Below are 114,395 nucleotides of genomic sequence, written 5' to 3' on the forward strand. Positions count from 1 at the left end.
CCCACAAGGACTCCTTAGAGTGCAGAAGCCCTTTTCCTTTGGCCAACATACCACCTCCAGCCATTCTTTAAATGGAACAAGACAAGTCTTAGCGGAACTTTCTGTTTACCACTGCAGATAAGAACACTGACTACAGAAAGCCCTAAGGAACTGTAAATTTAAACCAGTAAAAGGTACACCAGTTCTCCAGGGGCAGCTCCTGTGGTAACACACGCACCTGTTGAGTGCTGACAATGTGCTCACACTGCTCTGAAAGTGCTGCCCAAGTTTCCTGTGTGAGCCAGCTGCTCAGAACGCAGAGAACGTGGTGGGGAAGTGGAAGGGGAGCAAACACACAAGGTTGATATGCTTTAAAAGTGGCTGATACTTCATTAGCTTGCTTTTATTGACTGTAAAGACATTGTTAAAAACAGGAAAGCACAAGCTGTAGCATCAAATACGTGAATGGAACAACAGGAAAAGCAGAGGATAGCGCTGAAATGAATAGCAATTTCGTGTGATTATTATGTTAAGTTTTAACATTAAAAATACCAGAACAAGAGGTGGAATAACAAAAGGACAACAGACACTGGGTCTGTGAAGCAGATGATGTGGATTCCCCGAACAAGTTCTTTGCCACTACATAAAGGATCAACAAATATGAGATGTGCTATTTGTTTCACGGAAGGAAAAAAACCTTACAGGAGTTTTGTACACAGGATGAAAATGTCTAGTCACAAGAAAACCAAACCTAGACCACAGAATTCAGAGCCAAAGCAGAATATTCCAGTCCACTAGGAGTTCCCATATACAAAGCACAACACACAAGCTTGAAAATACAGTATGCACTGAGTAACTTAGACAGGGAATTCCACTCAGGACTTGTGATCTGCAGGTTTGTCTTGGGTGTAAGCAAAATGGTGTTGGGAAATAGCAAGTTTCTTGTAGGCCACGAAAGAGCAATGCTTGAGATGGTTATGTGAAAGATGGGGCTGTGCTGCTCTTCTCCTTGCTGGCTGCAGCGTGGTAGCTCTAGCACCAGGAGACAGCACGATCTCTGGTAGCAACCCTGCTTCCAGGGGTCATAGGAGAAATGTGTGAGCACAATAGATTAACAGGTTTTTTTCAAAGACATCAGGCTCCCCTTTGTCCTCTCATTGTCCTTAACACATTCTTCTTACCTCCACCCAATCTCTGCTGCTTTGTTTCAAATTTATTCCTCAATGAAGAGATGGTTTCTCAGCTGCTGCAAGGCATACGTCTCCCACTGACAGCTAAGGGGACAGAAGGAAAAATCACATGGGAGATCTGAACAAGCAGCAGGGGCTCTAGCATTCTGTTTTTATACTATCCTGTGTTAGATTATATGATAAAAGCACCTCTGCACCCCTGCAAAGGAGCACAGACAGACAATGGAAGGGAGAAGCCCAAATAACACACCACTGGGATGCTCCCAGGGCCATCGCTGGAGAGTCACCAGCCCATCAAAGGCCCATCTTTGCAAGTCCAGAGGAGCAGAGGGGCACAGTGGCAGGCAGGATGCCAAATTAGGGGCGGAGGGGGACACACCCTGTCCAGTTGCCTCCCAGGGCTGTCCCAGGACAGCTTTAGCCCCGTTGTCCAGGCATGAAACCCATCTAGATGAGTCATTGGGAGCAACAATTTGGATCACTGTTCAGAATAAGGGGGTGTTGCTTCCCAGGGGTGTGGGACACATTACAGGAGGGATGCAGTGAAGACTGTTTTGGAACTTCACAATCTAAATCAAAACATTCAAAACTCAGTTGAAGACCTCCCACAAAAACCTAGACTATTACAGCAGCATTCTTAGGGAGTCAGAACTAAACTAGCACAGAGGTCTGGAATGACAGATAATTGCTTCTTTTTTTGATAGAACATACAGTTAGAGCAAGTAGCTCACTTCATGTTTAAGACACATTGTCTTCAGGCATATATCACAACACCCATCCTTACCCAGACCGAACTCCCAGATAAACACTCAGCTTTTAAAAGCACAGACGTACTTATCCATATACTACTATGCTATGAAAGACATCTTTATTTCATTCCCAGAGGTGGTTCAAGCAGTTCATTCACCAGAGCTCTACAGACCTGTCATTAAAACAGAAGTAGTATTTGGAAAACATTTTGTCGTTTTCAATCAAACTGGAAGGCTGGTTTGTCACAACATATTAGCATTTGCTTTCCAAACACAGCAACAGTGCATATTTCAGCTCACAGGCAAGACTGCAAAAAGATTCTAGAAAGTCGTTTCTACCAGGCAGAGAAGTTTTCAGCAGTTCTGTGCCTTTGCTCTTTCAAAGCACCGCAGCATGAGCTTTCCTCTGCAGCCACACAGCTACAGCAGCCTCTCCCTCTCCCCTACCAGTGATGTGAAAACAATCCCTGAACTGGACACCAATCTGTAAGGATGACATGGGGAAAAACTGCCTTTGGACATCCTGAAGTGCATTATGTAGTTGAACAAGCTGCAGTAGATCCTCATAACCTATAACTCATCTCAATATACAATACAAAAAATGTGACATGTGTCTCTCCGTTTTCCATATGTTATATTTCAGGAAATGATCAGTTAGAAACAGCAAGCTATGTAACCTTTACAGGTTGAGAACACATTTTCACAGTGCATCACGTACTGTTCCTAGGTTAAGAAACCAAACCTATTATGAATGCCACTGATAGTCCTGAGTGCATTTTGAACTACATTCCAGCAGTCATTTAAATCACCATCTACACATCTAGACATAAGGAGAATCAACCCTACAATACTATTGATACAGAAATTCCACATCATAGTACTAAATATTTTTTAAGATGTATCTGAAATCGATGCTGTTTTCATTTCACACAGAAATATGGGACTATCATTAAAAAAATTCCCCAACCTTATCAGTTGATTTATATTAATTTTATTATAAAATAAATACAAACCAAAGCAGTTTTACAGAAATATAAAAATAAGTCTAGTACTAAGTCAACAGGGTCTGCCTAGAAATTTTAGAATAGTACCAATACATGAGTCATTTTCAGAGACAGGAAAAAGTACAACAAGAACCTTAACGATGCCTTGTAATCAAGGTGGTACAGAGGAGTCTGAAAGACCAGATATTCTCAGGTAGACAGGATTGTGCTTATTCACAAATTTCTTCAGCATCCGAAATCTTTTCACCTGAGCTTTGCAGCCTTGGTGTGATACGTATTTAAAGTACCTGCAATCTAAAGAAAAAAAAAAGCAGCATTATAAGCTATACCATGATACAAGCAAATATAAAATGCTTTCATTCTTTAAATAACATGCAAATATCTAAGAAAGTTCTCAGTAATGAAAGGTAATAAAATAATTCCAGACATTCGAGACAAAACTGCAGCAATAAATGATCTATCCTCACTTGACCCATAAAACATTCTACATGTATATCACTGTCTGCTGTGTCTCACAAAACTATTTTTTCTCTTTTGTTTTTCCTCTTCAAATAGATCAGAAAATAAGATTTCAAGAGTGTAAAGCAGTATTGATTTAATAATTAACTTGTTGTGTTGGATGAGGACAACAGAGGCTCATATTGACACCAACAGGCATAAAACTTCATTAAAGAAAATTAGATCTCAAACAATTTTATTAGCCATCTAGAAACAAAAGCTTGCAGACATTGGATAATATATTAATGAAAGGAAAAAATATTTTCAAGATGAGAAATTGTTTTATAAAGTCCAGAAGATAAAGTAACAGAGAAGCTGACAACAAACAAGTTGCCTATCAACCAGAAGTCCAAACTGCTGTATGAGCCAGTCCCCCCACTATATTCTCACAATTTTAGTAGCTGCTTCTTGGTCCGATACTCCACTTAGTTTTGAGAGCATTTCAAAGAATGCTACTAAAGAGGTCATGATCTTCACTTTCTTACTGAACTGCTGATGGTTTTCACTCAAGAGTGCCCCCTCCACCTCTTTCCTGCATTACAACACCCCCATGGTCCTTAAGGACCAGCTGCTCCCCAGTATTTGCTGAGACACTGCCTAGGCCGGCACCCAGCAAGCAAACTCTCCACAGTCCTCATAACATTCACTCACAAGTGTGTTGTGTATTTTTGAAATTGTGGTTTGAAGGTTAAACAGGATAAATAGTATTGTGACAACAAGGCCAGATAAAACAGAATTCTAAACCAGTATAAGACAAGTTATGTAAAATATGCCTCACTGTCAAATATCAAACCAATGTAAACGTTTTTTCTCATGTTCAGCTTCAAAGACAACAATCTCTCCTAGAATAAAGAAAATGCTTTTCTTCCAAGGAGTAGATCACCTGCATCCCATTACATTAGGGCTAGAAACAAGACTTTATTTCTGTTCTATGTAGTGAAAAGGAAAGAACATTTAGTATTACCCTTTCCCAGTAAGATTCCAGCCACCAGAGCTTTTTCATATGAAAGGCTTTCATTTTCCTGCCAATTCCTTTTTGCCAAGTAACGGCTAAAATGGAAGGCTGGCCACCAGTCCCTTCTGGAGTTCCACTCTTGCTTGATCCAGTCAAGATGCTTCTCAGAGCTGGAAAAAGGTAAAACAAGTTACAGAAAAGCTTAAATTGGATTAAAAGATTATTAGGAGGCACCAAATTTTATAATCAGCTTGCTACAAGTCTCATAAATTCCTAGCATAGAAACACTGGCCTTTACACTGCAGACTGAAACACTAATCTAAACAGAAACAACCTTTTATTCTTTTTTAATCCCTGGCAACACTAGCGAGGCCGGAGGTAAACTCTAGCAGTCTTATTTAGACTTTGCAATAACACAGATTATGGTGTGAAATGAAGCAAGCCTTTGACTTGTGTGCCAGTTTGTCAATAGTAATAAGAAAGTTCCTTCAAGTTTGTCAATAAATTAGTAGCATGAAGGGGTTGGTTTGTTTTTAGAAAAGGTTTGTGTCACTCTGTGCATACTTAAAGACTAACTTATCCCAAAAACTTAGCCAAATAACTGTTATGAAATAAAGGCCTTAAACCAAGTGTTTCAGAAATAGAAACTAGCTACAACAGGGAAGTGATATTCCCATAAAATGACCAAGATGCACAGTATATTTCAAGATACTCTGAAGCTGTGTCTTCAAATACAAAAATGCAGGCAAAGTTAAGAGTATCATAGCATTTTTATATCTCTATACAAAAACACTCCTAGCTTTAATCCACTTGTTTCTGGACCTTAACAGCAGATGCTGTACAGGTAGAGGTGGCAATAAAACAGCACAACAGGTCAAATTAAGTACTGAATTAATTTACTGTAAATATATAGGGTTTAAAAAACACAACACCCTGTTTGTTGGGCAAAATAAAGTCTCAACATTGGAGGTCTTCTGGGCACAGACTGCCTGAGATGGCATCTGTGAAATCAGAGGCCATGTCTGCCAGTGCTGGTGCGGACGCATTAATCCCCATGCGTGTTGGCTCAGCTTTTAAGAATACACTGGCTGCATTCTGGAACAGTTACAGACACCACAAAAAGCACCAGTCTGTACAATACCAGTCATGCTCCTATTACAGCCCAGCAATTCTCAAACCAGCTTCAAATAGTGCACATGTAGTAAAAGAGCAGGAGACTCGACAACTTGTTGTTGCTGTTTTTTCTCCAAAAAGAGGGAGATTAATGATGATCACCAAATGCTACTCAAACATCTGAATAACTCTTTCTGCATAAGCACATAACCTGGTAAAAAAAAAACAACACTGAACTTTTTTTCAGGCAATGATAATACTGGAAATTTGTGATTATCCTCAATAATAACATCTTCTTTCCCCCCAACAAAAGCACACTGCAGCCAAGCACCACCACAGAACTTGGGGCAGCACAGAAGACAAAGGCTACAGAGCATCACTTTATCAATGGCCCAAAGGTAGAGACTTGACACACATTTGGTTTTAGTACATAGTATCAGAGACATCGCACTTACATTACGATTTGTTTCACCTGTTTTGCCAAACAGCTCCACGCTTTTACATTTTCCTTCCAGCCAGCATAATCCAAGGCTGCAAAAATAACTTCTAGCCCCAGTCGATGTTTTTTTCTTTTCTCTGGAAAATATTAGGCTGATTAATGAGTTAAATAGATAGGGCTGCCCTCAGTAGTAAGCAGAAGGCACACACAGCCCCACTCATTAACCTCACGCTGCCTTGCTTATGGTAGTTGCTGTTTCCAAAGCTCACTAATCAGTGCTTCCCATGAGCACTGCTGTTCAACATGTTCTTCCCATGGGAAGGGAACACAGCACCTCTGGAACACTTCAAATCCTGAGACACCACCAACAAAATACCTGGAGCTGATATGAATAAAACAGACATTTCACACCAGCAGTTCTGTACCAGCAGAGTTCTTAAAACAACACGGCAGGTAAATGTGGGAAAATGTACATTCATCAGTATAAATTTCTTCAAAAATCATATTGTCCTCAATAATAAGAAGAAGTTAGTAAATGTGTTATGCGTGACAGAAAAGGGGAGGTTTCAGCCAGGAGGTTGTTTTTCTCCCTCCCAAAGAGGAAACACAAAGAGAGAACAATCTTGATTGAAGGACATTTCACCAAGCTGCTGATTTGCTGGAACATACCAGATCACAAGAAGACAGCCTGAAATGCCACTAATCAGCATGAAAAAGTTTCCAAATCGGAAGAAGAAGAGGGAGATTTTGTTCTTTGATCAACAACAATGAATGAAAACATAGATCCATCTGAAATCCTCCAGGAGAGAAAGAATAAATAAATAAATGAGATGCAAAAAATGGACTGGAAACCCTGGCATTCCCAGCAGGATACCTCAAAAAAAATACTTCTAGTTATTTTTGAGATCCTACCTGTGCCTTACAACAGTTTGCTTTAAAATGAGAAAGGCATTTGTTTACAGAAGTTGGTAAATGCCTGGTCACACAACTAACTTAAAGGCTCCTGTGACTGGAAAGTTGGGGTTTGGGTGGTGGTTGTTTTTTTGTTGTTTGTTTGTTTGTTTTGGGGGGTGTTTTATTTTTAAAAAGCACAACTACTTTGAAAAGCAGAAAGAAGGCTGCAGAATAATTTCAGAATATTATTCTAGATTAACATAAAGGCAAAGAGGAAAGATATTTAAAGACTTACTTGATTTTTGAAGCATGATATTAAAATCTATCATTAGTTCATGAGAAGGAACACTATCATGTAAGATCTGAAAAACAAAAATAAAAATAAAATCACAAAACCTAGATACATTATCTTAATACAAAAACTTTTGAAGACTTCTGCCTGACCAAGAGAAGCACAGTCTTCAGAGTTTGGGTGTTTTAGTTCAGAAAATTAAGCAATCTGGTACCTTAGTGCCTTGATATAAAGAATGAGTATTTGGGTCCATTTTGCACACCTGTGACACAATGGATGAAATATATTGCTAGCTGCTGAAAAACACTGCATACAACATTCTCAAGAAACAGCCCAAATCCATATTCAGTGTCGCCGATTTTAGATGGCAACATGATATCCTTCCTAGGCCAGTTCTAGCTCTCCTGTCCAATGCTCTGTGCATTGGATCACAATTTCTGGACCGAGCAGATCAGTTCTTTGATTTGTCAGTATCTTGCAGGAGACTAACGTATAAAAGCACTGAGAAGACAGAATTTTATACATTTATACTACAGTTTAGAAGTCTAAACCTTATGAAGCTGTTCTAAAACATCTGCCTTAACAAAAGCACATTAGTGCCATCAAGTGGTAAAACAGCTAGCAAAGCAGTGTTTGCAAGAAGCTGCCAAGCTCAATGAGCAAGGGCAAGGAAAGCAGGAATTTAGAAGCAACTATACAGAAGCTTAATACAGCAAGGCCTTGTCTGCCAACAACCAGCAGAAATTAACTCCTATTTTACCTTTAAATGCTCAGCTCATCGAAAACAAGCAGCAAAACTAACTGCTAGGCACGATCAATATGTGAAAGAGCAAGAATCTAATGATTTCTTCAATACTGTAACAGAAATCAATGCATGCTATGTACAAGACTGCTGATAACAGACTTTGGGAGCCAGGTAAACACATTTTCTCAACTTCTTTGCTGACCTAAAGAAGTTATACAATGTATCAGTTAAAGGCAAAACAAAGACTTTAATTCAAAGGCAGTAAAGGATCCTGTTTGCTCCACCCATTATCTTTCCTCTAACCCTCTGCTTCCCACAAAGAATAAGTCAAATAACGCAACAGGAGTTTGACTGAACCAAATTGTCAGATCACCATGCAACATGACTGACTGCAGACTGTATCTACCACAGAACATGTACCTTGAGTGCAGATATGAGCGACTTCTTTGATTCACCCTGTCTCTTCAGGAACTGGTAGAGGTAAACATGAGCGTTGGGATTAGCAGGGAACTTGGAGTTGTAGGCATATTCATTTAACACTTGGCGGGCTTCGTCATGGTCCCCATAGAACTCCAACAACTAAGAGAAGTTCAGTCTGTTGTTAGTTTGCCACATATTAGTAATCATACTCTTAAAACTGATTTTAAGATGCCACAGAACTACCCAATAGCACAGTGTGTATCTAAGGGTGCTGCATATAAGACTAACACCAGTATATTTTCATTTTACTGGCTACACTCTTATCACAGATTATCACAAAATTCACCCATAGAAGCCACTACAGGAGCAAACTGCTTTAACACTTATTTAATTGTCCAAGCATTACCAGCACTTGTGCACTGGCAAGAGGCACCAAAGCAGCTTGCCATGTCTTTAAAGAGAGAACTCAATGAGAGAACCTGGCAGCTGTCAGCACCAAGCAAAATTCCAGAAGACTGGCCTAGAGAAGGCAGAGCTTACAAAATGTAAACAATTTCAAATAAATTTTAATATTAACTTTATTTCTTCATTACAAATCCTAAGCAGATATTTAAAACAAAACCAAACAAAAAACCCCAACCAACACCACAGAGGAACTGCATGTTTGCTGTCTTTTAGTGTATCCAGAAAACCAGTGGCCTGCCAAAAAGAGAGAACGTGCTTTCAGGAATTTAAACAAAGCAGCTGTGCTCTGATTTCTGTACTAGCCCCATGAAAACAAAATATGCAAGCTGTTTGTCTATTTCTTTTTCTTGGCAATGCACAGATAAAGTCCTTTTTGTACTCCGTGCAGGCTCTGCAGTTCTACCAGGAGTAAAATGTAGTCTAAATCAAAGCCAGTGAGATACACACATAGATGTGTTGCCTTTAAAATACTTTGTTGTCACCCACACACATATAAAAAGGCTGCTGCCAGAGATCTTAGCAAAAAGTAGACAGAGAAACAAAAAAAGGAAAATATCTGTAAAACATGCCCTTACATCCACATAGCATTTCACAAAGGGATCCCAGACTCCAGGTATTTTAATAACGTCCTTTAAGTTCACTGCTGCCTTCCGAAAGCAACTGTGCATTTCCTGTTCAACAGACAGGTCTTCAAATCCATCCTGACCTACCAAAACATGAAAGAATGCCACAAAGTTAGCTTTGCTAATCAAAAGAGATCTTGAAGTGGTGCGTGTAGGAGACAATCACATTTTGCTAAGCAAGGATTCCAGTCAGAGAGCTTTTGCAAAAGAGGCCTCAATTTCCTCAGTACTGGCACAAGAAATTTTCACTGCTCTTCATTCAAATTTATTATCAACCAATTTCAACTCACGGGGCACGGCTGGCAATATCCAAAGACAAGATGCTACCAGCAAAAGGTCGAAAAACCCGATTCAATACTTAGTTTTCATAGAAACAACTACAGATGCAATGTAACTGATAATGCACAGCCAGCAGGTATATATACACACAAGTAGCAACTTCATAGAGATATATTTTTATATATCATTTATATAAAAAAATCTCAATAAAATTTTATTATATATCATATATATTTACAGCACCTATCACCATATTGATAAACACACTTTGGAACCACTCTGACAGTTCTTCAAAGAAACTGAAATTCAAACACAAGCTTTAGGGGCTTTTGCTAGCGCTCAGAATTCTAGCAGCACCACTTATGTACCTATAAAGAAGTCACTGCTATAGGTGAATAACTTCCTTTGATCATTGTTTTAGGTGATGCTGTCTGGATATAAAAAATGTGACTCAGGGGAAAAAGAAACTTTCAGAAGAGCATTTTGGGACATTTCAGAAAAGCGCAGGTCAGTGTGCCATTTTGGTACCACCATGATTGCTGAAATGGAATTACGTACCATCCATAACACCACATTTTGCAGTCTAGTGTTTCCCTCTGATGCCACCATATGCACATAAAGGCAGAGGAGCAACATGCATGGAAAAGGTGTCATTGCAAACCACAGTATCTGTATGAGCAAACTGAAGTTAACGGCTTAATACAAAACACCACAAGGACTTACCGTGCTCCAGCAGGATGTGCTTCTGCTTGGCCCAGCTATAGTAGTCCAGCAGTCCCCTGTAAGCCTCAATCAGTTTCATTTCTTTATCCTGCACACTTGTTTGTTCCCCATGCCTCCAGCTTTCTGCCAGGGACAGGGTTTGGTAAGCTTCATCTATTAGTCCGTTACAAAGGAGGTGAAAGACGTGCTCTAAACAAACCTGCAATTCAAACAGTCCACACCACAGCATTTCTCACCACATGTGGAGAGAATCTCAGCCATACTTCTACACAGATGTGCAAGAAAAGAAGAGACTCACTACTGATGTGCACATAAAATATTGCAAACACAGTCAAGTATTTTCATTAGAAGAGCACTTTACACATATTATTTTATCCAAACAATATCTTTACAAAGAATTTTGGAGAAAAATGCAAAAACTGAGAGAATACAAGTGTCATTGGGGGCAGGGAGATGAGCCAAGAACCTAAGAGATTTTCCCTGTCTGAAGATGCTGGACAAACATTAGTTATCAAAAGCATGTCCGACATACAAAGATGTAACCCTGGGAAGTGAAAAGGGCTGAAACTCTTGAAATCTGTGGAGTAGAAAGTCACCCACCAGGTGGTAGACACTCAGTGGTACTTATCAAGGCAGCAGAAAGCAGCTGCCTCAAAAATCTGCTTGTCATTAAGAAGTGCTGTACCTACTAAAAAAGGTCCAGAAATGACCTAAGGAAATCCAGTTGAGTTACTTGCTGATTTTTCGTTTGGTTAGCCAAGTGCAGAACACCTGAAAGAGGGATGCCCTACTGTAGAGAACTTCTGCTGAAGGCCTTGAAAAAATACAACAGAATGGGACAGAAACATCACCTCAAGTGAGGAACAGTCAAGGAAACATAAACAATGTAAGTTTGAATGAGCCACCACAGCAAAAAAGCTACAGCTGGGAGACAGATGGGCCCGCAGTGGGCAGCCTACTGTTTTATATATATATTAGCTCCTCGAAAAGTGAGCTGGTAAAAATGGCAAAATTTAGGTACAGCAGTTCAGTCAGGAGCACAGTGGCCAAATTATGGACTGGAAACAAAAATTAGCAGGTATTAACATGTACTTAGATGTCACTGGAGCACACATGAAAGAATTTAACTGTTTCAAATCAGAAGAATAATTAAGGGTCTAGGTACTTCTAAGGACTGACAATAACACATCTGTGATAAAATAAATAGTCCAAATAAGATATGGTCAGGTACAGAATGACCCTTAAATTATAATGCAATTGGTAACTCAGATGTATTAGCTTTTTTGACACTACTGTCAATACACTTAAAGAGAGAGAGACTCAGAAACTACTACTCGAGTGTTGAGGTGAACACGTGGAAAATCATCAAGACTGCATTAAGTACACTCACCTTCAAATACCTTTTTATTGCTAACGTTTTCATCTGTTCTATGAAAGAGTTGAACTCCTTCATGCCATTGTGGGAATGGTGCCACAGTATTTCAGATCCTATTCTCCAAATAATCTATTAATGGGGAGAAAGATTAAAAGTAGTATAAAAAACGGGAACAGTCACCATATACACAGTCTCAGCAAACCTGTAGTTGCTGTAACATGAATAAAATGTACATCTGAATTGCAAATAGAAAATGAATACTAAGTGTTGTATACTGCTCTAGTCATCTAGATATTCATCTAGCTGTATTTTTAGAGTTGTTCAGTGAGCGCTTCTCAATTGCCCATTACAAACGCAGCACTTCGGCAAAGCTTATGAGAACCGCATCTGTCAGAAGGTTCCTTCTCCTGTTACTGAAAACAGGATGTTTCCAAGTTACTGAAAATTTATGTTTTCCTTTGATATGTTTCCACTGAGACATAAGGTATACACCATTCTTTGAACTTAGCAGTAAAGATTATTTCCAGTTAGACGTAGTTTCCCATTTACATGCACCTGTTTTCAATGCCTGCCTACAGAACGTCACCCAATATTCCAGCAGGCTAGACACATTCAAGGACACTACTTCATTGAATTAACAACTCTGATTCCTTCCTTCCTCATGTCTCAGTACCTGCCAGGAGTTTTGTAAGTAATGGAGAAGCTGGTAAAGGCCTAAATAAGTCACTAACTTTCAAATAGGTTCTGACTGATAGTATACCAGTGGCAAACTGCTTTTCCACTTTAGAAGACTACATTAAGATGACTTTTCATAGATTTGTTCCTGATAGATTAACTTATGCCAAGGCAAGCTTTCATCTGTTGTGTCAAGAGCCTATTAAAAAAATTAAAGTAAAAAAACGCCACCACAAAAACAACCTGCAAACCCAGAGAACTTTTCAGGAACACTGCACTCCATCAGGAAACACAACAGACAGTGCTGCAGATTCTCAGCACCCTGAAAGTGAGGTATCAGCAAAATTCAAGCTCCAGCAAGACTGGTTAAACCCCCAGCAGAAGCATGCCTGTGCACAGACAGACTTTCAGTGAGTAACTGGACAGCATGCTGCCTTGAGCATTATCAGTGAAGAGCTCTGGTGTGCTTCCTGCAGCCTGCCATCCAAGAGTTTCTACATCAGCATCTCAATAGTTTCTTATTTGTTTTTGGAAGCTTCAATGTCTTTTTTGTTTCTAAAGAAAATAGTTTGCTTTCTTAAAGCTGACTAACTTTAAACCTGTGATACTTTTTTTAAAATTAAAAAAAATATATATCTAGCCTATTATTAGTTCACTAAGACAAATGTAGGTTGTGAAGTATTACAGATGCTGCTTACAAGTATTTTTTCAACTGCAAAAGAACTCTTATAAGGGACACTGGCTTACCTCTGATGGACCCATGTATTCTCTAGAGAAGTCTTTTTCTAGTGCCTCAGTATAGAAGGTCAGAAACTCTGCAGCCCTTTTCCACTGCTTCTGTAGCATGGCATCCTGAATGTAATTTAAACATGCTTCCTTGCTCTTCTGGAAGTTTAATTTGTGTTCATGGGAAGATGCTAAAGAAACAAGCAAACAAACAAAAAGTCAATGAATCTCACAACTGTCACAGCACTTATTAAGGTAACAATGTGCCTACCACTTCGGTGTCTCTCTGATAGGATCCTTCCCAAACGCTACAGAAAGTGATCTTAAAACTACATGGCTCTCAAATTAAATGCACCTGTCAGTCTGCAGGGAAGCACAACTATGGCAAAAGCTGGAAATATAACAACATGAAATGACTTTTTCCACAAGCAGCACACAGCTGGAAACAGTTAAGAGCCAATTATTACACACCACTGCCCTACCAGAACTAAAAGACCATGGTACTTGGATAACTTCACAGTAGGTTTTGTTGTATTTTTGGGGACCACCCTCTTCCCTTACTAATCACCACCTACGTTTGAGCCTCTGCTGTGCTGAAGATTTGCATATACATATACAAACAGGCCATTCCAATACCAAATGCTACACAATTCCCACTAAGAACACAAAAGATATATGTAGATAATTAGTCTTTTTTGAGCACAAGACTGGAAATAAACCACTTGCTTTTTTACATTAAAAAAATCCTGTAAGAGCACAAAACTGAATCCCCATTTCTACACCTGTTTAAAAATCACGGCTATGTGCTAGCTGCGTGCCGTGGTCTAACATGCCCCTATCAAAACATTCAAGCCACAAGAACCTTCTGTGAAGGGCATGCAGAGCTTACCGAACCTCACCTACCCGGATGCTGTAGGCACAGGATTAACCCAAACGCAGGCTTGGTGCAGTTTTATTACAGTGCATTCTACAAAATTACCTCCAACCAACATATCTAAACCTATCTATATTTGATCTCATCTTCACAGTTACTTCTAAGCCTGTCTCGTATGAGGACAGGCTGAGAGAGTTGCGGTTGTTCAGCCTGGAGAAGAGAAAGCTATTGTGGCCTTTCAGTACTTAAAAGAGGCCTGTAAGAAAGATGGGTCAGAATTTTTAGCAGGGCCTGTTGTGATAGGAAAAGGGGTGATGGTATTAAACTAAAAGAGGGGAGATTCAGGCTAGACATGAGGAAGAAATGTTTTACAATGAGGGTGGTGAAACACTGGCCCAGGTTGCCCAGAGAGGTGGTAGATGCCCCATCCCAGGAGACATTCCAGGCCAGGCTGGACGGGGCTCTGAGCAACTTGATCTGGGTGAAGATGTCCCTGCTTATGGCAGGGGGTTGGACTGGATGAGCTTTGAAGGTCCCTTCTAACCCAAACTTTCTATGATTCTACATATTAAGAAAATAAAAACCACAGTGAACACAAGATTAAATACACCAAGGACCTACTGCAGGTAAACCCTACCACACAAGTCACGGACAAGTCACCCAATATGGACAAAGCGGATGCGAAGTGTTTCACGACAAAGATATTTTGAAGCAAAGAACTTCTCCAGAGGTTTCGCGGTCACCCACACCCACCTCACCTCACCAGCCCCTTTCCACGAGTAGCGCCCAGCGCTGAGGGCACCGGAACGGCAAGCGCCGCCTCGGCGGGGAACCGGCGGCCAACCGCGAGGGAGAGCGGGCAGGGGGCGGCCTTCCTCCCTCAGGGCCCGAGCAGTGGGGCAGGAGGACGGCGGAGCGCGGGGCAGCGGCGCCCTTACCCGGTCGGCAGAGGCCGGGCGGCAGGCAGGGCAGGCGCAGGGTCGGCAGCACGTCGCTCCCCGCCTGCCCGGCGCGGCTCTTCGCCGCCTCCTCCTGCAGGAAGCTGTCCATGGCGCCGCGGGCAGCCCGGCACTAACGGCGCCTCACCGCCATCCTTGACCCTATGGGGCGACCTCGCTGCGAACCTCCGTCCGCTCCAAGCTGACTTAGCCAAGCCAAGCCCAGCTCCGGCAGCCGGCCAGCCAGTGTCAGACGCGGCCAGGCGTGAGCTGCCTAGCAGCAATCACCCCTTCCCGCTGGCGCACGGTCAGGCACACAGTGCTCATGCGCCATCGGCGCGGCGCTCCCCAGAAGCACATGCGCCCTCAGGAACATGGCGCCACTACCGCCATGACGGAAGGGCGGGGGAGGAGAGAAACGCTCTTGCGCGCTAGGGACCCAGGCAGCGCCGTCGCCATGTTGGAAGAGGGCCTTTGGTACCGCCCGCCTGCGCGGTGCAGAAGCGGGGCGGAGGGATGGCTCCCTGCGGGGGTTGCGTCTGCGCTGCTTTCGTTCTTAAAAAGGCGTCGTTTGCCTTCGGTGCTCCGTGCCGCTTTGTCCCGGGTCTGGGCTGGGCAGAACGCGGTGCAGGCCTTGGGGGAGCCCCCGGGCGCCAGCTGTCGTTCATCCAGGCCTGCCAGGGGCTGTCAGGCTGGGCGGTGAACCGAGTGGCTGGCAAAGCTGGGCTCGCCACCATCCCGAACAAATGCGGAATGAGTGGAGAATAGGGAGCTGTCCGCAGCAGCCTGCCTGGGAGCGGGCTCCTGGGCCTGTGCAGCTGCTGTGGGTGAGGGGAGCTGGCTGTGCTCCGCTTGGGGAAGCGGGGAGGTGAAGAACGCCCGCACAGGGTGGAGCAGCGTGGGAGGCCAGCTGGGTGTCCTCTGTAGGGCGGCAGGGAGCTGGTAATTCTACACACAGCACAACTGAGGCATTGCTAGAACTGTGATAGTTAACTAGATCCTGTTGCTGCTTTTTCCATTGGCTGTATTGGTACTTTTCTCTGAGGCTGAGAGAGTTGGGCTGTTCAGCCTGGAGAAGAGAAGGCTCTGGGGAGACCTTATTGTGGCCTTTTAGTGCTTAAAAGGGGCCAATAAGAAAGATGGGACAGACTTTTTAGCAGGACCTGTTGTGACAGGACAGGGGGGTGATGGTTTTAAACTAAAAGAGGGGAGATTCAGCTAGACATGAGGAAGAAATGTTTTACAATGAGGGTGGTGAAACACTGGCCCAGGTTGCCCAGAGAGGTGGTAGATGCCCCATCCCTGGAGACATTCCAGGCCAGGCTGGACGGGGCTCTGAGCAACCTGATCTGGGTGAAGATGTCTGTGCTCATTGCAGGGGGTTGGACTGGATGAGCTTTGAAGGTCCCTTCCAACCCAAACTGTTCTATGATTCTGTTAGTTTGTAATTTAGAGCATCATGTCTACAGAATAAAAGGATTCAGAATTGAAATTTTGTATATTGTAGAGCAATAATACTGCCTGTGCTCCCACAGAGTGTGCCCTGATTCTAGAAATCTGTCTGCCTCAACTACAGAATCTGGTTTGTACAAATTTGTGCTGGAACTTGTTTATTTAAATAACTTTTGACAACTGACTTTGCCACAGAGTGTTTTGGTATGTCTAAAGTCGAGTTTTCTGAGTAAGTATTTACAGGGTTTTCTTCAGAACGGATCTGCCATGTGAAGGTAAATAATAAACTGGCTCAGATTAAAGGTTCATGTAATACAGTATCCTGGTTCAACTGTGATCAGTAATGAGTATCATGGGAATAGCACAAGGGAGAACAGTTGTTTTTAGCATCTAAACATTTTAACATCAGTATCACGCCTTAATAGGACATCTAATAAATCTAAGCAGGGATAACAGAAGTCTCCCTTTTTTTTTTTTTTTTAAATCCTGTGTTCTTCCAATGTATGACCAGCATTTCACTTCACAAGTATTCTATATAATTAATTGACAGCTTACTTGACTATCTTGACAATAAACTGTTATAAAACACCACTTCTTTAACAGTGTAATCTTCTTTGTCCTTTATAATCAGTACCTTGTATGAGTGTCTTATTGATCTTTGGTGTTCCCCAAGTGTGGTGTCACTTCCTGCAACATTTCTGATCTTTTGTTACATCAGTACCTTAATTTCACTATCCAGTTTACCCCTCTTTATTTCTTAAAGTTCTCACGTTTGCTTAGAAGCATTTAGCTTGTTATTTTTATCTTCCTGTCACAGGTCAGTGAGAGTTTTTGCTGATTCTTATGTAAACTTAGCCAAATGATCTTGTTAACGGGTATGAGTTACTTTAGGAGATACTTTAGTGCAGTAGAGACAGGAGAAACGCTCTGTACCTGTAGACACGTACTCAATGTCAGATTCCTCACGTACAGCAGGACTACTCATAGCTAAACACATCTGTTTCCAAGATCGGGATTGAGGACTGAAGGAAATTTTATCTGAAATATCTATTGGAAATGAACTACATGAAATATTTCTCTTTTATGCCACGCACTGGGGAACGCTTGGTATGTTAATAAGTGGGCACATTATTACTATGAAATACTTGAAATTGTAGGGAATGCTGGACAGTTACAGTGGCAAACTTGTCTATATGTACCCACCGCGAGTCATTCGTTATTGCACAACAGAAGCAATGACTTAAGCAAGAAGTATGTGAACTTGTTCCTCTTCACATCTTCCTTTTTGCCGTTGTCTTTATGATCATGGACAGTGTTACCTTTAATCTTGGTCTTTTAATGAAGATAAGCCTGATAACCTCATACCGATGGGAAATTGCCAGACAGCTCTGTCTTCACAAGCGGTTGGACCTAAGGATCAGGCTGGGCATTAAGCCACAAGAAATGCTAATGTCAAGGGAAAAATGATTTGTCTTTCATTTACGCAGTAATCTTAAAACATGAATATATTCGCTTCCATATTGTAAATTGTGACAAAATTAACCTCTAAATTTTATCAGCCAATATCAGCGGTGGGAAATACGTATCACCTCATTTTACAGGACGTGAAATACAAAAATGTCAACAAAATTCAGGGGTCGGGGAGTTGTCGGCAACATTGTGTGCTACAGCTGTGGTGCTGCGCGGGGCCTGGAGAGTGTGTGTGGGCACTGGGTGGGCGAATTGTTGCATGCCTGTGACAGGTGGATGTTTCCTTGGTCTCAGGATGGACTGGCTGTAAGAAATGGCAAGATGTCCAAGGCATCTTTGGCAAAGAGGTACCAAAGCTGTTCGTTGCAGCACTAAGGAAGACACCTGCTTTTGTCTTGGTGCTTTTTCATAAAGTGATTAAAATATTAAACCGCTCTAGATGGGGAATGAAAGTGAAATGCTTACATATTTTTCAGAGATTATGTAGCAGTAACTAAGCTTGGACCTCAGACCGTGTACGGTGGGGCTATAGAAATGTATGTAGAGCAAAAATCAATAATCATGAGGATATAGTAAGAACATGAGCAGTGCCTCTAATGCAATTAGCAGTGGTGATTGCGAACTCTTGTGATGGGAGCTGGCAACAAGTGGAGCAGTAGGATCAACTGCTTCTGTCATAATTGCAAAACAAACTCCAAATAGCTGAGATTAAGAGTGCTTGCACATATATAATTTTAAAAGGCTGTTAAGAAAAACAAAAAACAAACAAAACCAATCAAAGAAAACCAACCAAACAAAACTTTAAAAAACAAAACAACAAACACACAAAAAACCCCAACCAAACAAAAACAACCAACCTTTCAGCTATACAAAAAAGCAGAATCCTTCACCCTGACCAGCAGTTTTGCCAAGTGCCTGTTCATTTTAGAAGCAGCTTCAGAATTTGCCCTTTGTATTTTTTTTTTCCATTTGATAAAACAGCAAGAAGACTCCATAATATTAGCTATCCATTCTTGTCTGTATCTTGTATACTCTTTGTCCAGTCAGGGCTTGTGCTGAATGAATCATATGGGTGTGAAAAGAGGGGGGAAGAAGTTTTATTCCTTTTTCTCCTGTATGTGGCCATTGCGACTTCTGCTGTTACTCTACCATTTTAGATCTCTCAAGCAATATAAATGTGATGGATGTGAGGAAGAGCTAATAAAAAAGTGCAGGCACACGTGTAAGTAGCACATCTTTTGGTTAGCAAACATTCATAGCTAAAATGTAGCAGCAAGTGGAAGTGGAAGATACAGAAGGGCAAGAAAAGGCCAGTTGGGGATCCTGTGTTTTCAGCAGCCAGATGTGCAACCTCTTATTTGCCTGTGCTTTCCCCTGTGGGACTACGAGAGAGTGAGCTTGTACCTGCCTGTTACCGCAGGTTTAACCTCAAACTCTTGGAAGGTCACCGGGAAAGTGACACGCTTGCTCGGTGGCGTTTGCTCCTCTCAAGTGGAGATCTGAACTTCTTGGTAGGGCAGGAGGGAGGTGGACGATAGCATATGTTGCACCCTTACCCTTGCGTGTGTGTGTGGGGGAATTGCACATTTTCTGCACAGTTGCCAGACCGCTGGGCTGTTCACAGAATCACAGAATGTCAGGGATTGGAAAAGACCTCAAAAGATCATCCAGTCCAATCCCCCTGCCAGAGCAGAAACACCCAGATGAGGTTACACAGGAAGGTGTCCAGGTGGGTTTTGAATGTCTGCAGAGAAGGAGACTCCACAACCTCCCTGGGCAGCCTGTTCCAGTGCTCCTTCACCCTCACCGTGAAGAAGTTTCTTCTCAAATTTACCTGTAACCTTCTATGTTCCAGTTTGTATCCATTGCCCCTTGTCTTATCATTGGTTGTCACCGAGAAGAGCCTGGCTCCATCCTCGTGACACTCACCATTTATGTATTTAAAAGCATTAACGAGGTCGCCCCTCAGTCTCGTCCAAGCTAAAGAAACCTGTTCTTGTCTCTTCAGCGATTCTCTGCTAGAGAAAACGGCCATTAGTAAGCACAAACCAGGGGCAGGACCTTCCCTCTCGCCCCTCTGCTAGGAGGGAGCCCGACAAAGAGCGGGGCTCTCTCCCGGCGCGGGAGGCCGGGGGTCTCGTCCCCGCGGGGGCGGGCTCGGGATGCCGGCGGGAGGGAGGGTCCAGACGTTGCCCTCCTCCCTTCCCGCCGTGGCAGCGGGGCCGGGCCGGTCCCTCCCCCGCCACATCGCCCTCCCGCCGGCGCTGCTGACGTGTCTGCTCCCTCCCCGCCGCCGGCGCCCGCCAACATGGCCGCAGCCCCGCCGCCGCCACCGCCGGACCCCCGGCTGCTCCTCGCCCTGCTGCTGCTCCTGCCCCCGCCGCCCTCGCTCCCCCGCGCCGCCGCTGCCGGGCCCGACCTGGGCCGCCGCTTCGCCGAGCGCAAGCGCTGCGCCGACCCCGAGTGCAGCAGTGAGTGGGGGCGGTGGGGACGCTCTGCATTCCGGGGGGACTGGGGGTGGAGGGGTGACCCCGGCCCGGGGGCGTCCGATGGGGACCGAGGGGGTCCCTGCCCGGTGCCGGCGCTCGGTGAGGCCGCGAGGCCGCCCCCTGCCCCCGGGAAGTTGTTACGGGAAAATGTGCAGACGCCGCATGTCTGCTGGGGGCATTTCCCAAAGCCCCCGTGGATTTGGCACAGAAAGAGGTGAGAATCGGGAAAATGGAAAGGCGGTGCCGAGACGCGGCGTTCCTCTGCTCCCAACCAAGTTTTCAGATCCTCACAGCTCCTTTTTTTTTTTTTAATTATTTTTTTCCCCCTGCAAAAACCTACTTGTGCTAAACCCGCTTTCTGGGTGTTGTTTGTGCATTGAGTGATTTCAAGGCTGATTCGCGAGGACATACTTGTCATCTTTCAGCCCATCTAATTTTATATTAATAATTAGCTTTGCAGTACACTTCTGAAATGTAATTCTCAAGTGCTTTGTCGAACGCTTGTCTCGATCAGTGAGTTTGCTTTTTTGTTTTTTAATAACCTCTTATTTTATTTATACTCCTTATCTCTTGGCCCAATCTGGAAAATAGCAAACTGGTGCGTGGTGGGGCAGTCTTGTTTTCTACAACTTAGCAAAGACCCCTTTCGTGAAACTGTTTTGTTATTATTTTTGAAGTAATACTCTGCTTTCTTCTCACAGTGTTAATGTGCCGAGGGAAGGCAACTCAGGACTTTAAAGGTCCAGATTGTCGCTTTGTAAATTTCAAGAAGGGTGAAGCAGTGTATGTATATTACAAACTAATAGGAAAATCCACCGAGCTCTGGGCTGGAAGTGTAAGTACTGTAACGCATTTGTTCTGTTTGCTCTTCTTGGCGCTTTCTGTTGGCGAGAATGCTTAGCGTTCTGAACATCACTAAATGACATAATGAATGCCATTTTGTCTGAGACTAGTGTGAAATGGGATGTGGTTTGATCAAACCTAGGGTATAAGTGCTGTAAAAAATGAGCAATGCTAACGTGTGCTAAAAACAGCTCAAAACCAGACTTTGTGTTGAAGACCTCCCGTTGCAGTAATGTGAGTGGTGGCCCCTGAGCCTGGCTGGAAGTTGTCTCCCTTCCCATCTAGGCAGGCTTAAGCCTGCACTAGTGTTTGCCCCTGGCATGGGCTCATCCTGAGCTCAGTGTATTCCTGCTGCAGATCATTCCATGTACATGTTTTAATCACGTTTCTCTTCCTAATATTCAGCTGTTGTCTTCCCCATCTTAGCTAAGCTTCATGCAGAGTTGGAGGAAAAAAAAAAGTAGTAAAACTGAAAAGAATGAAGGTAAATTAGTTCTTTTACAGGTCTCTGTCTTTAAACTTTAGTGATACATTGTAGCAGTTTGCAGAGTAGTGGCCTTGTGGTCTTTGGGCAATCTGAGGGCATGATGTTACTGCGCAAGGAGGGTCCCCTTACTTGAAGTTATTTCATAGAAAACCTCTCTTGGCTTTCATGATAAGCACCTTATTTGCCCCTCAGTTCAAGAAGGACAGGGAACTGCTGGAGAGAGTCCAGCGTAGGGCAACAAAGATAATTAAGGGAGTGGAGCATCTCCCTTATGAGGAAAGGCTGAGGGAGCTGGGGCTCTTTAGCTTGGAGAAGAGGAGACTAAAGGGGGACCTCATTAATGTTTATAAACATATAAAGGGTGAGTGCCATGAGGACGGAGCCAGGCTCTTCTCGGTGGCCAACAATGATAGGACAAGGGGTAATGGGATCAAGCTGGAACACAAGAGGTTCCACTTAAATTTGAGAAGAAACTTCTTCTCAGTGAGGGTGCCAGAGCACTGGAACAGGCTGCCCAGGGAGGTTGTGGAGTCTCCTTCCCTGGAGACATTCAAAACCCGCCTGGACGTGTTCCTGTGTAACCTCATCTGGGTGTTCCTGCTCTGGCAGGCGGACTGGACTAGATGATCTTCTGAGGTCCCTTCCAATCCCAAACATACTGTGATACTGTGATTTGCCTAACAGAAGCAGAACTGAGATACCCTGGAGAAAGAGCAGTTTTTGTGGGCTTCCCATGAAAATGCTGACAGTCTGGAAGTTGCTTAGAATTAGTCCCTCTTGCCACTTCCGCATGCTTCCCTTACATACTCTTTTGTGTCCAAATAATTTACTTCAGCCTCCTTTCTTACTCTGGTCTTCTACAAGGGGTAGACAATTGCCTGCAACAGTGGTCTAGGCTGTTCAAAGCCACACCTGGGTGTTGACTGTGGGACTAGTGGTTTAGTGAAAAGCAGGATGTATCACTTTCTCTAACCTGTTCAGGCTGGGTGTGGGAAGCCAAGCTCTCTCAGCAGGAACTGAATCCAATTAGAGTGATACAGAAGAGAGCAGAAAACTGCAGCACAGGGATAAAGAAGGGTTTATAATTGTATCATGCTGGTAATTCCCTCCTGACATGTACTGTACCATAAATAATCTGGTTAATTAGCTGGTACAGGTTTCCAGGGCTGCCAGGTCTTGAGAGGCAGAGTAGCAGCGTGGGGCCAATTTTGCATCTTCTAACACAGTATAATGCAGGCTGCAAGATCAGACAGCAGGCTTGAGGTAATTGCTGAGTTAATATTCAGTTTACCTACTCACTGATAGGAAGCTCCTGCAACAGGTGTGTCTCCAAGTTAAAAGGATGTTTGCTTTGAATTTAACAAATAAAAGCTGAAGTGGGCAGGTCTAAAAGAATTGCAAAGCTCCATTTTATTTTTCACTTGTGTTGTGCTATTTTCTATGTTCCTTTTAGGACAGCGATGACAAACCAATTCCTTTTGGCTGGTGGCTATAATACTTGTTTTTTCCCTGGTTTGATTGCTTCTGCATTAATCGTAACACTGCAACGACAAGTGTGCAGATGCTGCAGTGGGGTCAGAGTACCTGCCCTTGCACTTTGAGTAGGGCACTGGTGTGCCTGACCCTGTCCCTGACTTGCAGATAGCGCTGGGGTCTCGCTTCTGCACCGTGACTTCCCGTGCCAGATTCTGCTGAGCAACTTGATTTATGCAGACCAGCCGTGCCTGCTGCCTGCAGACTTGGAGCTAGGGGGGGGCTGTTGCTTGCTAATTAAAACCAGACTACCTAGAGAGGTCTGTGATCAAGCAAATTCCAGTGGAAGGCATGTTACCTTCTGCCACAGGCCTTTTGGGATCTCATCACATGACTTTGTGTGCTTGTCTGTATCATTTGATCCTGTGGATCTTCTCTACTGCCTTTTTTTTGTTCCACAAAGTTTTGGGGAAAAGTATTTATTAGGGCATAGTGGAAACTGTGAAATCAAGGGATAACTGGTATTCTCATCTTCTGAGGGCAGAGGCGAGGGGAATGTGTGTACAAGGAGCTTCAGCTACTGCAACCTGGGGCTTATTTATAACAAGTTGAAAATACAGGCTTGAATCCTGAAGTCAGTTTTGAGGAGCCATGAGAAATGCAGCACAATTTCTGACCTGAAGGGAGATGATCTGATAAGAAAGGAGCCTTTCCCTAAGTCTGAAAAACCTATAGCAGTTGGGTCTGGGCTTTATTTGCCTTTGCTTTTCTAATTCACTCTGTCCTTTTCAAGCCATTGTTGATTTTTTTTTTTTCCCTGTGCCAGCAAATATCCTGTATTTTAACAAAACAGATTCTTTATTTAGTGATCCCAGTCTTGTATACTGTATTGCTTGCAGAGCTCCCATTAAAGTCAGTGAGTATTCTCTATGTGAAAAAAATCTGGAACCCAGCTATAATATATATACAGCATGCAGTTTTTAGCAGAGCTGTCTAAATTAATAAACCTCATTAATAAAGCAAAGCCAAATGCTTGGACAATATTTTGGTTGTCTAGGAACTCTGTTCTTTGCTAGGTGTGTCCACCAGGCTCTAATTGCCTGGATTGTCAAATCTGCATAGTGATAGCATGCTATTAATATTGGCTTCTTGACGGCCGTTGTCAGAACTCTCATGTGAGAGCATTACTGTGTAGTTCTTATCTAGTGAGTGATAAGAGAGATTCTTGTCTTCCACTATTGCCTTGGCTTAGCATGTTGACTTGCTTGAAATTAGCCATCTGCAACCCATTTTCGCTTGTATCAGTCACTGAAGAGCAGCAATGCATTTGCAGGGTTTACACGCAGGTTTTAAAATAATAGATTATTACCTCAGGTACTACTTTGCATTTTCCTAAAATCTGCTTTAAGGATTTTTTTTTTGTCCTTAAGCTACAAAGCGGGCATATTTCAGGCTATAATATTGTGTGTGGGTGTAAATCTTATTAGTTAAAGATCCTTTTCTTACTATTTGAGAAAATACTTGAGGCATATGTGGTGCCAGTGAGAGTGCACAACAGCAGTTAAAGCGCATGAGCCAGGGTGCCTGGGCTTCACTCCCAGCTCTCATAATAGTTTAAGTCAGGCTTTAAAACGTGAACAGTAAAGTGTAACAACTTCACAGGAGTATTGCGAAATGTAAGTATAAAACCTCGATGAAAACTCTTGCATAAACAAGGTATTGCTAATCTTTTATTCACTGTGTTAAAATTAATTTAGAAATACTTAGGAGTGAGTTTGTGTTTGTTACTAGTATCTGTAATTAGGATTTTAACATAGTCACATAATTTCAAAAGCTTCTTTACTGCTTTTTTGTGTGTGTGTGTGTTTTCTGGCAGGTTGGAAGTGATTTTGGATATTTTCCAAAGGATTTACTTGAAATAAATCATAATTATTCCGACGAGGAGCTAGAATTACCAACAGATGTAAGTCTTATTTGTTATTTTTTAACCGGACTTCTTACCATTTCTTACGGCAGCATTCAATAAAATCTCTGAAGAGGAGAATGGGAATATCAGTGATCCTTAGTTACCTTTTGTTAGTAAGCAGCTACATATATGCACACATGTGTCAGGGGGTGGAATGTTTGTGCACCTATGTATGTGGATGGGTGTGTAAGCATCAGCCCAAAATATGAGCATTGATCTCTCTTTTCTTGAATATTCTGGTTTTCTGCTAACAAAATCTGTTTGGATTGAGCTCTAGAAATGCCGCTAGCTGGCTCGCACGTAGGCTGCTCAGTATGTATTCGGAATGGTTTATTTTTCCCAAACTTTCAAAGTTTAAAGTACTATCAGAAACAAACAAAGCCTGATACACTTAGCCCTTTGATTCTAGAATTGGTCCTTCAACCCTTGCACACATAAATACCTTTCATGCCCTGACAGCTGGAAACTCCAGAGTTGTGTGAGTAAAGCCTGTTTGTGGATGGAGCTTCAGACCTTTATGAAATCATGTTCAGTGGCTTGCATGGCTGTTTCATTTATTTTCAGAAGTTGTGTGACAGGGAGCTTTGGAGGAATTGGTCATCTGAGAAGAGACCAGCTGGAAGAGATTGTGACAAACAAGCTCAGTGATGCTTTTTTCTTCTCCTCACTGGCATGCAGAAACAGACTTGTTCTTAATTCAGGATATGTATTAGGAGTACAGTCAGTTCCATTGCTGACTTCCAGTTTGTTCCTCACTAGGAGGTCTTTGATGGAGCTAAGCCATAAACTTTTTATTTAGTTCTTGAGCAAAACTTCCACTGATTTCAAAGAGAGTTTTGGTTGAGGACTTGAGGGTTTAATTCTGCATGATCAATATAATTTACTTTTCTGCTTCATCTCTCTCTAACCAACAAAATGGATTTGGTCTCATCACTGTAATAAAGAAAATAATATTTGTGACTACATATTGTTTTTAATTTCAGGAAACAGACTTTGTTTGCTTTGATGGCGGGAGGGATGATTTTGATAATTATGATGTGGATGACCTTTTGAAGTCATTGCAAGAGACGATAGCAGATGAAGGGGAAACTGAATCAAGTGGTCCAGGGACAAAACCAGCTGAAGGAATTGAAAGGGCTGAAGAGACAGCACAGGTTGATGCAGTAAAGTCCCTTGATGCTTTGGAGACAGATAATCTTGAGCTAAGCACAGAAAATGACAAGGAAGCCCTCGCCATGACAGAGCAAGTAGACAATTCTTTTGCAGAAGGAACTGAAAATACTGGGGAACACTCCAGTGTCAATAGTTACGAAGAAAACTCTCAGGGAGATCAAACTGCACATGAGCACTTGAAAGGAATGCTACATGGGAAACTAAAAGGGCTAGAAAGTGAAAATACCAAAAACATTAGTGTTCCTCAGGGTGAAGCCAGTCAGCTTGACAAAGAGAGTGCAGAAGTCAATGCCTATTCACTTTTAAACAGAGAGCTCTCTCTGAACTTGAAAACAAAATTTGGCTCAACTGCTGATGCTGTTGTATCAGATGATGAGGTGACTCGCCATGTTACATCGCTGGAAGATGATTTTAATGAAGATTTGAGCATTAATGCTCCTGATGCAGAGGAGGAGCCAGACTTCGCAGATCAGTCAGAAGAAGTCCCTCTACTGTCTTTTACATCAGAGGAAGAAATTACATCACCAGCGGATTTAGATGGTGATGAAAATGATGATGTTGAGCCACCAAATCATGAACTTGATGAAGATACAAAGGGTGCTACAGAGCTAAATAACCAAAGAGACAAGGAGGAAGAACACAATTCAGATGTATTAATTCTTAAGGATGCCTTCAGTAAGAGCAAGACGTCAGGTCACAGTATAAATGTGGACAGGTTCGAACCTCAACAAACAAAAGAAAAACAGGATGAAGTGATGCTAATTAGTAAAAGAGAAGCACCAGCAACAACTCAGCCTGAGGATCTCTCCAAAGAACTCCTTAGAAAGGAACCTGTAGGTACAGTTGATCTGGGTTCAAAAGAAAAAACAAACAAAACTGAACAGTCTGAAGAACAGCTCATAGTTGATGGCACTGAGTCAAATACTGAAGAGCTGAAGAGTACAGCTGTGCCTGATCCTCATGTTTTCCCTAGTCCAGGAGATGGTCTGGAGTCCAAATCATCTGTTAATAGCAAGCAAGATGCTTTTAAACCACTTGCTGGTGATATCAACAGAAGTCCAGAAAGAATGCCGCTTGTTCAAATACAGAAAGATGAGAAAAAGTTTGAAGATGACACCTTGGAAGAGTTCTTGGAAAGTGATTTAAAGCACACAAAGTTCTGGGAGAATACAAAGGAGAAAGGAAGAGCTGAGGACAAGCCTTCTGTAGTTCCAGTCAAACCAGTGGAGGAGGTAAAAAATGTATCTCAAAGTGATGTAGGAGGTACTGACCTCTTAAAAGAGAAAGTGGAGCATGGAATGCCTGCTGTGGAGAAAGAGCTTCTAAGACATGAAGAAGGTTTGAAACAAACAGGGGAGACACATAATGAAAATCAAAAAACCACCTCTTTTAACAAAGAACCTGAAATGAAAAGGGAAAACATGAAGGAAACCCTTGCAGGAGAGGGAGACCCAAGCTATAGAGGAGCTGTCAAGCAACCTAGGCCATGGGAAAATGAGACGGAGTATTCAGAGGCAGATAGGAAAGAAGAGCTTTCAAGAAATCTTGGCAAGATGACAGTGTTTGAAGAAAGCATTGAGAAAATTTCCTCTGAAGAAAAATCAAAAAGCACTACAGAGAATACTAATACAGAGACTCTTACTCAGCAAGGAACTGCTCGTACTGAGGCCACAGATTCAGACAGAATTCTTGGCACAAATTTAGCGAAAGAAAGAACAGCAAGACCAGAATTGCAATCTGAAGGGCCAGATGCTGAAGATGACCCTGACCTGAAACAAGTAGAGGAAGAGCTCCTGGAGGATGAGAATGCTGCAAGTGCAAAGCTCTCACAAGCAAAGGCTGCAAATGTACAGGGTGATACACTAAATGTTAAAAGTACAAACCCTGAATTAGAAGTACTAAGCAAAGCTGTTTTGGGAACTGCAAATCCTACTTACAAAACAGGAGAGGAGGCTAAAAAAATGATCAGCATGCAAGATACAAGTGAGACTGGGATCAAAGACGTTGATGTACCGGTGAGTGAAAATGCTAAATTGGATGAGGTGGAACATGTCTTGGAAGATGAGGAGGAGTCTTCTGAAGCTGAGGAACCATCAGCTGTGAAAGAACATAATTTCCAGTCTCCTTACAGAGAAGACAACGACTTTAACCAAAGGAAAGACCATCTCCCAGAGGGCAGCTCACAGAAAGACTCAAAAGAGGTGCAAAATTTAGAGCATGCAAGAACTGACCACCAGCCATCTGCGCATTTCCCCAGCCCTGCTGACCGCTCAGCAGCCACAAATGACACTGTGACAGACTTCAGTGAGTCTGTGAAGCGGCTCACAATAATGAGAGATTTTCTTGATGAAAAGCGTGTAGCACGTCTACGAAAGTACCTTGGGCTTCAGCACATGTTTAGGGTAGAAGCCATGTTTTACGACATGAAAGTAGAGATGGAGCTTGCTCGAAAGGCAAGCCATAATAATGAAGATCTAGAAGAAGCTCTGGACCGCATACTTGAGTTTTCAGAATCAAACATCATGGATGTTGTGGGAAAAGTTCTGGATTCCAGAGTGGCAGAAAATCAAGAGGAGGTGGTGAAAGAGATGGATTTGTATGATGAGGAGAGTGCACTGATGGATGATATTCAAGAATTAATATATTCTTTAAGGAGTAAATATTCATCAGCTAGTGAGAGCGTCCCGCTTGCAACTGTTCCAGAACAGGAAGATGATCAGCCACCTGTTCAAGGTAGGATGTTAAACCGGTTAATAAATAGATGAAAAGAACGTAAAACCATATCCCAGACAATACAATACAGAGGAAAGGGTGAGGGAGCAGAATTAAAAGAGGCTCTGTGGAATCCACTGGGATTTTGCTTATTTTTAATCCATATTCTCTGGCGTTGTGATGGGTCTCCAAGGACAAATCCTGAGATAAAGTGTTGAGCTCAGCATGTTTTCTTATGGGACAGGTTCAGTGCAAGAAAGTGGGATCTGTGCATGGGTATGGCTAGAGGGAGCCATTCAGGCCACGTCTACACCTCCTCTCAAGAAACGGGGTTTCACATACACTAATGTGCTAAATTTTCTGGAGGGTTAAGACCAGTCTGTTTTGCTGAACTAATTATGAAGATCCAGTGATTAATGCAAAGTCCAGGCACTAAAACCATGCACCTAAAATCTTGTGTGTCCCTATCATCATGTTTTTGCCCACATTCATAAAAGTGCCTAAGTAGCAATACGGGCTAAACAGATCTTTTGATGTGGGAAGAACCAGTGGTCAAGTCTGCTGCAAACTTGCTTATTTTTTCTAATTAATGTGCAAGGTGGTAAGTTACACTCTTAGCAAGGGTCCTTTTACAGTGGTATGGGTTATGTAATTTCTGATAAAGTCATGAACAATGAAAATATTTCACTGTCTTGTCAGTGGTTGATATCTTACATAAATTCTGTATAAAATTGAATTAGATTCTACTGAAAGTTGATTGAGAATATACTGGAAGCAATATGTAAGCTGAAGCATTTAAAAAAAACTACAAAAAAGCTTTGTCAAATACAGTATTTCACTGGAGACAGCTGTGGGTAAGAAATACACACTAGCTCAGTGCTTAATTCATGTCTCCCTGTCTGTCACAGATGCTGCAAAAGAGGCTGAATATGACAGAGTTTCCATCAAAAACCCAAATGTCGTTGATGAGATCAATGAGGAATTTCAACAGCTTGAAGATAAGAAGCCAGAACAGTCAATTGAGGAGGAGAGGGCTGTTAATGTTCCACCTGAGCATGAAGAGACCAACTTCTCGGATAATAGAGAAGCTGAAGACGGGTACGATAGCGACAGAGGATCGTTGCTGGAAGATACTTCCTTTGGGTCAACTGATTCTGGACAGAGTGCTAAGGAAGATATTGCTGCAGGTAACCTTTCAGAATTGGGTTGTTTTGTACTTTTGCTCTTAAAGAGGAGCATGGTTGAATGTTTGTTAGTGAAAAACCTTGGTAATTGTGTAATATTTTCATTGTATGTTGCTGTAATCCTAATGGCTTTTACTAATCCGTGACAGTCCCTCTAGTGGCAGTATTGTCTTCTTACCACTCATCTCAGCAGAGTGGTTTTTCTGCTTCCTATTTGCACTATAGAAATAAGTGTCAGAGCTCTGTGCTTGGGCTGGTGGACTGTGTCTCAGAATGGTAGTAGATAAAGAGCAGAAATCACTGGAAGCCTACATACCATCAGCCCAGGTATCTTTGCAGGGGGACTGACAGTCGAACCATTAGGCTATAGAGTCATGTGCTTCTTATTCTTTTTAACCTGCGACTCTGGGCTATATTACTTTCCAGGAAAGATGGAGTGTAGCTTCCCTTGAGCAATTCAGTAATTTCTGGCTAAGGTGTTAGTTGGAGTAGGCAAAATATTTTACTCTGTTCTGCTGAGGCCTTTTCCTTCTGGAGCAAGTGTGCTGACTTGTGCTGACTCATCATTATGCCAAGGAGGGATCCTATTACCATCATCTTCCCAGCTCTGTTTTGGCATGAACCTGCCTTTGATTCCCTTTCTCAGTGCTAAGCCAGCTTTGCTGTTCTGCATTCACCCCCTGTTACGCTCAACAAATCTTGTCCACACTGAGCATTTAGAAAAAATTCAGGCACATCTTTCTTAGCTTTTGTACACTACTGAAGTACTGTACCATCCCCATAGTCAAATGCTTTTTAGCAGCTTTTAAGTTCTGAGAGAAGCGTGAGGTTGAATGCAAAGATACCTTATGGATTTTAAATGGCTGGGGGATTACTTACATGGTTAAGCACTTATATGTTCCTTTCCTTCCTTAATGGTGGTTAAATACTCTTCACCACGAACTGCTATGGGGACTGCTTGAACTTGCTGAGAAGAAACAGGGCGGATGATTTAGAAATGCTGGTCACAGTGGCCGTTCTACAATGTAACAACAGGCTGGGCAGGTGGTTATTTCAGGCTGTGAACCTGAATTCATGGCAACAGTAGCAGTGAGAGGAGGAAGAGGCCGGCTTCAGGCCGGGGTAGAAGTGGGGGTAGTTTAACACCTACGCTGTGCTAACAGTACTGTAGGAGATGTAGATTTGTCAATTATGGAATTGAGTGTGTAATTTTGTTGTTGTTGACTTGCTGTTGAAAGAGATGTCTGTGCTGTCCAAGGCAGGCTTGGCAAAGTTACTTTGGAAGTCTCTGTCCCTCTCTGCAGCACCTTTTCTAAAGCAGCTTGTGGAATATCGCTATCCTTTCTGAGGACTTCTCCCTCTTTCTTCAGTGCCCCGAAGAATGGGGTACTGTAATTTGAAATCTCACCTAAAATGATGCAGGAACCGCCATGTGTTCTGGGCTCCCCAGTTTAAGAAAGACAAGGAATTACTGGAGGGAGTTCAGCGAAGAGCTATAAAGACGATTAGGAGGCTGGAGCGCCTTTCTTATAAAGAGAGACTGAGAGAGCTGAGTCTGTTCAGCCTCAAGAAGGCTGAGAGGGGATCTCATCAATGTTTATAAATATCTCAAGGGTGGGTGTCAAGAGGATGGGACCAGACTCCTTTCAGTGGTGCTGAATGATAGGATGAGGGGCAAAAGGCACAGACTGAAGCACAGGAGGTTCCATCTGAATATGAGGAGAAACTTCTTTCCTTTGAGGGTGCCAGAGCCCTGAACAGGCTGCCCAGAGAGGTTGTGGAGTCTCCTTCTCTGGAGACATTCAAAACCCGCCTGGACACATTCCTGTGCGATCTGCTCTGGGTGAACCTGCTTTAGCAGGTGGGTTGGACTAGATGATCCCCAGAGGTCCCTTCCAACCCCAACCAGTCTGTGATTCGGGGTGGGGGGGCGTTCAGAAGTGGGCTTCCGTTGCAGTGAGGTAACCCCTCTGTCGGTCTCTCCCCGCAGGACGCGGGGCGGATCCGGACGCCGCCTCCCGGGCAGCCCTGAGCGAAGCGACGCCCGCGGCGCGCGAGCTCCTGCGGCGGGTGAGTGGCGGAGGCGGCGGCTGCGCATGCGGGTGGCGCGCGCCGATGACGCGCAGGGCGGGGGGTGCGGGGGGCGTGCCGGAGGCGCGGTGCGGGGGGGTCACTCGGGCTGACGTGTGCTTGCGGGTTGGCTCGCGCCGACATGGACCCCGCGGGCGGCGCCGCCGAGCGGCTTCTGGAGCCCCCGGCGGGGCGGCTGCTGCAGGTGCGTGAGGCGGGGCGGCGCGGAGAGGGTTGTCGCGCGCCGGCGGCCGGTGGCAGCTGTTAACGGCTGCCCCGAGGGCTCCGCCGCTCCCAGCCGGGAGACTCGGCGCCCCGAGGCGGAGGTTGTCCCGCGTCCCCAGTGGGTCGTGTCACCCCCGCCGTACCCCGGCCCTGCTCCCTTTGCGAAGGGGCCGGTTCTCCTCGCCCCCGTCCCGCGATGCCGGGCGATCCCGCGGGAGCCGTGGCGGCAGCGGGGGCCGGGATCGCTGCCGGGCCTCTCGCCGCTCCCCGGCGCTTGTGGGGAGACGATGCTTGCGGAGGGACCTGCTCGCCCCTGGGCCGGGGTTTGCGGGGGGCAACTGTGCGGCCGTATTGTAATGTCACGGCCCGGGGGAAGGCAGCGGTTTCCGTGTGGCTCGTACAGGTTATTTTCCAAGTGACCAGTCTGTGTCAGCCCTGTAAGCTGTACCAGGTACTGACACCTTTCTCAGGCAGTTGCTGCTCTCTGGCCTTCAGATAGACGTGTGACGGGACACATGACGTGTGACCCTGTGACTGGGAAAAGATCTGAGCCGTTTTTAGTGGATTGTTACGAACGTTCAGATGTAAACCTGTTTGGGTTTTGGTCTTGTTTTTGTTTGGTTGGTTGGTTGGTTTTTGGTGTGTGTTTGTTTGTTTTTGTTTTTTTCTATATTTTTCCATCCTTCTAGATTTATTTTGCAACAGATCGGATAACTGCTCGTGCTGTGTAACGCAAAATGTGTGTATCAGCTCATTTTGGTGTAGCTGTTCTTTGCCAGCAGATTGTTGCTGTCAGGTGTCTTTCAGATAGTCAGGCTTTTGAGTTGAAATGCTGGCATCACGCTGCTTTGTGGTTTTCTTCATTTTCGGTTTTCAGTTTACAGAAAGACTGCAAGAAAGCTCTAGATGGTTCTCTGCTTTTACAAGGGGAACAAAAGCCTTTGGCGGGCTGCTTATTTTGCTTGAGTATTTAAATAAAAACATATTCATAGTGGTCAATGTTGTTGGTTTTCAGTTGGTTGCTACCCTGCCTGAGGAAATTCGTCCTGGGCCTGATTTCCATGGACTTCCATGGGAGCCTATTATAGTCACTGCCTTAGTGGGAATTGCCACGCTTGCTATAATTTTCTGGAGAACCTGCCTTTCAGTGAGTATACTTCATACTTGCAAGCCTGCCGCTATTTAACTTCCTGAGCAGTCTTTTTTACGGTTAAATTGTTTCAGCATTACTGATGTCAAAGCAATGTGTAGTCTTTTGTGGGTTTATTTTTTCCATTTAGAGTATTAACCTGAAGTAAATGCTGTGCTTATTAGCTAAAGTAAATTGTAATTTTCTTCAAGCTAAGAAGTGTTTCCTTTAACCTATTAATGGAAGATTTTAATATTTTTTTTTTTTAGTAAGGGGCAGTTTCAAAAGCAAAATAGGGGAGTATGATGTAAATAAAGAAGGCTGCAGGAAGGGTCAGTGTCTCTTTGAAATGAGAAGCCTTCCATGTGCTTGAACCTGTTGCTAACTCTTGCCAAACAAGCAGTTAGTTCTCCCCACTTAATATTGCGCAGCTGCTTGCAGGTGCCACGTTTAGAAACCTAAACACCTGATCTTAATTCTCACAGGACAGCCCCTTCCCCACTCTCCTCACTCTGCATTTGTCCTCCTCTTTGCTGCATGGATAACTTCTGTGCAAGAAAAATACCATCACTAGCTCTCAAGTGTGCCAGCGCATCTCCTTGTAAATTGATAGATGAAAATTAAATAGGACAGTTTATTTCACAACTGTCCATTTCAGTCATGATGTGCTCTGGAAGCCTGTGGAATACTTTATCTTTGCTTGACAAAAATACATTGGAACTGAATATTATCTGTAATAACAATAGTAGGTTTTTTTCTTGCTTAGTTTTGATATTGGTTGCAGTAGGTCAGTTTCAAATGCAAAGTAGTCTTAATATAACAGCATAAAAAGAAGGCTTCTGAAATTAACAGTGTTAGTTTCAAAATGCGCAACTATATTGTAAATGTACATTGCTTTAGATGGATCAGAACTGGGATGCAAGTGTTTTTTGTGTTTGCAAGTTTAGGACTGTTGTTTGATGCAAATTGGCTTAATTTTCCTTGTTGCAAATTGGATGTGGGCAGTTACTGGTATCCTTTTAGTGACTGAGTAAACAGATGTTTACCAAGGCTCTAGGACAGGGCATTAACCCAGAAGCTTTTATTAGAAAATGGCTTAAGCTTGTTTGTAGTGTTATTCAACACGCTTGTTGGCAGTGATGGATGTGTTTTCCATATGCTTCTTTAATCCACGTGTAGATGGTGACTTTTTTCTATAGGAAAAATTAATAACATTTTTCACTTTTTTTTTTCCTTCTGTAGGTAAAGAGTAGAATATATCAAGGTAAGTTTCTCTGTGCTTTTCAATATACTTGATGCATAGGCATGTAGAAGTTTTGAAGATTGTTTCAGAGGATCAAGTGTCAATCTTTGCTCCCTTTCAAGAAAAATGCTAAGTCTGGGCATATGATATAAGCTACGCTGGTGGATGATACATATTTGAATCTGAGGATTTTAATTTTGCTTTCAATAATGCTTTGATTAGTAGAAACAATGCAGCTCACACCTGTAAATTAAAGAAAAAGGCAAGGAAAAGCTCTGCCTTGTTCAACATAAACGTGATATGCTGGTTTACTGGTACAGCAGCAGCGGCGCAGAGTTTGCTTTGGTTTTCTCACTAGCAGTAAATCTGCTTTTGCTTGTTGCTTCTCACAAAAAGCAGTAGCTAGTTCCTCTTACCTTTTTGGATTGAGGGTAGCCTGAAACTGCCCGCTGTGCAGTTGCAGATACCTTCTGAATGTAGAGCTAAAATGCAGGTATTCTTGTGGCTAGTACACTGCTTTTTACAAGGGCTTTTCTCCAGCTTCAAGTATATAAGATGTGTTGAATGGAAAGGAAATAGAATTCAAAGTAGGGCAGTTGCTGAAATTCATAATTGAATACAAAACAAAAATATCAAAGAATTGTCTTCACATGAACTCTCTGCCTGTTTCATCTTCACAGACCATGCTACTTACCTGTCATTCCACTCTAGTTTCATTGTAGTTATCCTGCAGTTCCTTCTATATAATTGATACAGAATTGGTGAGCTGAAAAAAATCCATCTTGGATCCGTAAGGAGATTTCTGTGCCGCAAAAAAATATTATTGGAGGGGGTAAAAACATTGGTATCAGTGTTGCAGAAATTACTTAGCAGCCTGCTTTTTTTTTTTTTTTTTAAAAAAAAAAAAAAAGGCATGTAGGTCTAATCCCCTTCTCCTGTTTAATGCTGGATAGACACTACTAAATCTAAGAACAAATAAATATTCTTCAGGCATGATAAAGTTCATGCTATTATTAAAATCTTTACCTGAAATGGAGGAATATTAGCAGGGAGAAAAACACATTAAGAAATGGATTGTGCTTGGAATCCCAAAGATAAAATGTATTATTTCCACTTCATCACAGTAGTAAAATTGGGAGACCAAGCTAATGCACGGATTCTTGCCCCCCTTAAACTACTGAGAACTGTCTTGTACCTCAGCAGTTGCATGTTGGCTCTTCTCAGAGCAGGAAGGGCTGGAGACCCTCTGGTCCAGGAGCCCTCCTCTGGGAGGGGAAGGAGGAGCAGCAGTTGCCATTGCAGCCCATGGGATGCAGTTGGAACAACCAGCGCTTCTTATTTGTGCTGCAGGGTTTGCTGAGAGGGAAGTGAGGCTTGGGATGTTCATATATGGGGGTGGTTTAGGATTTGAAAAAGAATGGAAATTGGAAGTTTCTCTAAATTAATTTGTAATAAAATAGTTTAAGTATTTTGGTTGAATCCTGTGGGTTCGTTGGTGACTTTTTTATGTTGAGAAACTAATCCATGTCTACAGAGCTGTTACTTGATCGCAGCCCTTTTGAGGTCTGTGAGCAGTAGTGTTTGTTAAAAAGCTGTGCAGTTCCTCGAGGCTTACAGATGCTGTCTGCTACCTGCAAATCTCTTTTCTGTTCTCAGTAGGTCTTTCAGAACTTTCATCCCATTATCTTTGCTGACCAAATGGTCGGTTTCAATACAGCAGGATGAGGTGGTTGTTAGGCAAGGTGTTGCATCTTCCTGAGTGTCAGAGGGACTGAGCCTGCTCCAACACCCTGCCAGTCTTACCCTTGAGCATACCTCATCTGTGTGTAGCCACAATCTTAGTCCACTCTGCTGTGCCTTCTCTGAACAGCTTCTGTGAAGTGGATGCAAGAACTGTATGCTTTGTCAGTGTTCAATGCTTTACTGTCTTGTTTTCAATCCTAATTTTAAATGAAAGCTGGACTCCTGCAGAAAGGGCTGACTGCCAGGGAATTGATGCTATCCTGATTTGTGCTTTAGTCCTTACTTGAATGTTCCCTAAAGAGGCAGTAATGATAGCTCTGATTTTTTTTCCCCCAGGACGTGAAGTAGAGTTACTGTAAGCTTTCTTTTTCTTCCTAGTGACTGAAAAGCAACTTGCTGAAAAGGTTAAAAACCTTCTACAAGAAAAAACAGAAATCTTAGCAAAGATGTCAGAATATGATCAAAAGGTATTTGTTCTAGGTTCTTGTCCTTTCCTTTCTGATTGTCTGCTATTGATTTAATGACACGGTCACAGTTTTATTTTCTCTTCTTACTGAATATCATATTGGCAATTTCCTCAGTTTTGTTTGGTTATTTCTGTGCTTAGATAAAAGAAGCAAAGGAATCTGTGAAAGTGGCCCAAGAACAAAAGGACATTCTCTCTGATGAAACTGCAGGACTTAAGGTAAGAAACAGTTAACTGTCTCTGTACTGAAAGCAAAAAACATCAATAAAATAACTTACTTTAGCTGGGTTTTTACTCTTGTTTTGGTTTTGTTTGTTTGTTTGTTTTAGGACACTGTTAAAGAACTGGAAGAAGCAAATCGTCAGCTAGATGACAAAGTAAAAAAATTGCACACAATGCTTGAAACAGAGAGAAAAAAGAACGAAAAGAAACAGAACAAGGTATGAGCAATCGCATTAATTCCTTATATTGTTCTTAAATTAATGTGCCCTAAAACCTGCTCACAACTTTGTGGGTGAACAGAGAGAGGTAGAGCAAACAAGATGTGCTGTCTCAGAAAGAAAACTGAAATGAAATTTCGAATTCATCCTAAGCTCAAGGGGGAGAATCTATAGATTGTTTGGGGGTGGTGGGGTGGGGTGTTGTGTGGTTTGTTTGTTTATTTGTTTTTTTTCTCTTGTCTAAAATTGTGATGGGTTTGTGTGGTTATGTGCTTTTATACACAAACAGATGTATTCAAGTCATGGGCTAGTCTAATACTTCCTAGCCAGAGCCAGAAAGTTCCTTAACAATGTGGGCTGAAGGTTTCAGGTTGACAAGAGATGTTTTCTTGTACTTAGAGGAAGGATCTAGTTTTATATAAGTGTGAAGATCTGTAAGCTGCCCCTCATTCTTGTTGTCCAGAGGTATTTATTACTACTTTTTTCTTTGTTATTTTGTAGTAATGGTGAGCTCCAACAAGTTCTTTGGACTTGTTTTGATCAAAGGTTGCTAATGACAGTAGCACGTGGTACTTTCATTCTAGACTGTGCAGGTGTACAGGGAACTTTCCCAGCCACGCATGGGCAGAGTCACAGGGGGAGGTTGATTCCAATGTATTGTCTATTTCTATTCCTTGCCTTGCTGATAAGGCAGTGCTGTGTTGCTGCTAATCTAATGGCTGTTCTAAATGAAAATTTGTTGGTGTTTTAACTTTCCTCTTATGCTTCCAAAATATACAGGTAAAGTAACTACACACTTGGGCTGAGGCATGTACAAGGCTAATACGCAATCTCTGTTCTTATATAGATCTCTGAAACCCAAAAGTCCTTGGAGAAACTTCAAGAGGCTGTCAGTGTGCATTCTGTAGAGCTTTCAGAGGTAAAGCATTATCTATACCCTCTTAGCAGTCACAGGTACAGGTTCTGGTACCAGGGAAATTTGTATCTAGGTTGTAATAAAAAAAAACTAGCATGGCAGATTCCAGGTTGTTTGTGCATGTGTTCCTTTCCTGTTGCTAGTTAATACTCTTCCTCCATTACAGTCTGACTTTTGTCTTTTTGTTTCTTTTTCTTTTATATGTAGGTGCAGATAGCCCTTAACGAAGCTAAACTAAATGAAGAAAAGGTGAAATCTGAGTTGCATCATGTGCAGGAAGAGAATGCTAGGCTGAAAAAGAGCAAGGAACAAGTAAGTTATGCCCAAGACAGGCAACTTGGTTTCTCTTTTGAATGAAATGTCGGGGCTTTATTCCTGGTTTTCTGAAGTATAACTGCAGTGTGTCTCTGTTTTCTTAACATGTCAGAATTCCACATTTCATATTATCAAGATTAAATTTAAACTCCTTGTGCCTGCCTGCAAAGGCTTTTTGTGCAGGTGAGCCATGTGTCTCTCAGTACGAAGGCTTTGCCGGTTTCAGTGATTCAGTTTTGTCAGCAACTTCACAGAATGTCTGTGCTGATGTGGTGGTCACTGCATGATTGGGAGATTGCTACTTGGGATCGGGACTGAAGGAAGTCGTGGTAAAGAATTGCCAAAATGCAGTTCTGAAGCCAAAGTGAGGTGGGGAGGCCCTTTAGCCCTGAAATGTCATGATATTTCTTTTACAGATAGTTGTAAATATCTGTTTTCTTTCTCTGTATATGAAGTAGATGGCCTTTTAAGGAAAGTGGTTTGATTACTTCTGGACTGCAATTAATTCGTAATATTTTGAAGTGTGTAAGCAGTTTGGTTCTGATGTTGGGATATTGGCTGAGAAAACATCAAACTTGTAAAATCACCTAATATAAATTACAGAAAGATTCCCACCATCCAGTCCTACCAATGGGCTAGTGATGGGTGTGTTTAACTGTGAAGTCTACACTTTATCTGTGATTTGTGGTGATCAGTTATCATCAGAGCTACCAGTAAAATAGGCTTTATTGACATACACTCCATACTAAAAATAAAACAAATAATCACCTTGCCTTGGTGCTTCATACAGTTACTAAAAGAAGCTGAAGGTTGGAGTGAGAGGCACACCGAGCTCAGTGAGCAGATCAAACTGTATCAGAAGTCTCAGAAGGACATAGAAGAAGCACTCGCCTATAAGGAAAATGAAATTGAAGTAGGTTCTTTATAGCAAGCTTATTTTAAATATTACACATTGTAAAATACTTGGAAATACTTCATAAAATGCAGAGCGATTCCCCTTCAGCAAACCTTTGATTTCATTACTAGGTTTTAACAAACTGCATCATGCAGCTGAAGCAGCTTGACATGGATTCGGCATCTGAGGCCAAGAAGGATGGTGAAGGGCAGGAGTGGAGCACAGGAGACGATCTGGCCAATGGAGAGTTGCCAGGTACAGTCGTACTACCTGCTGGCTGGTATGCCCATGGCCAAAGCACATGTGCTGCTATGTTTGTGGCATGTCACATGGGGATTGAGAGGAGTCTGTGCGTGTGGGCTAAGAGACTGCCAGCTGTAGTCCTCAGACAATAAAAAATGTGTCCTAACTGAAGGGAGGGGCCATTAACAAGGCCTATAATTGCTTTTAGATTACTGTTTATGTAAATCATAAGTGTAATGACACAGTTTTAAAGATTGCATATAAAGGTTAGTAATTAAGAACATTCCAAAAGCTGAGAATCTCAGCTTGGTGTTATGCTACATTTATTTTTGATGTGAATTTTTAATGAGTATTATGCTTACCTCCAGTTAGATAATCAATTTACATATCACATCTTTTGAATCTTGAAAGACTGAAATAGATGTTTTCAAAACTCTTCAGGAAGTTTGTAATTCCTGATATTACATATGTATTTGCTACATCTTTGGTTTTGAAATATTTTTTTAACTTTCCTTTTCTCTAACCACACAGTATATGTGGCCTGGAAATTCCCACTTTTTGATTTTGAGATAGTATATCTCATAACAGATACTGCATTCACATTAATGTTGTGGTGGCTAGAACAAGTGACAAGAAGCAATAATTGGAATGCCTTTTGGAATAAATCTAAGAGTTCTGTTCTACTGGTCATGGAATTACTATTGTTTTTTTCCCCACCTTCCCCCTTTTTTTTTGACTATGTAGGTAGCCCTATCCCAGATTAAAATGTAAGGAGTGTTATTTTTAACAGCTGTAGAGTCCAGGGAATTTGGGTTAAAAAACAGGGAAAACAAATATATTTTTCTCTTCTAGATAACGAGAATGAGAAGATGAAGGCTCAGATTAAGCAGATGATGGATGTCTCCAGGGTATGCTGCACAAGATATCTAATAAATGCAGCCCCATTATTGCTGTGCCTAAGATTATAAACTTTCTGCTTCTCTTTTCAGGTAAAAACTATGTTATCCATAGTTGAAGAAGACAGGAATCTTCTGCAATCCAAACTGAGTGATGAAGTAGCCGCAAGACACGAGCTGGAAGGTAGGCTCAGCAAAAGAGTTTGCTTAGGATGAAATGCTGTTTGTGGTTTAAAAGTAAACAGTGTTTTAGTGGCATAATGGTTCTCATTGCAGTTTTCTTCAAGTCCCTCACCTACCTTTGCTTCTCCAACAGAGCAAATAAAAAAATTAGAACATGACTCCTGTTCGCTCCAGTCAGCCAAGGCTCGCCTGGAAAATGAATGCAAAACACTGCAGCAGAAAGTGGAGATTCTTGGGGAACTTTACCAGCAGAAGGAGATGGCACTGCAGAAGTAAGCCTTTCATTACTTTTCCATAACACTGCATATTTTGTCGTAGGCACTATCCAAATACTCTTTGTTCGGAAGGATCAAATAACTTGAAAATTGTATTTGGAACGACAGGTGGTGATTGCTGTTTCAGTATGGTCTGAAGCCAGTACCCCTTTTTTGACTTTTTCCACTGTACCAGAGATTCTAAAAAGACTGTTACTTTGCACGCACAAATATTGCCTTCTACTACTAAAAAATAAATGGTGCGGAGGGAAAAACAAACAGAAAACAACTTTTGGAAAAGGGAAATGGGTGGCTTAGTCTGCACATTCTGTGGTTGCTCTGTCACATTGTCTAGAAACGTCAAGGAGATTATACTGGCCATTAAGTTTTGTTTCAGTTACTCTGATCTCAGGTCAGCGAGTCTAATTCTCATAATGTAGAAACTTAGTATTTTAGCCTTGTGACCTTTTTGTATTCTCAAAGTGCTAAATTAAGGTTGAGTTTGTGGAGGCAGTTGAGATGAATGAATTGCTAGCAGTGAAGAATTAGTATCTGCGTTCATTCCTCATATATTTACTGACTGAAATGTCTGTAATACTACCTCAGCTTTGCAGGGAAAATTTTGAGATAGGATTCAGGGAAACTTTGCGTAAATTCTGTAGGAAAGCTTGAAATTGCGGTAGAGAAGCAATTAGATGTTGTAAGGTTCGGGTGTGTAGGCTGCAGGAAGCACAGGGCTGGAACAAGCTGAGGAATTGAGGTTACACAGCACCTCAGTAGCGAGACTGCCTGACTTTGTAACTTTGGGATCCAGGTGCAGTAACCACAATAATGGAGAGGTGAAGGACAGCCTGCCTTTCAAGGAAAACTTCCTCTTGGTCTCTCTGAAGGATTTCTACTTCTTCCAAAACTTCTAGGAAGTTACAGTGCCTGTTACATCTTCTTGATTAGAATGAAGGACTTCCTGCATTTTTTTTTTCTGGAAAACTAATTCCACATGTAGCAAAAGAAATGGATTATGTTGAACTGCCTATTAGCAATAGTCAACTTACTACTAGTTCAATGGTTCCAGTTTTGTGGGATAGCTCTTGTAAGTTAGGAACACCTTATGAACCTCTTAAATACTTCCAGAAAATGTAAAAAAATTAAAGAATTAGTGAACCATGAGGTTATAAAAAGATTGGTCATGTAATAAATTGCTATGGAGAATACTTGGGAAAAAAGCTTCTTTCCACACAGCTGGTGACTATGGAATGTATTTGTCATCTGGGCCCTAAAATTCTCCTTTTTTACTACACATGAATTTCTTCATTTCCCTTGGGTAGGTGTCAGTTCTGCATATTTCCTTGTTTGCATCTTTGTATATCTGGATTACTATCTGTAAGTGAACTACAGGATCTGAAGAGATGAACTATTTACAGTTGTTAGATTCTGACAAAACTTTAGATGCTGACAGAATTTTTCAGTCAAGATTGCATCCTTGATTGTCAGGTTTTGTACACAAAGGGTTTCAAAACACAGTATTTCTCTAGCCTTTAAAAAAAATCTCTTTATTTTTCCTCTGTATTCTCATGCATTATTATAGATTCTGATATTGTTGTTAACATGGGACTGCCTTGATTTTGAGTTGTAGTAGATGTAGGATGCTGGAATATATGGTGTGGTTTTGCTTTTTTTTTCCCTATACAGAAAACTGACCCAGGAGGAGTATGAGCGTCAGGAGAAGGAGCAGAAATTGTCTGCTGCAGATGAAAAAGCTGTGCTGGCCATCGAGGAAGTGAAAGTTTACAAGTAACTTCAGTTTCTGAAGGCTGTTGTTTTCTTTAATTTCAGCTACTGAAGAAAATTCATTTAAACATCCCTCCTTCTCCTCCTTTTCCTTTTGTACAGGCAAAGGATCCAAGATATGGAAGAAGAATTGCAAAAAACTGAGAGATCTTACAAAAACCAGGTAAGTTTCCTGCTTGCTGGTTCTGGTGTTACCTTTTGCTGGATTCTAGTAGTTGTACAAAATAAGCTACACTGCTTCTTTTCTTCTCAGATTGCCGCTCATGAGAAAAAGGCACATGACAACTGGGTAAGAGTGTTTTTTCTTTTCTGATGCAGACAGTTTGTATTTGACTTCAGGTTGGTGCAATTCATGCAGTTGACAAAACTTTCCCTACTAGCTTATTGCCCGCTCTGCTGAGAGAGCTCTGGCTGAAGAAAAAAGAGAAGCAGCCAACCTGAGACAAAAGTAAGTGCAGTACAAACCGTTTCTATTGCACTTTGAACATGCTGCGTGTTGCGTAGGAGAGAAGGAGCTCGAACAATGCAAGATGCTCCGTTAGCCCCCTTGTTCAGAATGTGCAGTACATATTTGAGTTACTAACTTTAAACTATGATTAAACTGTTTGATGGTTAAAATAAGGTTTCTTGGTGAAAGCTGTAACATTTTACAGTGTGGTTTGCTGTGTTACATTATAACAAATAGAACTCACACATATTATTTGAATAAAAACCCCTTTATTTTTAAAAATTAGATTAATAGAAGTAAACCAAAAAATCGTCATGCTTCAAAGACCGTTAATTGTAAAGCCAACTCCAGGCAGACCCGATCGCCAAGTCCCACCGCGACGAGGTAAATGCTGCTGTTTCTCCCAAGACTTTGCTCTTTGAGTCAGTATATCCTAAAAAAATAAGGCTACGATTCATTGTAGAAAAGTAAAGCGTTTATTCTTCTTTGGCATAGGGCCCTTAAGCAGAGATGGCTCTTTCGGCCCATCACCTGTGAGTGGCGGGAATCCATCACCCACACAGATGATAGAAGTTCCTGCTCGACCTCTTTCTGCTCCTCGAAGGGAAGGCTCGAGAGGCGAATTTGGTAAGCAGTGAGGCTTCCCTTCTGTGGTAACTATCCTATGCTACAAACCCAAGAATGCCAAGGTCTGATCTTGGTTCTAAGGATAGTGTTAAGTATTGATACAGATAAGGAGTTGGTAAGGTTTCGTGGTGTTTGTTTTGTGTGGGGTTTTTTTGTTTGTTTTTTAATAGAAATGGCTCAGGCATGTATTGATTAGGATCTCTGAGGTTCTTGTTTTCCTTATGGTACAGTGGTAGATGGCCCTCCTGTTCCACGAAGGCCACCAGAGTTACCTGGAAGGATGTCTGTTCCTGGTAAGCTACATGGCCTGCAACTTACTTGGTTATTCTTTCACTCAGAAATGTAATGTAAAGCCAGTGTTCCCAACCCAGGCATGGTAAGACATGCATTCGTGGCTCTATTTACAGATCTTGGGCCTGCTGTAGCGTCCCTGATCAGTAGTGGGCCAAGAACCTCCTCCCCTTCCACAGCACTGGATGGAGTGGTAAGATGAAAAACCCCAACCTTCAGGAAGCCTTTCAAATACATGATTCACTGTACTTCCTGCTGCTTCTTTAACTGTATCATGTTCTGTCTTGTCTATATCCTGTCACTATCTTTATTTGCTGTCAAAAAAAAAAAAAAAGCAACCCTCTCCCAAAGAGTCTGAAGCCCCCTGTGTCACTTCTGATTCGCCTTCATCTATTGAACCAGCTACAGTGAGTATTCAGAGGCTGGAGGCTGGATGTGGTGCTTCTGTGCTCTGATGGACAGGAATAACAGGCTTGGTGTTCTGAGCTGCTAAATAACAAAATGCTCCATGAAACTAACCCAGGGCTCGTACCTCTGTCTTGAAAGGTGTCTCTAATGTTGAGTAGTTCTGTCTGGTTTTTATAGAATTGAGGAAATGAGACCTTTCTTGTTAAAGACTGCAGGCAAACACTTTGGAGTGACTGCAACAATAATCCTAAGAAGCTGTCTTACCTGTGGTATTTAAGCACAATTCCGTGTGTAATTCCATTTATCAAAGGGGTGTCAACCAAGGACACTTCAGAAGCAATTGAACTTCTCTTTAGTACAGCTTCAGCTAAGAAAACTTGTCACCTCAGAAGGCACACTGAACACTCACTCCTACGTGGTGCAAGCAGTGTTGTGGGTGAAGGGATGATGGTGCAGTAACTTTCCCTGTTTTCTACTTGGTTTGTGTGTTTTGGGGTGTGTTGTTCTCTTTCCCCTCCCCATCTCTACCTCTTGGCCTTTGAGTGAGGGGTTGTGGTGGTCAGCAGTGCCAATACTTCTCTGATGCAGTGAGTAACACTGAACTATCACCTCATCTTGCACAGGCTAACCCTAGTCCCAAAGGCCCACCTTCTTTCCCTGGGACGCCTGTCATGACCTCCCCAGTGATGGGACCTCCGCCTCCACCGCCTCTTCGCTACGGACCGCCGCCAGCTCCTCTCCGTGGGCACTTTGGGCCTCGACCTCTTCCCGTGCCCCTAGGTACAGTTGTGTTGTGTGCTTAAGCTTCGCTTTGCTTCTCGGAAGCCTGCTGCAGACCTGAGAACTGCTGCCCCTTAGCACACAGCTTCCCCACTCTTCACAGGGTCTAGCTGTCCTGCTCGGTAACCTTGGACAGGTGGGTGGTTTCAGGCCTCTGAAATGCCAAGGTATTTTTCCTTGCTTAGTCTAAAATGGAAACCAGCAGTCAAAAGTCACTAGAACATAATCCGTGGCCTGTGAAGTCTGCACATGACAGTGACCCACCCCAGAGCTGCTCTAAAAACTGAAATGAGGAATGAGTCAGGAGCTTCACCGTTTGGGTTAAAGCAAGAATTCATTTAACTCTGTGTTTTCATTTCCTTCTAGTTCGCGGTGCTCCCTTGCCACCTCCAGCTGCACGAGATTTCTTACCTGGCCCACCCCTAGGAGTGAGAGATCTGCCTCCTGGCCCACTGCCGCCGCCTCCGGATCCAAGGGGCTATGGACGTGGGCACCCTCCTTTTCGACCCCTAGGTCCTCCGGGCCCAAGGGATTTCCCTTTGGGCCCAAGGGATTTCCCTCCGGGCCCGCAGCTACCCCCACCCCCGCCTGGTTCAAGAGACTATACACCTCCTCCTAGCAGAGACTTGCCTCCAGCGGGACCCAGAGACTACCCTGCAGGCCCTCCTCCACCACCAGGCTCCAAGGACTACACACAGCCCCCCGCCCAGAAACCCTGACTGCAGCGTCTGCTCAGCAGCTCAGCCGAATGGACTCTAGCACACTTCCTGCGGTCAGGATTTTAGGAAATGGTTCTCTATTCGAAGCCATTTGTCTCATTTCAGTATATTTTGGCTTTTGCGGGATTAATTTTTATCCAATTGCTACAGACATCTTATGTGCATTTATGATCACCTTAAACTCATCCATCCTCTTGGGCTGCAAGAACCTTCTTGTGATGGACTTGAACTTACTCTAAATGTGCAATAGGAAGGAAGTACCTGTGTGGCTAGTTTTAATTAAATGTAGCCTCTGTAACCAGTTGGTGAATGAACTAATTTGGTGGAAAATGTAAATCAAATCATTTCCTGTGGAAATAATTTTTAAGTAAAATGCTATCCTACCTGCCTTCTCCATCACGTTATTAAGCTGCAGTTACTGTAGGCCAGGGGTTTACATGAGGACTGTGAGGTGGTGTTTTTTGGTTTTGTTTTTTTTTAAAAGATGTCTGGTCAGAGATCAGAAGCACAAATGACACTGTATTCAAAGGAAAGTTATAATAAAAAGCAAAATTCCTTTTGCTAAACCCTGAAGGCTTTGCTTCAGTGCCATTTTTTTTTTTTTTTGCTCAGAAAGGACATTGTTTCAGTAATTAAACCAGAGGTGCTCCAGCTGGCACCAAGAACTGAATGACGGCTGAGTAACTGCTGCTGCCGCAGCATTAGCGACTGTGTTACCCTTACACCGAGCCCATCTAGCATGTTTCGGCTGTGCTTTATGTACTGAAGACAAGGAGGACAGAGCCATCCTCAGCTGGGCAGGACAGAGCTGGGCTTTGTTTTGAGATACAGGTGAATGCTCTGGGATCCTAGAAACTAGGAGATGGCAAGACTGGCCTGCAGCATGAAGCGAGGTTTGAGAGCTCACTTTTCACCTTAGTATTTAAGACCAATTCAGGTTTCTTGGCAGCAAGGCTGTGTTTTTACAGCCTTTTTCACTTATATTAGAAGGAAAAAAAAAAAGTGTTCCATAAAGCAGAGTGGGTTCATGTAAACCATATTAACCTGTATTGCTTTAAATCAGTTTGCACACACAGAACACTGGATAGCTTTAGAAAATAAAATGCCCTACACCTGTAGATGTTCAGAGAAGTCTCTGAATGTATAAGTGTTAATACAAGGATGAGTATGTAGCATTGGGCAGAGCTGTCCCAACTCTAAAGTTTTTCGACAGTGCTCTGTACAAAAGCCTTAGGGAGGGAAAAAAAAAGGAGAAAAACTACTAGGCATAATAAAACCCTACTGAAAGGCCATTACAGCTTTACTGCCAGAGTACAAGCAGTCATTAAACTTGCCATCTAGGTGTTACATTCTTACAGTACAAGTATTAAGCTTTAGGTTTAAGATTAAAGACAAGATAGAACATCACTAAAGCATAAAACAATACAGGAGCTTGTGGTGCGGGGAGCAGTAGTCCTTTCAGTGAAAGACAGTTCACAGAAAAAACACAAAGGATAGAAATAACTTTAAAAATGGTATTTCACACTCTACAGACATTAATTCACAATTAGTTAAATACAAAGGTCTACTTGTGTATTTAACAAAAATACTTCAAAGCTGACATTTCATATAACTGGAGTTGATACAGACAACTACAGGCAGGGGAAGAGCCAAGGAAACAAACAGCAGAAAGAAGGGGTTTGCGATTCAAGTGAAGGTTCCCTTTGCTAGTGCCTAATGACACACACTAATGAACATTTGTATTTGAAAGTCGGGTTCTCCACACTCGGGATCTTTCCTTCCCCTGCACCAAGCTTTGTGCTGCTCTGTGCGCCCTCCCCTGAGCCTGAACTACTGCCAGCCGGGTGCCTTTGCCTTCCGGAATTACAGGGGAGCAGACAACCCACTGACTACGGCAGCGTCACCAGGCCCAGAGTGACACCGGCAGGGAGGGGCGGGGAGGGTGGCAGAGCTGGGACAGAGCCCCAGAATCGCCCCTTGCTGAGCAGGACAGATTCTTCAGAGGTCAGAGAGCCCTGAGCCACCCCAGGCAGGTAACACAGCTACAGCACTAGCTCAGCTGTATTTGCTTTGCTCCATCCTTTTGCAGACTTTAAAGGATGATTTTTAATTATTAAAAATTCATGTGTCCCCCTTTCATCTGGTCTCCTGAATGCTGCATTCAGAGAGAATTCCATAACTCATCAGGGTATGTTTTCAGGGCTTGCTGTTCAATGTATCAGATGTAATGCCACTGAGGTATTGTAAAGACCCATGAACAGGAAAATCCAATTGCACTTCTGTTTTTCTATCCACCAACCAGTAGTGGAAATTTAAGGAAGTGCTGCTGACTTTTATTGTAATACCTAAATAGTGTCATCCCCAGTTGTACCAGAAGAAAGAGAAGGCAAGAAAATGAAGGTATTCCAAAACCAGCTTCTCATCCTACTCGGTATGGTAAAGCCAAAAATGCAGAACACCTGTCTGTGGGCAGACAAATAACAGGAGGAAAAGTAACATCACTTCCCTTAAAGCATAACGTAACATCTTGGGGTTACATGATAGAAAGGAGGAACCAGCAATACATTTGCATCCAGACTGTTGAAAATAAACCTAATATTGGACACTGTTTTGGGAGCTGGGTTTTCTGTTAGCATAGCAGAATATTTAGACACTAGTTAGATACGCGAGAAGTATATCAAACTTTAAAGTATCGTATTAAATATCCACACAAAATATATGAAAGATTTGACTGGGTTCTACTTCTGTCCCTTTATTAGGTCAAAAGGTGAATGCAAGTGTGTCATAATAAGCCAATGTCCTGCAGCTTATTACACACCAAATCAAAAAAAATATAGAAAATAAATGATAATCCTATCTACGTACATAAAAAGGTAATTTTTAGAGTAAGTTTCCAGACTTGCATAAAATATGCAGAAAACTGCATACGATCAGTTTCCATAAGAACAGCAGTTTCATGTAAAAGGTGGGGCAACCTGCTAGCCAGATGTGCTTCAGCAAAACCTCTGGAAAGCTGACACTGGACCACTGAGGGGCCTGAAATGGCAAAACACCCACCACCACGAGGCTGAAGCCCTGGAGAAAAGCCCTTTCTGTCCCTCACCCACCTCTGCAAATCACTCTGTGACAAGATACAGAAAAAAACCAGCTCTATTAGGGAATAATGGCGATTTAAAAGACTGTAACGTGTTTTGTACCAAAACTCAGTGCCAGTGGATCAGGCAATGCTGTTAAAATCATAGTTCGGTGTTCTCATCTGCAGTTGTCCTCCTCCTGGCCACACCACAGCAGAACAGCTGCCTGAGGAGCTCTCCTGTGGCCACCCCACTCCACCCAGCATCCTCCTCTCTCCCACCTGAAATCACTTACAGGACGTCCAGCTCCTTCCCGCCCCACCTGGTCCTTCCCTGTTCCTCTGCCACCCAGCCCGCCACAGAGGACTCTGAAATGCAGATGAGAGGAACTACAATAGCACAGCACGTGTAAACAGTTAGTAGGCCTGCCACATCTTTATTGCTACAGGTTTGGCAAAGGGGCAGTCTCCATCCTTGGGTGGAGTTTGAGGCAAAAGGATAATAACTGTTAAGATTAAAAAAGAAAAAAAAGTGATGAACAGTAAAATGAGGAAAAGCAGCCAACGGTATTTCAGGGCTCTCAGAAAAACTTCTATCTGGAAGGTACTAAAAAAACCAAAAAAGAATCTTGCACTGGAATGGTAGCCTCGCCTCTGACCCTGGCGTGGTGCTGTGCGGCGTGTGATGGTCCCATCTGACCCACTGGCGTGAATTCGGTCGTTTTCCGGCCCCTGGAAGGTTAAGGCTACTAGACACAGCTACCAGGAATCGCGGTTCAGTTCACAGAAGTCTCACAACTAGGGTCATTCCTTGTGCAACGTTTGATGGAGGTGAAGGTAAAGTGGTTTCTTGGTCAAGAGTTGCAATTTCTTCCTTTTAAAGTCAGTGGGTTTTTTGTACCTGTAACCACAAGGATGCAAATTAATCCAAGTGCTACTGGCTCTGTAGGAAGATGAAAGCGTCTGAGAAATCTTGTCCTGTACAGATCTTATTACTGTAATCTTTCAAATACATCTCACAAGACTTAATGGAAGAAAGTCATGAATTGATTTACAGGAAGGAAAAAAAAATAGCAAACCAGTTATTTCTCTGGATTATCATCTTTACAAAACAAGTATTTCTATTTTCAAATGAATGTGAGCTTTTTGCAAGGAGAATTCATGACGCAGTGCTCTGGACTGTAGGAAATGCAGTATCTCCTCCTTAGTACTCATTATTTCAGTACTTCAGACGTACTCCAGCGAGCACAGGCTATGCTCTCTTCCTAGAGATACCCAGAACCACAAAGTTCACCCTCTTCCCGAAAAAACCAAAACCAACCAACCAAACATGCTCAAAAATCTCCCTCGAACCTTCAGCCACACAGTGAGGGTAGGAAGCACATCATAACCACTGCGGCATCACTGACTAGTCTACTTCTTTCTCTGTTTAGAGCAGGGGAAAAAAACCCAACCACCCAACAATGCTTTGAAATGTTAATAAAATTCATTTTAAAATCAGTATCACATTTCTCAGATCAGTTTTCCTTTACAGAAGTTCTATAGCAGAAGAATGTGGGAAGTGAAGCGTTTTGTTTTTTAAAATATAGCTGATCTGGCACGCAAGCTAAGGTCAAAATGAAATCCTCCCAATTTGTTAACTTCAAACGAAATTTAATTACAAACACCAGCATTTCATTTGGAAATAGGCTAGTTTTTGAGAAGAGTCTCTAACCATTTCATTTGCCTAAAAGCATTTTTATCTTCCCTTTATTAAAAACTGAATGTTCCTTATAGAAGTCAGTCTAATGAGTCCAAGAAACCTTTCTTGATGCAACTGACACACATTGCAACCGAAGCCCAGTTCATTTTGTCTGCTGTTGGCATCTATAATTGCAAGTCACTTACAGTTCTATAACAATTGCCCCAGGTTTAATTTCATCCATCTCCATGAAAGCAAAGCACTTGGTGCTAGTAAACCTTTTCTTAGGCTTGTAGTGTTTGAATTCAAAGAAAATAGCTGCACCTGGAGTGGAAAAAGGGTTTAATAGAAAAGTTAGCAATTACGGTTGACAGTTACCCGATCACTTATCTGATATTAAGATGCGCTATGGAATTATCTCTAACACTTGTGTTACTTACTCAAAAGCTACACCAAGTTCTTACAATGCTCATCAGTCTCACAAAAGCTTGTACGCTTCGCTCAATCACTCATACCCAGGTAACTGTCCAGTGACTAAGGAGGTGATAAAGCAGCTCAATACCTGTGTAGCAGAGCAGACTGCTGCATTTTTATCTCTTTTCATTCCTCCCTTGTCTGCAAGTCATCAGAACGACCAATTTGAGAGAGACAGGATGCAAAAGTCTATTTTTATCCTTGTCTGGATCCTGAGCCCTGCAGCAGCAGCTCCAGCACAGCCTGTTCATCAGATCAGGAGCAGCCCAGTGTTGACACTCCCAAAGCTCCTGGGCCCCGTTTCAGGCCCCGACACTACGTACCTTTTGTTAGTTTTTCAACGTGTTTCTGAATCTCGATGTCCACATTAAAATGGACATACGTGTCCTCCTTCCTCAAAGCCACAGGAGTGTCTTGCACAGGAGTCAGATCGATCCCATTCAAATCTGCAGAAAAAGAAACAACATGAGAATGGCAGAAACTCCTCAGAGTTTGAGGTCTTGCTTTATGAGGTTTATGAATCACTACTAATACTTCCACAAAAAGTTAATACACACCTGGATTTATCCCTAAACTTAAGAAAGGGGGAATCATGCCCCCTCACAGGCAATGAATTTTCTTTTTTGATTGCAACATAAAAGCAAGTAAAGTCCTGACAATATTTAAGACGAATATTTGGAATTATCCCTCTTTTTATCTTGAAGAGCATGTTTCTTCGTGCTGCCAGAAAAGGATCCCGTTACCCTATGCAAGCAGGACTCCAGCTGGGCTTCAGAATTTCCAGCTGAACCGTCGGAAGGGACACAGACCAAAGCCCCCCTGCACAGGGGCTCTGCAGGGCCCCGCTGGCACAGGCTGTGTGTGCCCTGCTTCGCTGCCCCGAATCAACGTGCCTCATTCCCCTGGGATTTTCCGCAGGCAGAGGTACAACGGGGCCACGGGTTGGACCCAGCTGTCAGCACCACGCTCTGGTTGTGCTGCTGGGGCACAAGCCACCGCTGACAACGCTGTTTTTCACGACTATATTTGTTCTCTTCCTTTTTCTCCCCTCACAAGTGATCTCGTTCCCTCTGATGGAGAAAAGCTGTAACAAGGTGGCCGAAATTCCAAGCGCATAGCACAGGCATGGTGCCCGGGGTACGGGCTGAGGCCCTGCGCACCACGGATGCGCTCAGACCACCAGCGCGGCCTCAGGAACAAAGCTCTCTCCAAACCTGCACAAGAGCAGCCTGGCACAGAACCAAGGAAAAACAACTACTAAGCATCTTGAGAGTCCTAATAGGGACAAAATGACTTTCCAGAGCTACTGCTCCTCACAAAAAATCTTGAGAAATTAAGTATAAAAAGTCACCATTAGCAGACTAGGCGATAGCCCGCACACGCTTTTTGATCCTGTTCTCTACCTCATTACCTGGCAGCCAGCATTTACAGCAAATAGAGCACCATGTGTCAACAGAAAGACTTGTTGGGAAAGCAAGCCTAGCAATACACAGTCTCCCTTAGGTCCAGAACAGAAATGAGAGCTAGGTCTGAAGGCAAGCAACAGTGTTAACAATACATATTTAAGCTAGAAAAGGCAACATTTCAGTGGAAAGGAACAAGGAATGTTTGCTTTACAAGTTCTGATAAGTTCCAGGATCCAAATGTTAGAACCTCGTTCAGGCTGGTGTTTTCCTGTTGGCCAAGAGAAACTCAGCATGAAAGAATTCAATTTAATTAAATTTGATTAAACTCCCATCCATGCAGCTAGCCCCACCGCTGAAGACACCCATCCCTCAGCCTTCTGGCATACCAGAAGCAAAAAAAGATCCACCAGTGACTAGAGAAGTGGAGCCCAAAGAACAGTTACACAATCAAAAAATAAGGCTGCAAACCTAAGGCAACACCATAAACAGAGAAATACTGCACGTTTCCAAGACTGAAAACAGGAAAAGGCAGTTGTATCAGCGAGGGAAGGCACGAGGCGTGCTCCAGCCCCCACCCCAACAGGTGAACTCCTCAGAGATCCAGAGAGAAGTGGAGGGTTTCACCATTGAAAAATGATCACAGGAAGAAGGACTAGATAAAGCTTTCTATCTATATATTTTGGCAGGTTACAGTTGAGACCATCACTTGGATTCAGGTGACATTCAATACTGTGACCTTAACTTCTGCCAAAGAACTTGTCTGGTGGAGGAAGCACCTGATCACACATCTAACAAGTGTTTTATCCCTCCGTTGGGTATCCAATGCACTTCTAAAGAGGACACACATAAGGTCGCATTCGCAACTGAAAATAACTGGAGGTTGATGGCTCAGCTACAAATTTTTATACAAAAAACAACAGAAAAAGATTATATGCCTCAAAAGATTGTAAAGATTCGCAGAAGTCAAGCGGGGCAGGTTAAGGGGAAGCAATTTTGACTGCAGGGGCTTCCTGCTACAAAACGCAAAATGGGGAAGAGGCAGATGCTTCCAGTAGACTGTGAACACTCGAAATCCCAGTCTCAAGCAAGAGCCATCAACCATGTTGTCATCTGAAACAGTGAGAAATCCTAATGCTGCCTATCCTGGACTGACGGAGGAAGAGGTTCTTCCAGATTCATGGAACCTCTCAGAGTGGTTAGGCAGTTTAGCCCACCTGGCTTTGGCCGTAATATTTCACTGCCAAGGCTAAAACATTGTTTTATTTCATCCACATGCCTTGCTTCCCAGCTTCATACCCATCTCTCTAAACCTTAAGCTTCTTTGTTTTACTAAAAAATGAGTTTAATGACAGAGAAAGAATGGAGCCAGCAGGCTGTGGTTCACCATCTCCAGAAAGCCCAGAGACCAATCTGTGTTGGGGAGTCCAGGCAGCCCAAACAGATCTGAACTCAGCTGAGGGAGCTGGAGTACAGAAATACAGTCAGCCCAGTCACTGATACTCAGCTCCCAGCATGGCAAAGGCAGCCCTGAGGGCACAGAAAAGCAGTGATTCACCTCCCAGGATCTCTCAAATACAGAATATGCCCACCCTTGATTCAAGTGGAAGCCTTAAATCCACAATACAAAATGCAAGTACTAACACATATTTTTCCCAGCAGGTTGAAAAGTCAATACAGCTTTCACAAAACCACACTCTCTCCCAACTAGAAGCAAGGAGCCAGGAAGAGAAATCATTACCCTTTACACTGACTGTGATGTAAGGATCAATGCACTGCCCAGCATCTTTCAGACCAATTTTCTCTATGTTGATGGTGAGTAATGTCATCCCGGGTTCAGATGGCAATCTGGGTAATAAAGTACCTGGAAAGAGTAAAGATTGTTATTAACCCTTTGCGTCAGCTTACAGCAGATGCCTCGCTCATCCCATCATCTCTCGTGGAAGATGCCGTTCCCTGTACGTGGTCCAAAGCCCAAGGACTCATATCCCAGTAGTATGCAGCACTATGGGCAAGTCTGTGTGCACAGACACATGCCATCTTCTGACACATTTCAAAGCCCACACCAAAAAACCCCAGCACTGCCTCAAGTCCAATGAATTCATAAAGAAACAATGTCATAAGAACAGAGAAAAGCGTTGTTTAAAGTGTTCTTTCTTGCTTCCAAGCAGAATAACTCATGCATGGAACTGAATTGATATCATTTTTTGAGAATTAAGTTTGGGAGGCTGGATTCAATCTGCAGTGGCAGGAAGTTCAGACACTTCATCAGGAGTCCCACCCCACTGAACATGACTTGGCTTCATGTTGAACATTTAGGCTGGGAAAATAAGGAGGAAAATGGCATTGTTGCAAATCCCACTGGACATCAGGGAACCAGAAGAGAGATTCTTAATTATCTAAGTTCTACTGGCCTCTACTTAAAGGAAGGAGATTAAAAAAAGAAAGTGTTTGCATCCCCCAAGTTCCCTTCTGCCTTAAGGAAGAAGTTCTCAGTGCTGTGTCAAGAACATTTAGCATCAAAACTTAGTGTTCAGTGTAGGTGAATCCTCCCCGTGCTGAGGAAGACAGTGCAGCTGGCAAGAAATCCAAACTGTTCAAAATCACCAAGAGCCACGAGACTCTGCCATCAACAATGGAGTAGGTTTCTTCATGCTGATTTTAGCAAAACCTGGCAGGCTTTAGACCTGTCTCCAATATTAGATGAATAAGCACAAAGACAGAAAATGCTTAGACTCATGAGCAAATTTCATTTAAAGTTATGGTTTTCTAATTAAAAGAAAATGTTATCCCAAGGCTTGAGATCTAAACAACGTAAAAGTTTCCTTTGGCAAGTCCAATATGGGTTTTCCTTGATACTATTTTTCCTCTTGATCTGCTTGAGGAGCAGGAGAGCCAAGGAGTTTTATTAGAAAGACTTGCTTTGCAAAATGGGAACTAGAACTTAGAACTAGATAGCCAAGGCTCCAGCAAGATTTCATGAGCATTCCCACACTCAGCCCCTCTTTCAGGACCATCAGCAAGACCTGAATTCACATCTGTGATGCGGTGTGTTTCTGTATTCCCCATCTTGGCTGCCAGCAGACTCATGACCTCCAAAGTACTGTGTCCGCAGGCACTTCACAACACATCACAGCAGAATTCAACCCACTGTCCGTTCTGAAGTAATGGGACAGGCTTGTGACCACAGTATGAGCAATGTCAAAAAGCAAGCTTATTAGAGAGCACCCATTTCTGCAAAGCAGCATACACACTCTAGTCAATCTTGCTGTCTCTCGAGCAGATGTTCAAAGACAGGGTTCTTATTTCAATCTAAATGAAGGCAGAAGCAAGCCCATCTTCTCTTTGGCACAAAACTTTGGTCTGCCATCTTTCATTCGTTTCCTAACAGCAGCATGCTCTCAAGAACCAAGAGCAAGCCTAACTTTCAGTTTTCCTGTCCAACACTCAAAGGGACTAAGAAATGGGATACTGGCCACAAAAATCACCTGAAAGATGCATCAAACTGGCATTTATTATAAAAACAGTGGCTGAAGAAAAACTATTCTGTTCTTGAAAAATGCTTTCCAGAATGTGTGAAATTACGGAGTTGCAATGAAAAAAAAGAGACAAGCTGACTTCCAGCAGGTAAGAGAACAGTAGGACAGACGGTCCCCAAGGAATACAGTTTCCTTTCTGCCTCAACAGGAGGAAGACCCAAGCCAACGATGGATCACAGCAGCCGACTGTGACCTCTCATGTGAGCCACAGCCACTCCAGCAGGTCATTGGCTGGAGCCTCTGTACAGGAGCCACTAGCTAATGTGCCATCAGCTAATTAGCCATTAGGCAACAGTAACCGCTCCATGGTCTGACCTGACTAGGGCTGGGCATCGCGCTGCCAGTCTGCTACCACGGCTTGGGCCCGTTGGCCTCCAGCAGCCTCTTGTTGAGGCTTTTCAGGAGAAAAATCACCAGCCATTTCAGACACAGGGCATCACTGGCAGAGGGGGAAGGGAGCATCTACAAGCGAAATAAGTGTCCTCCTACAAGTGCATTTCTGGGCTCACCAGTTTAAGACTGACAAGGAATTACTGGAGGGAGTCCAGCGGTGGGCTACGAAGATGAGGGGCCTAAAGCACCTTTCTTAGGAGCACAGACAGAGAGCTGGGTCTGTTCAACCTGGAGAAGAGAAGGCTGAGAGGGGATCTTATCAATGTTTATAAATATCTCAAGGGAGGTGTCAAGAGGACAGGGCCAGACTCTTTTCAGTGGTGCCCAACGATAGGATGAGGGGCAATGGGCACAGACTGAAGTACAGGAGACTCCATCTGAATATGAGGAGAAACTTATTTCCTTTGAGGGTGCCAGAGCCCTGGAACAGGCTGCCCAGAGAGGTTGTGGAGTCTCCTTCTCTGGAGACATTCAAGACCTGTCTGGAGACATTCCTGTGTGATCTGCTCTGGGTGAGCCTGCTTTAGCAGGTGGGTTGGACTGGATGATCTCCAGAGGTCTCTTCCAACCTCAACCAGTCTGTGAGTCTGTGATTCTATACAAAAGTGAACCAACCCAAGAGCTCACTGCCACCAAGACACAGGTGTTCAGTCTCTCCGTTCTCAAACCCCAATTCAGAGAAGGGGGAAAAAATGAGAATCTGTTGCCAGCACAGCACGAGAATAAAGAATCATGTAACCAGGAGAAAGGCAGGGAACCTTTGCCATGAGAGGCAGCAAGCCATCCACCTGTTCAGCTCCATACAACACAGAAGTCTAACTACAGAAGTACTAGTCATGTAAGATTTCCCATCAAATGTGTGTTCCACAACAGAAAAGCTAGCAACCTTTGGCTACACTGCAAGTCAGAATGCTTTTATTAGCACAGCAGGACTTCTAGGGAGCTATGTAAGGTGTGTCAGAAATAAAACCTTCCCTTTTTGTGGTGATGAAGGCAAGCAAAGGTCAAAGCACAGATGCTTAGTACTATGATTGTTACCAAAGATTGTATTTTGAGGGTTGAAACTAAGAGCTGAATGAAGATAACAACTACACAAACATGATCAAAGAAATAAGTGTATATACTAAAAGGTTATATCATACCTTCATTGGCTCCTGGGTTAGATGAATGGTGCAATGTGATAACGATGAAGCCATGCATGTAGAAGACAAGACCATGGTCAGTCAGACAATACATTTATGCACTATGGATTAAAGGTATACAGCAGCAAGGAGTGCAACACAGTTCTGTCAATTCAATATGGAGAGGCCACTTTTCTTATGAGGCTCACCTCAGAAAGGCTGCAAACTGCTTTTGTTTAAGTCTCATCACCCAGAGAAAGCGCAACAGACCAACCTTCAGTCAGGTAAGAAGCACCACACTAATTTACATTCAATGGGGAAACAGGATCTGCATTTAAGTAGTACAAAACCACCTTAGGGGTTTGGATTATTGCAGCTACAGGAAAGTTTACCTTAATGCAAAAAAAATCATAAAATTCACATATGCAGTTTATCAAGTAGATGACAAAGTAAAAATATCAGTAAGTTCAGGAGTTGCCTTCACTTCCTCTTAAAAGCGTGGTCTTACTGAGGAACAATTCTCTAAGAAAGTATATGCCCCAAACCTCTCCTCTTTCCAATTTGGCCACCCCACTTCTTTGAAAATGATTTAAATGTAAACTCAATCTGCCTGTCATTAACTTAGATTCTTTCTTAAGCTTCTATGTCCACTACATGCGTACAACTCTAACCATTGGCACTGTGGCAATGGTCACAGTCTTACTGATTCACCACCATACCAAGAGCTACTCAAGATCTCTCTGATGTACTTTGGACAGACAGAATACATCATCATAAATGGATTTATCATGGTGAATAACAAAGACTGAGATTACAAGTGTCAGCAATAAAATATCACAATATATTATAGCCTATTTGTGAGCTTAGCATAAACAGCTGGAGACTCTGCATACCTACATCAGGATAGCCTGCAGGGATCATATTCAGTACTGTGTATTGGCTCAAATCTAAGGACAGAGATGTGTTTTCTCCAGACACAAACAATGCAACACCCCAGCTCTTTCGACCTTAATTCCAGTACTAGTTGCCCTACTTCTTATCTCCTTCCTGAAATACGATTCTTGTCAACCTGCTCTGAAATTAGAAACTTGTTTCTTCTGCAGAGAAACTACACCAGGAACCAAAAGAACCTCTGTTGGAACATCCTACTCCTTTACCCAGTAAACAGTCAAAGCTGAAGTTACGGAAGAGCTCCTCCTGAATCTGTAGGTATATCCAGTACTACAAGTGCTTTCACATGGATGAGGACTTAAGCTACCAGAACCAAAGCTACCCGTGCTCTGTATCCTCTCAAAGCTCAGGTTTAGTCTAGGTCATTGTCTCACCAGCTGGTGCAGCACAAAAATAATCAGCAAAAACATATCACATCTCTAGCAGGATCTAACATATCACATCTCTAGCTCCTTACAGGAAAAACGTGGAGACAATCCACATTTGAATGCACTTGAAACACTTCACATAGCATAGTTAACAAAGTGCATGGAATGAAAATACCGAGTCTGAACAAGGACTCATTATTTGAGGTAGATGGTACCACCCTCACAGGTTATCCATACAACTGTTTTGCAATAAGATATTGTTTGCTGAGAAAAAAAAATGCTGGTTATGTTTGTGGTTCTCCAATATAGTATTAAAGTTTACAGGAGCCTGTTGCTCCTCACTCAAACTTTTCAAATCACAGGTAGAGAAAGGGGCTTCTCAGAGACAGAACTTACACATGCTACATAGGCTGGCATGGCAACACTACTGCCCCTACCTGGAACTCTAGCAGGAAAAGAGTCTGGAGACCCTGCTCCAGCTCCTCCTTCCTCATCATCCTCCTCAAACTCCAAGTGTTCCTCTTCTCCAGGTGCTAAAATCTTCCTGTAAAACGTAAGGAAGAAGAATGAGACCAAAGATTCATCATCTGGCTTTCAACCCACAAGTCAGTATCTGAGTACAGAGCAGGAGCAACAATGCTTTAATGTCATTTTGTGCTTCTGATTAGCTACTAACTGCACCTACAGACCCCAAGAGAGGTTGCAGGAGCTCAGCCCACATCAAAAGCACAGAGTCTAAAACCAAGAGACAATACAGAGACATGTAGGGGCCTACAAACTAAAGATTTTACCAAAAGCACGGGCTTGGGTTTTTAGTAGTACCTAGAAGATCAGAATTCAAAAGGTTTTTTTTAACCAGTTTACCCAAAGCAATGCAGCAAGTAGGTAGCTCCAGAAATTCTAGTGTCTCAGATATACACCAGGTCCCAGGCTGTGCTCTATTTTGGATACACACCTGTACATAAAGTGACCCATTTCTCTCTTACCTGAGTGGGACAGGCTGAACATCAAAGGGAAACTCCTTGTTGTAAGTGAGGATATTCTTTAAGACTGCAGACAGGAAGGAAGAAAAAAAGAATCCATATCCATAAACAAGCATTAAGTCCACTACTTTGCACAGCTATATCCATTCTCACATCATCTTCACTCACACAAATAATAACATTAAAAATATATCGGATCATGGCAAAAAAATTCTCTCGTATTTTAAACACCAGTATGTTCCTGATCAGACCTATATCACTGTAACATTCAGACAGGCCAGCTGCAATTCTGCTACACTAATCACCACCACATTTACACAGGCAGGAAAGACAAACATGGCAATAACCAAAAGCATCACCAGAAAAGGCTACAGGCCCTGGGGTAAAGGTAACAATCTTTGGTGGTTATTGAAAGGAGAGTGACGCTGTTATTGACAACAGCTCTCAACAGATTGAAGTCTCCAGAACTGACACACTTAAGCACAGATGTAGGCTGGACATTCAGACAGCCACTGTGGGAGCCCAAACATGCTGGTAACACATCGCTCAGTAGAGATTTCCTACTTCTTCATTGATGCATTGTGGGGATTTCTGGTGGTGGGTTTTGTTTTAGTTTGTTTTTTTCCTTCTTTCTTTTTCCCTGCCCTCTACCATCTGGGCAAACTGGCAAAATTCAGAAGTGATACAGCACAACTTCTGAGCATGGAGTCCTGCAGACACCAACTAAACTCTCCAGCCTTCAGTGGAGAACGGCTTTGCCATTTGTATTGGAAACTTAACTCAAGTTTTAGTAATCACAACTTTAGCTGTTATTTCCAAAAGTATTTATGAGTAAAAGCAAAATTGCCAAAAGCATGTGAAAGAAATGAGCATTTCATGATGGCTAAAAGGCCTACAAATCTACAAGAGAAGGTCTGCAGGGAGAGGCCCTCTCCTACCAGACAATGAGTATCCCAGACTGGGCAGGGGGAGGGGAGGTAGAAAAACTGAGTCCCCTCACCAAGCCTCACTTTGCAATAAGCCCTCTCAAAGCACATTTTAGAAATCTTCCCTTCGGGGAAGGTTTCTCCCTCCGTCCCCAAGGGAGAACAAAACTGTTTTAAAACAGCATTACACAAATACCCAGAGGTACTTAAATACCAGTTACATTCAAGGAAGCACTGCCAGGCCCCTCTGCACACCACAACCCAGCCAGAGCAGGAGAGCTTCCTTGTCTGTCTTCATGGTCACATCACCCAGCATGGGCTCCATCATTAACTTACCAGACACCATCTGAATGCTATAAAGCATCCCTCAGGTAAACTATAAGGAATCTGAAGAGTCTTTCCAGTCTTTGCTCATTCGGATTTATTTTTTTTTTAACTCCTCTGATTTCTGTACCACCACCCGAGAGGTTCAGTACTGCCTGATTCCAGCTGGACACAATACATAAACACATAGAAAGCTTTAAGTTGCCCCCAGTCAGGGATGTGACAGACAAAACCAATGCCAAGTCTCAGTCTCTCTCTCTCCGAAGACTTCTGCTCCAAAGGATCAATAATGCAGCTCTCAGCATGGTGATGAAGGATCACAGCCACTTCCCACCGGAAAAGCGGCTGATTAATAGCAGACAGTAACCTCCCAGCACAGCTGAGGTTCAGGAAAAGAAGGGGATTTTTATCACTCTCAGAATTCCCCAGCTTTTAGGGAGCTACATCATACCAGAGACAGAAAGTGAAACTGTCCCAGGAAGAGAAAGTTCCATAAAGCGAGATCTCTTACGTTATACAGGCACATTATACAGAAGGAACAGAAATTACAGTAACTCTCCTCCCACCTTCCAAATGTTGGTAACTACTAGATTCCTCTCTCTTCCCCATTACGAGTGTCAGGAGGATGAAGCCAGGCTCTTCTCGGTGACAACCAATGATAGGACAAGGGGCAACGGATACAAACTGGAACACAGGAGGTTCCACTTAAATATGAGAAGAAACTTCTTCTCAGTGAGGGTGTCAGAGCACTGGAACAGGCTGCCCAGGGAGGTTGTGGAGTCTCCTACTCTGGAGACATTCAAAACCCACCTGGACACCTTCCTGTGTAACCTCATCTGGGTGTTCCTGCTCTGGCAGGGGGATTGGACTGGATGTTCTTTTGAGGTCCATTCCAATCCCTGACATTCTGAGATTCTGTGTGATTACCAGTTTCTCTCACTACATCCCCTGAAAACAAACAAGCAAACAAAAACCCTTCTAGTAATTCATTTCAGTCATCACTAGAGGGCACAAAGCACTCCACGGATATGCGCACAGGAAAAAGGCAAGCAGTTTTCCAGCACCTAAAATCTTGCCAATCCTGCCCCAGAGCTGCAGCTGCACATACAGGCCTTGATACCAGCCCTGCCCTGGGCAGCGCCTGCGTTCAGCATCCTGGGGGTGCTGGTCACAAAGGTGATGCTGAACATTTAGCTCAGGAACACTTCTGGAAACACCACCCAGAAGCTGTGGCCTTTTGCCACAGAAAGCTGTGGATCAAGTTTTTAAAATGCCTTCAGCTTTGTCTTGTCACTAATAGTAAACCATTTTGCAAAGTTGCCACAGGGCGATTTACTGAAGTGCTCCTTTAAATATCATCAGGATAAGTGGACCTACAGCACTCAGCCTGGTGAAACACTTATCCAGTCACTAAGAAAAAGCAATAAAATAGAAACACAACACTCATCCTTCGAGGAAAACGAAAATCCTCTTTACATTTATCACAAGTGTGAGTTTCAGTTGATTTAAATAAAAATAACCAGATCACAGAAAAAAGCATCAGGTTACAAGGAATAGGAATCTCCCTTGTAATACTGAGTAAGACACCTTTAAGAGGTTGGTTTGGGCTTTTTTGGCTTTGTTTTTAGAAAACACACATCTCCTCTGGGAGAAAGAGCAGCTCCCCTCTGCGATGCTGCTGCTGGGAACACGATTCACAGAAAGGTCTCCACGTGTGTAAGTGATAGGCAGATTCCAGCATCATGGGCTGCATTTATGCTGGTTTTCCAACAGAAATCTTTTAAAAACACTGTTCTGCAGGCTCACGTGCAGAAGCTGCCTTCTCAATTGTGATGCTGGACAAAGTCACATTGATTTTATCAGCAGCTGGCTCTCTCTTGAAAGATTTCAAAAGAAACGATCATCATGAGCAGTAAGACCAGTAGGCACTCACTTGGTAAAGGCCACTGCCCAGTTCAATGTTTAGCAACAGCCTATGATACCTGTACTTTAGTAGACAACACAAAACAATTCAGATATCAGGCTCCCCAGTACAACCAGGTACCTACTTATTTTATAATACATATAAATTGAGTTTGAAACTAGTTGCTTAGTGGCTGCAATTATCACACATGAACACAGACAGACGGGATGGCCCAGCCTATCCATTTGTAATGTGCATTGTAACACTGGTGTAAGCCTTCACCAGAAGAGGATTTGTGAAATCCAGCGTGTTAGCAATGATTTCACACAGTGTAGTTGTCTCAGAAGAACTATTTGTATGTATGGACCCTCCTGTAGCATTTTTCTAGCACAAAAGATTCAGTGACAAATCCTATAAACAAACCAAACCAGCCAACCGCTTTGCTTTCCAAGCAGTGTGAAATGCAAGCTTAAGTAGGAAAAGTTAAAACTTGACAACACAAGAGGAAAAAAAACAACAGGCTAAATCTAAGGACCTCGGTTGTTATAACAACACCAAAACCAAATTTCTCAGCCATTTTGACAGCTTCGGGCACAAAAGTAATTAAAACAGGCCAAATTGTGTGAATAGCTGTCTTCCTTCCACCCGAACAGAATGGCTTGCCCTAACAAAGGAATCACTTATTTGCATTGCCAGCCAGCCCAGATTTTTTTTAGCTTTTTCTGTTGGAACACAAGAGAAAACTGACAACACAAATTGAAACACTTCATGGTGTATTTTACAAAATGGCTGGTGTTGGCCTGATTAAGATTTACTCTATTCAAGATATACTTAAAAACCACAAAAAAGGCACAATTCAGAGAGAAGGAAGCCAGAACAATCCAAGTCAGAAGGCAGCATTAAGAACATCAATGTTCAATTGTTGTCAGAGAAGGATCTGTTCTCCTCCAAGAAAAATAACTCAGTGTCTTCAAAAACTGATGGCCACACACTCTTCCTCAGTTCTAATATAGTTGCTTGTTGTATGAGGCGTGGGCTGAATGCACTTCACAGTGTTAAACACTTTTTTTGACAGCAAAAAATCAATTACCTGACAGAGGGCAAGATAAGCAAACAGGACTGTTGTGCTGTAGTTGAAATATTGGCTTTTAAGAAAAGGAGGCATTTCAAAGGAAGCTTTACATCTGTTGGCAGAACGTAAATTTTGACTAAAGTCTTCAATAGTCACTTGTTTTGATTTGTAGAACAGTTTGATCAATTAAAACATGATTCCTCATCGGTCATTCTGTCACTTTAAAGGCATTTGCACAATGGAGTCTAAAACCCAGTCGTTAAATGATTACAACATTTTAAATACTATGTAAACAGAGACCAGGAGTGTCTACACAAAATAATCCCAAATCAGAGGATGCAGAGGCCAGATACGCAATATGCAGATTGAGAAAGACCTAATATTTCAAACACATAGTTAAACCCTTTCCTGAGTCATGGTCTTCGCAGACCTAGCAGTCTTGTAACTTACCTTCACTTGCCAGTTTCAGGGAGCAGTTTAAAAGCATTTGGACTCTGTGTTTTTGGTAGAGAGATTAGGAACCTCAATTCAACACCCTGCTTCTTGACAAGCTGCCCTGTAGGATCCTGTGCCAGTTACTTAGAGCATGGGAGTGCAGAGCAGCTCAGCTTATTCAGTAAGTGTAAACATTTGCCTGCCCATGATGTTTAACCCAAACATTCCCCTTAATTATACAACTGTGACAGGAAAAAAAGAAAACCAGCTTTCACCAGCACAAAAGCAGCTCTTCCACATCTCCTGTTCCCCAAGAACAGCAGAAATGTTAGCACTCAGGATAACATTGCTTAGATGTGGAAGCTCTGATCATAAGGATGCTTTGAGAATAAAGCAGCCAGTGTCATGGGAAGGAAAACGTAGTAGATAAATAGATAATTGCCTACATGAAAAAGTTATTTCTGGACTGATGTACCAAGAACTGACCAAGGATCAGTTGGGGAAAAAACAACATTAGAGAAAACCCTTCAAAGATTGACTCACATCCTCGCTTTGAATTTTAACTTCGTTAGTCTGGAAGCATTACAGTGGAAAGTGACAGGTGATTCGCTACCATGAGCACAAGTTATATATTCTCAGAAACAAAAATAAACTTCGTGCTGCAAGGAGAAAGACCACGAAGCACTGAAACTCTGTTCAAACACGAAATGTGCAGGTAAATTTCCCAGCTGATTATATACAGTACGACTGACAGTTTTAATCACTATTTTGCACAAAGATTAGCAGCACTCAAAGAACAACTTATTTGAGAATAAAGACAAATGCATTACCTGAAACACTAGGACTAATATACTTTGACGTTACCCACATTACATTCCTTAATACACATAAAGTTTTGTCTATATGGTAACAGATATTTGGAAGAGCCACCTAAAACCAGCATTACTGTCAAACTGCATTGTCGTCAGTCAGTATTCATGCTGCTGTCAGAATTTCCACTGTAATGATAAATGTCACACACTTAAAATACAAGGACAATACTTACTTGGTTCCAACTTCTTCAGATCCTCAAGCTTAAATTCATCCTGTGATTGGGTGGACTAGGACATTATAAAGAAAGAGTTAGAATTTGGTATGTACCTCCCCCTCAGACAAAGCTACCATATCTTAGAATAAGTATGCAAGGTACTTCCTTTGTTCAAACGTACCACGTTACTTCAAAGCTATGTCTTAAAAAAAACCCACAAAATCTCCCCAACAGAGGCTAGGTTCACAGATGAGGCACAAAATGCATTACTTCTAACTTATTGAGAACAAACTTATCCCATGATCCAACCTCTAATGCAAGATAAATACTTTTAAAGCAACTCGTTTGTCTTTCATACTTAGTACACACATGAACATTAAGACAGAGGGACTCTTTTATTTCTTCCCCAAACAAGCTGTTCTGAAGCAAGATTAGTTGTAGGGCTGCACTGCAAAGTGATGCTCCAACAGGTGCATTCACAGTCCAAGACACACATCCAGCATTGTAACAGTGGCAGAAATTCCAGTATACAGGATAAACTTGACTGAACATTCAGCTAAGAGCTCACTGGAGATGGAAGAGGGATTCCTGTCTCTCCTTTCTCCAACTCTGATGATGCGGTTTCCTCATCTGGCTGAGGCACACATCTGCTTCTCAGTAAGCCTATTAGACTCACTAACTCAACAGAAAAGTTCTAATTTTTTTTATTCTGAGGTGGTGCAGCAACAGCTTGCAAGCTGAACTAGTCTATTCTGAAATAACAAGTGGCAGACCTGGCACAAGACAAGTGGTACAAATAAGACAATTGACACTGGATGTCCTCTTTAGGCAGAGGATCAGGTCCTACCTATTGTGTCATTGCACCCTTGGCATCTCTTAAGATTACTCATTGTTTTCAACATTTCTTTAAGGCCTAACTTATTTTTTTCCTCTGATTTTGCCCAAGCATCAATGGGGATTTTCTGCAAGACTACAAAAGGACAATAAAGCAGCTATGCCCATACTGTTAGAATAGTGGGAAAAGATGACCACACTAACTGCTAATAAACAAAAGTGCAGCAAGTAGAAGACTGCTGAGGAACCAACAGCAGTGAAAGCCATTCTTGCAAGACATCATCTCCTTAGTTTGGCAGGTTATGACATTGCTGCATCTTCTGCTGTTGCTCTGAGATGTGACCTGACTCACGAAGCTGTCCCACCGTGGGACACACCTGCCCTCATCACAAAGTCACAGGGACTCAGAACAAGTACGACACTGTTCAAACACCCCAGATTAGATAAAAACAGAAATACAGGTGGAGCTAAGCAAATAATTCTTTGAATGCTGCACAGCCCCCAGACTGGTCAGCCCCCACCTCAAGAGTCCAGCTCCAGCACGCTGCCTAAATTGTCACAGTATCCTGGCCTCTCAGACAGTCACAAGGCAGCACAATGGAGCTGCTGCACCTTTTACAGCAACACGAGGTACTCAGGAGCGCTGCTGTGAGTAACCTGATGCAAAATGTACCTGTCACCACTCTTTGTTGGTCAAGAGGTAATCCAGTAACCCAAACTTTGCTTCAGTTAATTCATCACTGCCCCCCACCCACACTCTTTTGGAAATTTCTCTCACTTGCCTTTTGCTTTGGGGATAAGATTGTGCTGAGAGAAAATAAATTCACTTCCATGGCATTTGCCTTCAGTCAAGAAATAAAGCCCAAAGAGTAGCTTCTAAGTAATTATTTTCACACACTTGACTTCAGCACTGCCAGTTTTCATAACTGCCTCCAATCATTTTAATTCTATGCAGATATTCTTCCTTGTGCTCTGTTATGATTTGTGAAGCAGCTGAATTAGTGCAAGGATCACTCCAGGGATGTTTTTACCTTTGCACACAGGTTAGGGAGACAAACTAATCAGTTCTAAAGAAAGAACTGTAGACACAAAACCTGCAGTTAAATTCCTGTACAAACCCTAATACACGCTCATATAAGCATTCAAGGGTTTTTAAAGCAGCCACCTGTGGCATCATGTTGACAGCCTGGAAAGCCCAAGTGTTCAACAGTTTGTTTACGCTGTTTTCAGAAGTTTTGGCTATATCTGAAGACACTAAACTATTATAGCTTTAAAAAGCTCTACAGTTACCTCTCACTGAAGTATGAAGCTACAGAGAAAAAAAGAGCTTTACCTGTAAAGCTGCACTTCTCAGTTCCAAGCATGTTGCAATTTTAGCTATGGTTTTCTGAAAGGAAAAAAAAAAGTTACTTAATACTGCAGTTATGTTCTTCCATATTCACTTTTTAAAAACATAAACACAAACCATTTCTTTTTCTCTCAAATATTTCAGATCCATTATTCAGTACCAGATAATTCAGCATCAGAAGCTTTTTTTATACAAGAACAAGATTTTCTGAAAGTGCAATAGATGAAAGAGGTATCTGCCACTTAACCCCCCTCCCACAGCTCATCACCACAGATGGGGGTTATTCACTCAGCAGAAACTGTAATAATGCCTACCTCATCATAAATTGTTTAAACTCAACTGTTCTGAAGGGACAGGGGAGAGAAAGAAAAAAACTCCAAACCAAGCAGCATATTACCTTCTGAAAAACAGAATGGTTTGTTCTAACTTGACCTTTTGGGAGTTGTGTCTACAGTTCCTCTATCGGGTTCACAATCTCAGCAGACCAAGTCAGCCCCCCTCAGAAGTTACAGAAGCCCAGTATCTCAGAACTGAAAAAACAGCCCCGTTTTGTGGGTTTTGGTGGGAGAGGAAGTATAAAGGCGGGTTATTTTTCTTTTTATTTTTGTAATTCTAAGACCTTTAAACTCTGAGTGAAGCATGAAACAGATTATTTGATTCAAACTTGTCAGCTAAAATATCCCAGAGCAAAACTGTGAAGTAATTTCTCATTTTTATTTAAAAATGTAAAAGAGAGGGAAGGGATTCAAAATAGCCCATTGCCAGCAGCCTTACTTTGGAGCCAATGCTACTTAAGCTTTTATGTCTCACAAAGCAAGAAGCTCAAGCAACATTCCCATTTGTTTCTATTACTACCAGCTGAAAAAATTGAGGAACTCAGACTTCTGTAATTGACATCAAGTGGACACACCTACACACCTTGCTTGACCATCACAAGCTTATTCATTAACTAGAAGGTTTTACTGAAGAGCAATTAAGCCTGTTGGCAGAGATAAAAGCCAAATATAATCCAAAATGCTCTGTGGAACATTTACAGTGCAAGAAAAATAGCAACAATAAAGCTATAAAGAAAAGCAGTTTATTTTCAATGTAAATTTCCCCCCAGAAACAAGATAAAAGTTGAAATACACACCTGTAACTCATTCTCTCCTTTAAAAGCAGCCAGCATAAAAACAGCTCCCCCCAGGCTGGATGCAAAGGAGAAGAAAAGATTTCCTAGAGCATGACTTGAGCATGAAAGAACTTCAAAAGTCTGGGCACCTGGCAAGTTATGCAGTATCAGTCAAAAGCCAAAAGGCCTTTTAAAGGAGGGTTAAGTTTTAGAGCTCCGAGAGGTTTGTAGCAGCAGATAAAAACGGGTGCGTGTTCACAGCTACCTTGCCCTGAGTCTCCTGCAAAGGGCTGTTGAGAACTCCTCCTCAGTCAGCTCCCGGGCCACCACTCATTTCAACAGGCTGGGCTGAAAGCTACACAGCTCCAGCTTCGGTTCACCTTACACCACACTGAAAGTTGAAAGAGGTGGGGAGCTAAATCATAAACGGATCAGACATCAACACCTCACGGGCAGAGCCAAGAGCTGGGATCTGTAAAAGCCTCAGATACCTGATTTTCATCTGCCACCACAGGGCTTATCAAAGCTTTTAAAGCCATTTCTCCCCACCCAGTATTTTCTCTCATCTCAAACACTCTCTTACATGGCACTAGCCCAGACTCCACATCCTTGTGGTTTATATTACTGTCCATTGTATGGAGGCCTTATAAAAAATTCAATTATTTTGAGCTCCTACCACAAAAGTAGCAAGTGATGCATATTAGTACAGGACACACATTGTTTTCTCCTCCGCCTAGGATGCAGAATGTGTGATGTGCTCTTTGGGGATTTTAATGTAGAGCAACATGACCATATGCTTGCACATAACAGGGCAAGGTAAAAATATTACGACTGCATTTATGTGGAGGTTCATTTTGTAGCCTAGGTTCAGTTAGGCAACTTCTACCTCCCCAAAATAAATTCTGGTACATAACAGAGATCCGTAGGCGGACCTCCAACAGAGCTTGGAAAAACACAGATTTTTTGAAAAAGGAGTATGTACAGTCCTGGCTTCATGTTGACACTTCCAGACATGGGTGTTGTGGATTTACATGTTCCTTCAGGCTGGACAGGAGGACACTAGGTAGACCTATAGTATAGAAGCAGATTGTCACTCCCTAGGGTGAGAATGCACTACACCCATCTAATCAACTGCAGCGTAACAAAAGGAATTTTTCTTCTATTTCAGAACATCTGGAAAGATACATTTGCAAAGGTAAAATATGAAAGAGGAAGGTGTGAAGTAATGGGTAAAAGAAAGGAATCCAGAGGCTCACTAGGGAAGGGAGGGGAAGTCTCTGAGGTTTGACTACAGCTCCAACATTTGCACAAACCAGCTGTTCCGATGGTTTGGGTGTTGACTGCCAAGAGAAGAGCACGTCCATTCTGCATTAGATCAAAACCCCTCCAACTGCACCCCAGAAAGAGCCTATGAGTTTGCAGGGTGCCAGCACACAGCCCCCATGCCCCACCACAGAATCAGAACACGTAAACAGATTTTCATATGGCTCTTCCTCTCCTGGTCTACCGTGTGGAACATTTAAGTCCCCCCTGAAAAGGGGGTCTCAAGAAGCACTGCTCAACCTCTGTCTCCTTTGTCAGTTCACCAATAAGCTCAGCAATACCCCCGTTCCCAGTCCTGCAGATTCGTAACTGTGTATTCTTAAAAGTGCCTGAACCGGGTGCCTCCTAAGAGGGCAAACAGCAATACAAAGTGTGTGTTCTCTGGCTCCCGGGGAATGAAGGGCACTAATGGCTCTAGAAACGGATTAATTGAAGAGAGTCTGGGAGTCTTAAAATAGTAAAGAATAGGTTTTATACGGAATCTATTGAAATATGGCAAGCTCCCAGCAGGCATTATTCATAACTATTTTTTTAAGGGACCACACCCAACCCAAAAGTTAAAAATGCAGCTAAACACTGCTATCATTTTCAGCTGCAACTATCCCATGCAAAGGCTCATTTTTGCAGCAGGGAAAACATTCTGCATCTCACTAGAAAAGCTGAAGCCACAATTAACTTTGCTAGTTTAAAATAGTTAAGACTCAGTTTTATGTAAACTCATGATCAGAAAGGGAAAAAGTCAGTTGATCTCGTAGTCAAGGTTTCTTCAGTGCCGTTGTGTGAGTAATGACTGCGCTAACTGTAACGCAGTCAAAGATGTTTGTATAAATACAGAGCCAGAACAGAGTTTGGCTTTAAAGAGAGGTCTAGGCTGTTAGGAGACCAGTAGTTTAATGAATCATGCTAATACCGTTCAACACTGGTCCGATTTCAGCAAGTCAACATTGCATAAAAAGGCACGATTTTCTAATACTGCCTAGCACAAAAAACAGTCACACGAGAAGCAACAACTGCGGTTAGAAGAGGGCTTTAAAGGTCAAATTTATTGCATAGAGAACAGGGTGAGAGTAACTGTAGCTGGAGGCAACCATGGCCAAATCTGACTGGAACAATTCATGTAGCAAAATACAGTGGTCGATCGTGAATGAAGATGGGGTTTTTAGAGAATGAAGGTAAAACAAAGAACAGCAGGATGTAGATGTTAAGTCCGAGGTAAATCTCTTAGTAACTGTATCTGTTAACATATCATACACGCAGCTTCTAGGCGATGAAATTGTTGCACAGCCTCCTTAAGGCTGTTGCAGGGTGACTACATTTAAACACTTTGATTTGTTGCTTACAGTATTTATCTGCAGAGAAATTCTTCAACAAAATTCATAATCATTAATGAAGATTCCAGAACTGCCAATTATCTAAGTCAAGACAGAGCCTTCCCTAAGGACTAAAACTCCAGAATTGTGTCCAGCAGTAGATACAAGATGACAACATCCCCCCTGGAGAAGCTGAAAATCCAGGAATGAATGGCAAATTCTGGAGACTAGCTTGCTCTAGCAAGGGAAGTAGCACACAGTGTTTCAAAACAGCCTCTTCAGATCAATAGCAAAAAGGCAAGATATGAATATTTAAAAGTCTGGATTCCTACCACAAACAATACATTTATTATAAGATAAATGATAACCGGCTCACAGTACACCTAGGAAAGAAATTGGTGGTGTCTGTCAAGTGTTGTTAGATTAACAGATTGTACGATTACATTAGCAAGTAACACACCATAAATTATAGTGTACCCATATCTGCACTGTATCACCACCTGTGATGCACAAAATAAACCCAAACATGGTAAAAGTTTATACGGACACACGAGGCTGGGATTTTGAACCTGGCCTTGTCCTTTCTCTGTAGCTGTAAAGCTAGTAGCTTTCCCTTGGTACAGAGGAATCACTGCTGAAATCCATCGTCCCCACATAGTATGTTGAGTAAGAAACAATGACAGACTCATAGTAATGCTCGGCAGTATGTATGATCCTCTGGAGAACAGTGATCTGTAAATCCGCACAAAGACTAGAATGACGGTAGATCAAGCAACTGGAAATTGTAATCAGTTTCTCTCCAGTCTATGTAACTCTGTGCACAGCCTTGGCCAGTAATATCAGATAAACAAACCCTGAAGTTTACACACTGTTCTACATTTGAAAAAAACAAAGAGATGGCTTTTATACGACATACAGAACCTCAGAAATACAAGGTATTAGAGAAAGAGACTTTCTGGAACCAGGAGGAAACAGCACGGTGGAGCATGCATTGCCAGGAACTTGGTTAAGCAAAAGTAGCTGCTTTGGTGTGTAGATTTTTTGGAAGGTGGGGAGACAGAAGATACACTTCTATTTAACCAAACTGCTTGAACACCCAGAAGTGTGCAAAACTCTACTCCTACGCACCACGTGGATGATACTGGTGATGACAGTAATTGGTCACGATCACTAGATTACACTGGCCAAGCTCCTGCAGAAACAGGGAAGGCCAGAACAGCAAGAACCTTAACATTCGTAGGGACACGATTTAGTGCTAGATTCAGGTTATAGTTGGACTCGATGATCTTAAGGGTCTCTTCCAACCAAAATGCTCATATGACTCTATCATTAAACTAAAAGATGTTTCTGTACAGAGTTTTAAGTGCTTCTTTCAAAGCAATAGCAAGACTCTATGGCGTGACTAGTATTCCTAATGGTGGAAGAGGGAAAGAGAATGTTCTCTCAACAAAATGTTGGGGAATTCAGCTGTGTATGTGACTAATGAAACAGGCACCACCATTTGATAACCAGGCTCAAAGTTTCAGTGCATCAGCCCTTTACTGATCTGCAAAATTTATTTTTTTTAAAAAAAAAAAAGAAGGTAAGTGATATAATGCACAAAATTGGTTGATATTTATATCAGCTTTAGAAAGAGGTATCGCTCTGCAAGGATTCTGTCACTCCTTATTGTTCCTTTTCGGCAGACTGTCGCCTTAAGATCCGATCGCAGTTGCGCATTTAACATCTGAGGTCAGTTATCTCTGCGTCCTGAGCCCCTCAGGCCTTCCCTCGTGGCTGACCTCACTCACTGCCACAAGCTGGGCCAAGGTCCTTTCCACAAGATCCAGGGAACATCTGGAAACAGAGCCCCGTGTGGCTCTGGTTCCCATACTCACAGGAGATGATGCCTCCTCCAGAATCAGAGATTAACAGCTTCGCTTTCATAAACCACCCATACTTTCTGAAGTATCCAGAGATGGGAAACCCGCAGTAACGGTGGCTATAGCTAAGAATGACTCAGAGAGCCACCCGCAAGGGGTAGAGAGCAGGAGCAATCAAAGAGTAACCAGCTGTCCAACACTAATAAGGCTCTGAGGCCTTCAGTTCAGGAAAGCTGGACCAAATCCTTCTTCTCCAAGATTTTGACTCTGTTTAAGAGGATCATGAGCCTTACCTTCCTCTTCGCAGAAGATAAACAGAACATGGAAGACCAGCTCTTTGCTTTTCTTATTGGTACATGTCAAGGAAACAGTTACAAACTTCTGTCAGGCTCTATGTAAAAGTGTATTTCTTTGTAATGAGTTTCTCTAAACACATCAAGTTCATCTCCAGTTTCTATAGCCAGGGTCTGTTTTCAGGACCAACATTTCCAAACACAGATCCTGTTATACTAGCACCCTATTTCCACAGATGGGATTCTGGGCTAGCAAATGTCACTCTTCAGGCAACGCCACTGCTCAAATAAGTGATCTTATGGCTTGGAAATCTGGAAATACAGAGGCTCTCTAATTTAGTATTCCTAAAAAAAAAATGCCTGTATACAAGACATGAAAATTTAGCAGGACCTCATATCTTAAAAGTTTTTATTTTGCTGAAAATACTTGAGTGTGTGAGATCTCAGCCAGCATTTTTCTCTTAAAACCTGTCACAGAATTGCATTAATACAATGCTGAGACAAGAAACAGAATTTTCAGCTGAGGGGAGGGAGGAAGGAGTCAATTTTGAAAGATCATAAATAACATTCTAGGAGACTAGTACAGAGTATTCTGCCAGTCAGATGTTACATGTTAAGTTAACATCCTCCTCAGCCTCGGTATCTGCAGTTCAAGACATTTTGTATTCAAATTTCACAATGTAAATTGCATTAAAGTTGTATAAGCAAGTTATCAAAAGGTCACCCAGAAAAAGAAACACCCAGGTTATGAAGAACTCTCACTGGTATGCATGACATTCAATATTACACAGCAGAGCATCTGTCACATCTAATGACAGCGACTGTTTTAGCCATTCTGGGCTCTATTTGTGAATATTGAAGGAGGAATAAAGGTCTCACAACGCTCTGGTCTGCGAGATACAAAGAACCACAATACACATCAACATCTATGAGTCAAGCTCCTTTACTGAGCAAAGAGCAACACTCACCTTTTGATCTTCTGTGAATTCCGAGTTGTTGTGCTGAGACTGTGCCTCTTTTTGTAGATGTCTTGCTAATCTGGATGGAGGGGGAAGAAAACTGTAGAGTGGGAAGACAACACAGGAAAACATACACACACCATAGTCTCTAGAAAACCTGTCAGCCAAAAGGCCCACAGACTGGTGCTCCAAATAGTGCTTGTTTTTTGTTTGTGGTTTGTTGTTGTTTTGTTTTTTTTTGTGGGGTTTTTTGTTTGTTGCATTGTTTTTTTAAAAAAATATTTCTGTAACCATGGTGGGCCATACTTAAACACTGAAGATGGACAAAGTATGTAACTATATTAGGCAAGAAAGACTGCATATATAATGTATCGAGAAGAGAGCACAGGTAAGAAGGTCCTTCTAGCCAACAGCCCTTTTTATAAGCACTGACCTTTTTCCTCTCCCCATCTAAAATAACAACAAACCGTAGCCCCTGGGAAGACCCACTGAGGCACAAGCCCCCAGGTGTTTCATGGGGAGAATCTGAGGCAGGTGGGACTGCCAGGAGGCTGATGTACCCCAGGCGATGGCCGCACGGCGTTTGGCCCAGGCTGCCGGGGTGTATCAGCTCTCATTTGCGCCTGTCAGCATCGCAGGCGGAGCAGGAGACCTCACCCCTTGTCACCACGGAGACCGGAGTACCAAGGGGTTTGGAAAGCAACAGTAAGCAAACAGCTGGAGAAAGCGAAAGGAAGTGAGAGGGAAGCGATGGGAAGAGTTACGGTTTCCGTCCGGGGAGGAAGGAGAACATTAAACAAGCAAAACCTCTGGGCAATTGTTGCCAGTCTCTGTAAATAATTAAGAAAAAAAAAGAGCAGAGGGGGAGGGGGGGACAGGGAATTGAGGGGAAACGAGGGACAGAAACAGCAGTCAGAGCATCACAATACGCTCCCATCGGGAACCTCACAGGTTTGCACTGTTCAAGGGATTCAGCTGCTCTCCACCCATGCAGTGGGCATTCACCCGGTTTTTGGCAGGGGTTAAAATACATACACCAAAACAGATTACTGTCAAATTCTGGGACAGAAACAAAAATCAGAAATCAATTGTTTCTTTGCTTTTCCTAAAAATAACCTCTGTTAAAAAGGCACTACTAACACCAGTGAAAACACAACCAAGCAGGACAAGGTAACTACACAACCTGGTGGCATCGTCTGCCTCCATAAAGGGAGGAGGATGGGGGTTGAGAAAACAGGAAAAGCACAAACACACTTGAACCCAAATTAAACTCCTTTCCTACTGCTTCACCGATACGGTACGCGAGATGTATAGAAAGGGCATTTAAAAGTAGCAATTTAAGAAAACTTATCACCATAGCAGCAATATGCCACCCACAACAGGCAGCATCACAGCATTAACATTTCTGCAAGCATCACTAGCACAACCCTCTTCCCATTTGTCACTAATACCAAAAAATCCCACCCTAATCCAAACAAACATGTCTGGCATCCCACTCGAAGCTTATTCAAAGTCTGATCAGACCAAGTTCCACAGATGGGGACATTCAACAGGGAAGACAAGGCCAACAGCTCAGAGGGCTCTTGCACGAGTAGGCACCTAAATGAACAAGGGCTCGTCTCTGCACTGACCTTGTGGTACTCACAGGAGTAACAAAAAGACCTGAGCAAATGTTGGTCCCCTGGATGTGGGAGGCAAATCATTGTGTTTTACGTCAGCAGCCATCAAACCCACAGAATGAATGAGCTTACGTTTGGGAAGATCTTTCTCAGCGTCAACAAGCTCCTCCCCAGCCTGCCCGTGTTGCCCAGCACAGACCATGCCAACGTTAAGAATACCTGGCCAACCGCAGCAACACACTTGTTCATCCCACCTCAGGCTGCCATTTGGAAAGCCAACAGCATAAAGCCACCCTGTTATGTCATTCCAGGGCTACAGGGAGGCATCTTGCCCTGTGCTTCTTATTTGCAGCTTCTGCCCTATAGATTTAAATTAATTTACCTGCTGTATCTACAAGCAGATACACACACTGAAAATGTTCTGCTCCTCCCTGGGAAATATCTCCCTGTAATCCTTTCATCTTCTCTGCCCTTTCTTCTCCCTCTTGGAACCAGAGTTCATCTCCTGTCAACTACTCTATTCAGCAGAAACTCACTGATAAGGCTTGCAAGAGCAGCTTACAACACTACTACCCAAGAGGGGATTTCTTACAAAGATACTGCACTGCTCCAAAGTTAAAATAAAGCAAGGGCACGGAGATCGCCTCAGTTCTTGTCAGACACAAATGATGCTGGGACGAAGGGAACAAAAGTCATGCCTTGATTCTCAAAGTGGACTGACTGTGAACATTTAGTGACCTTGCTTCTCAATGAAGTGAGCTCAGAATGAGAAGCCTGAAGACTTTTCATTCTGAAGAAACGTCATTTAATGATACCGAGTGCTAAGACCACCAAGTTGGTTTAAAGCATTAGGATCACTCCTCATAATTGTCCACATAAGGACAGCTATTAAAAACATCTTATTTTACTTTCCAAGTTGTTTTATTTTTTCCTTCTGAGATACAGATCTGGAAGAGAACTTCTTTTCATCCTTGTGCCAAGATTTGTAGTAAAGACCATCAGCAAACTCCAAGTAACTGAACTTGCATTACACTGCCTGGTGAGTCAATGAAATGATGAGATTATAGCATCTCATGACTATGGATGCACCTGGCCAGCAGTCTAGTTAGTCTGAAGGAAAACCAAACTGGGTTAGCCAGTGTGGTTATAGCCCATTAACTTGAGTAGTCCTGAATAGCACTAGAGCAGGGCTGTCAAACTCAGTTTCCCCGGGGGCCACATCAGCCTCACAGTTGCCTTCAAAGGGCCAAACGTAATTTTAGGACTGTATAAATGTAGGATGCGGCCCGTAAGGAAAAGGAGTTTGACACTAGGAGGTCTCTTGGAGAGCATCTCTTTGGTTGGCTTTCTCTTGGGGAGCAAGTGTCTCTGGACTTCTTCCAGAAAATTCATCGTAAGAAACACACTGTGACACTCACATTACAAGGAAATCACTTCCATATTCATGGCAAGCAGAGCACTGGAGGAGAGCATTTGACCCAAGCTACCCGGTGTATTTCTAAGGACTCCACCAATCGCCCTACAGTGCCAATACTTGTTGATCCCAGGGGTTCACAGAAGGCGCAGTGCTGTCCAGTGCAAGCCGCTCTAACTGGGGCTGACCCCTGGCTGCACCATCACGTTCCCCAGTCCCATCAGGGGTGTAACACACATGAGTATGCAATGGATCTATTTGCACCCTGACGGATTGTTTGGGGTTTTTTAATTTAGGTAAGGCTGATGCTTTGCCAGCCCGCCGGTCCCTCGTTCCCTACAAGCGCTGGTGCTCGGGGGACAGGGCGATGGGACGGGAGCACCCCGGGCCGCCGGATCTCATCGCCACGGGACTCCCCCAGCCCACCGCCCCAGCCGGCTGCCCCTCAGCCAAGGGCCGGCCCGGCTCCCGCCTCGCCTCCGCCGAGGGGGGCAGCGCCCGGCCCTGCACCCGCCGCCCGGCGGTCTCGGCGGGGCGGCTCCCGGCACCCCCGCGCCCCGCCCCGCCTCAGGGGACCCGCGGCCCCGCGCCTCACGCAACGGCAGCGGAACCGCCGCGGGGCCTGAGGGGTGCGGGGGGCCGCGGCCTAGGCCCAGCAGGGCCCCCCTGCTCTGCCCCGCCCCGGGGGCCGCTCTCCTCCCCCGGGCCCTCGCACGGGGCTCCGGGGCCGCGTCGGGAGCCGCCCGCCCCCGCACTCACATCTGGTACTCGTCGATCGCCTCCACCAGCTGCCCCCAGGAGTCGAAGTCGGTGCCTTTCCTGAAGCTGGCGCCCCAGCGCTGCAGGAGGCTCCGGGCCGCCTCCGACATAGCCCCAGCACTAGGGCACCATGCTCACCCCGGGCCGGGGCACCGCGCCGGGCAGCCGCTCCCGCCAGCCCCGCGCCCGCCGCCGCTGCCGGCCCGGCCCAGCCCAGCCCAGCCCAGCCCAGCCCAGCCGCCGCGACAGCCAAACGCGGCGAGCACCTCCCGCCAGCGCCGCCCAGCGAGGTAGGCTGCGCCGGCCGCGCCCGCCCGCGCCATCGCTACCGAGGCGGCGGGGCCCGCCCTGCAGCGAGAGGCGGGAGCGACGCGGAGACTTCCGCCTCGGTATGTGTCATGGCGGCGGTCACGTGGCTCCCGAGGGAGCCCGCCCTCCCAGCTGGGTCTCGGCGGCGACGCCCGGGGAGGGGCTGGAACGCTCGCCCGCTCCAGGCCGTGCCGCCGCGGGAGGGGCCCCAGGTAAGCAGCGGTGCCCCTGTGCACCACCGCAGCCGGGTCACCCGTCCAGGAGGGCCGCTGCCGCCGTCCCACTCCCTCCTCTGTGGTGTTGAAGAGTTCCTGCCGAGGGAGGACTCCGGGGCACGGCCGTGCCTCTGTCAGCTGCCCCGGGAGGGACCGCAGCGGCGGGGCTGGCGGCCGTGGCTTGGGGTCACCCGGCGAAAGGAGCGGGATAGCCACGAGGATGATGAAGGGAGTGCAGCATCTCCCTTACGAGGAAAGGCTGAGGGAGCTGGGGCTTTTTAGCTTGGAGGAGACTGAGGGGTGACCTCATTAATGTTTATAAACATATAAAGGGTGAGTGTCATGAGGATGGAGCCAGGCTCTTCTCGGTGACAACCAATGATAGGACAAGGGGTAATGGGTTCAAACTGGAACACAGGAGGTTCCGCTTAAATTTGAGAAGAAACTTCTTCTCAGTGAGGGTGCCAGAGCACTGGAACAGGCTGCCCAGGGGGGTTGTGGAGTCTCCTTCTCTGGAGACATTCAAAACCCGCCTGGACATGTTCCTGTGTAACCTCATCTGGGTGTTCCTGCTCCAGCAGGGGGACTGGACTAGATGATCTTTTGAGGTCTTTTCCAATCCCTGACATTCCGTGATTCTGTGATAACCGGCGGGATCGATGCGGTCGGCCCGCCGTACCGCGCGGGGCGATACCATCGGCTCTCAGCTGGCGTTGCCTGCGGCGGTGCGTGCGTGACGCGACGCCGAGAGGCGGGCAGGGCCGGGCGGAAGTGGCGGCGGGGCCGTGACCGGGAGCGTCCCGGCGTCAGGGAGGCCCGCAGGTGCCGGCGGAGTGCGGGCAGCCGGGCGGCTCCGCAGCTGCTGCGGGGGAAGAGGCCGCACGGCGGGGCGGTCTGTGTGTGCCGCGGGGCTGAGGCACCGGGCGGGCCCCGCCGAGCAAACCGCCCTGTGCTGTGCGGGGTGACGGCGGCTCGGCCACGGAAGGTCTCGTTGAGTGCCTGTCAAACCGCGCCCGGCCTTCGGGTGCGAACGAGCCGTGCCACAGCACCTCTCATCGGGCAAACAGGTGGGTGGAGGTTTATCCTGTCACGACAGGCGCTGACGCGCAGGAAGGCCTGTGTGCCGGCAGGGCTCTGCTTGGCAGACTTCGTCTTTTACTAATTTATTTTAATTTATTTTTTTTTTTTATTTCAGCAAAGCTTTTTGTGACAATAAACGTGCAGGTTCAGGAAGGTGCTGGGAGGGCTCAGGGACTGGGGTCGCTCCAGGTGCCTCAGTGCCAGGTCTGGTGAGGTCGTGGCAGCCGGTGAGGATGGAGATCTCACAAGCTCTCTCGGCAGCTTGTTCCTCAGGCTGGCTGTCTTAGCTTCTGCTTTTACCCAGTACAGACCTCCCTTGGTTCGACTTGTGCTCTTTGTGTTTCATCCTCTCATCCATTTTTCTTGTTGAAAGCTTGTAAAAGCATTTCATTGGAGTGCTTCTCTTATAAGGGCTCTCTGAAATGGAATTAAAAAAGAAAAGATGGCCTATTTTGGCTGTTCTTTACCCAAGTCTGTGGCATGTATGTAAGTACGTCCATGTTTTCAGCAACAGTGAGTGTATAATCACAGTTTCATCCAATATCAATTGTGTTACAACAAAAGGTTATATTGACCCAGTTGACCCATCAGTTATATATTAACCTAATGCAATATAATGACCTCATTGAATTGAAATACACCTATAAATGACATGCAGGGGTGACAACTGTGGGTTTTTTTAAGAAGTAAGAAAGTATGCAGTAATGTAGAACAAAGAAGGTTATATGTTTTTTGCCGTACTTAAAATAGTTGCCTCAGAAAACATGTATTTCAACAGAGCGAAAGTCTCAAACTAAGCACATGAAGGATAAGGACAAGGTCTGTGAAAGCTTAATGTTTCAAATGGGAAAAAATGAATTTCATATATGTAGTTATATATAACTTTGCAATTTCTTTCCTAGTTATTTACATTTGGAATATAGTTTTGTGAGCTGAGGAGCATGATGTATATAAGCACCTCCGTTGTACCTGTCCCTACAGCTCTTCATTTCTTTCCATATCTTAGATTTGGTGTAAACAACACTATAGAAAGAAGATGACACACTGGTTTCATCGCAACCCTTTGAAGGCTACAGCTCCTGTTTCGTTTAATTTTTATGGGGTAGCTACCACTCCAGCTGCAACAAAGGTTTGCAAGTAAGTGTATTTACTATTAAATTCACTGTGTCTCTCACAGTTTGGAGCACATCCTTAAAAGTAATGTTTACTCTCCAGTTTTTGTTCTGAAGATGACTAGAAATGTGTAGGCTAGGAGACAATAAGACTCTGATAACACTGAATATTTAGTTACAAAGAATGAATTATCCGGTTTTCAAGTCTCTTAGTGTATAGCAAGGCCTATTATCATAATGCAGAGGCAAAAGACCAAACATTTCATTGTCTTTCTGATGACTGTGCTTTCTTCTGCAAAAGATTACTTAAGTAATTTCCATAAGTGAATAAGGCATGAATGTTCTATTGTAGATAAGAATATAATGAAAAGAGATCTCATGTTATCTTGCAGATCTGTTCTTCTCTCTTCATATGCTCATCCCATTCTGATGCTGAAGAATGTTCCTGCTTTTTACTTCCATGCCCCTGCACCCAACCTCTCAGAAGATAACAGCATAGTTATTTTAGTTTGTGTTAGATTGATAGCAAGTACTGGTTATCCATTGCTGTCTGTCCAGAATAGGTTGTACTTTAAACTAAAGGCTCAATCATATGTATCTAGAGGAGAAAGGAAGTTCTTTTTTCCTGTATTTGTTTGCATTGTCCTCATAAAGTACCTTTCCTTGCCTTCAGATAGCGACATAGAATGCTTAGCTTCACTTTCTTAGCCAAAAGGGTGGTGGTATGCATGGGTGGATACTTTTGTAATAGTACATTTTGGGGCAGAATTTCTTAGGTTTCTTTTTTTCTCCTTCCATCCAGTGATTTGAGGTTATCTCGAACACGACTTTTGGAGCTGTTTACAGACTCGAGTTGTAATCCAGAAATGATGAAGAATGCAACCGACTTGTACTTCTCACTCTTGCAAGGTAGGAAAGTTTATTAGCAATACTAATAATAAATTGGAAGATGTATAATTTGAGTTGTAATGACAGTTCTCAGAATATGTATTGTGCTAGTTTTCTGTAAAGAAGCTTTGCACTTTTTAGGAAGGAGAGTATCTTCACAGGTTCTATGCTTGATACCAGCCATGGGTACTTGCCAGGCTCTTTCTACAACTTTCATTGTACTGGCAGGGTCACAAAGGACAAAGTGTAGGAACTACTGTTCACTTGCTTTTAACCTCATTCTGCTTCCTGCTGGAGGAGAAAATGTTTATTTGTCTCTTAGATTGTGGTGAATTGCTTCTTAAGTATAAATTGAGTTGATAGGAATTGCTCTTCGGTGTAAACTTCCCGTTTGTCTGGTGCTAGGTAGTAAACTTGTTGCACGTTTACCCTTCTGCTGCTGCTTGTCTTAGGTATAAACAGGTTCTCATTAGCATAGTATCCACATTTTCAGTAGATGGACACCTGTAATAACGTGTTCACTTGAAGCCTTCCTGCTGCCAATATTCTGATAACTCTCTCTTAGCAGTCAGGTGCTCAGACAAGTTTCATAGGACTGAGTTGCAGGAATTAGCTCATTCATGGAAACTGTGTGGTTTTTCACTCTGTTGGGAGTGAAGCAGCTCAACTTGGTGTAGTTCCCTCATTCTCTGGGCGTGTGTATCCTAATGAGACATTCTAGATAAGGTAGGACAGCAGACTGTGTTGCTGCAGACAAGATTTTGAGAGTTTCTTCAGGAAGGCATCATGCTTGGTTACGTAAAAATACTGAGTATTTTCTGTCTTTGTTAACGTGTGACAGCACCTAGAGCTATAGTCCAAATGGCTGCTGTTGCAAGTCTCGAGTTCTTGTAGTCTGTAAGACCTGATCAGGCCAACACCCTTCTTGTTCCTCCCTGAAAAATTCCTTCTTGGGCTGCATATGCATGTGCATCCTGTAGCCTGAGCTTCATCCCACTGACTGCTGCTTTCTGGGAAGCTGGACATAAAGAACTAGTTTCCTGTAGCCCTGAAGACAAAAAGAGGTGATGACTGGGTGAGTCCATGCTTACAAGCACTTTTTCATCTCCCTGTTGACCAGGCAACTTATTTTGGAATATCCCAGTCACCTCTATGTTGTCAGGGACAGTCACTCACTCACCTTCAGCAGCCTCTGCTGTCCCATACCTGGGTACGTCCAACTCCCAACCAGTCACTATGTGGGACGTGCAGACATCTGCAGCATTTTCCTTGAGCCATCCCAGGGACGACTCACAGGGTTCCATTGGTAATCTGCTGGGCAAAGAGTTTCTTTTAGTAGCCAGTTTGGTTTTTGCATGTCTTGTTCTTGAGATACTGAGGAATAAATGCCTCAGGAAGTCACCTGGGCTTTTTGAGTGATACAGCAAGAAACATTCCTTTATCTATATCCATATTCTCATTGATCACCATTCCTTCATTACTTGTTTCTGTTTCTTACTTTGAAATTGCAAGTTGGTACATTTTTTTATTCTACAGGTTTTATCCTTTCACCGGATGACTCTTCCCAAGAATGCAAGTTGCGATATATTCAGAATTTCAAGTGGACGGACACGTTGCAAGGCCACGTTCCAAGGTACGTATGCTTTTATGGTTACAGGGAATGCAGCTGTTTTCTTCTGGTCTGCCACGTATATGCATGTGTGCCAGCACAGGTGTGAAGGGGGGATTGGACTAGATGATCTTTTGAGGTCCCTTCCAATCCCAAACATACTGTGATACTATGAAGGAAAACTTAAAAGTGTAGAAAAATGCTGGACACAAACTAATTTCCAAAAACTTGTTGCTTTGCATCTTTGCTAATTCCAGTACTGTATTAGGTGTTCTGAAGTATGTGTTGCCTTTATGTAAAGGTGTGATAACACATGGTAATGGTACAAGGATCCATTGTGTCGTAGTTGATCTATAAACTGTATCTATGATTGGGATGAGCAGTACAAAGAAGAAACTTGAGAATATTGGTGAATTGAATATGATAACATAAATTGCTACAGTTAAAAACTTCTCCATTTGGCATTATTGCCCGATGAGTATCTTCTGAGGTTTTTTTGAAGTACAAATGTTGTTGAAGATGTGATTTTGTTGTCCTCTGAAGCTCCTAGTACATGTACCCCTGGTACAAACAAACAAATCCTCTGTTTTAAGTAGGAATATAGATCTGTAACCTTTTGGATTATTCAGTCCTCTCTTGCTATTATAGATAATTGTGTTGTATAACCACACTTAAATTTTATTTGTCAAGCTTTATCTAGAAGTGCTCGACTTCCTCAAAGCTTTTTTTCCCCTTGGAAGACGATCTATTGATTAAGACCCTCTTCTAATTTTCTTATGGTCATGCACATTTACGTGTATGACATTATTCCTCCTACTCCCACACCTTTCTTTTTAAATATTACTAGTTCCTAAGATATACTGAGCTTTTGATTGCAAGCTCACTTGTTTCCAAGACCATGTTTCTAGCTTCTGAAATTTCCTACTATTTGCACACACCATTTGACTGCAGTTACATAAATACTTGCAAGAACATTCATTTGAGGGAGATGTAATAGAGTCTGACTTATTAACTTAGCAGCCACAACTTTAAAGTAGACATTCCAGAGCAAGGCTTTCCACAAAATGTGCCTTTTTTTTTTCTTTTCTTTTTTTTTTTTTTTAAAAAAAGGAAAAATGTCAGCCACACCCAAAACGAAGCAAATCTCAAGTTACTCTTTTAAAATAAAAGTTCCCAAATGGGAAGGGTAGGCATCTGAATGTGGGAAATTGTAACTATGAGCTCTTAAAGGGAATAAGTAGAAATTAAAGTATCTTTTAGGCAGTTCAGAAAGTAGGAGATTCTGAATTGGAAATTGTTGATTTCTTAAATGAAAAGTATTTTATGGGGAGAAATATCGACCTGTGCTATGTGACCTATCAGCAGAGAGAGCTTGTCAGAACAAAATGTTTGGGGGTTTTTGTCTCTTTCTTTAGCGCCCAGCAGGATGCAGTGTTTGAACTGGTTTCCATGGGATTTAATGTTGCTCTGTGGTACACAAAATATGCATCAAGACTCGCTGGAAAAGAAGAGTAAGTGTTTTTTCTTTTCTTAGTAATTCCATTGCAGCAATATTCCACCAAAAAATGTATCAGGTTCTGAGTGTTGAGTGCTGTAGTGCATGTCCAGCTGAGACAGCAGGAGTTCACGGAGGCTGTTGGCCTTCGTTCATGTGCTGTGATGCCCAGGTGTGCTTCAGTCCCTTCTTGCATCTGTGAACAAAGTGTACCAGTACCGTGTGGCTGTGGCATAGAGAGTGTGTCAGCTGTGAATAAACCCTTCCTCAGTCCTGCTCTGAATGTCCAGGTACAAAACTGAGATTCTCAAAATCACAGCTCTGCTGATTTTTAGCCCTACAGGTTTCTAAAGCTTTGGCTTTTAACACTGAGTCTGCCTTTTACTTGAAAGTCATTACAAGGTCTTGCATACGTTTTTTCAAGGGAGTTCTGTTTGATTATTTAATGATTAGACAGTGTAAGAAACTTCCTTACCATGAGGGTAGCACAGCAGAGGCACAGGTTGCTTTGAGAGTTAGTGGACTCTCCGTTCTTGAAGGATCCAAGATGCATCTAGACAAAACCACAACTGACCTCATCTACTGTTGGTGATAGTCCTGCTTCAAAGCAGGAGGTAGGACTAAATGACGCCTTTCTAACTAAAATTTCATTGATTTGTTCTGCATTCTTAGTATAACTGAAGATGAAGCAAAAGATGTTCACAGAAGCCTGAAGATAGCAGCTGGGATTTTTAAACACCTGAAGGTAGAAAAACTGTCTTTGCTGTCCATTCCTTAAGTTGTCTCCAAGTACTTGCAAAGGCTTTGTTTTTCTGAGGAGGTTATTGAATAAACAAAAGCCTCAGGTTATCTGACTGATAGAGGAAGAAAAAGAGGTATTAATATGTTGTGCTGCCACTCAATCCTTGCTGCTCTTTCCCAGTGAGAGTGGAAGAATGACTGGTCTGTCTGCCCAGTAGCACATGTGAGCCATGCAGCTGGTCATCTTGGGACCTTCACTCAGTGTCGTATCCATTTAGGACTTGCTTTGCATTGATAGCACTGATATTAAGCCTAAACTAACTCTGAGACTTGCTTTATACTTAGGAAAGTCACATTCCAAAATTGATTACGCCTGTGGAAAAGGGAAGAGATTTAGAAGCTCGACTTATAGACTCTTATATCATACAGTGCCAAGCTGAAGCTCAAGAAGGTATCTTCGAATATATGTGTTTGTTGGGGATGAGAAATGACAGTCTTTGTGGGTTTCTGGGCCATCTTGTGGAATCTACTTGGCAGCAATGCTACTTTTTTCTTCTCCTGAAGTACTGCGGCTTCGTGGGGTGGGTTGCATTTAAAGAAACTGAAGTTACAATTATAGGAGAAAGATGCCAAAAATCAGTCTGATATTACAGATGTAATCACCGTGGAAGAACATTCTTCCCCTCTTCTTTTTTCCTTTCATGCAGTCTCTTTACCACGACGCTTGCCTAACATAAATTCCCACTTCCTTTACAGCATATGTTTAGCAGTTAGTCTTCAGACTAACCTTGCTTCAGCTTTTTGATTAATTTGGAATCGTTCTATCCAAAAAACAATCTGTCTTTATTCTGCAGTTTGCTTGACTGCACAATACTTGTTTTCTCCTCATGCAGGGGTTTTTAAATGCTAAATGCCTTCTTTGATTCGATGTGACATTTACAGTTAAACTTTCAACTGTGGTGTGGATTTTCTTTTTTCAGTGACTATTGCTCGGGCTATTGAGCTGAAACACAATCCAGGACTAATAGCTGCTCTTGCTTATGAAACAGCTAACTTCTACCAAAAAGCTGGTAAGTGCCTTGTTTTCTCTCCATAGTGACCTGGTTTATGCCTTCTTGCCAGCAGACTTACTTCACCCACCCATCAATTGCAGTATTAATACTGTTTCTAAGGGGATGTGCTTTGTATATTTAGATTCTGTTTAGTGCATTTGAGGCTTCAGTTGTCAGTTTAACAGATATATTTTGATAAGACCTTTTGTTTTTGTGGGAATCTTCTTCTGTAGCTAATGGTAGGAAATGTTAGTGTGGGGAGAAAGAAGACAGGGTAATGTCTTGAGAATATGTAATAACAACAAACAAATGGCTTGATGTAAATGGAGTGTGTTTCAGCTCTCATTGGGCAGCAGGTTATGTTGCAGACTGTGAAGTGTGCATCGGGTTAATTATGTACATCCTTCCAAATGAGTGACCTGATCTGTGGGCTTGCTGAGGCAAGTGGGAAAAGTGCAGAAATACAGGAGCCAGTATAACGTATGTATGCTATTATAGGTCACTACTTGAAATGAAACTAAGAACAAGCTTTGAAATGCTGCCTAAAAATACTTCGGAAAATTAGCCTTCCAAACTTAGCAAACAGCAGTTTCAGGAATTCTAGGGACAACTGCATGATAGCTCAATATACTGCGTATTTTGGGGGTTTTTTCTCAGTTTCTCTGTGCCTTTGCAGGAGTAATTTATGTCTGGCTACTTTATAGTTAAGATCTATTGCTAAGTTTAAGAACTCTGTTTTTTGAGGGGGAGGGGGGCAGATTTTTCTTTATGGAAATGCCTTAAAGAATAACTTTACATATGCATTCACAGACCAAACGTTATCCAGTTTGGATCCAACCTATGCAGGTAAATGGCGGAAGTACTTAAACTTGAAGACCTGTTTCTATATGGCCTATGTAAGTACTTTGGTTGCCATCAGTCACAGTTTTTAATATTGTGTAAGGGCTGGATGGGTAATGGGGGCTCAGTGTTGCTCTGACTTCCTTTCCATGCTGTGAAGAGAGACTGTGCAGTGTCAAGGGCCTTTAAAGTGTTTTTGTTGAGCCGAGTGAAACTACTGCAGTGTGGAATTTATTGTGATCACGTATTGTTAAGTGAAGCAATTTCAGTTGATCATAATACTTGTCTTCCATTATCTTAGTCACAATCTAATTCTAGGCACAATTCTGAGCTTATCATCCTTTTGAAGACCCTGAATGAAACTGCATCAAGTAATGTTTAGGTACCATTCCAAGTGCTGTCCCTTTTTGCATGACTGATCTCTTAGCAAGTACGGTGGCACTTGGAATCATCATCTGCTCAGTTTGTACTTTATTTCTCACAGCCTGCAATCTGGCTCTTTCATACTGTAAAAAAAGGCCTAAATCAGGCAGCTGACACAATTGTCTTTCTCTTTTAAACCTGTAGCTAAAAGCTGGCTGCCTTATCAGCAAGTTTGAGAGGTGAGAGAGGGTCAGAGCTGTGGTATCTTTTTTTTTTAATTTGTGTAATATGGGCAAGGGTAGATTTGGGTAACACTCGCTATACTTTCAGAAGAGACATTAACGGAAGGTGTACAAGGTAAGCATTAGTTCAAGGGATTGTTCCTTTACCTATGGTAGTATTTAAACTCAGCAACTCCTTCCTGACAATAGAAAAGAAGCCATTCAGTTATCACAGTACTGCCTTCATACGTAAGTGTGAAGGAATGGGACTTTTTGGAGTGGAAAAGTTATTTGGACTATGGTAAATTATCTCAAACAGTCAAATGCCTCATCTCTGCTGGATTCAATGATGTTTGTTTCAGATGCATTTTTTGAGTGTTGAGGTGATTGTAGTTTTTTGGAGTTTTTGCTTTGTAAACTTGACTGGGATTCATTCTCATTCTGTGGTGGGGCTTAATGCTGGATATTGATATCGAGAGAGAGGTTTAAACTAGACTATACACTAGTGCTTTTGGTAAAATGACTTTCACGAAGCTCAAAGTTACTCTTGATCAGACTTGAGCCAGCCTACTTCACACCTGCGTCACGGTGTTTGTGTTGAACCGCATTGTTCAGTGAACACCGCTTTGACTTGTGTTCCCAAATTGTCAGCTACCTGCTGGGAATGGCAGCTTCAGAGAGGTGCAGCTCTGATGTGAGGAAGAATTGAAGTGAATTGGTGCATGAAGTGCCCAATGATGTTGGTAACAATTTTGTGCTCCCCCCTTAGGCATACTGTTACCATGGCCAGACTTTGCTGGCGAGTGATAAATGCGGGGAAGCAATCAGATCTCTGCAGGAATCGGAAAAATGTAAGTGTGATTGAGACAGGGTCTGATGATGACATGTCTCTCTTATTTTGCCATATGGTGTTTATTTTGTCTCTTATAAACTTAAGATTTTATCTGTCACCTGGGGAAAATCCGGCACACTTTCAAACAGAGACAGTGTATTATTCTTTGTCTTACCAGAGACTGTATTTTGTAACAGTGCTGCAGGAAATTTGATCCTCACTTCTCAAGCTGTTGAAGGTTGGCTTGGAGCTGCCTGCAATACAGTGTGAAAATCAATTGTCTGGCCATCGCTTTTTCTGTTCTGGATGTTAAATTACAGCAGCCTTTTCTGCTTTGGAGGTTGCTCTGTCTTATGTTAAATAGGAAAGCTAGAACACATTTGGTTGTTTTTTAACAGGTTCCAGTAACTTATTTCCTTTCTGTTAATTTGAAAGGTGGTTTAAAGGAAGTTTGCAGTACTTCAGGGTCTTCTGCCCATCCTTTTCCCTTCAAAGCTATTGTTACCCTGATGGCCTGTGCTGTATAACTTTACCACAATATATAAAGAAATGCTCAAATCATCAGACTGGAAACTTTTAATATTAGTTTTTAAAATAAATAAAAATAATTTATTAAGAACAAACTAAGCTGGATTACTTTCAGTAAACCAAATGCTGTGGTTTTTACCATACCTGCTGTTCAGAGAAGAGTGCTTCTTTTCCCACTCCATATTAAGCATTTTTTATTTTGAGGCATCTGCTGTGCATGGACACCTTCATACCCTTTTTCTCCCTACCATGTGGCACAGTTCTTAGGCTTATTGTTGTATTTTGCCCCACATGTAAGAATGCTTTCCTGCATCTTCCTACCCAAAAAGCTATCTTCTTTTATTTTTTTCTGTTCTTAGTTAGTTTTTGGATGAAGTAAATCTTGACTGAAAGTGCTGCCTTTAAGGTAGTTTATTTTTGTTTCTAAAAATCAAGAAGCCTGAATGGATTCTGGTATCGCCTAAAACTGAAGCACTGTAGATCAGAACCATGATTTAATAGCCACGTAAATGATTTTTATTACATTTCTTTCTTGCAAAGTTTTTGCCAAAGCTGAAGCATTGTGCAAAGAATATGGAGAAACCAAAGGGCCTGGGACTACTGCCAAACCCTCTGGACATCTCTTCTTTAGGAAACTAGGAAGTTTGATTAAGAACACACTAGAAAAATGCCAGAGAGAGAATGGATTCATGTAAGTAATCTGTGGTTGGTACAGTACTCTATCTGAACTGTTATTATCTCGTTTGCCTTTATTTCAGGATGGGATAGTAAATTTTACTCTCCAGTTCTTATGTTCCTTTAGAGCATGGCATGTAACTTCAAGATAAATTTGCAATTCCCTAATTTGCTCTTAGCAGATTTGCTATGGGTCTGTGCTGTCACCTTCCTTGTGTTCTGTGCCAGCCCATTGGGGTAGGTTGGACTGACGTGATGGAGAAGATAAGCAGTTTTCTTCCTTCGTTCCTCAGCCGCTTTGTTTCTTTTCCTTCTGCACAACAAAAAGTCCTGCAGAGGTTGCTGTGTTGGTCCAGTGCCTTCTGCCCAGCTGCTGGGATCTAGTAGGCAAAAGAGGACAGAGGGGAAATGGAGAAGACTGGTAGCTAATTCTGCTTTCCTGGCAAGGAGATCAAAACACAGGCTGAGAGAGTTGGGGCTGTTCAGCCTGGATAAGAGAAGGCTCTGGGGAGACCTTATTGCAGCCTTTCAGTGCTTAAAAGGGGCCTGTAAGAAAGATGGGGACAGACTTTTCAGCAGGGCCTGTTGTGACAGGACAAGGGGTGATGTGCTTAAACTAGAGGGGATTTTCAGGCTAGACATGAGGAAGAGATTTTTTACAATGTGGGTGGTGAAACACCAGCCCAGGTTGCCCAGAGAGGTGGTAGATCTGGAGACATCCAAGGCCAGGCTGGATGGGGCTCTGAGCAACCTCATCTGGTTGAAGATGTCCCTGCTCATTGAAGGGGGGTTGGACCGGTTGAGATTTGAAGGTCCCTTCCAACCCAAACTGTTCTATGACTCTATGATTCTATGTCTTCAGTCAAGAATATGCTTAGGGTGCTAGGAGTACCAGCCTAAGTATAATTTATATTGTGAATTGGGCTTTCTGTTAGTTAATGCCCGTTCCCAAAAGAGTTTGGAAGCAGTTTAAAATAGCAAGATTAGTTTGGTTTTAGAATTCTTTTACTCATTTCTTTATCCTCTCCCTTCTTCTTATGATGTAGTATTCCATAACAGGTTATTTCCTTTTTTATGATATTTAAAGACCTGCATAATAGTGGAATTGACTAAACTAAAAGGATTGTCAAGTACATCAAGCTGAACTGCAAATAGGAAAAGAAATTCTCAGCTCTGCTTTTAGTTGTAGTCACCATTGTCATTGCTTACAACAGCAGCATACAGGAGATTTCAACAAATCCATGTTCCTCTAGAAACACACTTTAAAAGAGAAACCAGATACACGTTGACTTTTGGGGGGTGTCTGCCACAGAGCTCTGCTGCAGAACAGGAACAAGATAGCATGTGTCAGTGTTTGCCAGTTTTCAGCTCTTGCTGGTTTGCCAAGGGTAGATTTATACCCTCATTCAGGCTTTATGTTGTAGCAGGTCTTCGTGGGTGTTGCAGTGTGGTTGCTGTTACACACTGTGGCACATTAATACTGATTTAGGAAAAGAACTGTCGTCTTCGTCTTCCTTGGAAAGTACTTTAAATCCTCGTTTGGATTTTGAAGGCCTTTTAGGACAAAAGGCGTTCTTCTTATTGAACACGCTGGGAATAATGGCTATCAAGCAGGAAAAACCCCACCAAGCTGTTAGGGGATGAACAATACCAAGAAGGAATTGCTTTTGTTCTTGTGAATCTTGCTGACAGAAGGCATGTTGGATGGTGCCTTCATGAAATGAAAGAGAGCAGCAGTGATTGCCACTATAAAAACCCAGATTGTTTTTCTTTAGAACTGCAAAGGAGGCTTGCAGAGATAGCACGTTGTGTTTTAACTATGTTGCTCGATTCTATTACAGCTATTTTCAGAAGGTGCCAGCAGAGGCTCCCCAGCTGGAACTGAAAGCAAACTATGGCTTAGTAGAGCCTGTTCCTTTTGAATTTCCTGCTTTGAACGCACATTGGACTCCTGAAACACTCGCGGCATTTGATCTCACCAAGAGGCCAAAGGATGACACTGTAAGATAATATTATGTGCTGTTATTTCCCGTTAGCTTTATTTTGTGTATAATAGGGAGTTACTTTTTGCTGTTCTGTAATGCTCCCCAGCTCAGTGCAGGACACAGACACAAGGCTACCACCAAGCTCATGTTTCCACTGTGCTGGGAGGCAAGGCAGTTAACCTCTCTGCCACGCTGTCAGCATCTGGAAATTAGGAGTCTCCTTTTCTCTAAGTGCTGAAAAGGAGGAAATTCTGTATAAGATGCTGAAATATTACAGGAGTGAATGCTATACAAAGATTCTTTTTTAGAAAAGGATTCATTTAAGGATGCTGAAACAGAGAATATTTGGCTTTTCTCCCTTGCTTGAGGCTTGCTCAAAGCCTCCAGCCTCGAAAAGAGAGGGGACTGTTAGATTAGAATATGTAAAGTTAGCTGTGCATAAATACTGTGCAGACACAGTAGTTGGTACTTGTGGTATTTAGGGTTTTTTTTTCCTTCTTGTTTGCAGACTAAACCAAAACCAGATGAAGAAGTAAAACCTCTGAAGGAACCAGATATAAAGCCTCAAAAAGACAGTGGATGCCACATTTCTTAAGTGCCAATAAGTGCTTTGATTTCACTTTGAAACTGTATTAATTGGACTCTGGGGCTTTAGTTCTGATCTCCCTTTTTCTGATTTTTTTTTTTAAATTTAGAAGACTAATTTAATTTACTTTTCTTAGTATGCATCTATAATTCTCGAGAATGTGGTGGATTTCTAGGAGTTTATTTATATCTGCCTTATTTTTGGTTTTAGTGGGATATCATAAAATGAGTGGGCTTAAATGTTCCTATTGTGCCTCTAGAGAGTTTCTTTTTGTGGGTTTAGTTTCTACCCACAAATAGCAAAGGAAGTATCATGTTTGTAACACTTGAGGATTTTTCCATTAAATTATATGCTATATAATGTCAAATTCTGCAAACAAAAGTTTGCATGCACCATTATATTTATTCAGGTTTTGCATTTAGGCTTAACACCCTGTTGTGTTCCGATTCACTCAATTGTAGTGAGTGAGGAAAATCTGTTCGGTGTGTAACACTCCTATGATATTTCATTGGACTTTCACAGAACTTGGAAAACCTTAAGTTCTGCATAACTGGAGCACAATTTATATTCTTCTGAAATGATTAGCCTCTGTTCCTCTAAAAATTAGGGTTCTTATGTCAGAATTTGTAGTAAGGTCCTTTAGCTCGTCTGTCCTGTCCTTAAACTTAAATCCTTTAATATCAAAGTGTATGTGAAAGTGATGCAGCAAGTAATATGAAAGTGCTTAAAAGTAACGCATCACAGTGTCATTCATGTGAAGTTTTTGAATATTGAAAGATTTGGTAAGTTTGAAAGCTGCAGACAGTTAAAATCTCCTGGCACTAAAGCAGCTCCATTTGGGTGCATACAGTTGTCATGCATAAGGGATTGGGATGGTAATGAAGATGCTGTGTTTCCATCTGGGTAGAGTCTACAAGCTGTCAGGAGAACAGCCGGGAAAGGTGAGCTGAAGAGCTGGTGGCACAGCTGGGAAACCAAGCTTGAGATTTCCTTTATGCCGTATAAACAGTGCTATTTCTCAGCTTTTGCAGTATTGCACCAAAATCAGCTCTTTGTGAAGAGGACTTGTCAAAAGCCAAGCCCAGTCAAGACTGAGAAAGAAAGTATTTTGTAGGACTTGCTTCTTCCATTTTTGCCTACGGTGGAAAATGAGATAACATTCTTTAGTGCTGAGCACTGCAAAACACCTGTGTCAACAAAAACATAACTTTCTGATTTACTGCAAATGCAGAAGAATATGATGTATGTGTTGAAGTCAGGGCCTTGCAGTCTCTGGGTACCAGGTGCTGCACTTCACTTTACCTGAGAAAGAAACTGAACAGCCTGAAAATGTTCCAGTTTCGACAAAACATGATGGCATATGCACTTATATGTATACAAGTTGTTTCAATAAGATGGACCAAGCATGTTACAATTAAACAAAAATTTACACGTGGTTTAATGAGTTATCAAGTTTTAGTAATCTTTTTATAAATGCTCTATGTTCCCTCCACCTGCTGTATGGTCTATAAGAGTTTCATTTGTGGGTGGTTCATGGTTGCAGAGATATGGACCTAATTTGAAATCACTATCTTTTTGAAACACCCTGTACTGTAAACACATTCCTCATTTTGTACTGTTTAGATCAGTTCGTCTTCCACTGTGTAATAATTCACTGCTTCTGTTAGAAATCTTTGATGAGATTTAGAGTAACGTAGCTTAGAGGGGCCAGTGTGTAGCTCCTTGAATGCCAACAAAAGTGGTTGAGGAGGTTAATAGGAAACTCGAGACTCGTCCTGAGATATTGGACCGAACTACAGAAATCAGTGCTGCAAGAGGCAGAGAGGACCTTAATGCTGGCTCTAGTGGGTGAATCAAGTGCAGAACTCATTGCTTCCAGTGATGGATTTTTTTTTTCTTTCAGCCAGTTCTGGACACAAAAATCAGTGTAAAATCAGCTGAATTGCTTTGGAAGAAGTTTCTGTTCTGCATGGGCTTGGGTGGATAGAGAATAATAAGTATCAAGAAGAACTTATATATAAAATTGATCTGTTTCTTCTGATGCAGCACAGGGATGTGGGATATGTTTTATGAAGAGTTTCTCAGATCTGTTTATAACTTGATCAGTTGACTGTTTAGACTTCTTGCATTATTAAAAGACCAGCTTACGTTTTGCCAGAATGGTACATAGAGCTGCTTTGCCTATGCAGGTTTTAATTCTCCTGAAAACTTATTACAGCTGTAGTCATCTACATTTGCTTAGCCTGCCCGCCCCCTTAAGGATCAAGATGCATTTAACTCAGTTTCATAATAAGGATTTTTTAGTTACTCATTGTTTTTCAGATGCCTGTATGTGTTCATATGTACATGTCTCAACCTAATTAATTTTCTTTCTGCGCAGACTAGATTCCATTTTCCCTCCTCCCCTCATTTTCCCTTCCGTCTGCTACACAACTGTAGCACAGACTTACCCTTGTTTGTTAATGCCTGTGTGGGTGCTGAGACTCATTTCCAATGAGGCTTTTGCCCATGGGTGTGTTTCAGTATATGGTTATCTTAAAATATAATGAACAGATCGTGACTAAATCTTTCCTAAACAACTTCTTGGGAAAGATTATTTCATGGACTTGCAAATCTAAATTCTTTGGACGCTTTCGTAAACCAAGTGGTTTGTTTGAATCAAGTTCACTGTAAATAGTTTGGGGCATAACCAAGTGGATTGTGTCAGATTACAGCATTACTTAAGCCTAGCTGTGTAACCTCTTATGCCATAGCTGTTTCAGTAAATATGATGTAGTAGTTTAAACATAGACTAATGGAACAAACGAATTCACTTAACATGTGTTGCTTTTCAAGACAAACTTTGTTTACTTGTAGTTAAAATCCTATGGCAAACATTGGATAGTTTTGCCCAAAACCAAGAAACTGGAGACTGTTTAGTTTGCAAAGCGTAGAGACCTGTGAGTCAACGAGCAGTTTTTTCTTTGGTTTTGTTGGGTAGTAGCAAGAAGTATTTATTGTAAATAGTATTTAGGTTAACTGTCCAATATGCTTGAGAATATGGATTAATTGACTGGGAGTTTCAGTTTAATCCAGAAACCTAGCAGCCACATTCCTTCTATTGTGATTTCCTTTAGTGATTTTTAAGAATGAGGTATTTTGAATGGTGACTTTTTAATACTCTAATGCTGCAAGAGCCTGTTTCTGTGGCCTCTCTCTGGTTTTAAAGGCCCTCATGGCTAAAACTGCAAATCTTGTTGATGTAAATAGTCTTTAAAAATTTCTGCCCAGTCCGAACTAGGAAAAAACTGCAGCTAAATAAATACGGAGTGCTGGGCCCTCTGTTTTATGCATTTAAAATGCAGTGATTGTCTTTAATCTACTATAAAACAAACCATAGAGCTCTTTGTTAAGATTTCTATTTAAATACCTTCCTCCATGTGTTTAAATACACTTCTTGTACGTTTTCTGTTCCTGGGTTAACAGCAGTTAATCTCCATCCAGCACTCCTAGAACCGAGGGACTAAATTTGGCCTTTGGATGCTCGTGTCTGACTCCCACTGGATTCGCTAGAGGAATTTTGCCTGTCAGCCTAAGGATGACGTTTGGTCACTTAAATGTTCAGCATGAATATGTGGTGCATCTGTGATGATGCTATTGGTTCATAGGATAAGCACGAAACCAGATCCCTGTATCTGGGTAGAACACAGTCAGCTCTGCACTTTATAAATTTCCAGTGTTGCCGTTTTGGTACGATACAATAAGGTTGTAAAGACTCCTTCCTGACATTTTAATTTTGTTGCACTGATTTCAGTACTGTGCAGTTGGTAAGATTTTTATGGGAAATGTTACTAAAATGTATTTTCAATTGTGTATAAAATAAACTTGTGAAGCATATCTCTGCCTTTAGCGTGAGGAGGACGTGAGAGGAGGCAGTAATTCATCTGCTTTCCCCGTCAATTCAGAGAAACAAAAAGTTTCTGTCTGTTGGCTGTGGGATGATATGTTTCATCCCATCCCTGCACCTAGTGTCTAAACTGAAGGTTCAGCATTAACATAAATACCGTTGTGTTTTTGTTGTTGTTTTGTTGTTTTTTCCTTCCTCTAACTAGCCCAGTTGTGTGAAGAATAAAGCACAGCAAGTAGGACTGGCATGGAAAAGCCCCTGTAGTGGGTACCTGTCTCCAGATTTTGAGTGCAGCATAATGGCCTTTCCACAACAGCAATTGGATTTGCTCAGTTCTTTCCCCGCTGTTGATGCTCTCAAATCCAACAAACTTCACGTGGTAACCGAGGGAGTCCTTGATCAGCTTTTTATGTAGGAAGGCCTGCCTCTCTGGGTGCTGGTGCCTTCAGGGATTACAACCTTCTCGCTGCCATCCTGTACTCTGAATAATCAAACTTCAGTGGAATCAGCTCTGACAAGATTGACCGAGCAGCCTTATTTTGTGAAGACAGTCACCATGCAATCTTAAGCTTCACAGTTTGAAAATTTGTACATAATTGCAAGTTTCAGAATACCATTTGAAATAAACAATCTTAATATGTCAAGTTTTTGTTTCATCATTTAAAATTTTAACTGTAGTAGCCAGAGAGTCTGTCTTGAACGTTCATTGCTCCAACTTAATGAAAATGTAATAATTATAGAGAATACTTTATCCTTGCAGTATGCCCAAAGGATGACATAAATGAGCAAGATATGTGAATTTGGTGCATATGGAAGTAGTAGCTAGAATGAAGCAGTTCAAGTCATGGAGCAGGACGAGAGGAGATAGAATTTCCAAACTTATGTTAAAAAACGAAGTAATTTGGTATGATTTTGTATGCCCATACAAAATCCTGGTGCTTGTAAAGGTCTGTGACATTGTAGGATATTCTGTGTGCTATGTGAAGGGGTTATTAGGGAAGTGCACGTTGCTGGCCACCTCTCGACATTGCCAGCAGGTGCCAAATGTCATTGTAGGAAATGGTGTTTTTTCTTTGCCAGAGGCACGATTGGCTCTTGCAGTGTTTCACAGTATCACAGTACGTTTGGGATTGGAAGGGACCTCAAAAGATCATCCAGTCCAATCCCCCTGCTGGAGCAGGAACACCCAGATGAGGTCGCACAGGAACATGTCCAGGCGGGTTTTGAATGTCTCCAGAGCAGGAGACTCCACAACCTCCCTGGGCAGCCTGTTCCTGTGCTCTGGCACCCTCACTGAGAAGAAGTTTTTTCTCAAATTTAAGCGGAACCTCTTGTGTTCCAGCTTGATCCCATTACCCCTTGTCCTATCATTGTTTGCCACCGAGAAGAGCCTGGCTCCATCCTCATGGCACTCACCCTTTATATATTTATAAACATTAATGAGGTCCCCCCTTAGTCTTCTCTTCTACAAACTAAAGAGACCCAGCTCCCTCAGCCTTTCCTCATACGGGAGGTGCTCCACTCCATCATCTTCGTTGCCCTACGCTGGACCCTCTCCAGCAGTTCCCTGTCCTTCTGGAACTGAGGGGCCCAGAACTGGACACAATATTCCAGATGTGGTCTCACCAGGGTGGAGTAGAGGGGAAGGAGGACCTCTCTCGATCTACTAACCACCCGCCTTGTAATACACCCCAGGATGCCACTGGCCTTCCTGGCCACAAGGGCACAGTGCTGGCTCGTGGTCATCATTTAGTGTAAATACACATTAATGCTTTTAGCTTCTTGGGCTTTAGCACAGTTTCTAGAAGAAAAAAAAAAATAGTCTCAATTGGACTCTGTCTATTTCCTTCTGAAATAAATCTTTTTCCCTCAATAAGGTACTTTGAAAAAAACCTACAGAAAAATGTTTTCATTCATGCATGTTGTGACTACAGTAGAAGTATCTATAACTGATTCTGTAATATTTTTCCTCCTTCCTAGGGATTTAAAGGATTTCAGTTTCTATGTAGTCCTTAGAGAATAAGAATTGGTTTTCTGTCTAAAACTGTCATCAAATAATGTTAAAAGAACGTGAAAGCTGGACCGTCTTGAATGTAGCATTTGGAATTTGACAATATGCTGGATATCAGCTTTAAGACAAACCTTCCTCCCTGGTTTAGAAACTAAAGTTTTTCTGCTTTACAGGTTGGTGGGTTTTGGTTGGTTGGTTGGTTTTTTGTTTGTTGGAGTTTTTTTGTTTGTTTTTCTTTTGTTTGTTTTAAATGTTTGTTTTCTTTTGTTGTTTGCCTTTTTTTTTCTTTCCTGATATCAGGTTCATCCAGTCAAGCAGGGAGCCAAACAAAAACAGGTTGTTAAATTTGAAGAGTGTCATTTTAGCGTATAACTGCCAGGCTGGATTTTTGTTTTCCTTTCCTCCATAAAGAAAGTAATCTTTTCACCAGCAACCTGCTATTAGCTCTGAAACAGATTTCCAGGTCATGGAAACGTGCTGGTTTGTGTTGGGAGTTCCAGAAGACCCACAATTTCCCTCACGTTGGTTTGAAAACAGCTGGTGAGTTACTTGGAATGCTTTTCTTCAGACTTCAGCAAGTTGAGCAGCTCCTGGAACGTGCAAGACCCGTGTGCGTTTTCTAGTGCCTTACAGGCGGCTTTTCATGCCTTCACTTCTAAGTGACAGGGAACAAACCCTAGATTTTCATGTTCTATTGCTTTCCTTATTTTCTTGTGCACTTGAATAAGAAGTGAAATAACCAGCAATGATGCTTATAGCTGACATCATTGGAATAAAGTGGATAGTTCAAGGCATAAAATTGCCTTTTAAGGTTATACATAGATGCCTACACATTGCTTGCTTTGGTTTGTATTTGGAAATTTTCTGTTATAGCCATAAACAAATAGAGATTTGGCTTTATGAAAGTGAAGACTGAGATTCTGGAGGACACCTGAGTAGCAAGTCCCATACTCATTTTTCAATAGCTTTGGAAAATGCAAGGCTAGATGTTGCTGTCCTGGGCTGGCTGTTGTAGGAAAGGTCTGCAGGATTTTTTCACTAAACCATGACTTCGGATCAGATCAAAGGTGCTGGGAAGCCTAAATAAATCAGCATCTCGTGCTTTTGTGACCAGCACGTTCAAGTCATCTGGGTTGATTATTTCACTCAGATTTCTAACTCTTTTACAAATCTTACCCCAGAGTACTTTTTCCTGAGGTTGATGCCTGTTGGTGTTTTTGCACTTGGCTACTCTGACAGCATATATTTTCTTTCTTAAATGATTTGCCTTTTTAGAAAACATAGCAAACCTTACAGTTTTCCCCTGTTTCTCACTGGCCGCTGCTGTATAATTTCAACACAAAACAGGGATTGTCTCTTGTGTTGCTTTACTTTCCACTACATCAGACATGCCTAGAAGTTAGCATTTTAGAAAGGTCAGACTAAGCACAGTTCATAGAGATTGCTGTTTTCTGACAGTGAAGAAACAGCTTGAAGAAACACAAGGATATCAAACGTGGTCTCCTGTTGGCTGCTTAATAAGCAGGTACTGTAGAGGCCCGGTTGTGAAGTGTGCCGTAGCTCTGAAGTTCATAGAATGACAAAATCATTTGGTTGGAAGAGACCCTTAAGATCATCAAGTCCAACCATTACCTAACTCCAGCACTAAACCATGTCCCTAAGAAACTTGTCTATACATCTTTCAAACACCTCCAGGGATGTTGACTCCACCACTTCCCTGGGCAGCCTGTTCCAGTGCCTGACAACCCTTTCCGAGAAGAAATGTTTCCTGATATCCAATCTGAACCTCGCCTGGTGCAACTTGAGGCCATTGCCTCTCATCCTACACTTCCTGCTTGGGAGAAGAGACGAACACCCTCCATGCTACAACCTCCTTTTGGGTAGTTCTAGAGTTAAGAGAGAGTTGTAGAGTTCATCAGAAGATGAAGACATATGGTGGGATGGCTTTTCATTACTGGTGCAGAATGTGGGATCTTAAGGCAACTGAATTCCAGTTAGGGCAGAGCTACTGATGTACTGGTAGAGGTCCAAGCATTTCAGTGGAAATGACTGTCAGAGACATCCACTGCTACTGGGGTGACCTGGGGAGCGTCGGGAACTTTAAGGACATGCCTGTGCTTTTGCAAGAGCTACAGAAATGGTGTCCTTGGAGTGGAGTCAGCCTGGAAGGGTTCGCTCTCTGTGCCTTTTGCTGCGGTGGGGAACATCCACTTAATGTCAGTTGGCTTATATCAAGAGCACAAACCATTTGGGTAAGAAGCTGTTGTTCTGGTCTGTGTTTCTGTACCTTTTGTCATGATCTGACTGCAATCCAGTCTGCCTTGGAGATCTCATGCAGAGAGGTTCATTTTGTCTAGGTAGTGAGTTACTTTTTGTACCTTTTCAGTGTTGATATATAAGCGGGTGCAAGACATCAGTTCCCAGAATAGTTGTTGCTGACTCCCGTTTTCCTGGTTCGTGGTCACAGTTTCTTTGTCCTGCATCCATCAGGGTTTCTTCTGTCTGGCCAACTACTCCCCATCACAGAGGTTTCTGCTGAGCTTATCAGGGATGTCTCGGGCCTGCAGCTAAGGAGGTACCCTTCTTTCTCAGTATGTTTACTGGTTCATCTTTGTGGGGACTCCCATTGACCTTTAAGTTCCTCTGATCACCCTGAGTCCTTCTCTGCCTGTTCCCATTCCTGTTTCCTGGTCCTTGAAAGCCAGGCTTGTGTCTGATATTCTAAATGAAGCCTCATTGGTACAATGGGTTAAGTCTTCTCTAACTGAACCAGGCATGCATCTCCTGGTGTCTCAAATAATCACATATCTCCTTGTCAGAGCTATGTGGTGATCCCAAATAATTTTGACTTATGCCTCCAATCTTTCTGTCTGTCTTTCCCAAAAAATGATTCACCTTCAGTTTACAGTGTTGATTTTGATATCTCCTAGATGCAAGATTGCATTTGCTCTCTATAATTGCCATAAAATCTTAAGATCAGGTACCTTCTCCTCCGCGATACCCAGATCCTCTTCTCTGCTAACAGTACTTCCCCTCAGCAAGTTCATCAGTACATCCCCCCACACTCCCAAAAAACAAAATAACACAACGTAACAGCACCAGAACAACAGCACTCTTGAATTTATAAATAAATTCCCACAGTACTGTAGTGTTCTGGCCACTAAGGGTCAGCAAAGCTTATATTTTCCTGCAGTTTTGTGGTTTCTGGTCAACAGCATGAAGCCACTTTGGGCATCAGGCCCTCTAGATGGCTGTATAGCACAAGCAGTATGTACCTGGGAGTGGTATTGCAGCTTTAAAATGGGGAGAGTTACAACAAGTTACATCCTCTATATCAGGTTATGCTGAAAAGGACATCTTTGTAATTACAAATCCAGGAGCCCATGCGTGTTCTGTGACCATAAGGTCACTGGCAAGGCCATGGAGCTGGAGCACTGGCAAACTCTGACAGGCTCTCGCCCTGTGTCCCAGCAGCTGCCCTGTCCCAGGGCCTGGCAACCTCTTCAAGGCATCTGCCCTTTGGGAGAACGTGGTGTGATGCTGCATAAACCTGCGTAGGGTTTCTCTGAGGTCATGTATCAGCTTTACTTGGCAAGGATTTGGTAGTGGGGAGCCCACAAGGGTGGCTTCTGTGAGAAGACATCAAAAGCCGCCCTGGTGTCAGGCAGAGCCCATTCCAGCTGGCCCCAGGATGGACACACTGCTGGCCAAAGTGGAGTCCATCCACTGGCTTTCACATGGCCATGGGGAAGGGGCAGGGTGGGGAGGTGAGAGGGCATGAGGTGGGCAAATGAGGTATTCCACAGCTGGAAAAGGAAACCAAGGGCTTCTCTGCTCCTCAGGCTGCCCCACCAGTGAGCAGGCGGGGTGTGCACAAGGTGTTGGAAGGGGACATCTGACCCCAACTGACCAAAGGGATATCCCACACCGTAAGACACGGGGCTCAGCAATAAAACTGGGGAAATGGATGTTGGTGGGGGCTGCCCTTGCTGGGAGACTGGCTGAGCGTCGGTTGTTTTATGATGAACAATTGGGGTTTTTTGCATCACTTGTTTTTTCAGTCTTTTTTCTTTTTTTCCCCCCTCTTCACTGTTGTTGTTGTTTTGTGGTTGTTGTTGTTGTTTTAAATTTTCTTTAATTAAACTTTTTGCCTCAGCCCACAAGTTTTTTCTCTTTTACCCTTCCCATTCTCTCCCCCAGCCCACAGTGAGCGGCTGTGTGGTGCTGAGCTGCCAGCAGGGTTTAAACCATGGCAGTCCTCTGTAACTCCTGACAGCAGTGCCCATGCACGCAGCATCGGAACGATGGGACACAGTCAGCATCCACTGAGCATCTGCAGATTAGGAGTGCGGCAGCACACAGGAGGATTAGCCATGGGTGTTTAGAAGAAATCACAAGTATGGCAAGAAATCTCCACACAGCAAAACATCGGTATTAAAAGTGGAGAAAGTCAGAAATATAAGAGGTGTGTTTTTTACAAAGATAACAAGTGAGTCTTCTGATGACCACGTTAAACATGACACAACTGATGTCAATGTGAACCCACCATCTGGAGACCTCGGACACAGAGTTATGAATTCTCAGGAGAAAACATGTGAGTTTGCCCATTTGTCTTGTTTGGTTTGATAAATGGGATACAAGTGATGTATTTCCAAGGCCTGTATTGTTCCAAATTCAGATCCCTGTATAGCTGTTGCATATGCTGACTGTCAAAATCATGGTGGGATTATTTAAAGTAAATAATATATTAGCTGAATCTCGCTAGCATGAGGAGATCGATTAGAACAGGCTATGTGCTTTCTTTGCAAACTGGCAGGTCACACTATATTGCAGGCTGAATGGTATGGGACTGTGTTTAGTCTCAAGGGATTATCACCAGAATTTAAAACACTTGATGACCTTTAAAATTAGGTATTTTCTTTTATTCTGATGATATTAACATTATCAACAATGACAATTCAGAATGCACTGCTTGGTATCAGCCTGTCAGTCTTTTTCAAAGGATGCATTTTACGATGGCCAGGAAGGAGCTATCTGTGATTTTGGACACCTAGAGGCAGCCTTACCACAAGCAAAAGAGTAATTCAAACACAACAGAAAAAACATATTATCACGCAGGTAGATAATAACCAGAGTGCAATATGTCGGGTACGTTACGAATTTTGTGCAACCTTCACAGTGAGACCAGCATGGCAGAAAGCACTTCCAGAAGAATCAGAATAGCATGATTCTAATTAAGGATGGACCATATTGTTTGGCTTCTTGCCCCAAGAGAGATCGAGTAACTCTTGACAGGCTTGTCAAATTTATTCTTAAAGACGTTGAGTAATGGTTACTGCATCAGCTCCCCGGGTAATGAGTTGTAGTGCTTTTGAATCCTTTCACTAATAGAGTTTACTTTCTTTAACGAAGATCATGCTGTCTGCATTTCAAGGTCCTCTCTTGTCCTTTTGACAAATTATCCTCTTGTCTTTCATGAACTTTTCCTATATTTGACTGTTACCGTGCCTCTCCATAGCTTTCCTGTCTGTAGACTAAACACCACCATTGCTTTCCATCTTTCTGCCTTAGTCTTAGTTCCCAAGATATTTACTCATTCTTATTACCATCCTCTGGACTTTCTCTAACTTGTCCACATGCTTTTCAAATGTTGTCATGTCCAAAAGAGAACAGAAGCCTCCAGCTGGGGCTCACCAAGGGCAAGTAGTGCATATCTGCCACCTGAGCAGCTGTTTCCCGACTTGTCGAATCCTGAGATTATTTCCTTACACCCACTTTTTGTTTTGTTTTGTTCTGTTTTGTTTTCCAGAATATTTCTCTTACATGCATTCTTTTGAATTGTATTCTTATTTTCCATGTTACTTTCAGTTTTTTGTAAAATACATATTTATACATACATCTATTGCATCAACCCATTCACTCATTAAAATACTAAGTATCTACGAACAAGGCAGTGCCGTTCTCTGTATATCCCTCTGTGCTGGCAGTGAAATATGGGTAACTAATCCCTATAAACTATTTCTCAGCTTTCATAAGAAAAATCAGACCTGTGGCTGAGCTTTTTTTTTTTAAGCAACATTAAGTTTCTTGCTGCCATTCTGTCCTCTCATAGGCTTCTTGCTGCCCGTGATTTTTTTTAAACAAACATCACATCTCCATATATAGCATTGTGGTAGATGCTTAAATTAATCTTTATGACTGTATGATGCATTAATTATAAACAGAAATTATTACACTGCAGTTAAACATCAAAAAGCAACTCAATAAAGTGAAATTAGTTATGAAAAAAGTATGAATAGCTATACGGCATCTCAGTTCAATTCTGTGTCCTTATGCAGCGTGCTAGGCTTTAATTACAGGGTCATGTGCCATTTTTTCCAGAGGACTTAATGCATTGGATAGTTACTCATGCAAGAGAGCATGGTCTGTTTTCAGTGCATTTCATATGTCTGTGTTGTCTGTCCTCTTTTATTTGCTGTGCAACATTGAAATGTAGTACAGAATGGGTCCTTATTCACCTCCTCATGGGTTCTTGACAAGTGGTGGAAGGTAAGTGTCTGAATGCTCTGCAAACGATTTTTCACAATACAAAGACAAGAGTCAAGATTGTCAGCAACCAACTTAGAGTGTCCAGCTAGAAATGTCATGGGACGTTTAGCGTGTTACACTGTGGACCATGTTCCTGTCGTGTGCATCTGTAGTGACTATGAATGGTCAACACTCCTGCCAAACTCCTGTCTAACTCTCCATGTCACCTTTCAGCTGCCTTTGTCATAAAACCATCTTGTCTTCCTTCTCACTCCTCAGTCTTCTGTTTCACTCACATCTTCCAAGCTCTCCATGACAGAGGATGGGATCCTACAGGCAACAGCTTTCCTCGCCCTGCAAACCTGACCTGCTCCAAAGGCAGTGCTCTGAAGTCCCCTCTCCGCAACTGATAAGGAGGCATGAGTCACAGGGGGAAAATTATATATGATGACAGTATATACTGACCCATTTCCATTACTCAACAGAAATAGGGGATTTAATGAAAAAATGTAATGAAGAAACCTCCACAGCACATGTCCTAACTTTGCCACTCAGCTTTCTTCTTACAGAATCACAGAATGGTTGGGGTTGCAAGTGACCTCTGGAGATCATCCAGTCCAACCCACCTGCTAAAGCAGGTTAACCCAGAGCAGATCACACAGGAATGTGTCCAGGCGGGTTTTGAATGTCTCCAGAGGAGACTCCACAACCTCTCTGGGCAGCCTGTTCCAGGGCTCTGGCACCCTCAAAGGAAAGAAGTTTCTCCTCATATTCAGATGGAACCTCCCGTGCTTCAGTCTGTGCCCATCGCCCCTCATCCTGTCATTGGGCACCGCTGAAAAGAGTCTGGTCCCATCCTCTTGACACCCACCCTTCAGATATTTATAAACATTGATGAGATCCCCTCTCAGCCTTCTCTTCTGCAGGCTGAACAGACCCAGCTCTCTCAGTCTCTCTGCATAATAGAGGTGCTCCAGTCTCCTTATCATCTTTGTAGCCCTCAGCTGGACTCTCTCCAGTAATCCCTTGTCCTTCCTAAACTGGAGAGCCCAGAAACAAGTTTTTAACCTAGTTTACTTTAAATTAGTATTTTCAAAAGGTCCAGGCATGCTGAGATAAAAACAAAAACAAACAAACAAACAAAAAGCAAACCCAAACACAACAGAATTCTGTAGCTTGCCCTATGTCCCTTCCACACACAAATCGCTCTAGCTTGTATATTTGGATCCTGGGCAAACGTTCAGAGGGATAGCAAAGCTGAATCAGTTACTCTCTGTCAGATTTCAAGACTCTGAAATGCCTTAGTTCTTCTGTGATTTATAGGAGTGAAGCAAGCAAATAATTGTTTTAACATGGACTAGAGAAAAAAAAACAGAATGCCTACCCATATTTTGAAACGTTTGGAAGTCCTGTTCTTTCCCACAAGGGACAAAATACTTCAGTGCTAACAACATGTTACCAGCAACAGAACATAAAGTTTCTGGTAAATGTCAGTGACCTTTATTACTGTTTTGTGATCAGTGTGACCTCCAACACAGTGTATTAATGAGTAGGCAGCAAGTAAGTTGGTTTTGAGCTAAATCTATTGCAGTTTTATGAATATCAGTTGAACATCTGAGATCGGACCAGCATAACTCAAGGGAGAGTGTGGTGCAAAAGTAGGGAGGGTGTAAGGATGAAGCAGGAGAAACTGGCCCAGAGGCAGGAACTGAAGCCATAAAGAAAAAGGGTCATAGCAATAACTGCCGCAAGAACATCATCTCAGAAAGCTGACAGCGGGACTAGGTTGGCTGAGGTTTGCTCCAGGCGATGTCTGTCAGTTTGCCATAGGCAGATCAGGGCTGCATCTGAAAAGGTGGGGCCTGAAAGTAGTTGCAATAAAAGTTTTGGGTTTTTTTTTTAGCAATTCCCTAAAATATAATAGATGTCAGTTCCATTACTTATCCCCTATACACACCAAGGCAGATGTACGTATGGAGGTAGAAGTGCCAGTTGTTCTGAGGCAGTAATGAGATCGTGTAATGAATTAAACCAAGGTGAATTTGTTTAATTGAAACATAGCACAGAAAAAATGTTTTTGATTGGGAATGGAGTAAATCAGGTATGGCTATTCCAGAAAAGCTAGCCAGACCTTTGGAAAAAGTTGTAATGGCTAGATTATGAAGCAGGTTTCTCAAGCAAGGAGAAGATTTTCACTAAATAAATGAATTGTGCTCTGTGTCATCTTGTCTACTGATCCTTTGTGTTCATATGTGTGATCACTCCACACAATTTTCTGTCACCATGTAAAATGCCTATTGCAAAAAGCCTTTACTAGAAGGAGCATGTTCCAGCTATTGTTTTCAGCTTGTGAATCTCTTGGAAGGAAACTTGTCACGCTGTTTGGACTCAATGAACCCAGATACAAACACACAGTAGAGGAAGACTGCAGGACACAGAATCAGGTAAGTAAGATCTGTATCTTACTCAGGAGAATGAAGAGGACGTGCTTCATTAGGCTTTGTTTAAATCTGCTATTATGGTTTACCCCACAAAAGATGTTAAAAGCTGATTTTAGCCCTGAACAATCTACTGTTGGACCGAATTTGGATCTGTAATACTTTTTTCACTCTTTTACTTAAAGCTATTTGAAAGTTTTAGCAGAGCTTTGAGTGTGATTATTAGTTTATGTGTCTTATTACATGCACCAGTCCTCCTGTACTGTATGTTCTGAAGTTACTGCTTTTAGCTGGGTTTTGATTGCACATGATATTTGAAAGTGAACAAACAAGCTGAGACAACCTTAGAGGTTTTATTCCCCAAACTGACGGGGCAAAGGCACAAGGCAAAGATGATGTAGACACATGGCCAGATTGTTCACTTTAGTATCACTTCTGGTAGCAGAATCAAAAATCAATGTTGATCTGGGTGTTGGAGACAAATATTGGCCCCAGTTTTGGTGCCCATGTCAGGGTACTGTGTTAGCAGAACCTCCTGAGGAAAAATCTCGAGAAACAGAGGAGCACCTTAGACAACTTTGTCTAACCACAAAGGACTCTTGGGAATGTGGGTGATAGAAAAACCCCCCAAAAAACAAATTCTAAAATATTTTTCTGTCATCAGCTCACTGAAAGTCTCTGAAGTGTGTGTCTCTGTGTGCAGCGCTCTTGTTTTTATTAGTATATTGCCTGTTGGGTAATTCAGCTGAATAATGAAATGTAGCTCAAATTATCCTCTATTAATTCCTGCCAGGAAGAAAATAACCTGCCTTGCTTTGTTACACTGAGAGATGGGTTGTTGGCAGCTGCAACAATGGTTATTGTACTGGACATCTAGCTGATCATAGAAACAACTCAGCATTGCTCAAGGAAACATTGCAGAGATGATCAACCAGGTGAAAGTGAGTAATGAAGAATGGATCAAAACCCTGGTGAAGTTGAGTTTTTCTAGCAATAAAATTATATGGAAAATACAGGATCTTTTAAATGTGGGGATAGAAAATGATGAACTTTGTCATTTTAAGCTCACTTTATATTGCTGAGGACTGCCTATAAATTAAGGGGTCCTAAAAGCTGTTGAAACTGAGTCTGTGTTTCAAGTTCTAGTTTGATAGTTTTACACAGGATTTTAATTTTAGAGATTAATCAGGCATGATCTCTTGCAATTTAGGTGCGATACAACTTCCCCAAAGAACTGAAGTGTCAGCTTGTGCCGCTTTGCTCTTTAAAGTGAATGTCTACTTTGAAAAAGTGGGATCTGTACAAGTGGTAGCATGGGCTTCTGAATTTTAGGTGTGTTACAACTGAATTTTAAAAGGGGATCTCAGCCCTGGTAGAAAATTCTGAGATCTTCCATTTGAGTTTAATTCTCATTCATCAAATGTCTTAAATTTGAACCTTCAATACACAAACTTATTTAATTGCATTTTATCAGGCTTGAGTAGGGCATGGAGTAACCTGAGAGTAAAAGTGTAGAAGAGGAGACTTTGCATTTGGGCCCCTTCAATGTTTCCGCATGGTTGCTTTTCGAGATTTATTTTAAATATGTTTTGTGGCTTCTGGTATTGCAAATGTCTTGTTATGACTTCACCACATAAGCTACAGCCATAAATCAGCTTATAGTTAAGCTCAAGGTAATTAGAAGCACTGGGACAACTATTGGTTTTAAGTGCTCCTAACAGGAGATACTAAAATCAGTTACCTTTTATCTAACGAATGTTTTACTGTTTTTAGGAACATGGAGATGGTGGAGAGAGCTCAGAGAGAAATGATGGGGACTCTGAGTGAAAAAAGCCACCTTGGGTACAGGGTGATAAAGCAGCTTTTTCCCAAACTGCTTTCGCAAATATTAATGAAGTGTCAGAAGGGGGCCCAAAAAGTGTCTCAACTACTAAATACCGAATGTTTGCATTCCATTATATCTCTGGTTAAAATAATATCTAGGCTATGAATGAATCATTGGCAGGCCACGGCATGAAACATCTCCTCCCTTTGCCCAGTGCAGTATGATTTTAATGTTCAGTACAGAAGAAAACTCCAACACAATCATCGAAGAGAAAAAGGAGTTTTATGAGGAAGAACGCGGCCTCTGTGGCATCTACTGCTTTGTTTAAGCTAAGGAGATAGATGGTGCTTCTGTCATCTGGTTTCAATTTAACTGAAACTCATTTTCTGATGCGTGGATCTTGGACCTGTTGTTAACTGATCACTTCTGAATATGGAAAGCTTGCTGCTTGAGGCGCTGCAGTGGAATTCAATATCCTGAAATATTGATATTTAGGATATTGAATATCCTAATATTTAGGATATTCAATATCCTAAATCAGCCTGCAAGGTCCTCTTTTGTTCTGGGCAGCTACAGATTTATTTTTCATTCATCAGAGTAGCAGAATGAAGTACTTCTGAAGAAAGTGAGAAGAGCATCTGGAAGAGTGGATTATGGAAAGTACTATGCAAGATGACTTTTCTGGACAATACTTTTGAAAAGATGTCTAAATTATCCTTTTTCCTGACAGTCTCTTGGTAGATGAGAAAAAGCATGTCCAAAATTTGGGTTTGCATGGTCCTGTGTGGTTTCTGGTTGGCTAAATGGAATAAACAAAGTTCTCCAGTTGTGAGGTTGTCAGTTGAAAATGCAAATCAGCGCTAATTTTTCATTCGTCCTACATGCAAATCGCCATGACAATAAACCATACTTGAGTCTCACAGGGAAGACTGGAAATGACGCAACCTCCAAGCAAAACTGGGAGTTCAGCCTGTTTCTGCATAACAAGTGCTGTACGTGATCGAAAGCCGTGAATTTTCCATTACTTTCCCACAGGCAGCCGAGGGGCTTGTTTCCTTGGCATATCTGTTTCTTTCTAATTTCAGAATTGGAGAGTTGAATTCTTCACCTTTCAACTCCTGCTGCATAAACCAGTGGTCAGCATCAATAAATATTCCAGATAAGACGGCACACTGGAGTGGCCTGTCTGAACTGCTGGATGAAACATTGAAACTTAAATTATTTCTATTACACAGAACTGTTGTCTTATGATAATTCTGATAAGTCCTGGGATTTGATAATGTAATGCTGTGGTCAAAGCAATGGAATTTATTCCCATTAGTCATTCTTTCATCTGTTTTCTTTGGTTTGCTTGTTTTTTAATTTGACTTCTCTGCAGAATCACGTGCCCACTGGAGAAACAACTTAGAGCTGTGCTGTTTCTTGTTCACATTCTGAATTGTGTCTTTAAGTGAGGGCTCTGATTTTTTTTCTTTCAGCTACCACCAATGATGATAACACTGTTCTGCTTGTAGCACAATAACCCTTTGCGAAGGAATAACCATTTCCATCATCAGTTCTGATGTTTCACTGCAAGGCAGAAAATGCCCACACTGTCCCTTTGCTTGCAGAGCCGCTCTTACTGGCTTTCACCTGACTTTATAAGTGAGCCAGGCGTAACAGAGGAGGCTTGTGTCAGCCATTTCTGTCTGGGTAGGAGGCACAGGAGGCTCCATTTCCACCCTATTGGTGGCAGGTTGATTCTCTCTGCTGTTTCTCTTTTGTACCTGATGATAACTACGTTGCCAAGCTGGGGGTAAGGGTGAGATCTTGGGGGAATCTTTCGGTGAAGGGCACATGCTGTGAACCTGCTCCCTCAGCTCAGTTGGGTTCCACTTGTTGAAAAAAAAAAAATCAAATGGAGTTGTTTGCTTCACCTTTTTTTGGAAAGAAACTGAAAGGGCATTTTGCTCTTTCTGTGGCATAATTTTCTCATATTTTGTCACGTGTGAGCAATGGTGATTACATATAAACTACCACTGATAACTGAAGAACAATCCCATGGAGCCCCAGCCCACATGCTGCTCTCTGTCTCCCCAGGGCTTGAGGTTGTAGTGTAGGCAGCAGATTTCTGTTGCCAACATCTCTGGTGTCTCCTCTGTTGTGGCAGCAGCTCTGGAAGTGCCTCCAAAAGAAGCAGCTCAGATATGATCTGTCCACTTCACTCCTGTGCTCCAGCAGCTCTAGCTGGGGATCAAGTCCTGTTTGACCAGGCGCTGCACGAATGTGAAACTCAAGGCGGTCTTTACCGGTAAGAATCTACTTTTAATTCACAAGAGATGGCAGCAGGTTGTGCACTGCGAGGGAACGGGCACTCATGCCTCCATATGGGAGTTCATGGAGAAAGTGAGTGGGTAAAGCAGCTGTAAAACAGAAATGAGACCTCAGTACCACATGGCTGCATCAAGCCCCAAAGTTCAGCTCCCCCTGTGACCCACCTGGCTCTGGACTCAGACAGTCTTCTTCAGCTTAAGGGATGACAGGTCATTTCTGGCACTTTTGTCCTGCCCCCACCAGATATTTTCTAGTTGTTGACCAAAAAAATTCTGAATGCCAGTCATGTGTCCTTGTTATGCATTTAAAATATGTCTTATGGAGAACAGCAGCTTTTTCATCAAACCTGCAAAGAAGGGCTCTACCATGACATTGTAAGAAGTCTATGCTAAATGCTTTGACAAAAACCATGCACACTCTGAAATGAAATCTTATTTACTGTGCTTTTATTAAAGTGCTAAATAAACAGACAAACTCGGAAGGGCTGGTAGGATGTGGGTGGGTGAATAAATGAGCTTTGATGCTAATGTCAGTCAATGCTAATACCTCTCCTTTGAAGAAAGTGTGATAAACACAGCTGCCAGAAGTGTGATCTGAAATTGCCCTAATTAAATTAAATTTTCACTGGAATGAAAGCAGCTGAACACCTTGCGTTGTTTCCTTTTTAGCCAGGCTAATTCAGAGAATAATGACTTTCCAGTTCCTTCATGAACAGGTAGGAGGGTCAGGTTTGTTAAATTTATATAAGAATCTGAGTATGCACAGAACCGCAATATTAAATTCTGTATTCATATTCCTTTTATTGTATTTGCTGTTCAGGATTTGTATCTTAATTTGGACTCCGAGGTCTTCAAGGGGGAATTATTTGTACTGGTCGCTAAACACTTTCTTCATAGAAATGTGGAGAGATTTTGTAAGTCCCTTATATTTGTCTCTTAAGTTTATGTGCTAATAGTAAAAGACAGACAAGGGTGGTTCAGTGTTTTTGAACTATTTAACTGCTGGTTATGGACTGGGGGTGAGAATAAGAAGTCACTGTAAAGAAAGACATCAAGGTAGAAAAGACAAGAAACTGGATGCAGATGATCTCTGGATAATCCCTCATTTTTTGTCTTCTCCTTGTTTCAAAAATCACCTCTCTTCTTTTTGTAGATGGATTGAAGGATCTGTCACTCCAAGATTTGCAATTTTACTTTGAAAGTAAAATTTTGATCGGGCTCCGATCTGGATGGCTATCCCTTTTTCGGAGACCTGAAAATGAAGCAGGGTGATAGATTATTATTTCAAGTCTGCGCGGTTGGTGTTTTGTTTTTGTGGTGGTGTTTGGTTGGTTTTTTTTTTGGGGGGGAGGGTGTGTGTGTGTTTGTTTTTTTGTTTGTTTGGAGTTTTTGTTTGGTTGGTTTTGTGTGTTTGTGGGTTTTTTGTGTGTGTGTCCACTATTTTCTGAAGCAATCTGTTACAGAGAACAACATAGACAAAAGTAAATAACTTTTATATATATATATCTATTTTTATCTATATTTGTCTGTTTGAATTGTGAGTGCCATTGATTTTAGGTAAAGTAAGAGAGATCTGTGTCACAATTTAACGCCATAAAATAAAAATATGAATAGATAGATGTATAGATTTTATATATAGAAATATTTTATTAAGTTACAAAAATATGTTTTATCAGCGCCGTCTATCAGTTTCCAAAATGGGTTAATTATGGCAAATCGGTCTGATGAGAAATTCCATTAGTTCCAGCATCTCTTCCTCTCACGAACAGTAGATGGCACTGCAAGACAGGAGCTGTGGTGTGGAAACACGGGTCTTTAAAATTTCTCGATGTTAGTGTACTTCAGAGGAGGATCACCGAAGCACAAATGACATCTTGTAGGTGTATCTTATGAAAAAGGGAAGGTGTCACAGAAATTACAGAAACTACATCGCATGACTCAGTAGTTGCCTGAGCTGATGGAAGAAATCAGCACAATTAGAGATTAAGTGGCACAAGATGATATTAAGTGACCAGGCCTGGCAGCAAAGTCCCTCTGCAGCCAGAGGGGCTGGAGCTTTTCCTCTTCCACTTGCT

At 42.6% G+C, this 114,395-nt stretch overlaps 4 protein-coding genes across 9 annotated transcripts; 2 read left to right on the forward strand and 2 right to left on the reverse strand.

Moving 5' to 3' along the window:
• Positions 1-349: 349 nt before the first annotated feature.
• On the reverse strand, positions 350-15,306 carry TAF1A (TATA-box binding protein associated factor, RNA polymerase I subunit A). Of its 2 annotated transcripts, none has more exons than XM_005511342.3 (10): positions 14,957-15,306; positions 13,166-13,335; positions 11,759-11,872; positions 10,369-10,567; positions 9,319-9,449; positions 8,279-8,437; positions 7,117-7,183; positions 5,944-6,064; positions 4,385-4,545; positions 350-3,216 (listed from the first exon to the last, which is right to left on the reverse strand). In XM_005511342.3, exons 1-10 carry the CDS (start codon positions 15,066-15,068, stop codon positions 3,074-3,076), a joined length of 1,377 nt encoding a protein of 458 aa, XP_005511399.3. In that variant the 5' UTR covers positions 15,069-15,306; the 3' UTR covers positions 350-3,073. The 2 variants fall into 2 exon arrangements, with proteins under 2 accessions (XP_005511399.3, XP_021155356.2); XM_021299681.2 differs by lacking the exon at positions 14,957-15,306 and adding an exon at positions 14,777-14,935.
• Positions 15,307-20,141: 4,835 nt separating this feature from the next.
• On the forward strand, positions 20,142-46,857 carry MIA3 (MIA SH3 domain ER export factor 3). 3 transcript variants are annotated; one of them, XM_065058541.1, is made up of 29 exons: positions 20,142-20,349; positions 21,069-21,202; positions 25,047-25,133; positions 26,120-29,042; positions 29,930-30,208; positions 32,196-32,275; positions 33,516-33,647; positions 34,872-34,893; positions 36,994-37,082; positions 37,223-37,300; positions 37,411-37,521; positions 38,369-38,440; positions 38,645-38,749; positions 39,543-39,665; positions 39,779-39,902; positions 40,743-40,798; positions 40,880-40,970; positions 41,103-41,241; positions 42,913-43,014; positions 43,114-43,174; positions 43,265-43,300; positions 43,392-43,459; positions 43,746-43,843; positions 43,955-44,086; positions 44,317-44,379; positions 44,494-44,570; positions 44,713-44,784; positions 45,409-45,565; positions 45,932-46,857. In XM_065058541.1, the coding sequence occupies exons 1-29, from the start codon at positions 20,187-20,189 to the stop codon at positions 46,282-46,284; spliced, it is 6,027 nt and encodes a 2,008-aa protein (XP_064914613.1). In that variant the 5' UTR covers positions 20,142-20,186; the 3' UTR covers positions 46,285-46,857. The 3 variants fall into 3 exon arrangements, with proteins under 3 accessions (XP_064914613.1, XP_064914612.1, XP_064914610.1); XM_065058538.1 differs by lacking the exon at positions 20,142-20,349 and adding an exon at positions 20,413-20,581; XM_065058540.1 differs by lacking the exon at positions 44,713-44,784 and having other exon boundaries at positions 20,143-20,349.
• Positions 46,858-47,550: 693 nt separating this feature from the next.
• On the reverse strand, positions 47,551-79,032 carry AIDA (axin interactor, dorsalization associated). 2 transcript variants are annotated; one of them, XM_065058543.1, is made up of 11 exons: positions 78,790-79,032; positions 75,007-75,076; positions 68,125-68,178; positions 65,976-66,030; positions 60,274-60,337; positions 59,725-59,831; positions 57,990-58,001; positions 54,657-54,779; positions 51,836-51,958; positions 51,245-51,362; positions 47,551-50,258 (listed from the first exon to the last, which is right to left on the reverse strand). In XM_065058543.1, exons 1-11 carry the CDS (start codon positions 78,897-78,899, stop codon positions 50,162-50,164), a joined length of 933 nt encoding a protein of 310 aa, XP_064914615.1. In that variant the 5' UTR covers positions 78,900-79,032; the 3' UTR covers positions 47,551-50,161. The 2 variants fall into 2 exon arrangements, with proteins under 2 accessions (XP_064914615.1, XP_064914616.1); XM_065058544.1 differs by lacking the exon at positions 57,990-58,001.
• Positions 79,033-79,156: 124 nt separating this feature from the next.
• On the forward strand, positions 79,157-97,850 carry BROX (BRO1 domain and CAAX motif containing). Of its 2 annotated transcripts, none has more exons than XM_005511339.3 (13): positions 79,157-79,310; positions 81,400-81,530; positions 82,308-82,414; positions 83,930-84,026; positions 85,418-85,513; positions 86,170-86,242; positions 86,584-86,689; positions 87,219-87,308; positions 88,101-88,186; positions 89,484-89,565; positions 90,615-90,765; positions 92,591-92,750; positions 93,243-97,850. In XM_005511339.3, the coding sequence occupies exons 1-13, from the start codon at positions 79,188-79,190 to the stop codon at positions 93,327-93,329; spliced, it is 1,389 nt and encodes a 462-aa protein (XP_005511396.2). In that variant the 5' UTR covers positions 79,157-79,187; the 3' UTR covers positions 93,330-97,850. The 2 variants fall into 2 exon arrangements, with proteins under 2 accessions (XP_005511396.2, XP_064914614.1); XM_065058542.1 differs by lacking the exon at positions 79,157-79,310 and adding an exon at positions 80,165-80,380 and having other exon boundaries at positions 93,243-94,755.
• The last annotated feature ends 16,545 nt before the right edge of the window (positions 97,851-114,395 follow it).

Source organism: Columba livia, chromosome 3 (genome assembly GCF_036013475.1).
Source record: "Columba livia isolate bColLiv1 breed racing homer chromosome 3, bColLiv1.pat.W.v2, whole genome shotgun sequence".
Classification (NCBI taxonomy): domain Eukaryota; kingdom Metazoa; phylum Chordata; class Aves; order Columbiformes; family Columbidae; genus Columba; species Columba livia.

What these genes read in the sequence shown, in the direction of transcription:
- TAF1A (XM_005511342.3), bottom strand. Translation starts at nt 15,068, where the DNA reads ATGGACAGCTTCCTGCAGGAGGAGGCGGCGAAGAGCCGCGCCGGGCAG. An exon ending in GCCCGGCCTCTGCCGACCGG is followed by an intron (nt 13,336 to 14,956) that starts GTAAGGGCGCCG and finishes TTGTTTCTTTAG; the next exon opens with CATCTTCCCATGAACACAAA. An exon ending in GCACATCCTGCTGGAGCACG is followed by an intron (nt 9,450 to 10,368) that starts GTAAGTCCTTGT and finishes ATGTTTTGGTAG; the next exon opens with GTCAGGATGGATTTGAAGAC.
- MIA3 (XM_065058541.1), top strand. Translation starts at nt 20,187, where the DNA reads ATGGCCGCAGCCCCGCCGCCGCCACCGCCGGACCCCCGGCTGCTCCTC. An exon ending in AGATGATGGATGTCTCCAGG is followed by an intron (nt 40,799 to 40,879) that starts GTATGCTGCACA and finishes TTCTCTTTTCAG; the next exon opens with GTAAAAACTATGTTATCCAT. An exon ending in GAGGAAGTGAAAGTTTACAA is followed by an intron (nt 43,015 to 43,113) that starts GTAACTTCAGTT and finishes CCTTTTGTACAG; the next exon opens with GCAAAGGATCCAAGATATGG.
- AIDA (XM_065058543.1), bottom strand. Translation starts at nt 78,899, where the DNA reads ATGTCGGAGGCGGCCCGGAGCCTCCTGCAGCGCTGGGGCGCCAGCTTC. An exon ending in AATTCACAGAAGATCAAAAG is followed by an intron (nt 68,179 to 75,006) that starts GTGAGTGTTGCT and finishes TTTTCCTTTCAG; the next exon opens with AAAACCATAGCTAAAATTGC. An exon ending in CATCACAGTCAGTGTAAAGG is followed by an intron (nt 51,959 to 54,656) that starts GTAATGATTTCT and finishes CTTTTTCTGCAG; the next exon opens with ATTTGAATGGGATCGATCTG.
- BROX (XM_005511339.3), top strand. Translation starts at nt 79,188, where the DNA reads ATGGCGGCGGTCACGTGGCTCCCGAGGGAGCCCGCCCTCCCAGCTGGG. An exon ending in CGCCGCGGGAGGGGCCCCAG is followed by an intron (nt 79,311 to 81,399) that starts GTAAGCAGCGGT and finishes TCCATATCTTAG; the next exon opens with ATTTGGTGTAAACAACACTA. An exon ending in GGATTTTTAAACACCTGAAG is followed by an intron (nt 86,243 to 86,583) that starts GTAGAAAAACTG and finishes CTTTATACTTAG; the next exon opens with GAAAGTCACATTCCAAAATT.